At 41.1% G+C, this 144179-nt stretch overlaps 3 protein-coding genes across 3 annotated transcripts in view; all 3 read left to right on the top strand.

Annotated features, from left to right (window-relative positions):
* The window catches only part of LOC128067373 (zinc finger and BTB domain-containing protein 6-like), a 16693-nt gene extending 12766 nt beyond the window's left edge, over nucleotides 1-3927 (top strand). Inside the window, exon 2 of the mRNA XM_052660381.1 lies at nucleotides 3139-3927. Coding sequence (XP_052516341.1) covers nucleotides 3139-3927 — 789 coding nt within the window. The remainder of the gene's footprint in view (nucleotides 1-3138) is intronic.
* A 28539-nt stretch (nucleotides 3928-32466) lies between these two features.
* ME2 (malic enzyme 2) lies at nucleotides 32467-87050 on the top strand. The gene is made up of 16 exons (XM_052660350.1): nucleotides 32467-32646; nucleotides 43316-43435; nucleotides 49942-50075; nucleotides 52556-52705; nucleotides 55086-55161; nucleotides 56785-56946; nucleotides 57226-57329; nucleotides 60076-60185; nucleotides 60284-60381; nucleotides 60679-60792; nucleotides 63147-63261; nucleotides 65653-65795; nucleotides 71417-71519; nucleotides 81605-81675; nucleotides 82160-82258; nucleotides 86331-87050. The coding sequence occupies exons 2-16, from the start codon at nucleotides 43328-43330 to the stop codon at nucleotides 86496-86498; spliced, it is 1755 nt and encodes a 584-aa protein (XP_052516310.1). The 5' UTR covers nucleotides 32467-32646; nucleotides 43316-43327; the 3' UTR covers nucleotides 86499-87050.
* A 10929-nt stretch (nucleotides 87051-97979) lies between these two features.
* Nucleotides 97980-114513, top strand: ELAC1 (elaC ribonuclease Z 1). The gene is made up of 4 exons (XM_052660481.1): nucleotides 97980-98037; nucleotides 104863-105027; nucleotides 111747-112214; nucleotides 113856-114513. Exons 2-4 carry the CDS (start codon nucleotides 104871-104873, stop codon nucleotides 114320-114322), a joined length of 1092 nt encoding a protein of 363 aa, XP_052516441.1. The 5' UTR covers nucleotides 97980-98037; nucleotides 104863-104870; the 3' UTR covers nucleotides 114323-114513.
* Nucleotides 114514-144179: the final 29666 nt, after the last annotated feature.

The following is a 144179-nucleotide window of genomic DNA, read 5'->3' on the forward strand; positions in this document are numbered from 1 at the left end:
ATAAAAGATGTAGAAAAAATATTACTTGCTCTAGTCAGTTGTAAAGTCCTTGGTGTTGAGAATAAAGTCTTTGGACTTCCTGTGTGCTGCTGCTGCTGCTAAGTCGCTTCAGCCGTGTCCGACTCTGCGTGACCGCATAGATGGCAGCCCACCAGGCTCCCCCATCCCTGGGATTTTCCAGGCAAGAACACTGGAGTGGGTTGCCATTTCCTTCTCCAATGCAGGAAAGTGAAGTCGCTCGGTCGTGTCCGACTCTTAGTAGTTAGGCACAGTTAGCAGAAGATCCTACAGGATGGATTCTCAGTAAACTCAGGGAAGAATGAAGCAAGGGAAGAAGAAGGAAAAAACAAAAACAACGAACAAACAAACCTTTAAGTCTTTAAGTTAAAGGCGAGGACTTTCTACCTGGAGAAGTCCTCTAAGGGAGTATTCAAGAGAAAGTGAAGAAGCAGAAAAGGAAAGAGAGCTGGGTTTTTAAGCCAACAGATAAGTGAAAGGGATTATGTCTAAACAAACAAGGGGCAGAGAAAGTGGGGGAGAGGGATGCAGCTGGGAACATTTTCTTTATGGAAGATACTTTGTTTCATGACCTTCTCTTCTCTCTCCTCCTGCCTTTGGAGTCCACTTGCTCAATGTGTTGACCTGCTACCAGAAAGAAGTTAGAGTTAGGCATGTATATGGGATAACTGCAGACAGGCTTGGCACTCTGAGAAGCCAAGTTAATTCCTTCCCTAGAATGTAAGGATTACTCCTCTGAGAGCAATCAACTGACTGACTCAGGAATTTTTCTCCACTGCCTATGAGCAGATTCGTTCCTACAAGGAAATCACTGGAACATCTTGTTCAGCCAAATCATTTCTTCTTCAACAAAGTCCAAGCCAGTTCTCACAATGCCAGGCTGTCCCTTGCTCACCCGGGACATTGTCTGGATAAATCATCTTAGTCTGAGTCAGCGGGGGGTGGGGCAGAACCTTCTGTCTTAGATAGAGGCTAATCACCCACATACCTCTGTGTGATCATCCTTGCCAACTCAGACCTATATTCATTTGACACTAGCTTCGTTTCAACCATTGAGCCCATCAGTTCAGGTTTGGTCTTAGAGCCAGCACCTCAGACTCAAATGTCCAGAACAGAACACTGCCTTTTCACACATCCTTTGCTTTTCTTCCTGATTCCTCAAGCCTTGAGTTGACATCACTCTCCTAGGTCAGGAAGCCTTCAAATCTATCTACTAACCAGCCCTAAAGGCTCTTTCTCTCTTGGGCCTTATCAGATGCCAGGATCTCCACCCATCTCTGCGGTTAACTCCAGGGATGAAGCCAGAGTTCCCCTCCTTATGCAAAAGTTGCCACTGAAGCCAAAATTAAGTTTAAAAAAAAAAGAAAATGAAAAAAAAATCACACCTACCATATAGCACTGGGAGCTATACTCAGTATCATATAATCTACAGTGGAAAAGAATCTGAGAAGGAGTATATATATATCTACATATTTACCTGTCTATATATCTGAATCACTTCACTGTATACCTGAAACTAACACATTATAAATCAACTCTGTTCAGTCGTTCAGTCATGTCCAACTCTTGGCAGACCCATGAACTGCAGCACGCCAGGCTTCCCTGTCCATCACTAACTCCCCGAGCTTGCTCAGACTCATGTCCATTGAGTCAGTGATGTCATCCAACTGTCTCATCCTCTGTCGTCCCCTTCTCCTCCCGCCTTCAATCTTTCCCAGCATCAGGGTCTTTTCTAAGGAGTCAGTTCTTCATATCAAGTGGCCAAAGTATTGGAGCTTCAGCTTCAGCATCAATTCTACCTCAATAAAAAAAAAAAAAAAAAAGATAATGACTATTTACACCATACAAAACAAAACAAAGCTTAATCAGTTTTCCTAGGAAGAGTTTTATAGCCACTCCCTGCACAGGAACACTAGCTATCTATAAATAAACTGCATAGTTTACAGCATTCAAAAGTCACAGCCTTAGGGAGCTCCCAGGCTCTGTTTCTAGAGGCAAAGCTCACCACCCAGCCCCTTCCTCTGGCTGGATCCTCACCCCAGGAGTGGACAGGACTCACAGAATAGTTGAGCTGTCCTCTATCAAGAAGTGGTTTGCATTTCTAAGACTCTCCTGTTCCATGTCTCTGATCAAAGAGTGATCACTTTCCATTTTCTTGGGTCTATTTTCTTAGCTAACTAGTTTTAAAATTTAGAATAATTCCTCCATCTCCCACAAAACTGCAAGCTCTATCCTGTATCCCTTCCTTTCCATTCCATCCCCATTGTCCTGGTTTAGGTTCTCTTAACATTAATAGGTTCACTAGTCTAGCTCATCCCTCTGCCCTCCTAACTGATCACTTGATCTCTGATATCATCCCAGCCTGATATTTCTGAAGCACATTTTCATTACGTGACTACTTTCACTCCATCCAGGTATGACCTCTCCTAAAATTTTCAGCAACTCCATTGCTTGCAGAACAAGGACAAGATTACTGAGCAAGGCTTCCACATTTGAGCCCCAATCTGGAGAAGGCAATGGCGACCCACTCCAGTACTCTTGCCTGGAAAATCCCATGGACAGAGGAGCCTGGTGGGCTGCAGTCCATGGGGTCTCGAAGAGTCGGACACGACTGAGCGACTTCACTTTCACTTTTCACTTTTCACTTTCATGCATTGGAGAAGGAAATGGCAACCCACTCCAGTGTTCTTGCCTGGAGAATCCCAGGGACGGGGGAGCCTGGTGGGCTGCCGTCTATGGGGTCGCTCAGAGTCAGATACGACTGAAGCGACTTAGCAGCAGAGCTGCCACTCCTACAGTCTCATAGTCTACATTCTGGCTATTGGAACAAGATCTAAGATTTCAAATCTATCTCTCTGTATGGAATACATTTTTACTTATCAAAGTCCTAGCAATCATTTACACAAAACCCTGCACACGGGTGTTCTATAGAAACTTTATTCATAACCAGGGAATCTCGGTTTGGGCTCTGACTAGGGGGTCCTTTCTCTCCTACCAGTGGAGTCGTGAAATATTACTGGCTTTTAATCTGTTTTCCAGATATAAGGAAACCTCTTCCTTCAAACTCATTATGACTCACAGCAACTTGGTAAATTGTAACTTTGTAGGTAAAATCGTGAGATCATTGAAATTTCACAAGATAGTCCTGTAAACATAGATTTCCATGTTAAAGAAGAGGAAAGCAACGTTTTACAGTCTACAGTAGAAAGCCTGACAGCAGAGAGAGAGGAAATGAGATCACCAGAGCTGTCTTCAGTAGACATGGGTTTTAAAGACAATGAAATTCGTATCCTCCATGTGGAATCTATCAGTACTGGGGCTGTAGAAAATGGAAAGTTTTCACAGCCTTGTACCTCTTCAAAAGCAAGCATGTATGTCCCAGAAACACAGCGTTCACTGATCAATTCTACAGTTGAGAGCAGAGTGGCAGAAGTTCCTGGCAATCAAGATCAAGGCTTATTTTGTGAGAACACTGAAGGAAGTCATGCTCCAGTGAATGAGATTCAGGATCTAGAGGACGCTTTTTCCCAGAGGCACCAGTGCCCCCGGTGCCCTCGAGGGTTTCTTCATGTTGAGAACTATCTGTGCCACCTTAAGATGCATAAACTGTTCTTGTGCTTACATTGTGGGAAAACATTCACACAAAAGAAAAGTCTCAACAGGCACATTCGAGGGCACACGGGCATACGGCCCTTTCAGTGTTCTGTGTGCCTGAAGACATTTACTGCGAAAAGCACACTTCAGGACCACTTGAATATACACAGTGGGGATCGGCCATACAACTGCCACTGTTGTGACATGGATTTCAAGCACAAATCTGCCCTCAAAAAGCATTTAACCTCTCTCCATGGCAGAAGCAGTGGTGAAAAACTAGCCAGGCATGATCTGGAAAGGCAAAACCTACTGTAACTAGAACCACACCTTGTTATGTAAGCTGTATATCATTCTGTTGGGCAAGTCTTTCTATGGAAATGCAGCATTTGTAATATTGCATTTCCATCCCCATCTTTAGATCTTATGTTTGGTCTACCTACATGTGGTATGATTTCACTTTCACTTTTCACTTTCATGCACTGGAGAAGGAAATGGCAACCCACTCCAGTGTTCTTGCCTGGAGAATCCCAGGGACAGAGGAGCCTGGTGGGCTGCCGTCTATGGGGTCACACAGAGTTGGACACGACTGAAGCAACACAGCAGCAGCAGCAGGTAAAATTGAGACATTTATCTTTTCTGTGTACTGGATCCCTCCAGAAATTGGAAATTTAGGTTCCCAGTAGCTTTAAGGTGAATAAGAAAGATCACCACCTGACAGCTGCAGGAATCTCAAGAGATTTGGGGGAACCCGAAAAGAGATGAAGTCACCCAAATCTATAGAACCTGGAGGCAAAGCCCTGGGCATGGCTTTTGAGAGGCCTTTTAAAAGCTCAGTCTGAGCAAACAAATTAATCTTAATTTGGCTATATTTGGCAAAAAATGAAGGTAATTTTAGAGAGAAAAAGATTATGTTTCAAAGGATATTAAATTCTAGTTTTCTTAGTTGGGGTCCGTATCTAAGACTCACCTCCCAGCTAATTCTTTGTTATGTTACACAATTGTAAAGTTTAATTGAATTATTAAAAGATACTTTGTTTCTAAATTTGTTTCTGAAGCTTATCACAATGATCTATCTTTGGATAAAAATCAGATGCCCCACAACCTGCAACCAGGAGATTACGCATACTGGAAAAGGGCATAATTTGAAGAAATGTCTCCATCCTAGCTAAAAGGACCCTTACTGGGAGAAGGAAATGGCAACCACTCCACTGTTTTTGCCTGGAGAAACCTGTGGACAGAGAAGCCTGGCAGGCTATGGTCTATGGTGTTGCAAAAGAGTCGGTCACGACTTAGCTACTCAACAACAACTGGGTACTCTTCACTAGCTTATTATGAATTCCCAGTTAGAAAGGGCCACTGCCCTGGACTGGTCTATAGAAAGGACTACTGACCTGAAATGACACCCATATCAGTGGAAGAAGATAGCAGCGGTAGGGAGTTGAGCCCAAAACACGTACCAGGCCTGTAAGACCCATCCTCCCAACTCAATTGAACTGTTTCTCAAATGTTTGTCTCCCTGTAACATTAAGTGGTATTGCTGCTAAGTCACTTCAATCGTGCCCAACCCTCAGCGACCCCATGGACTGCAGCCTTCCAGGCTCCACCATCCATGGGAGTTTCCAGGCAGGAGTGCTGGAGTGGGGTGCCATTGCCTTCTCCGTGCCTGGCGTACTTTCCTTCACCATAGCGTGGTGTCAGTCAGTTGGCTTTGCTGCACCATGGGGGCAAGTGGATGCAAGTTCAATTCAGCAACAAAACTAACTCTGCATAACATCATAATCCTGGATATATGTTATCCATTTGCACAAACCCAGAGAATGTACAACCACCAAGAGTGAACCTAATGTGAACTATGGACTTTAAGTGATAATGATGTACTGACTTTGGTTCATCAGCTGCAACAAATGGACCACTCGGGGGTGGGGGAGATGTTGATCTTGAGTGTGCTGTGCAATGTATGGGGTCAGAGCATATGGAAACATTGTACCCTCCTCTCTGCTTTGCTGTGAACTTGAAACTACTCTAAAATAAACAAAGTCTATTGAAAAAACAAACCTGAGCAATCCTTCAAGGCTCAGAAACAATGACGCTACTTCCCAAGCCTTCCTTGACATTCACTACCTGAAAAGCTTCCTCCCTGCTCTGTGCTCACAGCACTTGCACACACCTTCTCCAGAGCACTCACCTGTTATTTGTGTTACAGTAACATGTTTGTTAATGGAGGTCTGTATCTAGTAAGACTCATCTCTTAGATAGTTCTTTGCTGTTATGTGATATTAATGTAAAATTTAATTGAATTCTTAAAGAACACCCTAAGTTTGTTTCTGAAGCTCATCTCAGTAATCTATCTTTAGATGAAGATCAGGTGCCTCATGACCTTCAACCAGGACTAGAAAAAGACATAATTTAAGGGACTGTCTCCAACCTGGATGGAAGGACTTTTTTATCAGGAGAAACTACACTACACCAGGATGAGAAGACGGCAACATCAGAGGTAGACAGCTTCCCCAAGATGCTGGACCTGATTCGTATGATCATTTATGTTTTCTTGACTTCTTAGACCTTTGCATATAAATCAAATGCTTTTCTATCATAGGCCTGATTCTATGCTAGTTTTAGAAATCAATTCAATTTCTAAATTTTGTGGTTTGTGGCCAATTACCTGTGTCTAGTTCTGGGTTACCTAGGTAAATTTCTCTACTACAAGACTCTTACTGGTTGGCCCTGAGAAAATTTACTTTTAAAAAAATTATAGTCATATTACTAAATGGGATCCGCACACTGGGCCAATTAATAATGCCTGCTCTGACTCTGGCCATAAATTTGAGCTTTTTTTCTATTACTCAAGCTCAATCAGAGCAACGGGAAAAGTTTCAGCAAAGGAGGAAAAAATCTCCCACAATTATGGGATGGATTTATGTAGATAACACCAGGTTATGGTAATTTAGGTTTAAAGTCTCCTCTGTGTTGGAAACAATTAAATCATACTAAGGGTAATCAGTCTAGTAACACTAGAAAACTGGGCTATGTGCCTCATAGATGGTGGTGCCAATATATAATTTCCCTGGAAGATAAAGATTCTACAGAGTAAGAATGACTAAGTCAGATGACCTGAGATATACTGGGCTACATCCACATCTACATCTAATGGGCTTCCCTGGTGGCTCAGGGGTTAAAGTGTCTGCCTGGAACGCGGGAGACCCGGGTTTGATCCCTGGGTCGGGAAGATCCCCTGGAGAAGGAAATGGCAGCCCACTCCAGTACTCTTGCCTGGAGAATCTCATGGAGGGAGGAGCCTGGTAGGCTACAGTCCATGGGGTCGCAAAGAGTCAGACATGACTTCACTTTCACTTTCAACATGTTCTCCAAGCCAGGCTTTAGCAATATGTGAATGATGAACTTCCAGATGTTCAAGCTGGTTTTAGAAAAGGCAGAGGAACCAGAGATCAAGTTGCCAACATCTGCTGGATCCTGGAAAAAGCAAGAGAGTTCCAGAAAAACATCTATTTCTGCTTTATTGACTATGCCAAAGCCTTTGACTGTGTGGATCACAATAAACTGTAGAAAATTCTGAAAGAGATGGGAATACCAGACCACCTGACCTGACTCTTGAGAAACCTATATGCAGGTCAGGAAGCAACAGTTAGAACTGGACATGGAACAACAGACTGGTTCCAAATAGGAAAAGGAGTACGTCAAGGCTGTGTATTGTCACCCTGCTTATTTAACTTATATGCAGAGTACATCATGAGAAACACTGGACTGGAAGAAGCACAAGCTGGAATCAAGATTGCTGGGAGAAATATCAATAACCTCAGATATGCAGATGACACCACTCTTATGGCAGAAAGTGAAGAGGAGCTAAAAAGCCTCTTGATGAAAGTGAAAGAGGAGAGTGAAAAATTGGCTTAAAGCTCAACATTCAGAAAATGAAGATCATGGCATCTGGTCCCATCACTTCATGGGAAATAGATGAGGAAACAGTGGAAACAGTGTCAGAGTTTATTTTGGGGGGCTCCAAAATCACTGCAGATGGTGACTGCAGCCATGAAATTAAAAGATGCTTGCTCCTTGGAAGGAAAGTTATGACCAACCCAGACAGGATATTAAAAAGCAGAGACATTACTTTGCCAACAAAGGTCCATCTAGTCAAGGCTATGGTTTTTCCTGTGGTCATGTATGGATGTGAGAGTTGGACTGTGAAGAAGGCTGAGTGCTGAAGAACTGAATGTTTTGAGCTGTGGTGCTGGAGAAGACTCTTGAGAGTCCCTTGGACTGCTAGGAGATCCAACCAGTCCATTCTAAAGGAGATCAGCCCTAGGTGTTCTTTGGAAGGAATGATGCTAAAGCTGAAACTCCAGTACTTTGGCCACCTCATGCAAAGAGTTGACTCATTGGAAAAGACTTTAATGCTGGGAGGGATTGGGGGCAGGAGGAGAAGGGGACGACAGAAGATGAGATGGCTGGATGGCATCACCAACTAGATGGATATAAGTTTGAGTGAACTCCGGGAGTTGGTGAGGGACAGGGAGGCCTGGTGTGCTTTGATTCATGTGGTCGCAAAGAGTCGGACACGACTGAGAGACTGAACTGAACTGAACATGTTCACATCCTATTTCCTCTTCCAAACCACAAACTCCAAAGGCCCAAGAAAGTACTATTGATTTTTCAAACATTTATTTGACTGCTCCAGGTCCCAGTTTCAGCAGGTGGGATCCTCGTTGCCTTATGCACGATCCTTAGTTGAGGATCAGGATCCAGGTTCCAGACCAGGGATCTAGCTGGGACCCCTGCATTGGGAGCACCAAGTCCCAGCTACTGGGCCACCAGGGAAGGCCCTGATTTTTATGTCTTTCAATATCTAACACATTTCCTTACATAAATTTCCTTAAACACTATTTGTTAAGTCCTTTAATACACCAATGTTGAGTTTCATCAACAACTTTGTGTGTCAATAAATAGCTCTCAGTTCAACCTACAAACACTGGGACTTTTGCCAGGAATTATGTTAATCATTTCTCATATAACTGTACTCTCAGTCCAAAGGTTAATCTATACAAAGATAAACTTAAATAATAATAAATCCAAGTACATTCCTGATAATGGTATGCTTATCTGGCATTTTACATAAGAACTGGTTCTTTTGTATTCCCCGAGTCAGAGGAGGAAAGGAAACCAGACAGATGAGGAACAAATTCAAGGTCCCAGCAAATGAGGGATGAGATTAGATTTAGAATTTTGCAAGGTTGAAGGAAAGGTTCTTGCTGAGCTCCCTGGTGTGCCAGCTGATGAAGGTGCTAATTGATAAACAAGGTGATTTGACCAGCATCTTGCACATAACACTAAAGAAAGGTATCTAGCAGGCAGACGACTGTCCCAGCAGTGCTGGACGTACTGGGTGAGTTCTGGCCGAGTTCTGGCCCGGCATTCAGAGGAGCTGGGTGTTAGCTGGTCCTCACCCACTGAAAGGGCTTCAGGGGACACATTTACTCACCTGTCTGAGTCTCACTGCATCTCCAGAGAATGATGATAGCAGACTGAACATCAGATCGCTCTACTGCTGCGATCTGGAGCAATCCCTTCGCTTGATTAGATATTCTGAGTGACTTTGTTGCATCTGTGAGAAGTATGAAGGGAGACTAAAACTAACACAGTTGAAAAAAATTAACAAAGTGGGGAACAGAATAGGGAAGAAACAAAATGATCTCCACTCTTGGAGAGTCTGGAGAGCTGGGCTATAAAATCTGACCTTGATACAGGAAAGGGAAGAGGGCAGAAAATACTGGATTTCAGACTTTTATAAAACCTCCCTTATCTCATCTGATCTTCATAATAAGTACCCTAAGAGTTGTGTGAGATAAAGGGACAATGAGCAGGTTCATCTACAGGTGAATAAAATATTTCAGGACCGCACCCCAACAATAAAGTCCTTGAACAAATCTTGACAAGCCCCCTTCTGCACCTTTAGGCTCCTTTAATTTGTACTGGCTTGTTGCTGGTGCCGGCTTTACTCTGTGACTGCCTGGATTCCAGAAAGATGAAGAATCTAAAAATAACAAATAAAATATTTGTTAGACTTATGACTTGAAGTTGATTGCTTCTTCCCGCTACCCTGACATGGGGACATAATGTGACAAAAGTGTTATTTTTGAAACATAAATTAGACAACCATTAGTGAGATGGAAGAGCTCTGGAAGAGAAGGGAGACAGAACTGTGACCAGGTAGGAGTTGTGGCAATTCCTGAAGGCTAGAGAAGGCAGTATAAAGAGAAGGAATTGGGTCTTGGTGATAACTGGATTATAGGAGATGAAGGAAAAATATTCAGATTCCACTGTTATCTATTGAGCATTGATTATATTTCTTATTTTACAGTTGGGTAGGTACTTTCACATGCCCATTTAATTTGCTCTTCAGAATGACCCAGCAGAAATAAGTTTTATAAGAGATATAAGAGGAAATCACCATGGTCCATGGCTAGGAAATGATAGAATTTGAATCTAGATGTCTTAACTCCAAGTTCCATGTTCTTTTCAACACATTACGGATCTATGGGACTTCCCTGGTGGTCCAGTGGTCAGGCATCTGCCTGCCAGTGCAGAGGACATGGGTTCTATCCCTGATCCCAGAAGATCCCACATGCCTCATGGCAACTAGGTCCATGTGCCACAACTACTGAGCAATCTGGAGGCCACATGCCACAACTGCTGAGCCTGTGTGCTGTGACCACTGAAACCCACGCAGCCTAGAGCCCATTCTCAGTAACATAAGAAGTCCATGCATTGCAACAAGAGAAAGCCCTCACATGCACAGAAGCAAAGACCTAGTGCAGCCAAAAATAAAAAACAAAACAAATAAATTTTTATAAAAAGACCTTATGGATCTAGAGAAGCAGGATTTACAGAAATGGCATAGCTGGAGGAACAGCTCACAAAAGGGACGCATGCTGGGTTTGATTCTGGATCCATGAATGTGAGCCCTGGTGTGACATCCTGGAGATGTTCCGTGCTGACCTGGCTCACAGTCTTGCTTTCCATCCCCACTCACTTAGATGCAGCCCCTCCCCAGAGCCCAGGCCCCCACTGCACCTCTTCGCCAGGTCACCCTGGATTCAGCCATTTCAAACAACTGCTCCAACCAGTTCCCATGACTGCTGAGCCTCCCAGGTTTGCAGTTTTCTCATTCCCATTCACTTCAGTTCAGTTGCTCAGTCGTGTCCAACTCTGAAACCCCATGGACTGCAGCATGCCAGGCTTCCCTGTCCATCACCAAAACTGAGAGCTTGCTCAAACTCATGTCCATTGATTTGGCGATGCCATCCAACCATCTCATCCCCTGTCATCCCCTTCTCTTCCTGCCCTCAGTCTTTCCCAGCATTAGGATCTTTTTCCAAAGAGCCAGTTCTTTGCATCAGGTGGCCAAAGTATTGGAGTTTCAGCTTCAGCATCAGTCCTTCCAATGAATATCCAGGACTGATCTCCTTTAGGATGGACTGGTTGGATCTCCTTGCAGTCCAAGGGACTCTCAAGAGTCTTCTCCAACACCACAGTTCAAAAGCATCAATTCTTTGGTGCTCAGCTTTCTTTATAGTCCAACTCTCACATCCATACATGACCACTGGAAAAACCATAGCTTTGACTAGATGGACCTTTGTCAGCAAAGTAATGTCCTGTTACATATGCTTTGACTTTCTGGAAATGTTGGTCCCTTGATCTTTCTAACTTATTTTTCCTTTACTTTTTCTTGGTGCTTCCATCTCTTCAAATGGCCCCAGACTCCTTGGCTGATCATTTAGATCCTGCTCTTACCAGCACCTTTTATTCCCTTGCACCCTCTTCCTCTGTAGCATCTCAAACAACACTTCAAGCCTGGCTCAGTGTTACAATCTGCTTTCCTGCTTTCTTAATTACTAGAGAAAAATGTCTCAATCTTGCAGAGAACATTACAAATCCTCCAGCTTCAGCTGGACCCTCAGCAACTACCTCAATCCTTTCCCTGCCTGGTTTCCCTGTCAACTGTTGTTGTTATTTAGTCACTAAGTTGTTTCAAACTCTTTTGTGACCCGTTGGACTGCAGCCCGCCAGGCTCCTCTGTCCATGGGATTTCCCAGGCAAGAATAACTGGAGTGGGTTGTGATTTCCTTCTCCAGGGGATCTTCCTGGCCCAGAGATCAAACCCAAGTCTCCTGCATTGGCAGGTGGATTTTTCACTGCTGAGTCACCGAGGAAGCCCCTCCTTCTCTCTTGCCCCCTGTGTTACAGAGAAAACCTTAAGAGCGCCGTGCACGCTCTCCCTGTCACCCTCCCACCTAGAAATGTATCAACACCCACTCCCTTCCTTACTGTGCTTCCTCCCATGACAGAGAATGGACTGTCCCTTCTGTCCAAGGCCAGGCCCCAGCCTCCTCTGCTCCCTCACAAGCTACACACCATCTCTCTTCCCCTGCCGGCTCCTTTCTTTCAGCTTCTAAACATGCTCCAGCGTCTCCTCCTAGACCTCCCCTGCCCCCACCGCCCCCTTAGCTGTTGCCCAACTTCTCCGCTGCTCACCCAGACTGCTCGAGAGTCAGTCTCCACCGCCTCACCTCACACTTGCCCCTCAACCTGCTACAGCCTGACTTTCACCTCCAACCAGCTTATAAAACAACGTTCTGAATTGAGAGAGTTTTTATCTTCCTGGACCTCTCTGCTCTATTCTGTGTGTGTGTGTGTGGCCAAACACTCGTAAAATGTACTGTCTTACCATCTTTACATGTGTAGTTCAGTAGTGTTAAGTATATGCACAGTATTGTGCAAGTATTGTGCAACCATCTTGTAAAACTGAAACTCTGTAACCGTGAAACAACTCCCCATTCTCCGCAGCCTCTGGCAACCACTATTCCATTTCATTTCTTTAAGTCTGACAACTCTGGAGAATGTATATAAGTGTCTGTGTGTGTGTGACTTATTTCACTTAGCATAATGTTCTCAGAGTTCATCCATGCTATAGGATCTGTCAGAATTTCCTTTCTATTTAAGGCTGAATACCATTTCATTGTGGGTTTCCCTGGTAGCTCAGATGGTAAAGAATCTGCCTGCAATCACAGGAGACCTGGGTTAAATCCCAGGGTTGGGAAGATCCCCTGGAGGAGGGCATGGCAACCCACTCCAGCATTCTTGCCTGGAGGACCCCATGGACAGAGGCGCCTGGTGGGCTACAGTCCATGGGGTCGCAAAGACTTGGACATGACTGAGCAACTAAGCACAGCACAGGACACGATTTCATTGTATGGAGAGACCACGTTTTCTTGATCCATTCATCTGTTGATGGACATTTCGGTTGCTTCCACCCTAGACTACTGTTTGCTGCAAATACAGGTATAAAAATCTCTCTCTGAGACTCTGCTCCATTCTTTCCATGCCCAGAGAAGCAGGGTTGCTAGATCAGATCATCTGCTCCATGTTTAAAGCCTGTCCTTTCCTCCTTCCTGAAGCTCTCTGCTACTCTCTTTCTGTGAGACATCGTCCTTGTTCTCACATCCAGTTCTTTGAACTCTTCTTTCTCCGTTTCCTTTCTGGCTCTCCCTCTGCCTGCCCTCGGGGTCTGCACCCATGGGGTCCATTCAGAAAAACAGAAACTGCCTTTCAAAGAGAGGGTCTTTGATGCAGAAAGTCGGTTATAGAGTCAATGGAAAGTTGAGAGGATGTGAAGGGGGATGTCAAGATAGCCCAGCTCAAAAGCCACAGGAAGCCTCTCCCAATTCCAGCACTGGGGAACAAAGGAGATGAGGTGAACCCTCCTCATTGTTGGGGCTCAGGGTGGGCCTCCCCAGAATTTGCCACAGTGGCATATTATTTTGAATTAAAATTACTTAAGAAACAGGCTATGGGGACGACCCTGGCGCTCCAGTGGTTGAGATCCATGCTTCCACCACTTGCGAGTTCTATCCCTGTTCGGGGGTACTATAATCCTGCCTGCTCCAAGGTGAGGCCAAAACAAGAAAGGAACAACCTATAAGAAAAAGACACCCAGGCGCTCCTCCCTAAAAGCAGGAAATGAATCTCCCCTGTGAAAGGTGCCCTCCTTGCACCTGGGAGAAGGAGACCCTCATGGCCAGAGCTGGGAATTCAGGCAGACAGGTCTGTATACACAAACCCTGTTCCTTCTTTAATGTACTACCCCGAGCCCAAACTCTGTTTAGGTTCTTCACTAATTACATACCCAAAGTCTAGGTTTCTTTGTCCTGTCAATTCTTCACAAATTTATCATTTATCTAAAAAGTATAAAAGTGCTTTGACCATGTCTATAAGACCTCCATGTATAAATTGTACCTGTTTTTTTTCCCCTCTCCTGTTAAACTGTGTTATATCCATTCTAATCACTGGGCCAGCCAAAAGTGCATAAGAAGGGTAAGGGGGAAATGTCCCCTCCCCCACATCCCCAAGGGGCGACTAGAAGTTCTCAGAAGGCCCCTTCCATGCAATGCAGCTGGTAGCTGGACCCTCACCCGGGGTGCTCAGTGCTGAGACTTGAGTGATAATGGTAACAATTAGAAGCAGGAAGAAACTCCATTCTGCCCGCTTCATGCCTCCCTGTCTCCTTTTAGTGGTCTCACTGGCAGAAGCCAGCAGGAATACCAGCTGGTCAGGGAGGTGGGGGCGGGGGGCGGGAACCGGAAGTCCCAGCTGCAGCCTCAGCGAGCAGAGTCTAGGCGGATGTGGAGCTGGAGACATTGCGCAAACGCTGAGCCTGGGCTTCTAGCCTGGGCCCACCGTTCTCACTGAACACGCTTGAGGGGAGGCTTTTCAGTTTTCTAGGAGTCAACTCTTACGTGCTGCCATGCCAAGCTAAGTTGCTTCAGTCGTATCTGACTCTTTGCAACCCTATGAACCTGTAGCCTGCCAGGCTCCTCTGTCCATGGGATTCTCCAGGCAAGAATACTGGAGTAGGTTGCCATGCCCTCCTCCAGGGGCTCTTCCTGACCCAGGGATCGAACACCCATGTCTTAAGTCTCCTGCATTGACAGGGGGGTTCTTTAGCACTAGTGCCACCTGGGAAGCCACAGTAAACTCTTATGGTGACACCCAAACTTGTATCTTTCTACTGAACTTCAGACATCTTTTTTTCTTCTGTTGCCTGCCAGGAATCTCCAGTGCGGTGGCTCACAAATTGAACAGGCTACAAATTGGACTCGTCATCTTTCCCCCTCAGCCTGCTTCTAACCCAGTGTTCTTTGTCTCTACCAGGCCCTACCTGAGCCCCTTAGCTCATCCAGAAGCCTGCAGGCTCCTCCTCTCAACAGCTTCTTTGCCTCTCAGATATCTCTTCAGATCCTCCCTCCCTTCTGCTCCGTCTCTGCTCCGTGGTCCCAGTTTAGGCGCCCATTCGGTTCCCCCGGAGGATTCCATAACCTCCTCAATGTTCTGTTTCTTCTTGCCCCACATAAACTCACACAGCTGCCTGAGTGGTCCATTCAAAACCCATGTCTCTCCCTTCCTTTAATAAACTCTTCAGTGGCTCCCACTGTCCTTCTCTCCTCTGGCTCTGCCTCCTCCCCAGCATCATCTCTTGTCCCCCACCCCCGCTCCATCCTGTCCCCTGCTCCGGCAATTCTGAATTGCCCCAGCTATGCTGTTTCTTGGGCTTCCCAGGTGGTGCTAGTGGTAAAGAACTGCATGCATCCCATTTCTCATCTTTCGTTTCCTCTGCCTGGAAAACCTTTCCTCCTCCACGGCCCCTTGGAGCTAATGCTGCTGCTGCTGCTGCTGCTAAGTCGCTTCACTTATGTCCAACTCTGTGTAACTCCATAGACGGCAGCCCACCAGGCTCCTCTGTCCCTGGGATTCTCCAGGCAAGTATACTGGAGTGGGTTGCCATTTCCTTCTCCAATGCATGCATGCATGCTAAGTTGCTTCAGTCATGTACAACTCTGTGCAACCCCATGGACAGCAGCCCACCAGGCTCCCCCATCCACAGGACTCTCCAGGCAAGAATACTGGAGTGGGTTGCCCTTTCCTTCTCCAGGAGCTAATGCTACTCATTTAAAACTCAGGGCAAACAAACAAACTCAGGGCAGATGCCTCCCCCCGAAACCTTTCCCCAGCACTCAGAAGATGCTCAAGTTGTGAGGCATGACAAGTGGCGAGGCAGGTGGAGAGGTATCTCCACCCTCCAGTCACTGGTCCCCAGGCTGCTCCACCCCCACTGTCAGAGCCAGAGCCACCGCTGGACTCCCTGGGGGCCCAGTCCTGCTGAGGCAGGAGACGGACAGGCCTGAGGCTGAGTAGCTGCTGATGCTTCAAGATGGGACACCAGCAGGAGCCCTGGTCCTGATTGGGTGCATTCTTGTGGATTTCCCCACCTGACACATGTGCAGAGAAGCCCTCATTCTAGGGGAAGTTCCTAAAGGCTGGGGAAGATGCCAACTGGAAGCCATCTTGGCTGACAGAGGCATGCTCACACCAGGGCCAAACCTGGAGATGACTGGCTAGAAAAAAACCAGAAAACTGCCCTTTTATAAGCGACCTAAGCCACCCTTATTGCGGGTAACTCACTCCAGGCTCACTTCTGTGCTCTTCCACATGTAGTTTGGTTATTTTCCACATGTACTTCGCTTCTTCCACACATACTTTGCTTCTAATAAATGCTTTTATCATTTTCATAATTTTAGTCTCTTTGCTGAATTCTTTCTTCAAAGAGGACAAGAGCTTGGGCTCCTGTCCACATCCCACTCTGCCTGCCCCCTAGCATCCCAGCTCTTCCAGGTCTTGTTCCTCTACCTTCTTGTCAAAGCAGATTCTCCCGTGAGATTTTCTATGTACACTGCTCCCTTACCAACAACATTCAACCTCCAGACTCTAGAGTTTCTCCCTCCGACACATGTCTCAAATCTGAACCTTTCTCTAAGAACAATCTAGAAGACTGTTAATAGCCTCTCTCCTCACTGGTTCCTGCCTCCCTCAATCTCTTACTGTCTCTGTAGTCAAAACGACCTTTTCGGAGTGGAAATCTGATCTTGTCAACCCGCTGTGTAAAAACGGTTGGTTGGTGGATCTTTGTTTTTAAATAGCAATTTGTCTTTAAAATTTTAAAGGCTAAATTATTGAACTTCAAAGTCCTGCAAATCATCTTGGGCTTGTCCTTCTCATCTCATCATCTTGGTATCAACCAAACAGTCCTCCTTCAAAGTCTTCTTCTGCTGGGTCATCAGACACCCTGAATACTCTTTCTTCACTTTGCCCATTTTCTACTCCACTTCAGGCCTCAGCATAAATGTTTATTTCCCCAGGAAAGCCTTCACTGATTCTCTTTCATTTTGCAGGGCAGGGGGCGGAGGGGGGAAAACACTGTGTGGCATGAGGGAGCTTAGTTTCCCAACCAGGGCCAGAACCTGTGCCCCCTGCATTGGGAGCATGGAGTTAACCACTGGACCATCAGGGAAGTCCCTTCATGGATTTCTAAGCCAGTTTATCTCCCCATCTTAAACTCTCTCTGGGACTTTGTGCTTCTCTCTTTGGAGAAAATGTCTCAATTATAAAATTGTCTGACTTGTTTAATGTCTGTTTCTCCCACTTAGTAGCTGGCAAGCTCCGCAGAGGCAAGGACTAGGCTTGTCTTGCAGTCTTCGTGCTTGACTTGATAACCAGCACATAGTAGGTCCTTGCTATGGTTTGTTTCTTGCTAGGGTTTGTTGAATGAATGTCAGTTAATGTTTGAATTAAAATTAGTGTTTTCCTTTAATTTAATCTCTATATGAGAGGAAGGATGCTCTTTAAACTTATTGTGCTAATCATTTCATGATGTATGTAAGTCCAGTCCTTAGGCTGAACACCTTGAACTTATGCTATGCTGTGTGTCAACTATATCTCAGTAACACTGGAATAAAAAATAATATGACACAATTAGATGAAATTAAGTTTTCCTCATGCTCATCTCAAATGGGTTAGGTGTGTCCTCTCTGTGTCCCCATTATACATGGTTCTTGTTCAGTTGCTCAGTCATCTCCAACTCTTTGTGACCTCATGGACTGCAGCACACCAGGCTTCCTTGTCCTTCCCTGTCTCCCTTAGCTTGCTCAAACTCATGTCCATTGAATCGGTGATGCCATCCAACCATCTCATCCTCTGTTGTCCCCTTTTCCTCCTGCCCTCAATCTTTCCCAGCATCAAGACTTTTTCTAGTCTGTGGGATCACAGAGAATCAGATGTGACTTAGTGACTGAGCACGCACGCAGGCACTCAAGAAAAATGTTTACTGAATGAATGGAGCCTCTTGAGGGGAAAAGAACAGGTTCAAAAGTGGGAATTCATTGTAGGACCCAGATTTGTGCATCATCTCAATGGGTTACATTTAAGATTGAACTTTGGGGGTCAACCTTCAGAGGGGCAGGAGGGAGAGGAGATAGCAAACGCAAGGCCAAAGATCCAGAGGATTACTGTGCCAGGGACGTTAAAAAAAAAAAAAAAGAGTTTCAAGAAGGAAGGACAAGTCCACTGAGTCATATTCTGTTGAAAGAATGAGGAAGTTGAGAACTAAAAAAAAAGGGGGGGTTGAATTCCTCTAAAAAGAGGAAGTTCTGCACAGTTTTTAAAAACATTGTGGAAATGGAAGCCAGATTTATGAAAAAGAAGAAGGGAATGGTTTCCCAGGAGAGAGCAGAGACGTGGGCTGTTTCTTGAAAGGGCTTGGCATCGTGGAGGCGAGTCCAGCTCCCCTATTTGGATAAAGTAGAAGGAGTTCCAGAATACTCCTTCTCACATTTTCTCCTCACTTCTCCTTTCTGTCTTTAGAAATACAGAATGGGTTGAATTCATGACAGAGAGTTCAAGTTCCCATTTCTCGCTGTTAGCATATTGTTTATTGAATGCTATTTTCCCTGCTGGCATAAAATAACGTTCTCTTCCTTCCCCAAACTTGCATAAGGACTCTGGTGACTTTTCATGTCTATTCAGAAATTGTGAATGAAATCTAAAAACATAAAGTCTTTTTTTTTTCCACAAAAGGTGCTAACATACATTTTTCTACCAAGAAAAAAAAATTGAAAATGCTTTAAAAAAATATCTTCATGGACTCTCTAAAAAAATGTATTCTAGAGCAATTTTACTCCAAGAGTAAGAATGTGGAGAATAAATTACCTTTTTAACATGTCTAACAGTATGTGCCTCTGGCAACAGGGAGAGACGTGAACAAATGCCTCTTAAGAAGGATCAGAAGATGACTAACAGGAGTTTTCTAAATTACACACCTAGGAGGCTGGGAAATCTAGCCAGGTTTCAACCTGAAAGCAACCTCTGCAACGCTAGCCAGGTAAATCTGCCTTTGAGTCATCAGGCTGAATCACCAGAGTGAGGGAAATCCCAGGCAACACTGTTCCAAGCAACGCTCAGCAGGTGAAAATGGAAGGAAATTTACTGAAAGTCACGAAAGACCTTTTGACAGAGAATGTCTCAACATAACTGTGAAATTGGAGCTCTGTGAAAGAAATTGCTACAGGAGACTGTTTTCCAGTAATAAGAGTTGAACTCATAAATTGCCAACAGGTGGAACAAGGTTCTTAGCTGAACTCAGACAAAAACAGCCTTACTGGGAGTATGTGAACTCGGACTGAGAAAAGTTTATTCATTTTCAGTAAACTCTACCTGGAATTTAGCATTCTCTTCAATTATGGATGTAGGTAACAAACTACTAGGATTATAGAAACCATGAATTTTTGTACCACCTTCCAGCTATTGCAGTTACTATGTAACATGATTTACACTCATCATTACTAGTTATTCAGCCTATCACTAGATTTTTATTCAATGCATTATAAAGTAGCATATGTATCATTATGCCAGAAATTTGAGGTTTAAAAATATTTTGTAGTTTTATTTTATTGTAATTAGACCTTCAGTGACTCCATTTCATTTTATGCATTAAAAAAAAAAAAATTCAGAGGAGTCTGTAAACTTCACCAGACTCTCAGTGCTGACCATTACACACAAAGATTAAGTACCCTGGCCTAGTACTTTATGAATAAAGCTTATGGTTCATCATTTCTAGTTTCAGGCACAAAGATATGAACAAGAACCATTTGGTGCCTTAATAAGTTAGAATCCAGATATAATTTTTGCAAGTTTGTGTTGTTGAGGACTAATCATTTACTCCATGTTGTTCTGCGCAACTTAATTTTGGTTCAAGTGTAATAAAGGAAAGATGTTCTACCTCCCTTTGGATGCCTGCTAAAGTAGAATGCTCCCAATTAATTGCTGGAGCTGGTGTAGACCCTGATGTGAACCATCAGAATGGAATCAAATCTCCAGAGAGGTCCCGGGGTCCCCCAGACATTCCTAAGGCAATGAATGGCTATGGAAAGAACACCTAGACTTCCCAGGCCAGGAGTGCAGCTTGGTGCTGGTTGTGATTCATTCTGGGAAGCATTTCAGAATGCCAGTAAGTCTAAGGTCAAAGAGCACTGGAGGAGAGGCAACTAGGTTTTCTTTGTGGTTAGACCACATCTTGTTGATGTAAAATAAAAGGGGAATATCCAGCTTAACAGTGTCAGAGCTGTTTTAGGTTTCTGATATTCCATGTACCAAGCACCCCATTTATTGCTCAGTAGGAAAACATATTGGATAATCAAACTCTCTTTACGAATTCAGGTTCTGTAGTTACCCTCTTGGCCAGAGAAATCTTCAACACTTTAGAGAAATATGTCCCTGTACTGCCCCCAAGAGAGAGAACCGCAGAGCTAGCTTTGCATCCCATGTAGTCAGAGAAACACGAAGCCTGCCTGGTCTATTAAGGACCTGTATACAGAATTATACTCAAGATACCAGGAACACTATTTGGATAATCAAGGCAAACATTCCTAAGATTTTGTTCCTAGACATCACTCAGAGACTTTGCATGTGTTCTATTCCATGCAAACATTTCAGCTGGTGCCTAGCTCATAATTACACATCTGGAGAATTAACAAAAAAATTGCACTGCTCATGATTTAAGCATTACAAATCCTCACTATGAGACTAATTGTGTTTTCCCTGGCTCAGGAAATATTTGAAGGTATACAAAGTAACACTGGCTTATTATTCTATACTTAGAAATAATAAAAAAAAAGCTATGATAAACCTGGGCTTCCCAGGTGGCACTAGAGTAAAGAACTCACCTGCCAATGAAGATGTAAGAGTTGCCCATTTGATCTCAGGTGGGGTAGATCCCCTGGAAGAGGGCATGCCAACCCACTCCAGTATACTTTGCCTGGAGAATTTTATGTTCAGAGGAGCCTGGCAGGCTACAGTCTATATGGTGGCAAAGAGTTGACGTGTCTGAAGCAACTTAGCTCACATACATTCATGACAAGCCTAGACTGTGTATTGAGAAGCAGAGACGTCTCTTTGCCAACAAAGATCCATATAGTCAAAGATATGGTTTTTCCAGCAGTCCTGTATGGATGTGAGAGGTGGACCGTAAAGAAAACTGAGCACCAAAGAATTGATTCTTTTTGAATTGTGGTACTGGAGAAGAATCTTGAGAGTCCCTTGTATTGCAAGGAGATCAGATCAGTCAATCCTAAACGAAATCAATCCTGAATATTCATTTGGAAGGTCTGATGCTGGAGCTGAAGCTCCAATGCTTTGGTCACCTGATGCCAAGAGCCAACTCATCGGAAAAGACCCTGATGATGGGAAAGATTGAAAGCAAAAGAAGAACGGGCTGGCAGAGGATGAGATGGTTAGATAGCATCACTGACTCAATGCACGTGAATTTGAGCAAACTCCAGGGGATAGTGAAGGGCAGAGGAGCCTAGCAAGCTACAGTCCATGAGATTACTAAGACCCCCCCATTCACAGCAACATGAGTTCACAGAATCTAGGACTTCAGGAGTCTTCTGTGCTTCTCAAATGCCAATGTGTGTGGAGCCACCCGAACCTGTTCTAACAAGCTCCCAGGTGATACCAAAGTTGCTATTCCTGGAGTCCTCCCTTAAGGGTATATAGACAATGATGGTGCCAGAATGAGGATTTAGAAAAAGTAACACCAAGCAGCCAGTTTAGGAAGATCTTAGGGGCAGCCTTAGCAAGACCAAATCACTTTGGATCACTCAGAGGGTATTTTCACAATGACAATGACAGTAGTAAATTTTTGCCTTACTCTTTCCAGGTTTCTTGAAAGTCCTAGAGAAAAATCAATTGTGATGCAATATCATCCATAAGCATCAAAATGCTACTTTTCCTTGGGGGTAAAGGTTCTTCTGTTATTAATAAGCCTATGATATTAACCTCTCTGTTCTTCACAAAGATTTCCAGAACTTTCCTTAAAATATTTTGGTAATGAAGACACTGCTTATTATGGTATTAGTTGACTCTTTCAGACAGTCTGCAAAGCTAGATTTATTTTAATTATATAAGGAGTTGTTAGCACTTTTTTGGAGGTAATTATCATCATTAGCATGGCATTGTATTTTGGGAATAACAAAAACATTATTGTTTCTAAATGATAGTATTTACCTTCACCAAATGTTTTCATGTCTCACTCCCAGACTAGGCTAACAGGTTTGTTGCTACAGTGTCTAACACAAATATCTCTTGTGTTATACTGTTTACTTTCTCTTGTATTTTTAAACAGTTTGCATTTTTAATAACCCTGATTTATTGAAGGATAACTCGCAGTGCCACAGTCAGTATTCATTATTAATACTTCCTAGTCTAAGGCAGATAGAGTTGTGTAAATCTAAATATAGTGATTGGGACAGTCTGTTTTTGCTATAGATAATGTGCCAACCTAAAACCAATGATGCTGCTCACATATATTCTCATTACAAAGAGACTGACCTTCCATAATTCTCTGGAACCTCAATAATATGGATTTCCCTTATGGAAGCATGGGCTGCCCTGGTGGCTCAGACAGTAAAAAATCTGCCTGCAATGAGGGTGACCCAAGCTTGATCCCTGGGTTGGGAAGGTCCTCTGGAGAAGGAAATGGCAACCCACTCCAGTATTCTTGCCTGGAGAATTCCATGGACAGAGGAGCCTGATGGGCTACAGTCCATGGGGTCGCAAAGAGTCAGACACGACTGAGCGACTAACACTAACGCTGTGGAAACACACTGTGGTGCTGGGATGCAATCAAGCTGCTCCAGAGAATGCCCTGGCAGTCCAGGGTTAGGACTCGGTGCTGTCGGTGAGGGGCCTGGGTTCATCCCTCCCTGGTTGGGGAATAAGCCGCTTGGCGTGGCCTAAAAATAAGTAAGTAAATCAAGCTGCTCTATTTCCATGGCATGTTTTTCCAAGCATTTTTCATGGATTTGGAGAAAGTGGGCAAATGTGTATTCATCTCAAGATAACTGGCTACACAACTCCTTAAACTCTGCCTAAGGAACAGTTTTACAGGAAAGTCATGTAGCTAGGTGTGCACCAGCAGCCTGCCCCTTTATAGCTCCTCCCGCTTCACAGATGAACCAGCCAAACCAAAGGCAAACCCAGAGATCCCAGCCTCTGTTCCCAACAGTGCAGGACTCACACAAACCAATCCCCACCCACGTCCTTCTCTATTTGTTCAGTGACCGTAGCCCAATAACCTATTTCCTCCTCCTTGTTTGCTGTTGATTTGCGCCTTGGCACCATGTTTTACCTGATCATCTGCTTTGTAATTTATCCTTCCATGAAAAGCTTGTGCCTTCTTTTCAGGCTCAGCATCTCTTCTGTTTTCTGCATGACTACTTTTTTTTGGCTGCTCTGCAGATCTTGTGAGATCTCATTTCCCCTACCAGGGACTGAACCCAGGCCAAGGAAGTAAAAGCATGGAATCTTAACTGCTAGGCCCCCAGGGAACTTCCCCTCATGGCTATTTTGACAACCCTACAAGGCCTGGTGAGCCACATTCTGGGCACCCAAGAATGGTCCCTTCCTTTTTCTTAGCCCGTCCAGTGGAGGACAAGGAAGAAGCCTAGAAGAAAGGTATTAGATCCACAATAGTTTCCACAGGGGATGTCTGCTCCAAAAGAAACAGTGATGCATAATGCAAATAGTTTATTTTATGATCCCCTGGAGAAGGGAATGGCTACCCACTCCAGTATTCTTGCCTGGAAAATTCCACGGACAGATGGATACAGTCTATAGGGTCACAAAGAGTCAGACAGAACTGATCGACTAACACTTTCACTTTCATTTTTTTCGAACATGTATTGTTGGAGTGGATATAAAATTTGTGCAGTAAGGTGTATAAGTTATGTCATTCAAATCTGACAAATGTTTATACATGTATACACTTGTGTAGCTCCTGTCCAGACTGTGATAAAGAATGTTCCCTTGTGTCTCTTTTCAGCCAACACCCCCTTAAACCTGTTTTACTGACTTCTATCACCAAAAATTTCTCCTTAAGGAATTCCCTGGAAGTCCAGTGGTTAGAACTCCACACTGTTCCCGCTGTAGGCCCATGTCTGATCACCAGTTGGGGAACTAAGATCCCATAAGCTGCATGGTGTGGCCAAAAAGATTTAAAAAAAAATTCTCCTTAAAAGCTAATTTCTTATAACTCCTTCACTCAGTCATTTCTGTGCTCATTGCACAAAGTAAAGTGTCATGATTACGATTGTCTCTCACCCACATTAAGTCTAGCTTTTTAAGTATCATAATAAGCAGTATTAAAGTAAAAAAATTATTTGCTTAACCCCAGCAAAATCAAAATTAAGAACTACACACAGCCTTTCCCTAACTTCTTGTTCCATAAGGACTGCACTTTGGGATGATACGAATGATACACAGCTTGGAGTCAGCTGTGTTTCGGAATCTAGAAATCTTGGGATTTGGGAAAACATTCCAAGGAGCATACACTGTATGTTTTATAATGTCCTCAGTGGGAGCTGAGGTAGTGCCATAAAAATATTCATATTACTGAAGAGAAATATATGAATACTTACAAGACGTTGGGAAAACAAAGACTATAGACAGATGTGACAATTTATTTGTCACCAAATAAATTCTGACACCACCAAAGTGACAGAATCCCCCCAGATGGGAAAAAACATTTTGGGTTCTACAATTATGGATAAGAGTTAGTGAACTTGTATGTAATATATTAAAAAAACTTCTCTGCTTAAATCAAGATTCGCTCATGTTGCATCCTCCACCAAGCCTTCTAGATAACATATGTTGAAGAAATAATTACTTCTGGGAGTATCGCTCTGTTTGCCAGATGAAATGCTACTGGATTCATGAATAAAGCCGATTAGATCTTCTAATTTACTCAGTTAAATTTTGTGTGTTTTTTTTTTTTTTTTAGCAGATTGGAGACAGTGATGGGCTCCAAAGTGAATTTCCAAAGACCTTTGGAGACAAGCAAGGAGAAACATATGAACGGCACCCAAGAACTCCGAGTTCACTGTCGTTTTCACCGTGCATGAGAGTTGTTGAATGAAAACGTGTTTCCTAGTATAGAGGAAGCCGGTCAGTAGTAGGGGGCAAGAGGCTTTGTGCAGGGCGCAATGGTTACCCTCAGAAGCTTCTCACACTAGCAGCCTATCTCTCCCATCAAACTAAGTCAGCCCTGCACACATGACCTCTGCCTGATGACATGGACACATGCAGGAGATCTCATGCTTGAAGAAGCCTGCTCCAGAGCTATATTGGGCTTCCCTAGTAGCTCAGACAGTAGAGCATCTGCCTGCAATGCAGGAGACCCAGGTTCAATCCTTGGTTCGGGAAGATCCCCTGGAGAAGGAAATGGCAACCCATTCCCGTCTTCTTGCCTGGAGAATTCCATGAACAGAGGAGCCTGGCAGGCTACAGTCCATGGGGTCGCAAAGAGTTGGACACAACTAAGCGACTAACACACACGCACGCATGGGTGCGTGCACACACACAGCTATATTACACAATTCCATCTAATCTGATTTAGGTGATACAATGGTAATGTTGATGAAAATAATCAATAAACAATCTATGAGAAGAACAAAAAAGAACTTCATCTGAGCCAAACTGAAGACTATAGCCCAGAGACAGATTTGAGAGGCACTTGAGTTGTGTTCTGCCAGACTACAAAATGGGGGAGGCTTATAAAAGGCAAAGCCCACAAAACTGATAAGTTGTTTGTCAACAATTAGGATTGGAGCTGGCAAAAATTTAGTTTGCTTATTCAGCGAGGATTGGTTGGGGTTCAAAATGGTGACATAGTTATGGGGGAGGCGTTGAGACCATAAAGTTGCAGCTGCTAGCAGCCATTGTTTTGAGAAAGGCTGGTGGTGTCCTTGAGTCTGATTACAGTTCTGAAAACTCAGGTTCTCAGTAACGCAGGAACGTGTCTGCAACCACATCCACAATGGCCATCAGACTTTGTTTTGAATGCCTGAACCACATTTTGAGTTTTCAAATGCATTGTTTTCTTTCATGGTTATAGCATATGCGCAATGCATGTTTAATAGGCCACAAAATAGGCTGTTCTAGGTAGCGTAAGGTTTAAATTAAACCAAGTTTAAGACAAAATGACTTTCTCATACCTCATTGTGAACATTTCTTCCATCAGTAACAAAAAGGAAATATTTTTTAGAAGCTTTTCATTGTGTTTAGATCGATGTGGAAGCACGTCTGTTTAAATTTATTATAAAAGTCTTCAGAAAGGGAGTCAAATTATAATTGCCATTGCAGAAACAAAGACTGCTGGGATTTTATATTTTGGAAAACCTAGAGAAGCAGGAAAAGAATTTTAAAATGTTCATTTTGAGTTAACATCTCAACATTTCAATTTATGAGGTCATAAATGCAATTAATGAAACGAAAGAAGTAATCATTTCTTTGGAACTACTACAATGCTTTGAGCTCATTCTTTACATATTGCCTTTAAATTATTTTATAAGGAAATGTTCAATTATACACAAAAGTAGAGGATATAGTATAATAAGCCCCCTTAAAGACAGGACTCAGTCTTAATAAATGGTGACATTTTGCTAACCTTGTTTCAACTATCACCATTTTTCTCCCTGGAACAATGTAAAGGAAATTCATGACATCATGATTATGTCATTTCATCCGTAAATACATACCTAACAACCAACTTCTCTTTGAATTCACCCATGTGAAAAAATGCTTTATCTCCATATTGTAAGGTAGACTCCTTGAAGACAAGCAGTGTATCTTTTCCATTCCTGTTTCCCGATTAGCTCATCTCAGAAGAAACTTTTTAAATTTAATTAATTAATTATTTTTTGGCTGCACCGGGTCTTCGGTGCTGCTCTCAGGCCTTCTCTAGTGGCAGCGAGCAGGGCCTACTCTCTAGGGGCAGTGTGCAGGCTTCTCACTGCGGAGGGTTCTCTCGTGACAGAGCACATCCTCTAGAGCCTGCAGGCTTCAGTAGCTGTGAGGCGCAGGTCTAGTTGCCTTGAGGCATGTGGGATCTTCCTGGACCAGGGGTCGAACACATGTCCCCTGAACTGGCAGGTGGATTCCCAACCACTGGACCAACAAGGAAGTCCTCACCAGAAACCTTGATATACACACAAAATCAACTACCCTCTGAGGATTGCCATGAACACATGGCCTCAGACAGTGGTTCTTAAACTTGAGTATGTATTCAAATCAACAGAAGGACCTGGCAAAACACAGATTGCTGGTCTCCAACGGAAACTCCACGGAGTTTCAGCTTCAGCTTGGGTCTAGGGTGGGGCTTGACTATCTGCATGTCTAACAAGTTCCCAGGTGATGATATGACCATCCAGAACCACGCTTTGAGAACTCTTTCATTAGAACAAAGAAGACGTCAATAGTCTAAACCTGCCCACTAATTATTCAAACATTAATCATATGTGAGGACTTAGAAGGAATACAGGGAGAAATGATTTTTATAAACCCCCACTTTCATGAAGCTTATATTGGATGAGAAGTACTTTAAAAAGAAATACTTCCACAAGAACTATTAAGAAACACAGTAGCTGAAGTCTCACATCAGAAGATTCTTATGTAATTGGTATAGTGACAGCAATGCATTTTTTGTTTTTAAGCTCGAAGGTAATTCCAATGTGCATTTACATACTATTACACCAGGGCTCGGACTTCCCCGGTGACTCAGCGGTTAAAAAAAAAACCCACCTGCAACGCAGGAGATGCAGGTTTGATCCCTGGTCAGGAAGATCCCCAGGAGGAGGGCATGGCAACCCAGTATTCTTGCCTGAAGAATCCCATGGACAGAGGATCCTGGCGAGCTATGATCCACAGGGTCACAAAGAATCAGACACGATTGAAGAGACTGAACATGCATGCATGCACACACGCACACCAGGACTCACTGAAGAGATTAGAGTTTGAGTTATGAAACAGATTTTAATAGTTTAAATGGGGAGAGCATTCCTATTTTCCAGGCTGGGGGTGGGGGTGCCATTAGTTCCAGATGCTCTTTCTGGTCTTTCCAAGACAGTGAACTGCACATAAAAATACTCAAAAGTATTCAGAGTGTACACAGCATAATTTGTTTTTCTCTTCCACTTATTAGCGGTACCCTTGGGCAAGTCAACCTGTAACTCCTTTTGCAAAATGGGGATAATGATTATACCTACGTCGTAGTGTTCAGACAATTAAGTCATTTTAATATATATACAGGGAGACTCAGAGCCACGCTTAGCAGATAATAAGTGTTCAGTGAATAATTACTTATTGGGCATCATCTATATGACTGGCAGAGAGCCTGAGTGAGAATGCTTCCCTTGCATCTGTATTCCTTTAACTTTGCAAAGCCCTTGCTTATTTTTCATCACATTTCCTCCTTTCAAGGGCCTTTGATACAGGAAGGGGGAGTTTAATTTGGTCCGCCTGACAGGAGAAAGATGTTGAGTGATTTTTCAAGAGTGTGATAGATAGAATCGTGTATTCAAACCTCCCAAAGAGTACCCTTTCTTTTGCTATAAATAAGCAAACAAAAACAAAAACAAAAAAAATTGAACTGAGGAATTTGTTCAGCTCCTTTTTGCAGATATACCTTCCTGTAGACACATACATGTTCACAGGGATCTCGACCATCTTCCATCATTCTCAGATGATCTATAAATGGGATGTCTAATCTATTGATAACCTATATTCTACTTGGAGTTGTATTTCTCATTCAGCTGTATTTCCAGTCAAGGACTGTCAGCTCCTAACTCCATTTTCTGAAGAGAATTCTACATTTCAGAGAGGTCCTTTCATTCTCTCAAGGAAATTCAGAAAGTGGAAAACGTAAAACAAGTTTGAGTAAGAAAGTCCTCTTCTGCAACACACCCATGCATACAGAAAGTTGATATAGCAACTTTCATGTCACAGGTACTTGGAGATAGGTTACATAATGAAAGCATAGGAATAAGACAGATGTAATCGGAAAACATGAGTAATCGTAAAATCTAAAACCTTCCAAACTTTCTCTGATGGTTTCTGTCAGCAAGGACCACCCCCAAAGACACAACCCCTGTAATACAATGGTTGTTATTCTGTAATACATTGTTATTCTGTAATACACTGTAATACAGTGGTTGTTATTCTGCAACCGGTGGGGAATTTTCTGTATAATTGCAAACAAACATATGGAAACTCATTCCAACACTTTAAACACAACAATCCTCTTAAGCTTTGAAAAACACTGTGCTCTTTTGAATTTACCTTTTTAGCCTCTATCCAACATTCTTGCTTGAACTGAGCTATTTCATCTGTAAGTGATGCTATTTTGATACAGTAATAGTTAAAGTGAGACACTAAAATGTCTCAGCTCAAAGTTAAAAGGCTAATTGCAATCACATACCACATCCCTGTCTCCAGAAATAATTTAAGCATACAAACAAATTTCAAGTATAGAATTATTTTTGAGTGAATTTAAAGGGCCAGTATCTAATACAGTAGGTTAGTGGCACACAAAATCAAAGCAGTAATATTGTCATTATTAATACAGTAATAAAAATTTAATATTAATACAATAGTAAGTATTAATACAGTAGTAAAATAGCAACTTTAGATCTGGCATCCTTAATTTGACCTAATGGGAATTATGAGCTATCCTAAAGAAACAAGTATAAAATTAAAATAATATGACAAGATTTCTGTGCATTTTAACAGTAACTGTTAGATGTCATTGTTAGTCCAAACAACAGAAAACCTTATTTGAGGTGATTTATTCAAGCAGAGGTTTATTTCACAGAATAAGAAATATGGAATAAGAATCAAGGTGGAAAGTGGCTCAGTAATACTACTGGGGATCCAGGTGCTTTGATCCTGCCAATATACTTAGAGGCCTTCATCTTCTTGCTTTTCATCCAATGGGCGAATAATGGGTGCCAGGACTTCAAACATTTCTGGTAAGAAGTGGGATGTGAAACAAAAGGTATATGCCAATTGCGTCTTTCTTAAAAGGCCTTTCCTTCTTTTAAAAAAGCCTTTTCCAAAGTTCCATCTAACAGCTTCCATATATGTGGAAGACTCCAACAGGATCCTCTTAGACCAGCACTGTCCAACTGAAATATAGCATAAGCCACAAACTAGAGTTGTACATGCAATTTTAAATTGTATGATAGCCATGTTAAACAAGTGAAAAGAAAGAGATGAAATTAATTTAAATAATATATTTTACTTAACCCCAAATATCCAAAATATTATTTTGACATGTGATCAATATTTTTAAAATTGAGATACTTCATTTTTTTGCACTGTTCTGAAACTCAGTGTGTATCTTAATTTAGAGTTGCCATATTTCAAATGCTCAATAGTCATAAGGCCTGTAAGTACTGTACTGGGAGGAAGCCTCAAACCATTCCCCAGAGTGACTAAGGAGAAGTGAATTGGGATGGACCAGCAAAACAGCACTGTCTGCATCTTTGACATTAACAGATATTTCATTTACTAAGGAATGAGCTGATCTCAATTTAACCAAAAGAAATCCCATCCATGATAAGCTCTCTGTAACCCTTCAAGTTGGGATGATTCTACTGTAGGACGGACTGTCTTTCAAAGACAAAATAATTTTACCTCTACTAATGAAGCATTTATAATGACACATAATTTTTACATTTTCTGTTTTCAGCTTGAAGCATCTTGACAGTTTCTGGCAAGCAGGGTTATCTGAGGTCATGCTTATTTTTTAAATACTTCTATTTATTTATTTTTGGCTGTGCTGGGTCTTCCTTGCTGTGTGCAGGCTTTCTCTATTGCAGAGCGGGAGCTACTCTGTTGCAGGGCACAGGCTTCTCATTGTGGTAGCTCCTCTTGAGGAACACAGGTCCTAAGCACTGGGGCTTTAGTAATTGCAGCAGGCAGGCTGAGTAGTTGTGGTTCGCAGGCTCTAGGGAACAGACTCAGTAGCTGGGGCACACGGGCTTAGTTGCTCCAAGACATGTGAAATCTCCCCAGAGCAGGGACAGAACCCGTGTCCCCTGCACCGGCAGGTGGGTTCTTACCCACTGCACCAGCCAGGGAAGTCCCATGTTTTTTCTAGTCTCTCTTTTCCAGCGGTGGTTACTATAGCAGCCATAGTTATCATTTATCCTCTAACTACTAGGAAATGGCAACCCACTCCAATATTCTTGTCTGAAGAATCCCATGGACAGACAAGCCTGGCGGGCTACAGTCCAGGGGGTTGCAAAGAGTCAGACATGACTTAGCCACTAAGCACACACTGTTTCCCCAACATGCCCCACCCTTGGATGCTCAGATAGGCACGGCTGGTCCAAATTTTACAGAATTGTCAGAGTTTAGGAGGCGAGAATCCACTTTTCTCTACTTCTGCTCAATCTTCTCTATTCTACATTACCATCACTTCATGTTCTCATTCCATCTGCCTTGCCTCTTCTTCACCCTTTACATCTTTAAAATTTTTATTACTACACTTTAAAAGCACGCAAACTCCATTACAGTAAAGCTTTTTCGGTGGCCACATTTTCTGAAATAAGGATGAAGAACTATCCTCCAATATCACAACCATGGGTGAATTATACATATGTTAAGGTAGGGTCGGCCTGTTTTCACCATGTCCATTTAGGGTGCCAGTGCTTTCTTCTGAGAGAGAATATTCGAATATCTGCTTATGGGGCTGGTGATGACAGTAATTTCCCTGCGGGTCAAAAGTTGTGTCAGCCCATGGTTGATTCATGTGAATGTATGGCAAAACCCACTGCAATATTGTAAAGTGATTAGCCTCTAATTACAATAAATTAATTAATTAAAAAAAAGTTGTGTCAGTAACCATGGAGAGCAGCAAAGAATTTGGCGGAAGAGCAACTCGAAGGCAGACAAAAATTGGTCAAAAACATAAAGTTGTTCCTCAAGAGCAGAGGCTTCACATTTCCCAGGGCCGCTTTCTTCCGCGTCTCCATTCTCCTGGCTGGCATCCTGCCCTTCGAGTCTCTGCGCTCCTCTCCCTGCCTCCACAGGCAGTCCAGGAGCGGCCCACACGCCCAGCCTTCGTCGCTTCCCGCGTTCGGGTCCTGGTACCCGCCGACAGGTCCCACCCCACCCCATCCCCGGCCTCGCCCGCGCCTGCGCAGAGCCTCTTCTCGCGCGAAGGCGCGGCCATCTCCCCGGACCTACCCCAGCGCCCGTCGCCGGGATGGGAGGTCTGCGGTTAGCCAGCCCCAGCTCTTTCCGTGGGGCGGCAGCTGTCCTCTGCGTGTCCGGACTCCTCCCACCCTGCACGCCTGCGGGCTCACTCCTGGCGATCGGGCCCATAAGGGCACCCGCCAGGCCCCCAAACAGTCACCTCAGGCTACTGAGCTGAACTGCACCGGGCAGAGGAAGGTCCTTGGAGGCTGGGACGCGGGCGAGCCGGCGGCGAAGCCCCGCCCCTTAGGGCTGGCTTCCTGCCTCCGCATTGGCCCGCGCGCCCGTCAGTCTCACCCCCTTCAAGGGGCCGCGGCAGCGGTTCTCCCCGGTCAGTCTTCTCGCTGCGCGGGTGTGCTGGCTGCCTCGGCTCGAGTCCAGCAGAGCCGGCTGGTCGGAGCCTGAGCTGGCGCCGGCTCCCTCCGGGAAGCCTCGGGAAGGGGAGGGCCGCACTCGGCCCGAGCTGAGCATCGTCTGGGTGGCCTGCGGGGCCGCGGCCTCTCCGCCGGCAGCACCACCTGTCGCGGGGCGAGAAGCGGGGTAAGGGTTTCGCGCGGCCGCGGGCCCCCGGGGCCGGGAGTTCCGGGATGCGAGCGGGCGCCGGCCTCCTCACCCCGGCGGGCGGAGCCGCGCGTTCGGCCCGCGAGGACCCGCTGGGCGGATGGGAGGGCGGGGTGAAGGGAAAGGAGCTCGCCGAGCCCGGGCTGAGAGCTCGGGGAGCGGCGACACCCTCTCTGACCATGGACACCTCTTCCCTTGCGCACGGTTTAGGAACGCGACTTAACCGAGCGAGATTCGCTGGTCCAGGGCGCCCCCCTTCCCCCGGAGAAAGGCCCGGTGGCCTCCGTAGCGCGAGCATCTTTTCTACCTTTTATTCCTGCTCCCCTCAAAGACCGATTTTGTGGCTCTGTATCCCTTTGTCGAATAGTTCTCATTTTCTGCAGGGATGGATTAATGGCAGGAGTTAGACGCTGTGTGTGTGTGTGTTTGGATCGTTTCCTCGCTTTAAAGGAAGTTTGTCGCAGGCTAGAAAGTTCCGAGATTGGAGCGATTCTGGCCATGTGAAATGACATCTGTGGACTAGCATTGGCAGGTGTTTCTTTGGCGCAGGTGGTATTCCATTTTTGCTTGTGTGATGTTACACAGTGAGGTCCTGGATTTGACTTTCTTGGTTCCGAAGATAATTCTAGAAAATTTCCTTTGCCGTTTGGTGAGAAGAAGCTTAATCCAAACAACGAATCTCGACTGAAGTGCTTCCTTACAGAACACGTTCTCTCATATCTGTTTATCTTCTTAATGTTTATGGCAATCACTTCAAAACAGTTGATAGCACTGTAATTTTAGTGTTGCAATCGATAACAATGGAAGCACGTATTAATGTGGCACCCCACTCCAGTACTCTTGCCTGGAAAATCCTATGGACGGAGGAGCCTGGTGGGCTGCGGTCCATGGGGTAGCTAAGAGTCGGACACTACTGAGCGGCTTCACTTTCACTTTTCACTTTCATGCACTGGAGAAGCAAATGGCAACCCACTCCAGTGTTCTTGCCTGGAGAATCCCAGGGACGGGGGAGCCTGGTGGGCTGCCGTCTGTGGTGTGGCACAGAGTCGGACACGCCTGAAGCGACTTAGCAGCAGCAGCAGCAGCAGCAGAGACCGGAGCGCTGTTTCCTGCAAGAATTACCTCAAAATAATGCCCTCAGGTGGTTATTCTTTATTATCTCCGGTTTAGAAAGGAAGGGAAGCTGGTAGCTCAATGGTAAAGAAGCTACCTGGCGATGCAGAACCGCAGGAGACACAGGTGCCATCTCTGGGTCCAGAAGATTCCCTGGAGGAGGAAATGGTAACCCACGCCAGTATTCCTTCTTGGAGAATCCCATGGACAGAGGAGCCTGGTGGACTCTTGTCCATGGGGTCACAAAGAGTCTGACGAGACTGAACATGAATGCATTACAAAGGAAGATTAGGAAGGTTAAGTAACTTGCCCAAGATCCCAGGTTTTAAGTGGCAAAGCCTGGATTCAAACTCAGGCAGTCTAACTTAATATCTTCAGCCTCCTCTTAACCTTGTATGCTCCTTAAACATTGTTCATGTTGTAAAGCTAATTGCAGTATTGTGCTCCTAAGTTTTGATCTTTAGTTGCCAAGCTTTCTGGATATTAAAGAAGAAACAGTTGTTTCCTTGCCCCTCCCCATATACACACACACTGTAGTAGTTACACAAATGCTAGGTAAATATATATTGTGTAACTACTATAACAGTTAAGTTACATATTATATTACATGGTTTGCAGAAATAAAGGGAAAAAAGTTTAGCAATTTTCTTCTAGTAGTGGACCTTTAAATAGTCAACTTTGAGCACTGCTTTGTAACCTATATCTGATTCTTTTATGGTAGCAATAAAGACTTGAAAGTTAAGCATAGAGGGAAGAAATGCTGATATATCTTTACCATATGTTAGAGAAAATGTTGGGCTATGCTTTTGTAGAAGTTTTGCATTTTCTTGAGAATTAAAACTTCTTCCTCAATGATAGTGGTTTAGTTGATAAGTCGTGTTTGACTCTTGCAACCCTATGGATTGTAGCCTGCCAGGCTCCTTGGTCCTTGGGATTTCCCAAGCAAGAATACTGGAGTGGGTTGCTGTTTCCTTCTCCAGGACATCTTCCCAACCCAGGGATTAAACACGGGTCTCCTACATTGCGGGTGTATTCTCTACCACCTGAGCCACCAAGGAAGCCCAATAGTTATTCTTGTTCAATGCTGCTGCTGCTACTGCTAAGTCTCTTCAGTCATGTCTGACTCTGTGCGACCCCATGGACTGAAGCCTACCAGGCTCCTCCGCCCATGGGATTTTCCAGGCAAGAGTACTGGAGTGGGTTGCCATTGCCTTATCCGATTCTTGCTCAATAGTTACTCCTAAAAAAAAATTGCTTACAGGTTTCACTCTTATAAGGTGTTTATGTATAATGTTTTTGTCTTTCAATATATTTGTTATGAAAACACTTTAAAATTCATAAAGGAAATACCCATTTACCACTTGAGAATATCTTTTGTAAATTAACTCTTACTATGAAGCTGTTTGTGCATAAATTTTATTTAATTTCATATAAAAAAGTAAGCTATTTTAAACTGCATTACATTTTATATTAAACTAAAATTATAATCTGTCTTGGTGAATTTCAGGCCAACTCAACAACCATATTTTAAAACATTGCTGTTGCTAAGTCACTTCAGTCATGTCCAACTCTTTGTGACCCCATAGACGGCAGCCCACCAGGCTCCCCCGTCCCTGGGATTCTCCAGTCAGGAACACTGGAGGGGTTGCCATGTCCTTCTCTAATGCATGAAAGTGAAAAGTGAAAGGGAAGTCGCTCAGCCGTGTCTGACTCTTAGTGACCCCACGAACCGCAGCCTACCAGGCTCCTCCATTCATGGGATTTTCCAGGCAAGAGTACTAGAGTGGGGTGCCATCACCTTCTCCAATTTTAAAACATAAATAACACTAAAATGTGTAGTTGTTTGCTAAGGATCAATATTGGAGAAAATTCACACTAAATATCAAAGTTACTCCACATTTGATTTAATGAAATGGTAATCATTGTATTAAAAGCTATTTGAAAGTAACCATTTTAATTATTATACCTGCCTATGACACCTGCCCTGATTAATATATACAAATTTTTCAAGTTCTGAAGAATATATTGATTAGGTAGATATTGTTTAGGATAACATTTGATATTTGCCTGGATCTGTATGCCATCCAAATTCTCATTCTTGACCTAATGATTTCATTTGAAATAATTGAAATAAATGTTAGCCATGATTATCCTCATAGCCTCATGTTTTTAAAGTTATATAGGGGTTCTTTTTTTAGACAAATTTTTATTGAAATATCGTTAATATATAAACTTCATAGCCTCTTAAAATGGATTTCACTTTGGAAGATGATTCAGAAACAGCCTTTTAGAAGGCACCTTCTGACTTCCTTAGTTTATTACTACTAATAACAATAATACTTAAATAACAGAGAGCACTTAGAGGGCATTGTGATAAGCATCTTACATGGATTATGTAATTTTAATCTTAAAATGGCCCTACTTAATAGGTCCTGTTGTTTATCATCCCTATTTGACTGATGAGATAACTGCTACTCAAGATTGAGACTTAACTGTGATCTAGTCAGGATCATGGAGCTAGTAGTGTCTCAGGGGCAAAGCTAGAATTTAAGTACCGTGGTTTGATCGTAGAGCTTACTTTCGACCACTCTGCCAGATTGCCTGGATGTGAATCTTGTTGAATGAACCAAGTGAAGTAGTCAAGCTCTTTGTGATGATGATAAAGCTCTAAGGGGTTGATGCTACCGCTGCCGTTTAGTCGCTTAGTCGTAGCTGACTCTCTTCGACACCACGGACTGTAGCCTGCCAGGCTCCTCTGTCCATGGAATTCTCCAGGCAAGAATACTGGAATGGGTTGCCATTCCCTTCTCCAGGGGATCTTCCTGACCCAGGGATCGAACTTGGGTCTCCTGCACTGCAGTCAGATTCTTTACAGTCTGAGCCACCTGGGAAGCCTTGAGGACTTGATGCTATATTTAAATATCATGGTAACTGCACACAGCTGCTTAATAGGTTCCCTTCCCTTCCCTATTTTGTTGATGAGAAAAGTGAGACCTTCAAGTTAGAGATTCCCAGACTTTTGGACTTCATCAGCAAGTTAAAAAAAAAAAAGTAGTGTGTGTGTTGGTGGGCAATTGGGATCAGATGTAAGATCCCCAACTTTTAATTCCGTCGATGTTATGAACCTTTTTTAGAACTACTACAATCTACCATCCCCATCCTTTAAAAAAAAGTTTTTGTTTTTTTTTTAACCACCAAAAAGGGAGGAAGATAATTACAACGTGAAAACAGACAATAAATTTAGTGTCATGAAAAACTATATTGTCCTGCTTTTTTTCATTTGGTCATAGGTCAGTGAAAAATGTGTTCCAGACTGATGCCAATTCAGAGACCATTTGAGAATGCTTGGGTGACACAGTGATTCCAGATTGGTAATTAGCTGAGTCCAGATTCAGACTGACTGCTGAGCTTATGCTCACTGCACCTGGTCCTGAGGAGGAGAGAGGGTATGCTCAATTGTGTCCACCTCTTTGCAACCGCATGGGCTGTACCCACCCAGGCTCCTCTGTCCATGAAATTTTCCCGGTAAGAATACTGGAGCAGGTTGCCATTTCCTACTTAAGGGGATCTTCCTGACCCGGGGTCTCCAGCCTTGTCAAGTGAATTCTTGACCACTGCACCATGACTTCTCTCTGACTGAGGTCTCCATTTCATTGAACTTCCGCTTTCTACCCCGAGCTCGGGAGCTGGGGAGAGGAATCTTCAGCAGTCAGTGACCTAGCAGTTTCAGTCCCAGTTGGGTTTAGAAATACCACCAGAGTGTGAACTCACTGCCGACCCCCAACCCCCTGCAAGGCAAGGTGAATGACACACCAGAGGAAGAAACCACAGGCATACCTCAACATCCAGGAAACTCTCGAGTAGTAAGCAGCTTGATTTTTCATATTTATTCAAAATGGGAAGCCCCACCTTCTTTTGTTTCCTGTTTTTGCTTAACTCATTTTTACAGTTCTTTCACCTTATCTTATAATATGAGGAGTTCCCCTTTTTATCTTGTTGCCTCCAGCTGGTATTAAGCCTACTGTCTGTCTCTCTGTCTCCTTAGTCCTTGGTTCTATTTTTGGCAGAAATGGGATTTTCTCCTTAAATTGTTTTTTGATTTATGCCTACTTGTTTTAAAGACATTATTAAAGTTACTTTTAGTTTTTGTTTTACTCTCTGTCACTTAGTAATAAAGTAATAATTTGAGTGCTATGACACCACTCTATAAGTCTTTAATACTTTTCTGCATCTGTTCTCTCGTTTGATCATTACAGTTATCTATGAGGTAGATTTGACAGGTAGTCTTTGTTTTACAGAATAAATTCAGTATTTGATGGAAGCAAATTTATAGTCAGGAACTGAAGATAGAAGACTTTATGTTGGAATGTTGATCTCCAGTCCTGAAGGGAAACTGTTGTTTCTTCCTGCTCGCAGGCACAGCTCTTTTGGCCACCAAGTGTGTTTTTCCCCACACCCAGTTCTCCCCTTCTAGGCAGACACTGCCTGGGTGTGCTTCAGCTGTTCTCCCCTTCCAGGCGGACATTGCCTGGGTTTGCTTCAGCTGAATTCTGACACTCTCTACCTGGAGATAGCTTCCAAGCCCACAAGTTAAGGACTCACTTCAGAAAGATTGCCCTCACTTCAGATGCCAATCAAAAGTCCCAGGTTTTGACCCATACTTCTGACCAACTGGCTATAGATCAGAGCTTCCCACACCTCCCTCCTCGGGTTAGATAGTCTACTCTCCTGGCTCACAGAACTCAGAGAGACACTTATTTGCAATTACTGGTGTATTATAAAGGGATACATCACAGGAACAGATGGATGGAAAAGATACATAGGTCTGGGGATTGCGGCTGGATTCAGGAGGGCATGGTGCTACTTTGTCCTCTGGGCTTGTCAACCCCCGACACCTAGATGTGTTCACCAACCTGAATGCTCATCACCTATCCTTGTTCAAAAGTCTTTATGGATCTTCATCTCTATTGGTCCCACCCCTTTTCCCTAGGGACCTGGAGTGGTACTGCAAAGTTTCCACTCTATTAATTACTTGATCTTTCTGGTGATCAGCTCTGTTCTGAGGTTATGCAGTGGGCTCATCCTAAGTGAGTTCAGTAGCATAAAGTCATGTATGGTGAAAAGGGTCTCCCTATGAATAGCAAAAGATACTTCTGTCACTCAAAATTTCAGTGGCCTTTAGGAGCTCTGTGCCAAGAACGGGACCAAGACCAAATATATTTTATTATACTTGTGGTATGACAAAATGTTCCTTTTTTTTTCACATAGTCTTTGAGTTTAAATTAAAAAGTTTTTCAAACTCTATTTTAGATTTGCCTACATCATCACTAGACTACAATACTAATACAGTCTTTTGGTACCAAAGTTTTAATTGTGATAAATAATGCTTTCTCTCCTGGAAGACCCATTGAAACATGAACAGCACTACAGTTTCAATTTCTGTCTTTTCAAAGTTTATTTTGAAATAATTTGAAAGACTTGGTTGTATACATTATATTTCATTATACTTCATTAATTCTTCACTGTGTATTTTTAGAACAGGAATACCTCTAAATATGGTTATCGAACTCAGAAAGTTTTAAATTATACAATACTTATAAAGTTATAGTAGATATTCCAGTTATGCCAGTTATCCCCAGTCATGTCTTTGATAGCATTTTTTGGGATCAGATTTTGCATTTAGGTGTCTTGTCTTTTTAGTCCTCTTTGAATTGCAGTTGTTACTTAGTGTTTTTCATGACATGAACATTTTTGAAGAAAACTCGTCAGTTATTTTATGGTATGTCTCTCGTGAGTTTTTAAATTACCGTTATTGAAATATGTTTGACATAAAACACTGTGAAAGTTTAAGAGGTACAACATATTAATCTGATACATTTATATATTGTAATTATTGCCATTGTACTGATAATTAGCACCTCTGCATGTTACATAATTATAATTTATTTTCAGTGATTGGAATAATTAAGCTCTAGTCTCTTTGCAAGTTTGATTGTAATACAGTATTGTTGCCTGTGTTCACCAGGCATTAGATCTCTAGGACTTCTCTCTTACGACTCTTGTTGGAAGAGTCCGACGTCTGTACCTTTAAATAACATCTGTCCTGTCCCTTACCCTCATTCCCATCTCTCATGATTCTTGATCATTTAGATTGCTTGTTTCTGCACCCATATTTAGGTACCACATTTATATAAAATATCCAGAATAGGCAAACTCAATACAGAAGGCAGATTGGTGGTTGCAGGCACTGGGCTAGTGGGGAACACCGCTTAATGGGTGTGGTGTTTCCTTCTGGGATGATAAAAATGTTTAGGAACTAAATAGAGGTGGTTGTGCAACTTCTAAATCCCTCTGAATTGTTCATTTTATGTGATGTGAATTTCTGCTCCATAAAAATCAACTTAAAATCCTAATGTAGATGATTTTGCTGCACCCCCATATACAGCCTGGATTTCTCCACAAGTAGAAATTCCATTAAAAGCTGTTGCATGGAGGTTTCCCTGGTGGCTCAGTGAAAAAGAATCTGCCTGCCAATACAAGAGACACAGGTTTGATCCCTAGTCTGGGAAGATCCCACACGCCGCAGGGCAGCTCAGCCCATATGCCATAACTATCGAGCCTGTGCTCTAGAGCCCAGGAGCCGAAAGTGCTGAAGCCCGAACCCTCTAGAGCCTGTGCTTTGCAATAGGAGAAACCGCCGCAGAGAGAAAGAAGCCCATGCACTGCACCTGGAGGGTAGCCCCTGCCCACCGTAACCAGAGAGAAGCCTGTGCAGCAGTGAAGACCAGCACAGTGAAAGAAATAAAATCATGTTAAAAAGCTGCTGTATGATCATTACGATGGTTTGTGATGATTAAAGACATGAGCATTGTAAATTGGTTTTTAGTGGAAGAATTGATACACAGAAGAATCTATTATATATTCTCATCAGTAAATATTTAAGATTTAATGTCTTATGTAGTTTTCCATTTTGAAAAATTCCCATAATGTTTGTGATGAATGTGAAAGGACAAAAACATGTTTTCTAGTCAATTTGCATCATTTTAAAATACTAATAGGTTTTCTAAAAACAAAAAACATTTTAGTACATTGATTGTAAATATTGACTTTATTAGTACCTTAAAATTTGAAGTCTAGATTAAGAATTGGATAGTTTCTCTTCTTCTGAATGTATATATTCCAGGCTTTTTTCTATTATTTACTTTTCTACTTTCAACCTAAACTCTCCCACACCTGTTTACATTGAACTTCAGTTCAGTTCAGTCGCTCAGTCGTGTCCGACTCTTTGCGACGCCATGAATTGCAGCACGCCAGGCCTCCCTGTCCATCACCAACTCCCCGACTTCACCCAAACTCAAGTCCGTCGAGTCGGTGATGCCATTCAGCCATCTCATCCTCCGTCATCCCCTTCTCCTCCTGCCCTCAGTCTTTCTTAGCATCAGGGTTTTTTCCAATGAGTCAACTCTTTGCATGAGGTGGCCAAAGTATTGGAGTTACAGCTTCAACATCAGTCCTTCCAATGAACACCCAGCACTGATCTCATTTAGAATGGACTGGTTGGATCTCCTGCAGTCCAAGGGACTCTCAAGAGTCCTCTCCAACACCACAGGTCAAAAGCATCAATTCTTCAGTGCTCAGCTTTCTTCATAGTCCAACTCTCACATCCATACATGACCACAGGAAAAACCATAGCCTTGACTAGACGGACCTTAGTCGGCAAAGTAATGTCTCTGCTTTTGAATATGTGTCTAGGTTGGTCATAACTTTCCTTCCAAGGAGTAAGTGTCTTTTAATTTCATGGCTGCAGTCACCATCTGCAGTGATTTTGGAGCCCCCCAAAATAAAGTCTGACACTGTTTCCACTGTTTTCCCATCTATTTCCCATGAAGTGATGGGACCAGATGCCATGATCTTAATTTTCTGAATGTTGACCTTTAAGCCAACTTTTTCACTCTCCTCTTTCACTTTCATCAAGAGACTTTTTAGTTCCTCTTCACTTTCTGCCATAAGGGTGGTATCATCTACATATCTGTGGTTATTTCTTCCACCAGTCTTGATTCCAGCTTGTGCTTCTTCCAGCCCAGTGTTTCTTATGATGTACTCTGCATAGAAGTTAAAGAAGCAGGGTGACAATATACAGTCTTGATGTACTCCTTTCCCTATTTGGAATGTCTCTTGTTCCATGTCCAGTTCTAACTGTTGCTTCCTGACCTCCATATAGGTTTATCAGGAAGCAGGTCAGGTGGTCTGGTATTCCCATCTCTCTCAGAATTTGCCACAGTTTATTGTGATCCACACAGTCAAAGGCTTTGGCATAGTCAATAAAGCAGAAATAGATGTTTTTCTGGAACTCTCTTGCTTTTTCGATGATCCAGTGGATGTTGGCAATTTGATCTCTGGTTCCTCTGCCTTTTCTAAAACCAGCTTGAACATCTGGAAGTTCACGGTTCACGTATTGCTGAAGCCTGGCTTGGAGAATTTTGAGCATTACTTCACTAGCATGTGAGATGAGTGCAGTTGTGTGGGAGTTTGAGCATTCTTTGGCATTGCCTTTCTTTGGAATTGGAATGAAAACTGACCTTTTCCAGTCCTGTGGCCACTGCTGAGTTTTCCAAATTTGCTGGCATATTGAGTGCAGCACTTTCACAGCATCATCTTTCAGGATTTGAAATAGCTCAACTGGAATTCCATCACCTCCACTAGCTTTGTTTGAAGTGATGCTTTCTAAGGCGCACTTGACTTCACATTCCAGGATGTCTGGCTCTAGGTGAGTGATCACACTATCGTGATTATCTGGGTCGTGAAGATCTTTTTTGTACAGTTCTGTGTATTCTTGCCACCTCTTCTTAATATCTTCTGCTTCTGTTAGGTCCATACCATTTCTGTCCTTTATCGAGCCCATCTTTGCATGAAATTTTCCCTTGGTATCTCTAATTTTCTTGAAGAGATCTCTAGTCTTTCCCATTCTGTAGTTTTCTTCTATTTCTTTGCATTGATCGCTGAGGAAGGCTTTCTTATCTCTTCTTGCTATTCTTTGGAACTCTGCATTCAGATGCTTGTGTCTTTCCTTTTCTCCTTTGCTTTTCGCTTCTCTTCTTTTCACAGCTATTTGTAAGGCCTCCTCAGACAGCCATTTTGCTTTTTTGCATTTCTTTTCTGTGGGGATGGTCTTGATCCCTGAACTTACTTCCATGTAAACATTTGCTGTTTAGATGTTTCATACCCTGCCACACTTGTGTGAATTACAGAAAGGGTAAATATTTGGCTCACTGCAGTAGGTAATGTGTAGACAGTAGCAATGATTATTGTCATCGAAGGACTTCAACTCTTGTCAGAAAAAATAAATCTTTGCCTTCACACTGTTGCTTACTCTTTTATAATCCCTTCTATCTATAGAAACATAAACGTATTTTGAAAAACTTTTTCATTTGTGGAAAGTGAAGCTTTGTAAATCTGCTTTTGAAAACTTGTCCCTGATATACCTACAGTTCTATAATAGGTTTCTCATTATCTTTATTTGTTCTGTTTTTCCCAGGTGAGAAGAAAGATGCTGTCCAGGTTTAAAATAGTCGCCACTCCTTGTACTCTGGCATGCCGCCATTTGCACACAAAAGAGAAAGGCAAGCCACTTATGCTGAACCCAAGAACCAACAAGGTTAGTAACATTAACACTATTATACGTTTTCTGTCTTCCTGGTAAAGGTTTGATACATTTTAGACAGATATAGTATGAAAGATTTGTATTGTGTGGCTTTATATTGAAACTATTCGGAAGTGGGTGGGTTTTTTTTTTTTTTTTTTTCCTGCGTGAACTTTTCTCTTTTCAGGGTTGCTTTATACCTTCCAAATTTCACCCTCTCAATTTCTACCACCCAGAAAGAGTTGACTTTATTTCCTAGTTCTAGCTTAAAAAAAAAAAAATCCTAGAATAACAGGTTGGTCAAGACTTTTGGCCAGATGTAGTATATTTAGATTGACTTCATTTAGTCATTTTATTACTTTTATAAATAAATGAATAAATGTTCTATAATTTCCTAACCCCGATGGATCATTCATTCTCACTGCACTTGGAGGGCAAGAAATAGAAGAGGCCTTTTCTTTTCCTCCTGCTGTGCTTACCTGCATGATGAAGAGTCTAGTTAAGGGATTTTTATCAATATTGGGTCTGAAGGAAGATAACTCAGGATCAGCTGAAGGGGGTGTAACACAGGAGGGCATTGTGTCCACGAGCAGAAGACAGGTTTGGTAAAACAAGTGGCAATGGAAGACAGAAAAGAGTAGAAGGGCAGCTGAGAGGAAGGTGGTTTCTGCATTCAGGGCATCCGTTTTAGACTATGTCACGTTCACTTACTAACACCAGGCCAGCAAATTTAAGAATTTTATCAACGTTTATCATAAATGCTCAATACGTAAAATTATTTCTTTAATAATCATTTTGATTTCTCCTGCGCATTATAAATAAAATGGTTCTGAGTGTCCCTTAAATCTAGGGACAGATTTAAGGTAGGAGATAGGCAGTAAAACCTTGTATGGCCAACTCATTTATCTTTAGCAATAGGATAAGCATTTTAAAATGAACTACACAGTTCATTTGGAGAAGGAAATGGCAACCCACTCCAGTGTTCTTGCCTGGAGAATCCCAGGGACGGGGGAGCCTCATGGGCTGCTGTCTGTGGGGTCGCACAGTCGGATACAACTGAAGCGACTTAGCAGCACACAGTTCATTTAAACCCCTTTACATTTCCCAGTCTTAGATAAAATCTTATAAGGAGGAACATGACACACAAAGAATTTAGTGATTTGACTTTTTTTTTTTTCATTCTAAAGGTTCAACAATTTTATAAGGTCTTTTTCAAAGAACCAACTTTTGGTTTAATTTTTAATTTTTTAGTTACTTTTTCTGTTTTCTATTTATTTTCACTCTAATGTTTATTATCTCCTTCCTTTTTGCTTCAGGTATAGTTTGTTCTCCTCCCCGCCACCCAGTTTCTTAAAGTGAAAGATTAAATAATTGATTTGAGATCATTCTGCTTCTTTCCGCTACATCTACAGCTACAAATTTCCCTCTTAAAATTATTTTCACTGTATCTTATAAGGTTTGGTGTGTGTGTTTTAATTCATCTGGCGTTTCAGCCTTAGCATCATTCCTTCCAAAGAAATCCCAGGGCTGATCTCCTTCAGGATAGATTGGTTGGATCTCCTTCCAGGTATATTCTAATTTGCGTGTGCTTTCTTCTCTGCCCAGTTGGTTTTTTTAGGAGTGTGTTAAGATTCCCCAAATATCCGTTTATTTTTAATTTCTAATCTTGTTACATTGTGGTTGGAGATCATTCTTTGGAAGACTTAAAACCTTTTAAATTTATTGAGACTTGTTGTATGGCCTGACAAAGGGTCTGTCCTGGAGAATATTCCTTGTACAGATGAAAAGAATGTGTATTCTGCTTCTGATGATGGAGCATCTGCTGTGTCTAGTTGGTTTATGGTGCTCTTCAAGTCTTCCTTTTCCTTGTTTTTCTGTCTAGTTGTCTTCTCCGTTATTGAAACTGAGATATTGACATTTTCAGCTTGTTGGATTATCTTTCTCCCTAATTCTGTCAGTTTTGCGTCATGTATTTCGGCCCTCTTTTGTTGTCTAACAAAGTATGTTTATATACTTAATAGAGTGTATCTTCTTAACTGGAGTGACCCTTTCAGCAAAAGGTCCTCCTCTAGAAATGTTTGTTTCAAAGTCTATCTTCTCTGTTACCAACATACGTCTTCCAGCTCTGCTTTGGTTACTGTTGGCATCCTGAATCTTTTTCCATTCTTTTACTTTACACCTATTTGTATCTTTGAATCAACATGTGTCTCTTGTAGTCAGCATGTAATTGGATCATGTTATTTTATCAGTTCTGCCAGCCCTGTTAATTTTAGAGTTTCATCCATCTACATTAATATAATGTCTAGTAGGGTATGATTTATGTCTGCTATTTTGCTATTTGTTTTAAAAGTCTTATGTGGTTTCTGTTCCTCTTTGTCTTCCATTGTTCCCTTCACTTGTGTTAAATATTTTCCATTATACTATTTAAATTCCCTTGTCTTTTACTGCCTATTTCTGAGTTATTTTCTCAGTGGTTTGCCCTGGGGACTACAGTTACCATCTTTATCACAGTCTAGTTCAGTTTGATACTAGTTTAATTAAATAGTTTACCAGAATTTTGCTCCTGTAGAGGTCTGTCTCCTTTTGTGCTGCTTTTTCATACAAAATATATTTTATACATTGCATGACTGTCAACACAGATTTGTAGTTATTATCTTATGTAATTTTTTAAATTGAGTAAGAGGAAGAAACCTACAAAAAATATATTTATACTGTTTTTTATATTATGTAGTCATCTTATCCATGTTCTTTATTTCTTTGCATGGATTTGAGTTACTATCTAGTGTCTTCCATTTAGACCTGAAGGATTCCCTTCAGTATTTCTTGTGAGACAGGTCTGTTAACAATGGATTCTCTGTTTTTATTTATCTGGGAATGTCTTAATTTCTTCATTTTTGAAAGATAGTTTTGTAGAATTGGGAAGTTCTTGGTTGTCAGTTGATTTTTCCTTCAGCACTGCCTATGGCTTCCATGGTTTCTGTTACTCTTTGTGAGAATCCCCTGTATGTGATGAGTCACTTCTCTTCTCTTTCAGATTTCTCCTTTTGTCTTTGGCTTTTGACAGTTTGAATAGGATGTGTCTGGGGTAGAGCTCTTTGTGTTTTTCTTGGTTAAAGCTATTGGGCTTCTTGATTGTATGGATTAATGCTTCTCATAAAATTTGGGAAGTTTTTGGCCATTATTTTTTCAAGTATTCTTTATCCTTTTCTCTCCTCACCTTTGGTACTCCTGTTATGTATATGTTGGCACTCTTGATGGTGTCTTTCAGGTCTGTTCATATTTATTCCTTATTTTTCCTTTCTCAGACTGGATTATCTCAGTTGAGCCATGTTTAATGATTTTTTTTTTCTTCCGCCACTCAAATCTGCTTGTTGAACCTCTTTAATGAAATTTTTATTTCAGTTGTATATCAATTCGAGAATTTGTTTGGTTCCTTTTTATAGCTTCTCTGCTCACAATATTCTCTGGTTAGTGGGATGTTATTCTCATACTTCCCATAGTTTGTGAGACAATGGTGTTTTTTAGTTTTTTTAATATGTTTAGAGTAACTAACTTTTTTCTTTTTTTATTAGTTGAAGTATAATTGATTTACAGTATTTCAGGCGTATAGCAAAGTAATTCATGTTATGCATACATACTTTTTCAAACTTTTTCCTTATATTTCCTTGTGCTATACAGTATGTCCTTGTTGTTTATCAACTTTATATGTAGTAGTGTGTTAATGCCAACTTATCCCTCCCCTAGAACAACTAATTAAAAATCTTAGTCTAGTAAGTACAGTATTTGGATTTCCTTGGGGGCAATTTCAATTAACTGCCCCTTTTTCTTATATATGAGTCAGACTTCGTGTGTTTTTTGTTTGTTTGCCTTTATGATTTTTTGTTGAAATAGTCATTCCTCCCAGGGTTTGTAGTGTTGCTGTTGTCTATTTAGTATCATTTCTGAATTCTTTCTTCTTGTTATATTTGCCTACTGAAATCTCTGCTTTGTTAACTTAGTAATCAGCGAATGATTAATCCGAAACTTAAATACCTGGAACCATTCTTTGCCAAGGAGCTCTGTGTATCTGTGGGGGTGTGCCTTTAATTTTCTTTCTTGCATTCTCAGTTGTGTCTGACCCTCTGCAACCACATGGACTGTAGCCTTCCAGGCTTCTCTGTCTGTGGGACTTTATTAAGGCAAGGAGAGGGTACCCCAAGGAGACTCCTCTGGGGATTTTCCCAACCCAGGGATGAAACCAGTGTCTCTTGAATCTCCTGCATTGGCAGACAGATTCTTTACCACTTGAGCAACCTGGGAAGCCTGGGGCGTGCCTTTAGTACTCAGCTAAGCAGTTTACAGGGCTTCCCAGGTGGCGCTGGTGGTGAAGAACTCACCTGCCAATGCAGGAGACAAGCAGGTTCGATCCCTGGATTGGGAGGATCCCCTGGAGAAGGGCATGGCAACGCACTCCAATATTCTTGCCTGGAGAATCCCATGGACAGAGGAGCCTGGCGGGCTACAGTCCGTGGGGGTCACAAAGAATTGGATACCATTGAAGTGACTTAGTACAGCGCAGAAGCAGTTTACCACTATGTGTCAGCCTTCACGTCCTGTTTACACAGAGCCTCAAGGCTAGCCAGAGGTCTCCCAAGTCTTTCCTGGACATGCTTACAGCTACGCATATTACCTTCTAAGTTCTTAAGAATATGTCTCAGCTTTGCAAAGTTCCCCCTGAACTTTTCAGTTTTCCTTTTCAGTTTTTTGGTTAACCTGCTGTTTGCCCCAGATGTCATCTACTGCCTTGCGGAGATGCTGTGTTAAATAATTACCTGATTGTTTACAACAAACTTCTGGGGGCCGGGGGAGAAGGCTGTTCCCATTGCCTGAGCAAGTCAGGTCAAATAGAGACAGCCTTGCAGATAGGGTCTTCAGGTCAAACGACAGTTACCTGGATACTGGGCTTTAGAAGAATCTCCAACCCTTCCTGCCCTTCTCTAGTGACAGCCAAGCTCTAATTTTCAAAGTGACTGCTTCACGGTGTTTGCTTTTTCAAGGTTACTGTGGAGCTGGGGAAGGGAGAATAGGAAGAAGGAAAGTTAAAATGCCATGAAGCTTTCTGTTCTTACTGAAATACGGCAGTTTTTCTTGAATAAATGCTCTCCGATTGCTGAAACCTTTGGTTAATTTCCAGACTTCTGAACTTTTGGCCAGGGTTCTTGTTGCTTTTACGGAGGAAAAGAGATGTCTCTTTTGATAACAAAAAATTTAACCCATAGCTAAATACCAGAAATTGAAAAAGAGTTTATTACATAGGTTAATTTTTCTTAAGTATCATTTCTTCTTCCCTCCTCCCTCTGTGCAACCTCATTCCTGTCTAGTCATGGTAGCCTCTTAGTTTGGTCTGTATTCCTTCAAGCTGCCTGTTGCTTTCATTTTTAATGTGTGCATGCATCTGTATATAACATGTAGTTTATGGGGATTTTCTAAACATAATAATAGGGAGTTTGTTTTGATTTTCAAGTTAACTTTTTTTTCCTAACTGTGTATCTGGCATGTTTTTCCACTATACACTTAAAGGTATATGTTTAGCTGTCATAGGTTCATAATTCTTCCATAATTGATGGCCTTTTAGTTTGTAATAGATAAGATAACTAGAAACAGTGCTACAACTAATCTCTTTGTATGTACCTCTTTGTTTATGAATATTTCTCTAAAATAACTAGGTAGAAGTAGAATTGCTATATGTGCATTCAAGATAGGGAAGCAATCTAAGTGTACATCAACAGATGAATGGATAAATAAGATACACACACACACACACACGCACACACACAAACAATGGAATAGCACACAGCCATAAGAAAAGAATGAAATTCTGCCATTTGCAACAGTATGGATTGACCTAGAGTATTATGCTTAGTGAAGTAAGTCAGGCAAAGACAAATACTGTATGATATCACTTATGTGTGGAATCTAAAAAATAAAACAGGTAAATAGGTATAACAAAACAGAAGCAGACTCACACTGAGGACGAATTAGTGGCTACCAGTAAGGAGAAGAAGGGAGAGGCATAAGGTAGGGATGGAGAATTAAGAGATACAACTACTTTGTATGAAATAAATAAGCTACAAGGATATATTGTACAACACAGGGAAATATAGTCATTGTTTTATAATAATTTTAAATGGAGTTTAAAGAAATTGAATCACTATGTTGTATACCAGACACTAACATATTGTAAGTCAATTATACTTCAGTTAAAAAAATTAAATATGTGCATTAAAAAAAATCTAAGAATACTTTAAAATTGGCTTTCAAAAAGCCTAGAGCAATTTATGTTGCCAGCAGTGGTATGAGAGTAATTCTTTTACTATATTCTCAGCAGTACTAGATATGATCAATCTTACAAATTTTTGAAAGTCGGGGCCAAAATGTAATCTGGCTGATCTTTTTATGTTTAAATTACATTTGGTAGGTTACATTACATTTGCTACCCCTGTAATTAATCATTTTTAATTCTTTTATTTTTTCCTTTTTAGGGGATGGCGTTCACATTGCAAGAAAGACAAATGCTTGGTCTTCAAGGACTTCTACCTCCCAAAATAGAGACACAAGATATTCAAGCCTTACGGTTCCATAGAAACGTGAAAAAGTTGAATGGCCCTTTGGAAAAGTGAGAATTGATTAGACGTTTAGTTTTTTTTTAATTGATGTTTTGATCCAAAAAATTGAGAGTACTATTATGATGGCATGAGAAATAAGTCTCATAATGAAACTTATATTTTAGTTGATTCATTTTATAATGATTATATTTCCTTCACTTCAGTGAATAATTCCCTTATTTTCGCTGTAGTAAAACTCAGCAGGAATCAGTTTTTTATAGTTAAAATCACAGAGCTTTAAGGTTTGAATTGAATGGTAGAAGCGGAGACACCCATTCTGTTCAGCTTTTATCGATCACCTGCTTTTTGTGCTGTTGCTAGCCACTGAGGATATAAAGGGAGTAATAGATAGGGTGGCCATATAATAGATCATCCAGTCCAGGACACTTTGGGGAGTGAAAAAGAGGTAAATGAGGCTGTCCCAGGCAAGCTGGGATGTATGGCCACCCTGGTAACTCACGGCCTGCCCTCTAGGAGCTCATCCGTGGAGAGTTACACTGTGACTGCCATTGTAGCTATGCTGCAGTGTGCAGGACGGCGAGGAAGAGGGGCCTGCAGAGTCCATCCTGAAAGCATGAGGAGGGGTGCCTTCTGCAGCCTGGGAAAGCGCTTCCTGGAGGAAGTGATGCTTTTGTTGAATTTGAAACGGTGTGTTACAGGGATCAGGCAAAATGAGAAAGGGCAGGGTATTTGGGGTAAAAGGATCAGTCTGACTACAGGACTAAAATATTCATTTGGTTTGTAAAGTATAGGGGATTATTGGATATTGGTGACAAGTGAGACTGGTTTCTTTGACATTATGGGGCATAATGTCAAATGAGTGAGTGAGTGAGAGTGATGAGTGAGAGACTACACACATATACATACATACACATGTGTGTGCTGTGCTCAGTCACTCAGTCGTGTCCAATTCTTTGTGTGACCCCATGGACTGTAGCCCACCAGGCTCCTCTGTTCATAGGATTATCTAGGCAAGAATCCTGGGTAGCCATTCCTTCTCCAGAGGAATCTTCCCAACCCCAGTCTCCTACATTGCTGGAGTCTTTACCGTCCAAGCCACTGGGAAAGCGCATATATGTACGTACGTACATATGTACATGTGTGTGTATAGTCTCTCACTCTTCACAGAAGGGAAAGAAAGTCAGAAAGTTGCGTGAGGGTCACAGAGGGAGTAGGGTGTTACGGGACCTGAAAATCGGAAAATCTAAAATGTATATATGTGTGGTGGGGGATGGGAATGACCGAAAAGACCGCAGAGAGTGCGCCACCTCAGCTGCATTTGGAGAGCATGAGTAAAGAGGACTCTGCCTGGGTAGAGGGTGTTCCAGGCAGCAGGTGCTACTTAACTGTTTTAAGAGCTTAAGGCTAATAAACTGGTGTTTGAAAGCCATTCAAGGAGAAGAGAACTGATCAGAGGTATGTTTTTAAGAGAATAGATTGGAGCAGGGGAACAAAGTTGTGTGTATAGAGACTTGTTAGAAAGGGACGAAACAACTCTGTGAAAGGTATTTAGCAGATAGTCTTTGTAGGGCCTGTGGATTTATTAGGCTGGGGTGGGGGAGGGTGGGAGAGGAAGAATTCAGGAATGGACTCCAGATGGATTCCCGTTTGACCAGATGGTAGCAGGAGGAGGAACAAAGGAGGGGAAAAAACGAGTCTATTTTATATTTAATTCAAGGTGATAACTGATTTTTCAGCCCAACATCTCCCTGTTTTCTAAACTTTATTCTTTAAAAGCTGTTATTTATAGGTTTATATGACTTAACCATTGCCTCCTTCATGCTACTTCTGTGCACTGTAATAAAGTTAAAATGCTTCTAAGTTTCCTGGATTATAAACTCCATGAGAACAGGGGCACTTCTTACATCTCTGGAGTTTACAATCGTGCCTGGCACATATTTAGTATTTAGTAAATATTTGAATGAATGCCACTTTATTTTGTTTTCTTGTTTACATGTCAATCATCTTGAAGATTAGCTCCTTAAGGGTGAGGTGGTGGTTTAGTTGCTCAGTCATGGCTGACTCTGCGGTCCCTTAGACTGTAGCCCACCAGGCTCCTCTGTCCCTGGGATTCTCCAGGCAGGAATACTGGAGTGGGTTGCCATATCCTTCTCAAGGGGAATCTTCCCAACCCAGGGATTGAACCCAGGTCTCCTGCATTGCAGGCAAATTCTTTACCGGCTGAATTATAAGGGAAGCCCCTAAGGGTGGGGGCCTCATGGTAATTTTTACATTTCCAGTGCCTGGTTCAGAGCCTGACTCATAGTAAGGGCTCAATAAATGTTAGCTGTTGCTTCTGATTCTTTTCATCATCATCATCTACCATTTAAGTGCATTTTTATTTTTTAGTCCTGGGTATTACATAAGGATATATAGGGTTTTGTTTTCCAGGGGGAGGGGATCCTCAATTGTACATGTTTAGATTTCATTTCAAAGGCTAAAATGTTTAATGCTGGCTGATGTAGACATTATTTACTGTGCTCAATTTCAGATACATCTATATAATGGGAATACAAGAAAGAAATGAGAAATTGTTTTACAGAATACTGCAAGATGATATTGAAACTCTAATGCCGATTGTATATACACCAACAGTTGGTCTTGCCTGCTCCCAGTATGGACACATCTTTAGAAGACCTAAGTAAGGCTTATTTTAAAAATGTTTTTGCAAATTACTATTATATCGGAAAAAAATCACAGCACCGATTACATTTCTATTTTTTGTGTTGTAGTCTTATCCAAACACAGTTCCCTTCCTCACAAAAACTTAATTTGGACAGAAAGGGATTCATAAAAATCTAATGTGTCATATTCTTTATTTTGTGGAAATAGCATCATTCATTCCTAACCTTCTTTAAGTTTTGATTGTTAGAGGAATTGTGTATTTTTGAACCGAAAAAAAAGTATTCTCCATTTTGGTAACATATTCTGCAGAATAATCATAAAACTTTTTGACAGTCTGGCTGACTAAAAGAGTAAATCTCATTTTTTATCAGCTTTATTTCTATTGCTTGTTCATTTTTATGATCTTACACAAATTTTAATTTCACATAGTTCAAGCACCTCCAAATATTTTAAGTGGAAAGGATGCTGGGGTGAGCGTTGGCTCAAGCCTTTGAGTAAGTAAGTTACTTTATCCCTCTGAATCCATTTATCATAAAATAGGGATTCCAGTACCTTTCAAAGAGCTACTGAGAAGGTCAGATGAGGAAACTGATGTGATGTTCTTTATAAACTTATAAGTGTTGTGTAAGTGCTATTTTTACTTAATTTGAGTTTTCTTGTCTTGTTCCTCTAACCTGTAGTCGTTTCCCATCATCCTTATTATCTTTCCAATGTCCTGCTTACATACTGATACAAATGTAGAAATCCAGACGCCGCGTGACAGCATTTGTCCTCAGTCCCTTCTCATCTAGTCTAGTGGCTCTCAAACTTTAACGTGCATATGGGAACATCTGTGGGACCTACTTAAAGTGTTGATCCTTGCCAACTTTTCCTCTCCTTCCTATTCCTAAGATTCTGATGAAACAGAGAAAGGTCTGGAGGTCCGGATTGTAATGAACACTGTCGGTGATGGTGTTGCAGGTATTCCCCGGAAGACACTTTTGAGAACACTGTCTGTTCTGTGCTATCAGTTAATGTGTCTAAACATTTCTGTGATATGGCCCAGCTGTTCAGCTCTTTTATAGTTTCATTTTCACTTAGAGAAGTAGTATTTCTCAGTTCAGACTAAAAGATAAAGGGAAAACAAAAGGATCCTGATGCCCTGCTCCCCTCCACCATACACACAGAGGTTCTGATTCCTTTAGTGTAGAGTTGGGCCCAGGTACTGCTGTTTCACTAAAGCTCCTTTGTTGTGCACCAGAATTAAGAACTCACGTGAAATATAAAGAGCTTTTGGATGAGGGCAGATACTGTGTATCATTTATGTAGTGACAGTGGGTTTTTCTTTTTTTTTTTTTCACATGGGAGATGGTTGGTAAGTCTTGGTTGGTTAACTCCAGGCCAGTTAAGTCAGAATCTTTGGGGTAGAACCCTGGCATTTTTAAAAAGCTCATCAGATGATTCTACTGTACTAGGCAGCTATGGTTGAGAAACTGTTTAAACTGCTTGGAGCTAGGTTAGTAATGCCAGAGTTAAGATGTCAATGAGAAGAATGGATAAACAAGGTCCTACAAGATCACCAAGGGAACTATATTTAGTGTTTTGTGATAAGCCATAATGGAAAAGAATATCAAAAAGAATGTGTGTGTGTGTGTATATATATATATATATATATATATATATACCTGAATCACTGATGTACGGCAGAAATTAACACAACATTGTGAATCAGCTATACTTCAATAAAACAAAATTTTTTTTAAAAGATATCAATGAGAAAGTTAAATATAAGAACTTATTGGCCCTCATCTCTACTTGCCCTCTTGCCCAGAACCTATGTTTCTTTCTCTCTCTTCTTTCCCTTTTCTCTTCCTTTTTTGAAACCTGGATTAATTATCTCAATTGGATAACAATATACTGTATTTAGAATAACTTTTTCCTTTTTCTTAATGCTTCAAGGATGTATGTTTTTAATTTGAAATTACTGTAGTTTTCTTCTCTCCCTTCCTGCTTCTTCAGATTTCAAACTTCCAGTGACTTTTAACAGTAGTTTACTTAGTGGTTTCATGTTCTGTTGCACTGATGGGATGTCTTTATATTGATTTTTGGAGGTATTTTATGGAGGTATATTGAGTTTATTTGAGCAGGAGATATGGATACATTTCTTCTTGGGTAAAATGATTGCATCATTTAATAAGGATCTTCATTGCAGCTACTGTGTGAGCAATGCAATTACAGCTTCAAGTAGCTGAAAATATTTGAAAATAAACCAGTGTCACTTAGCTAAATCTGCTTGGAAACTACACTGTGTCTTGTTGTTTTTATTAAAATATCTAAATATTCCAATTATGAACAAAAACTTAGGAAAAAAAAAAAAAACTGTCGTGAAATGCAAAGGTGTTTTTGTTCTGTTGCAGGGGATTATTTATTTCAATCTCAGACAGAGGTCATGTTAGATCAATTGTGGATAACTGGCCAGAAAATCATGTTAAGGTACTAATAGCACAACCTTCCTTTCACAATGTTTTTTCTTTCTATGTAAGTTACCTCTCAATTTCCAAGAACAGTTTTTTTCATTGTTGCTCTGTTTTACTTTATACTTACATACATGCAGATTTAGTGCTCTGAGAAAATCATGATGGTCTTTACAAAAGGGGTATAGAGTTTGCCGTGGGAAAGCAATTGGAGTGAGTAAGGTGAGCCTGCTCACTTCAGTACCACTGGTACCTCCTGCCTTCAATTAATATTGTTCTAGGTAAAGAAAATACATTAAAATGCCCTAAAAACTTCTATTCTGGTGGGTGATGAGGAGGATTCATTATGTCTTCTTGTAAATCCAAGGTAGATTTAGATCCTTAATCAATCTGGCTGTCTTTCACAAAACAAAAACTAAGGACTTATTTAAGATCTTTTGGTAGGCTTTCGTGTTTATTATAGGCAGTAATCTTGCTTGCCTTTGTTGCGTGTCTTCCTCACCAAAATAATCTTTGAATTATCATTTGTTCAAAGAGCCTAGAAAAATTCGGTCAGATCATTAAGTTCATAGTATCATCTTAAAACTTTGTAGGTATATTTTTTATTTTAGATTTTTTTTCACCATTGCTGAGGTTTTTCTTGTTGGCTTCAGTTGTTGTTTGGAGTAGCATGTGATTTCTAAACTCCAAATGGCAACCCACTCCAGTATTCTTGCCTGGAGAATCCCATGGACAGAGAAGCCTGGTGGGCTACAGCCCATAGGGTCGCAAAGAGTCGGACACGACTGAGCGACTTCACTTATTTATTTTTCTCTTAGGATTAATCCTTATCAGAAGTTTGTTCCTCCCTCCCCTGTTAAGTCATTGTGAACATATTAAGTTGATCCTCTAGTCAGGGGGCTTCCCTGGTGACTCAGACAATAAAGAATCTGCCTGCAATGCAGGAGGTCCAGGTTCTTTCCCTGGAGAAGGACATGGCAAACCACTCCAGATTCTTGCCTGGAGAATTCCAAGGACAGAGGAGCCTGGTGGGCTATAGTCCATGGGGTTGCAAAGAGTCGGACACGACTGAGCATCTAACACTTAACACTTTCTAGTCAGAAGCATTCTACTCCTAAACCAAAGACAGGGAAATCAAATCTAGTTAATTCTCCTTTTTACATCTAGAAATCCTAGAATTTTAAGTATTCTTGGGTGGTTTATTTTGAAAGTTAGTTAAACAATTTTATTTTTTAAAGTGAGAGTGAAAATATGTGAAGAAAATATTTTTTTTTATTTCTTTTTTATCTTAGTAGCTTTTCTGAGATATGATGCACAGACAGTGCAATTCACCAGCTTAAAATGTAAATTCAGTAATTTGTAGTATATTTGGAGTTGTGCAGCCATCGTAACTTAGAAGACTTTCATCACAGCTCCCTCATCCCCACCCGCCAGAAAAGCCCTGTACCCATTAGTGGTCATTCCCTTCCCCCAGCCCTAGACAACCACTAATGTACTTTCTTTCTCTGTAGATTTACGTATTCATGTGAATGGAATAATAGAATACGTGCTATTTTGTGATGAAGAGAGTCTTTTTTAAAAATGCTTTTGTTTAGTGCTTCATTTTGGACAACTTTTAATTGGTATTTTTTTTGTGATTAAGGCTGTCGTGGTGACTGATGGAGAGAGAATTCTAGGTCTTGGAGATCTGGGTGTCTACGGAATGGGAATTCCAGTAGGAAAACTTTGTTTGTATACAGCTTGTGCGGGAATACGGCCTGATAGATGTCTGCCTGTGTGTATTGACGTAGGAACTGATAATCCAGTGAGTAAAATTACTTTCCCTCTCTGATCCTTGTCCCACAGCTTTATTGCATCCCTCTTTTAAAGAAGAGAAAATTCTGTGATGAGATGTTAGCCTTTGTCTTAAACTTCTTTTAATATCTATATGAATAACAATAGATTAATACTATTAAAAGTTTTTTTGAAGAAGAGCAATATAGTTTTTATAATTTTTTTATACTTTACAGTTTCTGTTTTACGAATATGTTTCAATTGGTTATGTAAAAAAAACTTTCACATTTATGTTTGTTCTGTTTTATAGGCCCTCTTAAAGGATCCATTTTATATGGGTTTATATCAGAAAAGAGATCGATCACAGCGTTATGATGACCTGATTGATGAGTTTATGAAGGCCATTACTGACAGGTATTTTTTCTAAAGTTTGAGTATATGAAAGCATCTTAAAAAAAAAAAAGAACCACTGTTTTGTTTTCCTTTATTTCTTGCGAAGATAGAGAAGATTAAACGTTTGAGAACTTTGGTTCTTTCCTGCCCGGTGCTGATACGCAGTAATGCTCTCTGCTTTGCTTTCCTCAGTTATCTGGCATCCTGAGCACACTGAAATCTTGAAGTCTGCGCTCACTGCTCCTAAGTAATACCTTCACTGTGCAGTTCTTTCAACCCTCAGCATCCAGGCTCACTTCACCATTCCAGTGAAATTCTTGTGCAGCTTTCATATTTTAAATTTTGGTCTTCTCTCTCCTCCTGTCTGCAGCATCTGACCAGGTTTTCCACCGCTACATCCTTGACATTCTCTCTTCTCTTGAACTAAGACTCTCCTGACTTAGTCTTTCTCCAGCCGTATTTGTTTCCTTTGTCATCTCCACTGATTTTTGTCTTGTTCTCTTCTGTTAAATGTGGGTGAGTATATAGTTCTTTTCTCTTTTGAGTCATGTAGCCTGTGACTTTTATGCTTGTGACTCTCAGCCCATGAAAACCTATCTCTGTAGTCCCACGTTCCTCTGAGGCTTGCATTTCCAATAGCTGGAATCTTCCCTCTGGAGGTTTTGTTGCTATCTCCTTCCCTTTCTAAATTGCCTGAAAGTGAAAGTGAAGTTGCTCAGTCATGTCCACTCTTTGCAACCCCATGGACTGTAGCCTACCAGGCTCCTCTGTCCATGGGCTTTTCCAGGCAAGAGTACCGGAGTGGATTCCTGTTTCCTTCTCCAGGGGATCTTCCCTACTCAGGGATCGAACCTGGACTCCCGCACTGCAGATAGACGCTTTACCTGTTGCCTATCTTCAATAAATCTAGCCTCTATTAATGGTAGTAGCATGTACCCTCCTCACCAAACCTTTGATCTTGGTCTAATCTTTGACTCTTTCTTCTCTTCTGTCAACCCCATATAGTGTCATTCAGTCCTCACATCCAGTTGGTACTACCCCGTACAAGCCTCAGAAATACATCTTTTCTTTTCCATTGTCACAGCCTCTTTGCAGGTCCTCATGTCTCTTTTGGACTCTTCAGAATCTTCCTCCAGCTTCTCTCCTCTCTGTTTCCCCTCCACCTTACCACCAGATTAGTCTTTTAAAAACATACTGTTTGTTATGTTATTCTTTTGCTTAATTTCCTATTGCTCAAGGGTAAAGTCCAAACTTTTTATCATCTAGTCCTGTGCCACCTTTTTTTTTTTTCCTGGCTGAGATGGTGATGAACAGGGAGGCCTGGCATGCTGCGATTCATGGGGTCGCAAAGAGTCAGACACGACTGAGCGACTGAACTGAACTGAACTGAACAAGGGTAAAGTCCAAACTTTTTATCATCTAGCCCTGTGCCACCTTTTTTTTTTCCTGCCTGCCCCTGGTGGCATACAGGATCTTAGTTCTCCAGCCAGGGCTCAGACCTGTGCCGCTTGCAGTGGAAGCATGAAATCTTAAACACTAGACTGCCTGGGAAGCTTCCCTGCCCTACCTTTTAGATTATGATCTAAAATTAATGATCCATGGATGATCGTAAAAATTAACTCCTTTTCAGAGTCAAAGTTGTTGCCATATCTAAAACTAAACTTTTTACCATCCCAGACATTGCCACCTCTTCCCCTTCCCCTTTTTAGTCATCCAGGCTGCCTTGGCATTTCAACAGCTTTTCCCTCTTCCCAGGTGTGGTCCTCATCAAGTTCTGCTTGTTCATTCTGATGTCTCATAATTATCCCTTTCGCTTCCTGTGACTTCTGCTTCACCTCTTCTTGTCTTCATGCCTCAGTACCTTCCTGATTATTTTCCCTTCTTTCTCATCTCTCTGTGCATTTGATATGTGCTATGCCTCACTGGCAGCTTTATCCTTCCTCCAGGGAGTCTTAGATGAATTTTTCGCTTCTCAAGCCTTCAGTGATTCTACATCAGACACAGAAAAAAGTCCCCTTCCCCAGTTTTTCTTTCAGAATTCTCCCTTATCTGGCTCCAACCTCTCTTAACCAACTTCTCCCTTATACTTTCATATAAACCCTGAAATATATAGCCAGATTTGAAAATTCAGGGACAGCCAAATAGACCTTGTATTTCTTCCTACCACTTTACTTTCTGTTGTTCTTTTGGGACCCAAATAAAGTTCCACCTCCTTTCATGCCTCCCCATACTTCATCTCACCAAGATGACTAGATAGCTTTTTTTGAAAGCCAGTGAACTCATACAGCAGTTTTTTAAAAACTGCTTATTTAATATATATTTTACTGTATTGCTGTTTAACTGTGAATGTAATGAAAATTCACATATCAAATACATACTTTTTGAAACTCAGAGAAAGAAATCTCTTCCTTTTTAGGAAGTTATTTGTGCATATATGTGCTGGGCACCCTCCTGAAAGTGAAAAGTGAAAGTAACCCAGTCGTGTCCAACTCTTTGCAACTGCATGGACTACGCAGTCTTTCTTTGGCACTTGGGAATAGTTTGTACAGATTAGTATCCCTTTGGTCCATCATGGTGCTACATTTGTTTTAACCATCCCATAAATTTTTCTGAATGAATAATAGATTTTTCTATATGTTGAGTCTAGTCTTTCAGACACTCTAAAAATTGTTAGTGTGGCCTTAAGTGAACTAACTTAGTATATTATTTTTAAAATGTTTAAGAGTGGTATTTCATCACAACCATAACGGGCTTTGCTGCTTTTTAGATATGGACAGAACACACTTATTCAGTTTGAAGACTTTGGAAATCATAATGCATTCAGGTTCTTGAGAAAATACCGAGAAAAATACTGTACCTTCAATGATGATATTCAAGGTAAAGCAAAAAACAAGCACTTAGGTTTTTTATTCCTCCTTAAAACCTTTTTTGTAGTGTGCCGTTTCTCACTGCACCATGCTTTACTTTTCTCGCAGGGACGGCTGCGGTTGCTCTGGCCGGTCTGCTTGCAGCACAGAGAGTCATTGGGAAGCCGGTCTCAGATCACAGAATCTTATTTCTTGGAGCAGGAGAGGTAAGTTTCTGTGAGCTTTTAAGATTGAAAACCAGCACTGTGCTTTAGACTGGAAAATGGGGCATAATGAACTTCTAATTTTGTTGAGATAGAGGGCATAAATTCAAGATCTCTGTTGTGAAATAGATAATTTAAAATCATTGGAAAGAATATCACAAAGAATCAAGTTTTGTGTGCTTCATAAGGGAAGAATAAACCCAGTATTTCTCATACCATAAAATTCTCATATATAAAGTAACTTATAATATCGCATCACACTCTAATCTTTGTTTTTGAAATTTCTGTTTTGTTGGACAGGCTGCTCTTGGAATTGCAAATCTGATAGTTATGGCTATGGTTGAAAATGGCCTCTCAGAAGAAGAGGCACGGAAGAAAATTTGGATGGTTGACAAGTTTGGTTTATTATTTAAGGTAAGGTATTCTCAAACTTGGAGAAGCAAAAGTATGTTGTTATAGTGATATTTTTAGAGTTCTCTTTTCATATTCAAATCATAATGTCTATGTTGGCACCAGAGTTATTCTTTCTTGCTTTGTTTTCTGACTCCTGACTCTTCTAAACCTATTGGCTTTTAATGGGGTCAGAAGTTCCTAATTAAATTGCTAGCAGGACATCTGATAATTTGAACAGAAATCCTTTAACTCTTTGGAGATCACAATCTCTTGTAGCAATCTGATAGAAATCTATGGACCTTTTCCCTAGAAAAGGCATGTATTCCTAAGGTGAAATGGTGGATGATAGGTTTATCCCAGGTCAGCTTGGTATCCTTTGTTCCTGCCCACCTTCCTGTCATTGATTGCCATTTCTAGTAGCTTAAGAAATGCCTTGTATCTTATACTGTGTAACACATCAAAGAATAGGTAAACTGTTTCATAGTTGAGCTTATGCAGTATTCAATGCTGTTATATTTTTGTGGTGTTTATTGATATATATAAACTACTTGTCATTTACATCTTTGGAGCAAGCTTGTATCGTTTACTTTGCTCTAGTTCCTGAAATCTTTTCTTAGTTAGTATCAGTATTCTGTTAGTACAAAAAATGAAATAAAAAATATGAATGAAAAATCTTGAATGTTTAAATTTTAAGTAATTTCTAAGTATTTTAAAAATGTACCACACATTGTGATTAACTTATTAAACCTTTTTTTTTTCAATCTCATTTGATCTTACCAAAAATATTTTCAAATTTTACAAATGAGGGAAGAGGTTTAAAAAGGTCAGGTCATTTTTCCAAGCTTGTAAGTCATGGAGGTGGGATTCCACCCAAGTAGCCTGACTGTGAATCCTATGCTGTTAGTCATTCAACGGTGCCTCCTCCCAGAGCTATAACTGCCATATTTACTTGTATGACAGATACAAGGATTATTGAGACCTTGTACCTGGAAGACCATTGGAGAGTGTATATATTTTTGCTAGTACACGTGAGTCTGGTGGTTCTGTTTGTGATGTTTGTTTTCATAAATGTTTTGATTCTTTACCGTGTTTGCAGTAATCAAGTCTAGGGTGAATGTATGTGCGTCTGCGAGGTCAGGGTATGTTTTTCCTTTAGCATGAGTTTTAGGCTTTGTATCTCTTGTTGTGACCCAAAGCACTGCCCTCTTTTTTGAGACTTTGAGAGTTTCTGACTGAAGCCCTCATGGAAGAGATGTGGTCTTCTTGGGAGCAAGCATGTGAAGCCACTGTCCTGAGAACCTGGATCTACTGAGGCTGTATTTCAGTCGTTTAGTTAATTCCCCAGCCAAGTGATGATGGAGTTTTGCTTTTCTGGGCCCCTGCTGGTCCTCACTTGGGGCTTGTCTGGAACTCTGATGTTAAAAATCACCTTTGCTGGGGAGGTCTTCTCTTTTGCCGAAATAAGGATATGGATTTGCCATCCTGGTTGGTTTTTGCATTCAACATGTTTTTGTTTGCTTTAAACGATTGAGAAATTCATCACTGTTCTAACGTGTCAGTGGTACGTCTCCCACACTTGTGACACTACTAAGGAGTTTATTTTTAATGGGTTTTGACCTGGGATTTGGTGAGGAAAGCATACTACTTCATTCAGCTATCTTAAATCAGAATTCCCTTTCCTCTTGTTTCTGAACTCTTGGTAGCATAAGTCTATAATATCTATCTGAAATTCTGAAATCCCTGAGTTTTTCCTGAAATTCCTTTGGTAATAAATCTGACAGACCTGAAACTATGTACTAACTTTAGTAGCAAGACCAAAGATGATATTTCTAATTTTCACCTTTTGTACTTGATGTGACTATTCATAACTTCTGTTCAGTTGTGGAGTGCCCACTGAGAGGGTGTTTGTGATAAATTACACACTCTAGTATTCTTGCCTGGAGAATCCATGGACAGCGGAGGTTGGTGGGCTATAGTTTATGGGATTGCAGAGTCAGACACGACTGAGCAGCTAGCACTTGTAATATATTATCATAAGACATTTCTGAAATATGAAATTCTAAGCTCTAAAATGCACCTAGCCCACATAAGGAATTGTATGCCTTTGTGCCCTGTTGGATTTAGGAAGACTTCACAGAGTAAATGAGTTTTTGAAAGGGATTAGAAATTTTTGGTAATAATGGAATTTGATGCATGTTTTATTTTTGGGTTTTGGGGCAATATGAAGAAAGAATTGGAAGATAATGAGTTGAAGAGAAATGTAAATGAAAATGAAACATTATTCCTGTAGTAACAATATGTGACTTATAATGATGTCTTTCCAAATAATCCTCAATAAACATTTACTAAAGAATGTATTTTATTTAAAAATTCAGGGGCGGAAAGCTAAAGTGGAAAATCATCAGGAACCATTTGCTCACTCAGCTCCAGAGAGCCTACCTGACACTTTTGAAGAGGCAGTAAATATACTTAAGCCTTCAACTATAATTGGTGAGTAAAGTTGTTGCTAAGTCATTCTGTTACTTACCTGTATAATGCCAGGCCTAACTTGCATGCAGGATTATTCAAAGTGAAATGACATATTTTACTTAGCTTTCAGCATATATGTTTCTATGATAGCTTTGTTTTTTAAATTGATCTTCATTGGAGTATAGTCGCTTTACAATGTTGCATTGGCTTCTGCTGTACAGCAAAGTGAATCAGCTATATGTATGCCTATATTCCCCCTCTTTTTGGATTTCCTTCCCATTTAGGTCACTATAGATGTGATAGCTTTTTTTTTTAACTGAAGTATACTTGATGTGCAATATCATATAAGTGACAGCTGTACAGTGTAGTGATTCACAAATTTTAAAGGTTTACTCCATTCATAGTTATTAAAAATGTTAGATGTGTTCCCTGTGTTATATGTGATAGCTTTTAGGTACAGTGTATACAGTTCTGTTAACAGATGTTGCTTGTACTTTTAACTTCTAGAAGCTGTGTGATTGCTCATGCTTTGCTTTTAGAGTTGGTATGACTGGTGGGCTCAAAACCTGAAAAAGACCAAGGTTATTTGACAGACTGTACCAAGAAAATCCTATGCAGAGTCAAAGATTTTCATTGACAACAAAGCTGAAAGCTTTTGGTATGTTTTAAGAGTCAGGCATTTAATAGCTGTCATCAGACTGTAACATGGCATTAACAGAAAATGTAGAGTCTTTAAAAGAGGGACTATTTTATTTTCTAAACAGCTATAAGATTAGAATGTATCATTTTTCTTGTATTTTACCAATTTCATGGAGGAGCCCTATGGAATTTTAAATAGGAAACTGTTTTAAGTCACGAACAGTCTTTATGGTTAGGAAAAGGTATCTGTATTAGGTTCTTTACTGATTGAAACTCACAATTTTTTTAGAATGGGAAGTAATCTTTCAGATTGTGAGTGCATTTCTCTCAGAACTCAATTTTTTGCTGTTGTTTAGTCTCTAAGTCATGTCCGATTCTTTTGTGACCCCCGTAAGTCTATAGCTCGCCAGGCTTCTCTGTCTATAGGATTTCCCAGGCAAGAATACTGGGGTGAGTTGACTCAATATAGAAACCTAAGAATCTGTCCATTGACTCCGGCCCTGGAGGATGAAGGAAATAAGAAAATAATGTTTCATTCTCTTAGAACTCATGGATTCCTAAAAATATGTCCACATACCTCATGTGACCACATGGGAAAACACCGAGTATACATTCCTTTTTTACGTGAGAAAAACAAGCACAGAGTTGTTAAACAACTTGCTCAAGATTTTGTGAGTATTTCATATAGCCAGGAGTGACAGAGGGAGTACTAAAATTCTGGTCTCCAGTATTTCTTTTTATTACATGTCAGTTTATAAAACGGAATTTAAAATTTCTTTAACTGTTGAATGTAAGTCTTTTCATTGGATGAACTCCGTAAGCGTTCAGCTGAGGCATTCCTTGTCTCCCCCAGTTCCCACTCTGGGCTGAGTCTTCTTTCAGTGCCTCTGTTCGCTGCGCACTGAGCGCCTGGGACCGGTTTTCTGGTTTTCTGTTTACTCTGTTGTGTTCTCTCTCAACTTGTAAGCTGCCTGCATTATACTCACCTTTATATCCCAGTGACCTACATACAGTGTCTGAGACATTGTTGGAGCTTACTAAAAGTTCATTAAACTGATCTCTATCAAGAAAGTGGATGACTATAGTCAAGAAGATCTTTTTTTCCCTTCTACACTCCTATTATTTTGTAATGAGTACCACAGAGTTTAACAAGTTAACATTTAGACATTCAAGTTTTTCATTTAAAAAAGAATTTTAATTGTGGTCAAACATATATAACTTAAAATTTGTCATCATACCCATTTAAAAGTATACAGTTAGGTAGTGTTAAATGCATTCACATTGTACAGCCAGTTTGTGGAACTCTTCCCCTTTTAAAACTGAAGCTCTGTGCTTATTAGACAACAATTACGTGATGGAGGTAGTCTTTTTTTTTTTTTTTTCCCCTGTTGCACCATGTAACATGCAGAATCTTCGTTCCCTGACCAGGGATCAAACCTGTGCCCCCTGCATTGGGAGCACAGAATCCTAATCACTGGACTGTCAGGGAATTCCCTGGAGATTGTCTTATATTCTTTTTTTTTTTTTTTGCTCTCAATTTACTATGTCTGGGATAGATAATAAATATTTCAGTGGAAATTTTAGTGTATTTTTATTGTTTCTCTTTTCAGATGTAAGATTGGAATTATCTTAGCAATGCAAAATCTTATCTTTGTAATGGGAGTTTACCTGTGCTTTTTTTATGTTAAAGCTATTGTAGAAATGCTGTTGATGGGAATGCTATTTTTTACTTGTAATGAAGTTGTTTCCCCCCTCCCCCTTTATTTATGATAGGAGTTGCAGGAGCTGGCCGACTTTTCACTCCTGGTGTAATCAAAGCAATGGCTGAAATTAATGAAAGGCCTATAATATTTGCATTAAGTAATCCTACGGCACAGGCTGAGTGCACAGCTGAAGAAGCATACACACTTACAGAGGTATTAATATGAAATGGTTATGTCTATGATTTTCCCTCTATTAAGGAGAGTTTAAATTTTAGTTCTTTCGAATTCTTTGTCACTGCCACTGGTTTATATTCCGTTACAAGTATCAACTTATATACCATTGGAACAGTTGGATTTTTCCCTTCCTGTTCCATAGGGATATAGTTGTAATCACAATGTAATCCCTTTCTGTATTGTTCTTGCAAGTGACCTTTAAGAGTCTCTAGGAAGTGGGTTTTTTTCTTTTTAATTTGGTTACAATATTGTGTTAGTTTCAAGTATGCAGCAAAGTGATTTGGGTTTGTTTGTTTCAGTTTCTTGTATTCTTTTCCATTATAGGTTTTTACAAGATATCAAATGTAGTTCCCTTTGCTATACAGTAAATCCTTACTGTTCAGGAAGTGATTTTTAAAACCTTGCTTAACAGTGATATATAGCAGTAATTATTGAGTCATGCCCTTAAGAATAATTCATATGTCTTAATTTTTAGTGTTCTGTCTCTATTAAAAGTTGTTTCATTATGGAAAATTTGAAGTATATACAAAAGTAGAAAGAATGATATAATTTAACTCCCATGTACCAATGTTTTTGTTATTTAGTTGCTAAGTCATATCTAAATCCTTTGTGACCCCATGGACTGTAGACAGCCAGGCTCCTCTGTCCATGGGATTTTCCAGGCAAGAATACTGGAGTGGGTTCCCTTCTCCAGGGGATCTTCCCGACCTAGGGATTGAACCCAGGTCTCCTGCATTGTAGGTGGATTCTTTAGCGGTGAACCACTGGGGAATCCCATCGTGTATGAATATTCTGCTTCAGAAGTGGTCACCTTATTGCCAGTCTTGTTTCTCTGACATCCTACTTACCTTAGATTAGGAAGCCAGCCTCAGGTGTATCATTTCATTATTAATATTACAGTATATCTCTCAAAAGTTAAGAATTCTTAAAAAAAATAATCACAGTATCATTATCATACCTAAAATTTATTTCTTTTTAATTTCAATTATTTCTTAATTTTTGGTTGTGTTGGGTCTTCATTGCAGCTCATGGGCTTTCTCTGGTTGCGGCAGATGGGGGCTACTTGTGGTGTGCGGGCTTCTCATTGCTGTGGCCTCATGTGGAGCGCAGGCTCTAGATGCATAGACTATCACACTTCACAGTTTTAACAATTTTTTAATGTTTATTTGATGCTTTTGTATAGCTTTTGGTTCTCTACTAAAATTTTGTCTTGTCATTTATTTGATGTTTTTGTATAGCTCTTGGTTCTCTACTAAAATTTTGTCTGTCATTTAATTTCTTGAATATATGAATTATAATTAAAGTAAGTATCTGATAGTAACAAATATCTCACTCTCTATCAATCCATTTCTATTATGTGTTTTGTTTTCTTCTTGGTTATCCAGTTCTTGTCTTCGTAAGCCGACTTTAGCTTTTCACTTCCTTGTTGAGTGCTAGGTAGTGCAAATAAAGAACTGTAGCAATAATTTGAGGCTCGAGATGAAGTTAGCTTCCTCCACAGGAACTTTACCTATCCTTCTGGAGACTGTTTGTCTGGGGTGGTGGTGGTTGGTGGTTTAGTCACTAAGTCATGTCTGGTTCTTTGTGACCCCCTGGGCTGTTGCCTACCAGGCTCCTCGGTCATGGGATTCTCCAGGCAAGAGTACTGGAGTGTAGCCATTTCTTTCTCCAGGAGACCTTCCCAACCCAGGGACTGAACATGTCTCCTATGTCTCCTGCTTGGCAGGCAGATTCTTTACCACCAAGTCACCTGGGAAGCCCTCTTTTCTGGGGTAACTCCCCATAGTTCATCAGGATGTAGTCCATGAGAGGCCTCATCTATTTTCACAGTTAACCTTTTCTCTGGAGTATAAGTCAAAAACCCTGGAGTATTTATTGGTACACCACCCGCACCCCTAGTGGTCTCTAAACTTTACTTTTTTTTTATCATCATGGGACTCGTGACACTTTTGCTGTTCAGGCTCTCAGCCACAGATTTTCCTTTTGAAATCACTCCCCTGAAGGAGGAGAGCTTCCAATGCTGAGTTTGAATGTCTTGTTCTCCTCTTTTTTTGAATCTTGACCATCTCTACCTCCAAGCCCTCCCTATCTGGGTAGCACTCCTACTTCCTTGAAACATCTGTTTAATATATTTTATAGAGTTTTTCTCAGTGTTACCAAAGGGAGAATTGGTGTGAAGCAACCTAGAAGACTATTCCCAAAGTAGAACTCTGTCTCAGAACTTTCTGAACTTCATATTCATGCTCTTGATATATTTAGCATTATTTTTCTCATTGTTATAAATTTTATTTTGACACATATATTCTTTCAAAATTCCTTCTGAGTCTGTATTGCCATTTTGGTTCAGTTCATTTGCTCAGTTGTGTCTGACTCTTTGCGACCCCATGGACTGCAGTGTGCCAGGCTTTCCTGTCCATCACCAACTCCCGGAGTTTACCCAAACTCATGTCCATCAAGTTGGTGATGCCATCCAACCATCTTATCCTCTATCGTCTCCTTCTCCTCCTGCCTTCAATCTTTCCCAGTATCAGGGTCTTTTCCAATGAGTCAGCTCTTCGCATCAGGTAGCCAAAGTATTGGAGTTTCAGCTTTAGCATCAGTCTTTCCAATGAATATTCAGGACTGATTTCCTTTAGGATGGACTGGTTTGATCTCCTTGCAATCCAAGGGACTCTCAAGAGTCTTCTCCAACACCATAATTCAAAAGCATCAATTCTTTGGCTCTCAGCTTTCTTTATAGTCCAACTCTCACATCCATACATGACCACTGGAAAAACCATAGCTTTGACTAGATGGACCTTTGTTGGCAAAGTAATGTCTCTGCTTTTTCTAGATTGGTCATAACTTTTCTTCCAAGGAGCAAGCGTCTTTTAATTTCATGGCTGCAGTCACCATCTGCAGTGATTTTGGAGCCCCCAAAAATGAAGCCTGTCACTCTTTCCATTGTTCCCCCATCTATTTGCCATGAAGTGATGGGACCAGATGCCATGATCTTCGTTTTTTGAATGTTGAGTTTTAAGCCAGCTTTTTACTCTCCTGTTTCACTTTAATCAAAACTAAAGGTTATCCCCCAAATTATCAATTAGTCTTATACAATGCGTATTTGATATGTATACTACATGTATTATGGGCCTTGGCATTTCCAAAATATAAAAAACTTATAATGTTTTGGGCGATAGTAGTATATCAGTAGAAGACTGTTCAAACATTTAAGAATTTTATTTTTTAAGATGTACACTGAATGAGTTACAACTCCCCAAGGAGACTGGTTTGATATAGTCTATTCTGTTAGTTCTCAGTTGCAAATTTTTACATAATTTTTTCCTTAGTGTTACATAAAATAATGATATAAATATATTTATTTGTAGTTACTGTTTAAATGTTTAGTGTCCTTTTGTTTTTGGTGGAGGGATGTTTTGGTGTTACTCTAACTCCCTCTGCTGCTGAGTGAGAAAAATTCTTAAAAAAATGTTTTTCATATTTTATTGGTCAGTTGCTCCTAGAACAAAGAACTTCTACTGAACATGGACTTCAGAATGAGAATTCTGTTAATAAGTTCTTGCCACTGTAAGTTGATTATGAAAGAAGAATTTTAAAAAGATGGCCTGGAGAAGATGAACTGCAGTTGAATCTTGCCATTCTAGAGAAGATGCCCAAGATCTTTCTAAATCTCCAAATTTACTGATGCCATGAGGACATAACATTTTTCCCATGAAGAGCTATATTGTACAGCCCACTTTATAAATCTGTTAAAATTAATGGTGGCACAAAGATAACCTATATTATACACATTATGGTAACACACATGGCATTAGCCATGAACTAACCCTTAATCTGGCTTCCCTGTGGCTCAGCTGGTAAAGGATCCACCTGCAATGTGGGAGACCTGGGTTCGATCACTGGGTTAAGAAGATGAACTGAAGAAGGGAAAAGCTACCCACTCCAGTATTCTGGCCTGGAGAATTCCATAGACTGTATAGTCCATGGGGTCACAAAGAGTTGGACACGACTGAGCGACTTTCACTTTCACGACCTAAATCTTCAAAGAAAAAGTGTTTTGTCACAAATAAAGCTATGCTTAGAACAGGTAGAGAATGGGAATAGCTATAGCTTTCTGGATTTGTAGGTCCAAGACAGTCACCTGGGCCCACCACTGGCACAGTTGGCTTGTTTCTGTACCTAAACCTGAGATCATTTTGAAGCTGCAAGTATGTCTTGTAAAAGTAATCATTACTATACATAGTAGATTTTCACATTGTCCAAAGGGTCAAATTCTTGAATACTAAATCCACTAGGGTCTACCGTCTTTGAGAGGACACTCACTCTGGGTATAAGACACATGCTTGCGTGTGCTCGTGCTCAGTCATGTCTGACTCTTTGCAGCCCCATGGACTGTAGCCCACTAGGCCCCTCTGTCCATGGAATTTCCCAGGCAAGAATATTGGAATGGGATGCCATTCCCTCCTCCAGGGAAATCGTCCCAACCCAGGGATTCAACCTATGTCTCTTGCACCTCTTGCATCGGCAGGTGGCTTCTTTACCACTGCGCCGCCTGGGAAGCCCAATACACATCTTTTGATGTAGGGAGAAGCAGACAAAGCGTTATCTAAACACTTAGTGTATTATGGACTTCCCTGGTGGCTCAGTCGGTAAAGCATCTGCCTACAATGCAGGAGACCAGCTTCGATCCCTAAATTGGGAAGATTCCTTGGAGAGGAAAATGGCAACCTACTCCAGTGTTCTTGCCTGGAAAATCCCATGGACGGAGGAGCCTGGTAGGCTATAGTCCGTGGGGTCACAAAGAGTCAGACATGACTGAGTGGCTTCACTTTCACTTTTAATGTATTACATGACATTCCAGAGCACAGTACTAAAATCGATGGATACAACAATTTTGGAGACTTCCTTTTCTTTAGAAGACAACACGCCATATTTTTTTGGAGTGACTGGTTATACCATATGCCTTTTTTATAAACTGGGGGGCACTGTAGCATAATAGAAAAACCATGTGTTTTAGAGTTATGAAAATCTGGGTTCAAGTTTAATGGCTACAGTTGTGGTGCATTACTTTTTACAAAGTATTTGGAAATATTTAAGCCTTAGCTTTCTGAGATTTTTTTAAAAAATATGTATTAGTGAAATGAGATGATGGTAATCTTATAAGCCTTTGTGTGGGTTAAATTAACTGAGTTAACACATATAAAGCACCTGGTACAGAGCCAAAAACGCAGATGTACAGTAAATGGTAGTGATATAATTTTTGATGTTTCCCTCTCACTCACAGATGTTTATAGTAGTCTTTATTTATTATTAGGGATGATATTTTCTTGCCATCTACATTTTTAAAGTTTTAAAGGAAAGAGGACTGTCAGGTTTTAAATTTATTAATGGACATTTTTCAACTTTATTTGAATGTATGCTGTGCATAAAACAAACCTCATTCTAATAAGAATTTTAATAAAAGGATTGTGTTCTAAAGTAAATTGTGCCTTTTGCAGGTAATATGTTGGTCTGCTACAGAGTTTAATTTTGTTTGCATTCACCTCAATTTTCTAGTCTACATAAAGTGACAAAATTGAGGTTATTTCATTTCTCAACAGGGAAGGTGTTTGTTTGCCAGTGGCAGTCCGTTTGAGCCAGTGAAACTCAGTGATGGGCAAGTCTTTACACCAGGCCAAGGAAACAATGTATATATTTTTCCAGGTAAGTGCCATCATTGTGTTAGAGTAATCATTTGTTACAGTAAAATTCTTCTTGAAATTCTTTAGAAATTAATATTTGAAAACCAACAGCATTTATGGGATTTTGCTATAACTGTACAGGAGAAGTCAAGGAATTCAGCAAATCCGTTGTGCTCTATTTCCCCTGAAAATTTATTTAATCATACTGTTCATTAAATTTGTTTTTATTGTAGAAATAAAATAGTACATGGTTCATAAAAGTGCAAAAGGAACAGAATGTTAAAAAATTAATTAACCCTCTTTACTGATACCCCTTATCATACTTGATACCTCCTTATCATACTTGCATATTTATCATGACTGGCACATGTGTCTCCCCTTATCTTGATTCTTCCAACTCTAGACTGATACATGTGAACTTCCAACTATGACATCTAAGTTACAGTCCACACATACCTCCTATTACCTTCCTTTCTCTCTCAATTTCTGTTACTACTTTTAGTTTTCCTAGTCGTCAGCTTTATCTCCACATAATGAACTTAAAAGAGCTTTTTAAGATAGCTTTGTAAGCAATTTAAGATAGTTTTTATTAGCTTGCCACAGTGAAAAATGAAAAAAAAAATCTGGTATTTAGCTTCCTTATCTCTCTCTCTCTCTCTTTTTTTTTTTATATAACAGTTGATGTCCTAGTAGCCTCTTTTATTTATTTATTTATTTATTTATTTATTCTTGGAGAAAACTTCATTTTTCTTTCTTTCTTTTTTTTTTAATTTTACTTTACAGTACTGTGTTGGTTTTGCCATACATTGACATGAATCCACCACGGGTGTACATGAGTTCCCAATCCTGAACCCCCCTCCCACCTCCCTCCCCATATCATCTCTCTGGGTCATCCCCGTGCACCAGCCCCAAGCATCCTGTATCCTGTATCGAACCTAGACTGGTGATTCGTTTCTTACATGATAGTATACACGTTTCAATGTCATTCTCCCAAGTCATCCCACCCTCTCCCTCTCCCACAGAGTCCAAAAGTCTGTTCTATACATCTGTGTCTCTTTTACTGTCTTGCATACAAGGTTATCATTACCATCTTTCTAAATTCCATATATATGTGTTAGTATACTGTGTTGGTGTTTTTCTTTCTGGCTTACTTCACTCTGTATAATCGGCTCCAGTTTCATCCACCTCATTAGAACGGATTCAAATATATTCTTTCTGATGGTTGAGTAATACTCCATTGTGTATATGTACCACAGCTTTCTTATCCATTCGTCCGCTGATGGACATCTTTTATCTCTTATTTCATCTCTCAGCTATCATTGGTTAATATTTCTGTTGTAGAGAAATTCTTGAAATTTACACTGTATTTTGTTGTTTTCCATGTTTTGTCTTTGGATTGATTCTGAAATTAACTTATTATATGTTATTCATGTCTAAACAAGAGTGTGGTTTGATAAATACAGTAGAACATGCAATTCTATATCACAAAATTTTTGACATTCAAAGTCTTTTAAGTGTCAGGTGTAATGAATCCTCCTTTAATTTCTTGCTTGCTTTCTTCATTTCATCTAATCCTACCCCACAGTAAATCATTTCCGTGGTGGTTCTCTTGCCCATGTACACTGTTCCTTTCTATTCCTTTGCTGATGTTAGCCTGAGCTATTTAAATTCCACTTGGTTTTCTTTTAAATTCCTTTGTTGTTGTTGTTCCGTTGCTAAGTTGTGTCCTACTCTTTTGTGATCCCATGGACTGTAGCCTACCAGGCTCCTCTGTCCATGGAATTTCCCAGACGGGAATACTGGAGTCGATTGCCATTTCCTTCCCTATGGAATACATCTTTGAATAAGTTTTTGTTTTTAATAAAGCATGAATGAAAACTGAGTTTTTATGTATATGAAATGTCTTTATTTTTTTCTCTCGGTTGGTTGGGTAAAGATTTGCAGATTCAAAGTCTTCTTTTTAGTTGTGCCATGTGGCTAGCTGGGTCTTAGTTTACTTCCCCAACCAGGGATCGAACCCAGGGCCCCAGCAGTGAGAGCACTGACTACTAACCACTGGACTGCCAGGAAATTCCCTCAAAGTCATTTTGTCAGACCTTTGGAAACATTTCTCCATTCACTTTTAGTAGCCAGTGTTGCTGACAGAAAACCTGGTGTTGATGAGATTCTCATTCTGTTATACATACTGGTTTTGTGTCCCTGAAAATGTTTCAGTGTTGTCTTTATCTTTAGGATTTCTGAAAGATTAGTAAAATGCATTCAGGTTTGGGCTTTATTTCCATTTATCATGCATGTCTGCAAGTGGGCCAATTCACTATATCTTCTTTTCCAAAGGATTTTTTTTTCCTGTTTTTATTTTCCCCCATTAATTTCCTTCCATTATTTGTTTTTTCCTTATGGAACTTGGGTTAGATAACCATGGTCAGATCTCTCTGTTGTCCTTGACTTGTAAATTTTATTCATATTTTAGCCTCTTGTCTTTTTTGTTCTGTAATATGGGGGATTTCTCTGGTGTTGATTCATTCATCTGTATCTATTTCGTTTTTTAACACTTGTAGTATATGTTTTGTTTCAACAGTCTTCTTTCTTTTTATTATGGAAAATTTCAAGCATATACAAAAATAGAGGGAAGAATGAAGTCCCATGTTACCTTCTCCCACCTTTTGGCAGTTATCAACTGGTAGCTGATATATTTAATCTATATTCCCACCCATTCCACCTTCACTGGGTTATTTTAAAGCAAATCAGAGACATCATATAATTTCATTAATAAGAACTTCCGTATGTGTCACTAAAAAAGTGAAAACATTTTTTTACTTAAACATAACCATAGTACTGGTCACATCAAAGAAAATAAATGATAATTGCTTAATAGCATATCAACTCAATAGGGTCAAATATTTTTTTTATTCCCAGTAACCTTTTATTCACAGAATAACTCTTTAATGGCCACTTTTCTTTTTAAAGCTAGCAATGTCCTTTCAGATCTCTTCCTAGAGTTAGTAAGATTCTTTTAAATATTTCTTCTTTTGTCTTGTTTTATTTTCCAGCAGTTTCTGGTGATCCTTCATTTGTTTGTTTTAATGAAAGAATCACACAGAGTAAAACAGTGGCTTGGCATGAATTTCCTTTGTACTTGTGTCTTTCTCCTTGTGGGCCTCTCCTTGAGGAACTGCAGCTAGCTGTAAGATTTTATGACAGGTAGAGCTATAGCATGTAAAGGCTGGCATCAAGGCAGCATGTTATTATAACTCTTGTTAAAATAAAGATTTGGAACCTATGAATATCCTGGTGCTCTTTCCTCCTTTTCACCCACGTAGTTGTGGTTGTCTTAGAGTTCCACTCTGCTTGTCTCTTGAGAGATGGCATCTGTAACAGAAATTCTCCCATCGTTGACTATCTCTTTCTAGAACTTGATAATGTTCAAAATCAGTCTGTCCCATCCAACATTGTTTCTCTAGCATAAAGCCTTAAAAACATAAATACTTTTCTGTTGACTTACCAAAGCCATTTTTAATATTGCATTTGACCAATAGAGCACTTGACAGTTGATTACTATAACAGTTCCCTGTCCTAACTTAACAATAACAGTTATTAGGACTGTAAATATAGACCTAAAAATGACTTGGTAGCAGAGGTTAAAATGGATTTAAAAACAAGATTGGCCAAAAGAATGTTCATGAAGCAAGTAAAAACTTAAGGCTCTGTTAGAGTTGTGTGCTCTAGTAGTTATAATTGGATGAACAACAGAAATAAAACCTGAAAAGGGACTGAGGTTTCCTAATGAGGAAAAAGTGGCCGAGAAGTAAAGGTGTCCTTCTCAGCGAGCGAGGACAAGAGTTGGAGTCTGGCGCCTGTGGAGGGTGGGCTGCTAGTGAACCATCTCCTTCTCTGGGCTGAAACCCTGAAGGACTGTACTTTGGAGTGTGGGGATAGTTTACCTTTGAAGTTACCTGTAAAACCTCAAGCGTTTGTCTTGGCCTGCCAGTGCGCAGAAGTGCTCAGCAGAAACAGACAAAAATCTTCTCTGGTACAAGACAACAGTATCCTGCTCCTCAAGTTACTCTTACAAATAAATCTTCAAATTGAATCCCAGTTAAGAAATAAAAAAGAAATGAGGCACATGAAGAGACAAGACAAACATAAGCCAAAAGAAAACAACAAATAACCCTCTGGAACTCGACATATCAGACAAGTGCTCTGAAACAAATAACTTACTATGTTTGAGATAAAAGCATTCAGCCAAGTAACACTAAATTCTAGAATTGAAAAATACAATAAGGTAACTCAGTTAATGAGGCTAATAGAGATTAGACCAAAGAAAATTAATAAACTGGAAGAGAGACCAGAAGAAACAATCAAGAGACAAAAAATATATATATTAATATATTAATTATATTAATCAACATATTAATTGAGGTACATTTAATTGAGGTCCAGAGGGAGCTGAGAGTAAGAATGAGGAAGAGGCAATATTTACAGGCTTCATGGCTGAGAATTTCTTAGACCTGACAAAGGACGTCAGTACACAATGTTCAGGAAGCTTGGTGAAACCCGCATCTAGGGACATCATCATGAGGCTTCAGAAAATGACGACAGAGAGAAGACCACGCATGCAGCCGGAACAAAAAGGTCTCCTTCAGAGGGGCAACTGCTAGACCAGCAGCTGACTCCTCAGCAGCAGCCAGATGCCGGAAGGCAGTGCAGCAATCTGTGTGAGTGGCTTTACAAAATGCTTGTTAAGCTCAACTCGTTACACAGTGTGAAGATCTTTCAAGAGTGAAAACGATGAAGACTTTTTAGAAGGAAAAAAAAAAAAAGGTTTCACCATCTGTCTGCAGACATGTAAAAATGTAGAATAAATTCTAAAGAGTATTCCTTAGACAAAGGAAATGTAATTCCAGCTAGAAGTGCAGAGATTTAGGAAAGAATGAAGAGTAAAAAAGCTGTGATTATTTCAGTTAAACAAAAGGAATGTCGTATATATAGGGGAAAGCAATCATGATATATGGGATTTTGAAAAATATGTAGACAAAATACACAATAACAAGAGCTTGTTGGTTACGTAGAGTTAAACTGTTAAGGAGATACTTCCATTGCCTGGCAGGAGGGTAAATTAAAAATTAGCATGAAACTTTTAATCAGGATGTATGTTACAAATTTGAGGATAACCACTAGAAAGCTAGGAGAAACCTCCAAGCTATGATAAGAGAATATGAGGGGAGAAAGTGAAATAATTTTTTTTTCTAATTCCAAAGGCAAGAAAGAAGAAAGGGAACATGAAACAGACAAAACAATATAAGAAGACAATAGATCCTGCCCCAAGAAATTTCAAGGAGAGAAAAGAAAAAAGGAGGGAAAGAAATTATCAAAGACTTGTTAACATTTCCCCAGATCCAGATTTCCAGATGGGGAGGGCCCACCTACCACGTGCCAGATATGGTGGGTGAGAGTAACATACCTCAAGGCACATCACTGTGAAATTACAGAACATTAGATACAAAAGAAAAAAAAAAAGATCCTACGTAATTCCAGAGATGCAAAAAAAAAGAAAAAAGATAATCACAGGAAAAGGATCTGGAATCACATTGTCACCAGACTTGTCAACAACAATGCTGGAAGCTGGAAAGTATTGAAATAACGTGTCACAATTCTGAAGGAAAATTACTTCCAAACTAGCATTCTAAACCCAGACAAAGTATCAAATAAGTGGAAGGTAGTAAAAGTGTGTGTGTGCATGTGTGTTGAGGGACCAGTGGGGGCTCTTCAAAAATGCAAGATTTAAAAAAATTTATCTCGCATGTACTGTTCTTTAGAAAACACTGGAGAGTATAGCCTACAAAAAAAAAAGAAAAGAAGAACAAAAATACTAGGAAGAAGTGAGATGTAGGAAATGGACTCAACTTAGAAGCAAAGGGAATCTGTATGAAGATGAAGAGTTTCCAGGAATAGCACCGTATCTAGGATGGAGAGCAACAAGGCCAGATTGGAGCTTCAGCAGATTTTTTCTGGGGATGAAACGAGAGAAATGTGAGGTTGTTGAAACTGCTAGGTGATTGAGACAACTAAATGAATGAGTGTCTCAGCATGAAATAATTTTAAGTACTCAAAAATCAAAGGAAAAGCAAAAAGACAGTAACTTCAGGGGAAATAAAGTTATGTAGAAGAGGAAAAGTTAAGATACAGTGTTAATACATGGCCTGACTGTTAATAGCACTTATGAAGAAAGTCATAATAATATAAACACTGAATATTGATTCAACCAAAATTATGTTCTAACTCTATTGGGAAGAAGGCTGGAAATGTGCCAGAAAGCTAAATATTTCTTTGCCACAGGAACGAGTCCGTGATCTCCAAAACTAAAAGTCAATCAGAAGAAATAGAGGCAAGCTGTGTGAGAGAGAAATGTTATTAGGTTAGTGAGAAAGCAATTGTGGTTTTGGACCATGGATTTTAAGTCATTGTAACTAGGTTCATCGTGACTTCCCTGATGGCTCAGCAGTAAATTATCCTCCTGCAATTCAGCAGACACAGGTTCAAGCCCTGGGTCAGGAAGATACCCTGGAGAAGGAAATGGCAACCCACTCCAGTGTTCTCGCCAAGAGAATCCCATGGACAAAGGAGCCTGGCGGGTCACAAAGAGCCGGACACGACTGAGCACACATGTACATAACTAGACTCAAATACATATTTATTAATCAAAATAGAAACCACTACAGTGAACACATTTTTGCCAATGAGAAGTTTGTTTATTCTTGTAGCATAAGAATCTGCTTTCAGATTTGACGAACTCTCAGAAAGCATTTTCTGCATCCTGCTGATTATGGAAGCTGGTTTTCTCTGCAAAAAGTTGTTGAGATGCTTGAAGAAGTGGTAATCAGTTGAGAAGAGGTCAAGAGAATATGGTGGATGAGGCAAAACTTTATAGCCCAATTCATTCAATTTTCGAAGCATTGTCTGTATGACGTGCAATTGGGCATTGTGAGAAAAATTGGGCCCTTTCTGTTGACCAAGACTGGTTGCAGACATTGCAGTTTTTGGTGCATCTCATTCATTTGCTGAGCATACTTTTCAGATGTAATGGTTTCACCAGGATTTAGAATCCTATAGTAGCAGCAGCAGCAGCAGTGGATCATAGGGGCAGCAGACCACCAAACACTGACCATAACCTTTTTTTGGTGCAAGTTTGGCTTTGGAAAATGCTTTGGAGCTTCTTCTCTATCCAAGCACGGAACTGGTTATCGCCTGTTGTATCAGTTCAGTTCAGTCGCTCAGTTGTGTCCAACTCTTTGCAATCCCATGAATTGCAGCACACCAGGCCTCCCTGTCCATCACCAACTCCCGGAGTTCACTCAAACTCACGTCCATTGAGTAGGTGAGGCCATCCAACCATCTCATCTCTGTCGTCCCCTTCTCCTCCTGCCCTCAATCTTTCCCAACAGCAGGGTCTTTTCCAATGAGTCAGCTCTTCACATCAGGTGGCCAGAATATTGGAGTTTTTCAGCTTCAACATCAGTCTTTCCAATGAACACCCAGGACTGATCTCCTTTAGGATGGACTGGTTGGATTTTCTTGCAGTCCAAGGGACTCTCAAGAGTCTTCTCCAACACCACAGTTCAAAAGCATCAATTCTTCAGTGCTCAGCTTTCTTTACAGTCCAACTCTCACATCCATACGTGACTACTGGAAAAACCATAGCCTTGACTAGATGGACCTTTGTTGGCAAAGTAATGTCTCTGCTTTTTAATATGCTATCTAGGTTGGTCATAACTTTTCTTCCAAGGAGTAAGCGTCTTTTAATTTCATAGCTATAGTCACCATCTACAGTGACTTTGGAGCCCCCAAAAATAAAGTCAGCCACTGTTTCCACCATCTATTTGCCATGAAGTGATGGGACCAGATGCCATGATCTTCGTTTTTTGAATGTTGAGCTTTAAGCCAACTTTTTCACTCTCTTCTTTCACTTTCATCAAGAGGCTCTTTAGTTCTTCACTTTCTGCCATAAAATCCACTTTTTGTGACACGTCACAATCCAATCAAGAAATGTTTTGATAATGAGTGATGTTGAGCATCTTTTCATGTGTTTGTTAGCCATCCGTATGTCTTCTTTGGAGAAATGTCTATTTAGTTCTTTGGCCCATTTTTTGATTGGGTCGTTTATTTTTCTGGAATTGAGCTGCATAAGTTGCTTGTATATTTTTGAGATTAGTTGTTTGTCAGTTGCTTCATTTGCTATTATTTTCTCCCATTCAGAAGGCTGTCTTTTCACCTTGCTTATATTATCAGAGAAATGCAAATCAAAACCACAATGAGGTACCACTTCACACCAGTCAGAATGGCTGCGATCCAAAAATCTGCAAGCAATAAATGCTGGAGAGGGTGTGGAGAAAAGGGAACTCTCCTACACTGTTGGTGGGAATGCAAACTAGTACAGCCACTATGGAGAACAGTGTGGAGATTCCTTAAAAAATTGCAAATAGAACTACCTTATGACCCAGCAATCCCACTGCTGGGCATACACACCGAGGAAACCAGAATTGAAAGAGACACATGTACCCCAATGTTCATCGCAGCACTGTTTATAATAGCCAGGACATGGAAACAACCTAGATGTCCATCAGCAGATGAATGGATAAGAAAGCTGTGGTACATATACACAATGGAGTATTACTCTGCCGTTAAAAAGAATTCATTTGAATCAGTTCTGATGAGATGGATGAAACTGGAGCCGATTATACAGAGTGAAGTAAGCCAGAAAGAAAAACACCAATACAGTATACTAACACATATATATGGAATTTAGAAAGATGGCAATGACGACCCTGTATGCAAGACAGGAAAAAAGACACAGCTGTGTATAACGGACTTTTGGACTCAGAGGGAGAGGGAGGGGGTGGGATGATTTGGGAGAATGGCATTCTAACACGTATACTATCATGTAAGAATTGAATCGCCAGTCTATGTCTGACGCAGGATACAGCATGCTTGGGGCTGGTGCATGGGGATGACCCATAGAGATGTTATGGGGAGGGAGGTGGGAGGGGGGTTCATGTTTGGGAACACATGTAAGAATTAAAGATTTTAAAATTAAAAAAAGAAAAATGTTTTGTTGTTGTTGCGTAGAATAAGAGAAAGTGACACTTCCAAATGACTGGGTTTTTTTTCATTTTTAGTCAGCTCAGGAGGAACCCACTTACTGAGCTTTTGCATCTTTCCAATTTGCTTCAAATGCTCAACGACCGTAGAATGGTCGATGTTGAGTTCTTCAGCAACTTCTTGTGTAGTTGTGAGAGGATCACCTTCAACGATTGCTCTCAGTTGGTTGTTGTCAACTTCTAGTGGCTGGCCACTATGCTTCTCATTTTCAAGGCTCTTGTCTCTGTTGCAAAATTTCTTGAACTGCCACTGAACTGTACATTCGTTAGCAGTTCCTGGGCCAAATGTATTGTTGATGTTGTGAGTTGTCTCCACTGCTTTACATTCCATTTTGAACTCAAATAAAAAAATCACTTGAATTTGCTTTTTGTATAACATCATTTCTGTAGTTTGAAATAAATATAAAATAAACAGCATGTAATAAGTCATTAGCAAAAAAAAGCAAAAAATGTACATTAAAATGATATATATAACATGACCACATTTATTTAAGAATGTATTCCAATATCAAATGGCAAAATTCAACAATGCAAAACTGCAGTTACTTTTGCACCAAACTAATTAAAATAATCAGCTAAGAGAATTAAAAATAGTCACCTCTGTAGAGCAAGAAATAGAGGATTAGAGATGGACTGGGAATTAATGTTTTTGTAACAACTGTTGATGACTTATATACATTTGTGAATTTGATAAATGTGAAAACTAAATTGCAAAAAGCCACTTGATATTTCTAAGATTATTTTTTCTAGTAAATGAGAATTGTAATAGTCAGAGATCATTTGATTTTAGTGCTCAGATTTCTGTTTTCTCTTGGCTGCTTTGTTTTTCCAGAGAGGTTGTTTTGGGGGAGGGATGCCTTACCATTAATTTGGTTTAAATCTAGGAATTTATTTCACTCCTTTCATAATTTGAAGTGACCTTACTAAAAAAACTATTTTAAATGTACTCCAGGTGTGGCTTTAGCTGTTATTCTCTGTAACACCCGGCATATTAGTGATCATGTGTTCCTGGAAGCTGCAAAGGTAAGTGTTTTAAATATTGTTTGGTTATTTTATAAAGAATGAATTATAAAAATGAATGGATCTTAAAAACAGAGAATGAGTTAAATTTGCCTTATGAATGAAAAGGAAATGACTCATCCGTTGTTTTTTTGATATACCTTCTTCTACATAAAATTAGTTTACCATGATTTTTCCAGTGTTTAATTGCAAGCTGTGAATCCTTTCATATATACTTTATCTGTATTATACATATCTGAAGGTTACATAATTGTGACAGCACAGATAAAATGTCTTTAAATATGATTAAAAGTCTTTAAATAAATCTAAATATTTACTGTTTAGTGGAAAGCAGTTTTAATTTCTGCAGTGGATTAAGCGTATTCCTGCTAGAATCGAGACTACCAGAGAATTATTCTTTGTTCCCCCAACCCTTTTCCCATTTCATTAGTCCTTATTACTCTCTTATTTAAGCAAACCAAAATGAAATTCTTTTCTCTCTCTTCAGGCTCTGACAAGTCAGTTAACAGATAAAGAGCTGGCTCAGGGGAGACTTTACCCACCACTTTCTAATATTCAGGAAGTTTCTATTAACATTGCTATTAAAGTAAGTAATAATTTATACCCCTTCACAGAAATTTTAGTGGTGTTTTTACAGAACTAACACAGGTTCGAGAAAACTTGGGAACATTTAGAGAGTGCAAACAAGAAATTTTATGTTGCTCATATTCTTACTACCAGAATGTAACTCTCCTTTGATGCCTTCTAGTCTTTTTTTTTCTTCCCACAAACATATAAAATGCACATATGTGTAGTCACCTGTACCTGTTTTTAAAACTGATTCCTCACTGCATTTTTTCCACTTAATATATTCTAAGTATAGTATGTAAATCAATAATAATTCTTAGGAACACTAATATTTGTGGAATTCTCTTTGTTGTAAGATCATAATTTGTTTAACCATTTATCGGTTTGGGGGGGACATTTAAGCATCTTCTGTTTCATTAGAAATAATGTTATAGTGAATATCCTTAGATAATATTTTAGTGAACATCCTCAGATAATATTACAGTGAACATCCTCAGATAATATTATAGTGAACATCCTTAGATAATATTACAATGAACATCCTTAAATAAGTCTTTATATGCATTTGTGATCATTTTTTCTTTAGGTAAATTTCTTATCATAAGAACAAAAGGATTGACATGTTAAGGCTTCTGATAAACATTGCCAAATGATTTTTCAGAAAAAAAGTATTGATTTATACTGCCCTGTTAGGTAGGAATGTATTCTGCCAATACTGAGAATTATTTTTTTAATTGCACATGTTATTTTCATTTAAAGCATTCACTTTATTAAATTGAAGAATATTTTTGTTTTTATTGAACAATAGTATTCTTTCTGTATTTGTCTTCTACTTCCTAACAGTAGGCTCTTTAAACAGTAAGGGTAATGATCCTTTTGTTTTCTGTGCTGTAGGTATTTTCCCCTTTGTCATTTATTTTAACTTAGTGCCATTTTTCACATTTTCTTTAATGGAATGATCTGTTTATTTTATGGATTGTTTTCTTACCTCCTGTGGATGTTGATGCTTTCTTCCTCTCCAAAGTCATAAATGTCTACCTGTATTTTCTAATAACATAAAACTTTTTAATCCCTCTGAGATTTTAGTGTATGATATGAGACAGAGAAACATTCTTTCCTGAAAAGTTAACCAGTTGTCTCAGCACCGACTGGGAATGCTACTCTTGTTAACATAGAAACAAACATTGGTTCCTTTACTAGGAGTCTGTTGTGACCATATTTGCCTATTATTAGGCACTGTTTTCGTTTAATAATGTTTGCTATTTGATACTACACATTATACATATGAAACCATCATTACAGGATTTTCTTTCTATTCTGGCCTTTTTATTCTTTTGGATGAATTTTTGAATTCAAAACCCTTCAAACTGAGACTATGTCATATTTATAAATTGGTGAAATTGAGTCTGTCTGTATTGACTCTTCCCTACTCGATATCTCTCTCTCCATTTACGAAGGTTTTAGTCTAAGTTTTTCAATATAATTTTGTTGTTTTCTTCATTGAAATGTGGCATGTTTCCTATTACTTATTTTCATAGATATTCAAAATTTTCGTTATCCTTTAAAATAACATTTTCCCTTTCCATATATATTTCCTCGTTGGTCATTTCTAATATACAGGGAAGGTATTTATTTGATAACAGGGTTCTTTGTTGAACTAAGTTAATTCTTTTGGAATTGTTGAGTTGTGAATTATCTGAAAATGACTGTTTTTTAATTTATATAACTCACTTTTTCCCTATTTTACTAAGTTACTTGCTATGTAAGAGCAGTTTTAAACAATTGAGTTGATAAGGGCACACATCCTTGTATTTTAATAAGGATTGATATAAGTACTTTTAAAATCTTTTTGAAGAAGTAGGCTTATGTTCCTACTATTTACTAAGATTTTCTTTTTTATTTTTGGCTGCTCTGCATGGCTTGTGGGATCTCAGCACCCCAACCAGGGAGTGAACCCAGGCCTCAGTTCCACTAGGCCACTGGGAAACTCCCAAGATTTTCATAAATATCAGGATTAGATATAGAATTTATCAACTGCACTTTCAACTTAAATGCTGATGATCATAAAATTTTACCCCTCTGAGTATTAATGTTATTATTGTATTATATTAATACTTATAAAATAAGCAAAGATTGGAAATTGATAAAGAATGATATGCCTAGGAAATAATCAATTCAGTTGACCTGGAGTCTAGAATATAGTTAGGAAAAAGGCATTAGTAAGATTTGAAATTAAGACTGGCTGTACAGATACACAAATGCCAGATTTAGGACTCTGAATACTATTGTAAAACAACTGAAGAACTTAGAGCCCAGCATTTAGATGAGTAGAGTTCAACTTTAGAATGTTATAGGTGGGACAGATTTTGGAAGATACCAGTCAATTAGATTACTAGCATGTCCACATGAAAGGTAATATATAAGGAAAAAGAAGATCTGTGCTTGGGGGTGGTATGGGAGCAGAACCCCCAGGGTTGTGTCTCTTCCCCCTCTTCCTTCTTCTGTGTCCTAAAGTTTTCCTTTTTAGGAGCCAAGGGATCAGGAGAGTAGACAGTGCTTTTTGTCTGTCCCCCAACACTACCCAGAGCCACCAGGCAGCTCCACATAGCCACTGGTCACCTGCTGGGTATCTGTGCAACCAAGGAGGGCTTGATCTCAGGCCCTGCCCCCAGTCTTTCCTGTGGACACAGACGTGTTTCCTACAATAGACTAGACAATACAGGTGACCCTTGAACAATGCGAAAGTTAGCTGCTGACTCTGCGCAGCTGAAAATCTACATATTACCTTACTGTTGGTCCTCAGGGTCTGAGGTTCTGCATCCACAAATTCAACCAACTGGGAATCATGTGGTATATATTTAGTAAACGAAATTCACATATAAGTGGACCTGTGCAGTGCAAACCCTTGTTGTTTGAGGTCAACTGAATGTGACACATTTTCCATCACAAAATATCATGAGAGTGAGCTCCTAAGACCAAGGATTACCTTTAATAACCATCATTTTTCCTTAAATATTCCTTTTAGAAAACTGAAAGAACTAATAGTAATCATCATTTAGAATGAAAATTAGAGGAGGAGACATAATTGTTTGAAGAAAATTTTTTTTCTATCATTTATCACTACATTTTTTAAAATTAGACCATAACTTGAGAACTTAACTATATGATAGACACTGCTACCCTGTGAGGAAGCTTTTTCATTCTGCCTCATTTTACAACATAACCAAGACTCAGAGGGTTTATCTTCACCACCAGTCATGGTGTGTGGCTTGCTACAAAGATCAGAAATTCATTCAAGCCAATGTAGGTGGGAAGTACCTAACCTAACTTTTTAGGGTGGTCTGTGGTCTAGTCTCAGAATGCTCTGCGCTTGAAACATATTTCTCACTTTTAAATACCCTGGGCAAGTTACTTAAACTCCTCAGACTTTGTTGTTCTCATGTATAAAATAAAAATAATAATAATAGTACTTATAGGATTCTTGTGAGGGTTAAATGAGATACCCATGTAAAGCACATAAAAACATGCCTGACACTCAGTGATGGTGGTGCTGAGTTATTACCGTGTATAGGTTCCAGCCCTTACTTTACTTGACCTTACAGTTCTAGTGTCCAACACTGGTTTGTAATAATTTCTGTGTCCTTTTATCGAAATTATAGAGCAAAAACACCTGGCTCACTTGGGTTAGAGTTTCACCGTAGCCCCGTCAGCTGTGACCAGGAAATAGAATCTCCTACACACGTCTCAGCAGGGCTGTGGGAAAGGACACAGGCAGGGCAGGCTGCCCAAGCAGGTCTGCTGGACCCATACACGGTAAAGCAGAAAGTTACTTCAGTGTCAAGGAACTGTTGATATTTCAGGGCAAGGGGAACTTTAAAGTCACTTTAAAACATATCAAACTTATGGTGAGAGTGCAGGTATTTTTAATCTTCTAATAGTTTCTGAATGTTTTAAAGTGAGTCTAAGCAATGTTATTTTTTCTTTTGAAAAAAACACCATCCTTCCAAATTCATTACCTTGTGTTTTAATAATACCTTTTCTTTTAAATAGGTTAATACTGAGAGCCATGCAGTAATCTTATTATTTTTCAGGTTACAGAATACCTGTACGCTAATAAAATGGCTTTCCGATACCCAGAACCTGAGGACAAGGCCAAATACATTAGAGAAAGAATATGGCGGAGCGAGTACGATTCCCTGCTGCCCGATGTGTATGAGTGGCCAGAGGCTGCGGCGCACCCTCCCCCGATAACAGAATAGAAGCACACCACAGACACTTTCCATGCGTCAGGGAGCTCCTTTTTTCAGACAGAAACAGATAGTGTTCTTAACTTCATGCTTTTTTCTGTTATTTTTGCCCATGAACCTACGCTTCTGCGCCAGGGCGGATGAGTTGCCTGCTCTGTTAACGCCCACCTGCACCCTGCAATCAAATGACCATAATAATTTTATTCTCATTTGTAGCTCATGTCATATCAGCAATATTAAAAATGTTCTTATGAATGTCTTCACTTGCGCTCTTGTTCACTCTTAGCAAAAGATTTGCTAGTTACTACTACAGCTAAAAATCTCTCCTCCAGTTCTTGTAGGGCTACTAAAATAGAAATTTACTTCTGTGGATATGAGTACAGAATTTTGAGAAGAAGCAAAATTTAACCAAATTCTAAGGACAAGTTGTCAGTATCTAAAAATATCCTTTTATATCTGCTTTATTTGACCTTCATCCTCTGAAATGCTTTTCCAGTAGACAGATACAGAAAAATCTACCCTACTATTTATTTTCTGGGACTAAACTGAAGCTTAATTATAAAGTGAAACAGGAACTATTGCTGCCTTTAGACAAATTAGTCATTGTTTTCAACAGTGTGTGAAAGTCACAGTATAATATTGTAAAATAAAGGTAATATCTTAAATTTAATTGCTTTAATTATGCTATTTTTATTGCATAACTAGAAATTTAGGTTAGCTTATTATGAAAAACACATTTTCATTTTCTCCTGGATGATTCTAAAGAACAAGGTATAGGTAGACCTCATAAATTATGGTTTTTGACATGTGATTTTTAACAAATTGACCATGTGTTTCCCATCCAAATGAGTCACATTTAGACTCATCTACGTGAATCTATACCCTTATTCCAGTAGTGATGGTCTTTATTGAGATAATTTTGGAATGTTCCTATTATACATTCCTTTAAATATCATTAGTACTAATAACTAACTCCTTCTCCATTGAAGATGGATTTAATTTTTTGAAATCACCAAAATTAATTTAGAGCTAAGTGGGAGTGAATAGGTGTTTAGACCAGTAAATGTCATTTTTAGTCCCAGTAACATGGGTAATTAACAACCTAGTGAAAAATTGATTTTCTTATGTGGCTTACACATTGGAGAGTTCTAAAAGAAAATCCCAAACATTTTGAGAAGTAGTCTTGCTATATATAACCCTAACATAGTTGCTTTGGGGCAACGAACAAAACTTTAAAATGCACATTCTACAAGATAAACTATAAAAAATTATTCATAGCTGCATATCAATGTGCACATTATTTGAAGTTTCCCTCCACAGTCCTTGATACGTTAGATGTGATATTCTGGAGCGTGGTAAAAGGGCTTCATTTTTATGTTCCTGTTTCCTTTTACAAAACTAATAGGTAAAGGCTAATTGATTCATAGTAATTTTGAATATAATTCAATGTTTTAAGAATGCTCAAAATGGCATTGCCATTTGGAGTATGGAAAAATGCAGTTGGTTAAGTATACTTAACAGATGAGTAAAATCAGAGGTATGCTTTATCTGTTTGGTAAAATAAACAATCAGATCACTGTTTGTTTTCCTCAATTAAAGATGAAAGGCTTATGGTTTTCATGTTACCTTTGTCAAAATCATCCACAAAAACACTCTGTGAATTCTTGATTTTAGTTTAACATTACAAGTAAAATAATTACAAACCTGTTTTTTCACTCAATTCTTCTTGAAGATAGGAAAATGCAAAGTTAAAGTAATTTTACTCAGATGTTTGCTTATTCAAATGTGTCTAATACAGTATACATGGAAATATTTTAAGGAAAAAACAATGCTAAATGGCATATAGCCTGCGTATTTAAATAAGACAGAATAAAAGCTGCCTACTCTCATTATGTGTTATTTACCAACCAGAATTTCAACATGTAACAATTTTTGTATGTAAATTAAAATGTTTTATTATTTAAGCTAAGAATACAGGCAGGAACTGTCATAATGGTGGTAGGGGCAGGGGTGGCATCATGGCAACAAATTGGAAAAGAAACAACATTTGAACCTAATAGCAATGGACAGTTATTTTCGTTCTTTTGAAGAAATTCTGTAGATCAGGCTATCAAATTATTTAGTAGGGAAAAGTGAGAATGCATGTTTTTCTAATCTGGAATGACCTGTACTGTGAAACAAATTGGATAGCCAGTGAGGGTAAAGGTTTATTGACTATAATGGGAAAAGTGTCAAAGATTTTAGTTAAAAAGATTTTTAAGGGATGGATTCTTAACCAGGAGTGGCCACCAAATTACTGTGAAGTTTCAGAATGCAGATGCCTCTGGCCCCTCCCCTAAGGGCCGTACACCACCAGCACCAGGAGCTGGGTGGTCGTGGAGAGCTAACCAACCCTCCTGCTGACGCAGCGGGCCTGAGATGGAGCCTGAGATTCTGCACTTCGGATAATCTCCCAGGGGTGCCCATGCTGCTGTGGAGGACGTGTGTGTGTGACACTGCTCCGGAGGCCTGAGTGTAGTGTGTGTTCAAGTGCTCAGACAGTATAGGCTCCCTCTGGAAAAGAAAACTGAAATTCTGTTCTTAGACCAAATTTATTTCATCTGCTTTTGTTATGTATGACCTATATAGGATGTTCATAAGAACAAAAATAAAAAACTTTTAAACAGCTTTTTCTGAAAATACGTAATTAGAACATTGTTCAGTTCTTAAGTAGATTAATATACTTTGTTAAGTAAAACCTAGCAACTAGTTTTTCACTTACAAAAGATTATCAAGTCAATATTTGTTCTCATTATTATTTGTCTTATGATATAACTTACCCTATCTCTTGTCTTTTCTTTCTCTAAATTATCAGCCTCTGGAAAAATAAGATTCCACATTTTCCTTTGCAAAGGAGTTGCGAATGAATTAAGACCAAAGCATAATAGTTATTGAGGGGCATGGAGCATTATTTACTCTCAGGTTACTGAGAAAGCCCAAGGGGGCTGGCAGGGTAGTGGGAAAACTCTTGCCTTAGGAAAAACACTTCCTCTAGATGCTGCTGTTTCCCAAGTCCATTCAGTATCCCTCAGAAATAACCTCTTCAAGCCCGCAGCAGCTCCAGGGTTCCGTTAAATTCACCGAATCAGAATCAGCTCTGCCGAGCATACAGAATACTGGAGAACATTAATATAAAGCTCAAAGCTCTACTGGGGTTCCACTTAAAGGGACCGTCCTAATGAAGTAGCACCAATACCATATTTCCAGCCAGGATAGGTACACGTGTATTGCTGACTTTATAGAAAATGGCAGAGATACTCCTTGTCTACTTCGGCTCTCAACCGATGTATGACTGGCATTTCGATGTTCATCCAGATTTTAAAAAGCAGTCCTCCACAGACAAGCTAAATAACACATAATATTTAAAATGATCAAAACAGTTTTACTACAGAAACCTTACCCCTCATCTGAAATCAAGATGTTTTAATAGAAGTGGAGAAAAAGCTCAGTGCTTTGTTCCGAATTTTATAAATTCAACTGGGCCTAATTAGGACAGGATTCTTATTGCATAATTCCCTTAATCCTTGCCAGGAGTTACTCAGATAAACCAGTGATTAGATTTTAAAACAATCATTGTTTTCCTTACATGGATACGGAAGACAGTGCCTCTCAAGGAGAAAAAGGTCTGGAAGTGTGTGCATAGTTCAGTGACATAAAATACACAAATTTAAGTCACGTGACTTGGATGCTTTGCATCTTTCTGTAACAGCTTTTTGCCAGTAAACTGACTCTTTGATGTGGCTATTTAATCAACCCTGTTTTTCCCAAATAAAGATGTATTTGCTACTTTGCTTTATGGGAAATTACCCCTACAATCAACACACTTTTAAAAGTTTTAAGACAAAGGGGAAATTAATAGGTATTTATTCCCCCCAGTTTTCAGTATGTCCTTTTATGTTCTGGGAAAACTGTTCTCCTTGACTTTCCTAATTTTAAGTGTCGTTCTAGCAAATCATTGATTCCTACATAGTCACTGAATTATCACCAACACATCAGGTATGTTCAGTTAGCAAATGATGATAAACTAAATTTTATGGATAGCACCTAGTCTGCTGGGCATTGTTCTAAGCGTCTTACATGAGGCAGCATACTTAATCCTCATGACCACCTTCTGTCACTAGCCTCTTTCTCAGAGAAGGACACAGATGCACAGAGAGGTTAAAAGATTTGTCCAAGGTCTCTGCTGGTAAGAGGCAGAGGGAGCTGTGCCTCACCTTAGCCCTTAGTGGGGAAGAGGGGCCTCTGTGACAGGTGATTTTACCTGGATCTTAAATACCTTACTTTTAAGAATCTTATTTCAAGTGAAAAATTTTCACCTATTCTCGTAAGATTAGTCTTAGGTCCTTTTTAATGTGTTTTACTGGTTCATGTGATTTTTTTTTTTTTACTTTGTTCCCATTTATAATTCAAATACAGTATAAACCTATTTAATCCATTAGTCTTAAGCATTTTAAGTACTGAATGTAAACAATAGATTTGGTTTTGAATTTGATAAATTACACCAAAACTTCCAGCTCACTAACATCTTTTGATTTGGTAATCTTCAAAAATTACCACAAGAGGGCTTCCTTGTGGCTCAGCTGTTAAAGAATCTGCCCTCTATGCGGGAGACCTGGGTTTGATCCCTGGGTTGGGAAGATCCCCTGGAGAAGGGAATAGCTACCCACTCCCAGTATTCTGGCCTGGAGAATTCCATGGACTGTATAGCTCATGGGGTTGCAAAGAGTCGGACACGACTGAGTGACTCATTTTCACTCACATTTTCAGCTGCCAATCTTCAAAAAACCACCAACTGCTATCACTGTTTCAGTAGCACTTAAACACTTTGTATCTTGTTTTAACTTTCTTTTTAAAATTATAGTTGCTTAACAATGCTGTGTTGGTTTCTGCTGTACTATACTTTGTATCTTGACATCAGCCAATGTCAACATGAATTGGGAATTGTAAGATGTATTTTTAATGATATCTATTATATGCATGTCTATACCTTCTTCCATTAAAATGTCATAATGGAAAATATTGGTAGTAGCATCAAATGTATGCGGAATAAAGAATTTAGGAATTTCTGAAGCCTACATATTTACATATTTGACACAATAACATTTCTGCCTAATGTTTTATTAAGCTTTGCCTAATCACCTTTAAAATTAACTGAAATTAAAACTGTTTTTGCAATTGATATTGTATTTCCTTTGGTAACATGTGAAACATTCATTATTGACTTGAAGGGAGTTGCACGTAGCAAAAGTCATTGCTTACCCTTTCTCACCTTTGTATTTGGAATAAGCAGTGTTGTAATAGCCTATGGAAATACCAGTTTAAGGGGAAAGCCTTGTGTAGAGTGTATTATACCAGAGACATATTCCAGATGCTTCCAAGAGTCAGTCTAAAAACTTCCTAATGGTATGGACTATTTTTTCTCATTTGTGATATATAAGTTCTACTGAGATGTGTGTATTTTCTTTTTTTAATGGAAGTATATAGTTCATTACAATGTTGTGTTAGCTTCAGGTATACAGCACAATGATTCAGTTACATATATATATATATATATTCTTTTTCAGATTCTTTTCCCTTAGAGGTTATGACAAGATATTGAATATAGTTCCCTGTGCTATACAGTAGGTCCTTGTTGGTTATCTATTTTACATATAGTAATGTGTATATGTTAATCTAAAACTCTGAGATGTGTGTATTTTCTTAATAAAATTTTGCTATGTATCAAAAATGTGTTGTGATCTTGTTTTTAAAGGCAGCTGTAAGGTATTATCTTAAAACACGCGCACTTGGTATTAAACCTTAAACGCACTCCAAAATACTTGCTCCCCTGAGACTATGCTGTTAGACCTAGTGATTCTGCTCATCTTTTCATTTCCTTCTGTTTGTTTCCTTACCGTCTTTCTCTCCTTATTTTGTTTAATCAGAGGAGTGAAGGAATGATTTCTCACCTCTTGCCCCACCACATACACCTTCCCACACCTTAGTGTTAGAATACTAAAGCAGAAAGACTTGATTCGGTGATTAAGGGAGAAGATGGCATTAGAGCTCATACTTACTGAGTGCTTCTTCAAGCCAGGCGCTGTCCTAAGTACCTGATACTTTTTTACTCATTCACAACAACCTTCTGAAGTGTTGATATTTCCCCCATTTTACAGATGTAGGATCTGAGGGGGTCACATAGCTACTAAAATGCAAAGCCACGATTCAGAGCTCTTGTGACATGTTTGTGACAGAAACTCCAATCCCGTTTAGACTCGCCTCCTCCTCTTAAACACAGCCCGCCCTACGCAGCAGGGCAGCAGAACATCATAGTCCTGCTGTCTCACTGAGTCAGAATCACTAACTTCAAGACAGCCTCAATGCTCCTGGCATATCCCGGTCCCGTAACTCCGGTACCTTGCCTGTTGTCAGATCCCTGATGTTCTCCTGCATCCTAGCTCTCAAGACAGCCTTGCTTCAGTCTCACAGAGAAATGGGACGATCAGAAGAAGGTGTCCCCACGCTCCCTTTCCCCTCATCTCTCCAGGAACTTTGAGAAAGTGAAAAGCAGCAGCTCCCGACTTCCAGGAGCTGACCTGATACTAGGAACTCACGGCTGAGCTCTCCTGAGCTCTCTGTTGAATGGGATACACACACTGATACCCAGAGTTCCCCCCGTGACTGTCCTCGCGGCAGTGAGTGATGGATATCTCCCAGGACATTGACAAGGCGACTCTGACCACATTGGATTAAGACAAAAACAAGGTCACTCCAATATCACGTCTTGTTCAGTCACTCAGTTGTGTACAACTCTTTGTGACCCCATGAACTGCAGCATGTCAAGCCTCCCTGTCCATCACTAACTCCCAGAGTTACCCAAACTCATGTCCATAGGGTCGGCGATGCCATCCAACCATCTCATTCTCTGTTGTCCCCTTCTCCTTTTGCCCTCAGTCTCTCCCAGCATCAGGGTCTTCTCCAATGAGACGGTTCTTCGCATCAGGTGGCCAGAGTATTGGAGGTTCACCTTCAGCACCAGTCCTTCCAATGAATATTCAGGGTTGATTTCCTTTAGGATGGACTGATTTAATGTCCTTGTAGTCCAAGGGACTGTCAAGAGTCTTCTCCAACACAGTTCAAGAGCATCAATTCTTTGGTGCTCAGCCTTCCTTATGGTCCAACTCTCACAACCATACATGACTATTGGGAAAATCATAGCATTGACAATATGGACTTTTGTTGGCAAAATGATGTCTCTGCTGTTTAATACACTGTCTAGGTTTGTCATAGCTTGTCTTCCAAGGAGCAAGCGTCTTTTACCTTTGTGGCTGCAGTCACCATCTGCATTGATTTTGGAGCCCAAGAAAATGAAATCTGACACCATGTAGACCATCACGTCTACACATGGGCAAAACCTGAGTATCATCCAAACCACAGAAATGACCTTCCTCTGCACCCAGAGTGATCCTGTGGTTATAAACTAATAAACAGGGGTTTCTCTGGTGGTCCAGTGGTTAAGACGTCAAGCTCCCAATCCAGGAGGCCCAGGTCTGAGCCCTGGTCTAGGAATTCGACCCCGCATGCCACAACTAAGACCTGGAACAGCTAAATAAATAAGAAAGAAAAAATATATATATATTTGAAAACACATTGATCACATTTTAGAATTTATTGTTCAGTCATATCCAACTCTTTGTGACTCCATGGACTGCAGCATGCCAGGCTCCTGTGTCCTCTACTATCTTTGCTCAAATTCAAGTCCATTGAGTTGGTGATACTATCTAACCATCTCATCCTTTCTCACCCTCTTCTCCTTTTGTCGTCAATCTTTCCCAGCATCAGGGTCTTTTCCAATGAGTCAGCTCTTCGCATCAGGTGGCTGAAGTATTGGAGCTTTCAGCTTCAGTATCAGTCCTCCCATGAATATTCAGGGTTGATTTCCTTTAGGATGGACTGGTTTGATGTCCTTGCAGTCCAAGGGGACTCTCAAGAGTCTTCTCCAGCACCACGATTTGAAAGCATCAATTCTTCAGCGCTCAGCCTTCTCTAGGGTCCAACACTTTCTCAACAACCGTTTTTCACCTTCCAGAACAGCTGTCATCAAATAAATCTCAAACAACAAATGTTAGCAACAGTGTAGAGAAAAACGAACCCTCCTACACTGTTGGTGGGAATGTAAATTAGCGCAGCCACTGTGGAAAACACTTAAGAAATGTTGTGAGAAAACAGAGGTTTCTCAAAAAAACTAAAGAATCACACTCCTGGTATTGATCCAAAGTAAAGTTAAAATGTTAATTAAAAAGATACATGTGTTCCTTCAATTAAAAAATTAAAAAAAAAGACACATGTACTTGTGTTCACAGTAGTATTGAGAAATCTCCATATTGCTTTCCACAGTGGCTGGATCAATTTACAGTTGCCAAGATATGTAAGCAACCTACATGTCCATCAACAGATGAACATACAGAGAAGATGCGGTATATACATGGTGGAATATTTGTTGTCATTTAGTGTCTGACTCTTGTGACCCCATGGACTGCAGCCTGCCAGGCTCTTATGTCCATAGGATTTCCCAGGTAAGTATACTGGAATGGGTTGTGATTTCCTTCTTCAAGAGATCTTCCTGACCCCAGGTTCGAACATGGATCTGCTGTATCGGCCAGCGGTTTCTTTACCACTGAGCTACCAGGGAAGTGCCACTGAACCATAAAAAGAGATGAAATTTTGTGTTTGCAACATGGATAGACTTGGAGGGCATCATGGTAAGTGAAAATATCAGAAAAGACAAGTAATGTATGATATCACACGTTGAATGTAAAAACATAAACTAGTGAATATGACAAAGAAGAAACAGAACTCACATATATAGAAAACTATTAGTTACCATTAGAGAGAGGGGATGGAGAAGGAGTGAGATAGGGATAACAGATTAAGATAACTATGTATAAAATAAATAAGTTACAAGGATATATTGTATAACACAGGGAACAAAGCCAGTATTTTATAATAACTAAATGGTTAATTAAGGGCTAGGTTACATTTGGAGGGGCAGGGTTCTAGGTGAAAAAAACTGGACATAATAACTATTGAAGATGAATGATGATTCTATATAGAAGTTCATTAAACATTTTCTCAATTTTTGTGTATGTTAAAAATTTCCCATAAGGTTTTTAAAAGGAACATAAAGCACTGTCTATAATTCTCTAAAGCTATAATAACCTCTGAGAAAAGGGGTTGTAAGAAATCTTGATTGGGGTGGGCATAGGGGATGGTAGGTTTAAGCCAGGAACCTCTAGAATGGGCAGATCTATTGGGGGTACCACTACAGGGAACCCCTAGCTGAGTTGTGGTCAAAACCTAGTTGTAGAATATGTCTTCCTGAGCACTTCTCAGCCAGGCAAGTGTCAGAATAAATAACGTTCAAGGTCTGGTTTTTAAAATTTTGCTAAACCAGTCCCCGCTTGAACAAATCCACCTTATTTCCTTATTTTTTCATTTCCAGGAGATTAATCCAAGTCTCAACCTTCCCACAAGACCCAGCTCAAGTCTAACCACCCCCTGCTTTTTTTTTTTTTTTTTACAAGGCAGTGGGGTCTTAGTTCCCTGACCAGGGATTGAACCCACCCCTGGCACTGAAAATGCAGAGTCTTAATCACTGGACTGCCAGGGAATTCCCTAACCCTTCCTTAATTTAATGATCTCCCTATTTTTGTCACTCTCTTTGGTTTCTCCTTTGCCCTCTCATTTTGTTAGTGACTTTCTGCTACTTCTTTTCCCAACCTTGGTGTATGCTCCTAAAACCAGGAACCATGACATATATTCAAAATTCATTATCATAGTCGGATTCTCCCTTCACAAAGGCGGAGCTTAAGTAATATTTGCATAAATAAAAGCTTTGCTGCTAAGTCGCTTCAGTCATGTCTGACTCTGTGCGACCCAATGGACGGCAGCCCACCAGACTCCCCCGTCCCTGGGATTCTCCGGGCAAGAACACTGGAGTGGGCTGCCATTTCCTTCTCCAATGCATTAAAGTGAAAAGTGAAAGTGCAGTCGCTCAGTCTTGTCAGACCCTCAGTGATCCCATGGACTGCAGCCTACCAGGCTCCTCTGTCCATGGGATTTTCCAGGCAAGAGTACTGGAGTGGGGTGCCATTGCCTTCTCTGAAATAAAAGCTTTGAAGAGGCCCAAAAGTAAATGATCCCACTCTCCGGTAGTGTTAAAAACCCTCCATCCACAGCACTTCTAACCCTGTTATGAGACTGTTGGATACTTTGACCACCTCCAGCATGTAAGCAAAAATCAGTACATCTGACACTACGCAAGAGTGTGAAGCTTTGAAAGCTGGAGTTCGACCTGAATCAGTTTTTCCACCTGGGCCACGTGCAGTTTCAGCCGGGGCTCCTCACCCCACGTGTCCAGGAGGCAATGCTGTGGCTGTGCGCTCCTCTCAGCAAGTGAAAAACACCCGCGACCCTGCTGTGGGTACAGCACCCGCAGCTGCGGATTTTTCAGGAGACATTCCGCGGTATCCCTGGAAGTGCAAAGTGGAATTGAAAGAAGACTTGGGATCTAGAGTTAAGTTCTACTATGCACTCTGATTCCAAGGCACCGCACGCTTCAGTTTTTAGTGCTTCAGATAGATTCATCCCCATAAAATCACAGACTTTACGCAGATAAGCCAAAGCAAAGCATCTGGGAGAACACTCTTGTTTGAAAACGTTCAGTTCAGTTCAGTCGCTCGGTCGTGTCCGACTGAGCACGCCATGGACTGCAGCACGCCAGGCCTCCCTGTCCATCACCGACTCCCGGGGTTTACCCCAACTCATGTCCATTGAGTCAGTGATGCCATCCAGCCATCTCATCCTCTGTCGTCACCTTCTCCTCCCACCTTAAGACTGTCCCAGCATCAGGGTCTTTTTAAATGAGTCAGCTCTTCGTATCAGGTGGCCAAAGTATTGGAGTTTCAGCTTCAACATCAGTCCTTCCAATGAACACTCAGGACTGATCTCCTTTAGGATGAACTGGTTGGATCTCCTTGCTATCCAAGGGACTTCCAAAAGTCTTCTCCAACACCACATTTCAAAAACATCAACGTTACACGGCAAAAAAGAAAAAAAAAAAAAGGCCATACAGTAGGGACTTCTCTGGCGGTCCAAGTAGTTAAGACCTTGGGCTTCAAGGGCAGGGGGTGAGGGTCTGATCGCTGGTTGCAGAACTAAGATCCCACATGCCCCCAAGCAGTGGGCAAAAAATAAAAAAGCAACCCACACAGCGGGCATTTTTCACTTCAGGCGCTCTGGTCCTCCCGGGATACCGCAGCCGTCTTAGGGGCCTTCCCACTCGCCGCGGGACAGAGCTTCGGACCCGCAGCCCAGCCTCACGCCGGGGTCGCGCTCCGCGGAGAACCACCGAGCGCGGACCTCCGGCGCCTCCTAGAGCGGTGGGTCGCGGGCTCGGCCGGCGGCGCACTTCCGCCCGCGCGCGTCGCCGCCCCGCGGACGGCCGGGCCTCGCCGCGGGCCTCGGGGAGTGGGTGAGTGGGGCAGGGCGCGCCCGAGGTGGGGGACGGGCCGGGGTCTGCGCCACCGAGGCCTCCCCCGCGCCCGCCAAACCGGTCGAGCGCTCGGCGACCCGCGGAGTCGCGGGCTGGGCCGGAAGCCAAGGACCCGAGCCGGGGAGCTGGGACGCGCCTTGTCCACCCACCGCCCCTCATCGCGCCTGCTTACCCCGACCTGCGGGCCGAGGACACCCTGCCCCGCGCCTCTGCCGCCTCCCACCCTCCTTTTGCTCGATAGGCGTGGAGGAGCTGCTGGGGCCGGCCGACTGTCGGAGACCCGGCCTCTGGCCACGGCTGGCTAGGCCTTGGCCTCGCAAAGGCCACTCTCTGTGCAGAGGGCCTCGGCCCTTTCATCTCTGAAATGGAGGATGACAGGACCTGCCCTGCCTGCACCGCTTGGGTGGATTGCAGGCTTGGCACCGCCTCTGCCTGAAAACTCCTTCGGAGCCCGACAGTCTTTAAAATCTTCCGGGGAGCTTCCCCAGTGCTGAGAACCCCAGAACCGCCGGGCGATTGTAGTCTGCAGCCAGGACTGAGAACCACGAACCCAGTGTCAAGTGGGCTACTGAGCTCGATCGTGTGTTGTGTTCTCGCTAGGAATGTGTACTATGAGAAAGCAAACGGCTTTGTTTTGTTTTGTTGTCCAAGAAGACAAGACCCAAAACTTGGTTTGCTTACTTATTTCCTAGTGGTGCATAACGCGCACCAGTGATTAAATTTCTGGTTACTTCCCGACCTAGTGGAAGAGTTGGTTGTTTGGCTTGCTTTTAAGCTTTTTATTATGGAAACTTTCAAATCTATACAAAAACAGAATCGTGTACAGAATGTACCAACTCATGTACTAATCGCTAATCGATCTAGTTTCATCTGGCACCCTCACCCCCACTGGATTATTTTAAAGCAAATCAAAATGTACCATTTCATCCATTAAATACTGGCTTATGTTTATACAACACAGTAACTCCTTGACCCTAACACCATTATCAGTCTCATAAGAATCTCCTGTTACTATCTGGTGAAGTTTGCATTTCCCCTATTCTCTCATTTTTTCCCCCCTCCCATCATCTGATTGGCCAAATCAGGATTCAAACAAGTTAGACATGTTACATTTGTTTGATGGCTCATATCTCTTTGTCTCCTCTCTCTTGATTATTATTTTTCCTAGTATTTAGGTTGTTGAAAAAGTCAAGTCATTTGTCCTGTAATGTTTCTTACATACTGAATTTTGCTTTTTCCTTCCCTGTGGTGTGCTCGAATAAACTGGTGTTTAGAAGACAGCCTTTTCCAGATACAGGTTATGTTTTTTGGCAAGAAAACCTCCTCGGTTACTGTGTGCTTCATATTGCGTCACAGCAGGAGTTGGATTAGGTCTTGTCTCTGTGGTGTTAAGATTGATCACTGGCTCTTTTCCATACAAATTGTATTGCAGGGTGACTGATCAGGGAGTTACAGAAGGATACTGATAACTACAGAAGGAATGAGAGAATATCACCTTTTGACAACCCCTAATGAAATAATGGTTCCTGGAAAGGATCATTAATGGCTGCTAACATCAGATAAAGAGAGACAGCTAGACAGCCTGTGCTCCCTGGTAGAACTTACCAATACCACTTATTACATATACTTAGATGATGGATGGGGGATAAAGAGGAAACAGGATTGACCTTGAGTTGATAATTGTTGAAGCTCAGTGTGACAGTACATTATACTAATCTCTCTCCTTTTGTGTGTTTTTGAAATTTTGCATAACAAAAGTTTTTGGTTTGTTTTTTTTTTTTTAATTGTTGACTAGTGAGTTCAGGTCAGCCTGATCCATCCATTATAGTTCTCCACTAGCCTTTCACTAACTGGTTCTCAAAACTGACTGCATGTTAAGATCACAGGGGAAGAATTTTTCTTATTCAGTTCTAAAACACATGTCTTGTGGAATTTCCTGTTGATAGTTCTGGGATGGAGCCCAATGATTGATATGTTTTAAAAGATCTCCACCCCACAACCCACACAGCAGGTGGATGGTACATCTCTCCACCCCGCACATGAGTCTTTAGGTTATTGCTAGTGACCTTTCTATGCCTTACTCCACATTTTCACTTCCAAGATCAAGACTTCCTCTGATAACTCTATAGTTTAATTTGCAAAGGTTTCTGATTGGACTGCAGTTTGCAAGAGCCAGAAGAGTAAAGAGTATACAGAAAGTCTGTATACTGGGTGATTAGTACTCCAGGATTCTGTACCACTGGCTTAGATCTACTATCAGTTACACATGCAAAGTGTTTATATTCTATTATACCTTCTGCATTTATTACCTTAAATTTTTGACTTTCTGTATTCTCTTTACTCTTCTGGCTCTTGCAAACTGCAGTCCAATCAGAAAGCCTTTGCAAATTAACCTATAGAGTTATCAGAGGAAGCCTTGATCTTGGAAGTGAAAATGTGGAGTAAGGCATAGAAAGGTCACTAGCAACAACCTAAAGACTCATGTGTGGTGTGGAGAGATGTACCACCCACCTGCTATGTGGGTTGTGGGGCGGGGGCAGGGAGTTGACTGTACTCCCAGTGGACAGGGAGGTGAGGGGACACATAGTCAGAAAAGCATGTTTAGCTTTATGACACATTTTTTTTAAAGTCATGAAGTAAATTAAATGCAAAATAAAGTCAAATAGGTAAATAAAATGCTGCTTATTGCAACCAAAAACAATTCAAGGATTTTTTTAAAAAGTTAATCTCCACCACCATCATTTTAATCACCCCCAGGATAACCACTGTAGCAGTACGGTGTGTATCTTTCCTCACCAGACTATCTCTGTCTTGCAAAACATAGATGTTTGGGCATTGTTATAAACATGAGATTATACCATAGCCATCTGTAACTTTTCTCATTGTCATCCCTTCAGTGCAGGAGCCACAGACCTGGCTGGACTGTAGAACAGATAGTTCATGGTATGAATGTACAATGAAATACTCAGTTGTTTCCATATTGATATTTATCTATCTATATATTCAGATGGTTTCCAAATTTTACCCACTTTAAAAGTTTCACAGTAAATATCACTGTACATAGATCCTTTATTTCTGTAAGGTAGATTCCCAATAATGGGATTGCTGGATTAAAGTACATTGCTCGGTTTTGTTGGTAATATGTGTTGCCAGGTTACCCTCCCAAAACATAATAGCAGTTCATGCTTCTACCACTAGTAAAATGTAGGTACCCATTTTTCCTTGTCTGGGTTACCACTGGGTAGCATTAATATTTGCCAGCCGATGTGTGGCAAATGATGGCTCTTTTTTCTTTAATTTGCATTTCCTCTCACTATTGGAGGACTGAGAGTTTTCATGCTTATTGGCCCTTTGGATTTCTTTTGTGAATTTCCTGTGTATATTCATTGTTTTTGTTTTCTATTCTGTACTTTTCTTTTTTAATGCATTTGCTTGAACCATTTCTTAGGGGCATTAACCCATTATCAAACAGTACAGTTTTTTCCGAATTTTTTTTTTTCTGGCGGGGGGAGGTCCTTTGACATTAAGAGTCTTTTGATATATGAAAATTTTTATGTAGCAAAAATGTCTTTTTAAAAGCTTTGTGTTTCATGTCATGCCAGTAAGGGATTTTCATCCCCAAATTTGTATACATATTCTCCTGATTTTTTTGAACACTTTTTTTGGACCTGAAAGGTCCAAATTTAAATGTGAAACATTTAAATTTCTAAATCATGTGGAATGTATTTTTATATATGATGCAAGATAAGAATCTTGCTTGACTTTTTCTGAGAAAATAACCAGTTATGTCAGTGTCATTCATTTTAAAAAGCCACCCTTTTTACATTTCTGTTATATATTGATTTCTGTGTGTATGTGGGTTTATTTCCAGACTATCCCTTCTCTTACTTACAACTTTATGTTTGTGGCCAATAATATATCTTTCCATTGTGCGTGATTAGTGTCATGTTGCTACCTAGAAAAGTAAATCACTACTCACTGCTTTGTGTACTTTTCTTGCCCATTCTCAGACGTACTTTTTTTCTTTCATGTGATCTTTGGGTTATGTTTGTTCCAAGATGAATCGTACTGGAAATCTGATGGAATTTGTGTTAAATATACATGCATTAATTATGGAAAGATAGGCATTTCTGTGATAGTAAATCTCCTATCAGAGAAGCTAATGGGTTTCTCTCTTTGAGTCTTTTAGGGCCTGTTCCTTTCTTGTTAACTTTATTTCTAGCTATAATACTTTTTTTTTTCTCTTGTGACTGAGGGTTTTTTTTTCATTTTTGCAAAGACTGAGAAAAGTTTTTGATAGGTTTCTTTCCCCCTGTAGATAAACATTTATCCAGCTCTCTGTCAAGTTTTCCTGTTTTAGTAATTTTTCTTAAACTTACATGTTTGTTTCCTTCCTTGCCATCCATGTGGATGATCTGTAATTGGTTATATATAACTTTGGCAAATAGATGGGGAGACAGTGGAAGCTGACTTTATTTTTTGGGGGCTCCCAAATCACTGCAGATGGTGACTGCAGCCATGAAATTAAAAGAGGCTTACTCCTTGGAAGGAAAGTTATGACCAACCTAAACAGCATATTAAAAAGCAGAGACATTACTTTGCCAACAAAGGTCCATCTAGTCAAGGCTATCATTTTTTCAGTTGTCATGTATGGATGTGAGAGTTGTAGTCTAAAGAAAGCTGAGCACTGAAGAATTGATGCTTTTGAACTGTAGTGTTGGAGAAGACTCTTGAGAGTCCCTTGGACAGCAAGGAGATCAAACCAGTCCATCCTAAAGGAGATCAGTCCTGAGTGTTCATTGGAAGGGCTGATGTTGAAGCTGAAACTCCAATAGTTTGGCCACCTGATGTGAAGAACTGACTCATTTGAAAATACCCTGATGCTGGGAAAGATTGAAGGCAGGAGGAGAAGGTGACGACAGAGGATGAGATGGTTGGATGGTATCACCAACTCAATGGACATGAGTTTGAGCAAGCTCTGGGAGTTGGTGATGGACAGGGAAGCCTGGCGTGCTGCAATCCATGGGGTCGTGAAGAGTCGGACACAACTGAGCGACTGAACCGAACTGAACTGAAGTTTGAGTTTATTTTACTTGGTGCATATCTCCTGTCACAGAACTGTATCAGAGGGGTTTCCCTGGTGGCCCAGTAGTTAGGAATCTGCCTTGCAGTGCCTGGGGCACCGCAGTGAGAAGCCTACACACCAAATGAGGAGGGGCCCCCACTTGCTACAGATAGAGAAAGCCTGAGTGCAGCAGTGAAGACCTACTGCAGCCAAAAAATAAATCAATAAATAAATTTTTAATAAAAGGAACTGTATCAGAGATAGATATGCCCAAAAATAGTGAAAGGAAAAAGAGAGATCAGGAGTTGGCAGAAATCTACACACTCAACAGGTTGTTGCTGATCACTTGTGAGAGCAGAAGCCTGAGCGCTAACCCCTCACGGAGCCACTTGTCAGGGGAGTGAGACCTTCCCTCAGCGCTACTGTGTGTTACTCGCATTACTGTCGAGCGTTGTAGCGCTTTGTTGTGGTTTCTGATGGTTCAGAGAAAGGGCTGCTCACCAGAGAGAGATCGCTTGGTGAGCATAATTAAGTTCCCTCTCTTGCCCAGAACCTCGCTAGAGTTGTTTATTGTTTATTAGAAGGATTTTCAAAAAAATTAATCAGCAGGAAGTACAGAGTCCTCATATACCCACTCCCCATCAACCCCCCCCATCAGTTTCCCCTAATGTTGACATCTTACATTAGTGTGGTACAACAGTGATGAGCCAATATGATACACAGTTTACATTAGGGCTCATTCACATTTTGTGTTGTATATACTACTATGGGTTTTGACCAATGTATGATGACATGTGTGTGTCTTTACTGTATCATACAGAATAGTTTTACTGCCCTAAAACCCCATCCCTCCCTCCCTTCCCCCGCAAACCACTGTCTTTTTACTGTCCCCATAGTTTTGCCTTTTCCAGAATGTCGTGTGGTTGGAATTCAACTACAGTTTGGTTTTATATATACACACATATATATAATTTTCTGTTTGTTTTTGGTTGCGCTGGGTCTTCGTTGCTGCACAGGCTTTTCTCTAGTTAAAGCGAGCAGGTTGCAGTTGCTGTGCACAAGCTTCTCATTCTGATGGCTTCTCTTTTTTCCGTTCCCGGGCTCTAAAACACAGGCTCAATAGTTGTGGTGCACAAGCTTAGTTGCTCCACAGCACGTGGGATCTTCCCAGACCAGGGACTGAACCTGTGTCTCCTGCATTGGCAAGTGGATTCTTTACTACCGAGCCACCAGGGAGGGCTTCCCAGGTGGCTCAGACGGTAAAGAATCCACCTCAGTGCAGGAGACCTGGGTTCTATCCCTGGGTCAGGAAGATCCCCTGGAGAAGGGCATAGCAACCCACTCCAGTATTCTTGCCTGGAGAATTCCATGGACAGAGGAGTCTAGCGGGCTACAGTCTATGGGGTCGCAAAGAGTTGGACACAGCTGAGTGACTAACACTTTCAGTTTCACCAGGGAAGCCCTCAACTGTAGTTTTTAATTAACTGAGTTTGGCTTTTTTTTTTTTAATTCATTTTTATTTGCGTGAGCAGTCATACAAGGTTTGGTAATTTGTAGCTTTAACTGATTAAGAGTTACTAAAATCTTTCTTTAGATTTCTGTGGAAAACTATGAGAGAACAGGAATCCACACTGTTCTCAATATATAGAAGTTAGATAACCGTGAAACTCACAAGAACCTGTTTTCGGCGATTTTGAGCAGTGGTGTGTGATCATCCCTAAGTGATCTTCTCGTTGCAGGGTGGAAGATGTCTATGGATGTGACATTTCTGGGGACAGGTGCAGCATACCCATCCCCGACCCGGGGTGCCTCCGCGCTGGTCCTGCGGTGTGAAGGCGAGTGCTGGCTCTTTGACTGTGGGGAGGGAACCCAGACACAGCTTATGAAGAGCCAACTTAAAGCAGGTGAGTGTGCGTTCTGGTTTCTGATTAGGGCTGCGTCTTGCTCGTCCTCATTTTCTTGGCTCTCCTTGGGCCTTCTAATCAGAAGCAACCCCATCAGCCCTGGCAAGACTTGGAAGGCATTCAGGCATCTGGCCACACCCAGATGCCTAGATGAACTAGCTGAATGACTGCCCAGCTTACTTCCTCCTTCTCCTTCCCTCCCTTCAGTCCTTCACTTTTCATTCTTCCTGTAAATTGAAGAGCAAGGATCTACATAGGCTTAGGGCATGGAGGATGGAGTGGGGTACATCGGACACATTAAAAAGACACTGCTCAAGCACGGGAACGCACTTACTTCCCCCAGGAGATGGGTGTAAGTATCATGAGAGGGCAGTAGGTGTTCTGAGGAGTGAGCTGTTCTTTTCCGCTTGGGGTCATCAGAGAAGACATCTGAGAGGGGGTGATCTGTGAGCTGTTGAAGGAGGCGGCAGGGCTCCCTGGGCTGGGGAGAAGAAGGGCATTCTGGCCAGAGGGAACAGAGCGAGCCTTGCCCCAGGCCCACCGAAGGATCCAGTGTTCACAGAACCTTGGCCCAGAGTCAAGTAGACCAGGATTCCAGTCCCAGCTGTGTCTCTGCTTATCACGTTAGAAGATCAGCAAGCTTAAGCTTTTCTTTTCTCATCTTTAAAATGGGGTTGAAACCCCCCTATCAGGGCTTTTCGGATGGCTCAGCTGGTAAAGAATCTGCCTGCAATGCAGGAGACCCCGGTTCAATTCCTGGGTTGGGAAGATCCACTGGACAAGAGATAGGCTACCCACTCCAGTATTCTTGGGCTTCCCTTCTGGCTCAGCTGGTAAAGAATCTGCTTGCAATGCAGGAGACCTGAGTTCGATCCCTGGGTTGGGAAGATCCCCTGGAGAAGGGAAAGGCTGCCTACTCCAGTATTCTGGCCTGGAGAATTCCATGGACTGTATAGTCCATGGGGTCGCAAAGAGTCAGCACGACTGAGTGACTCACTTCTCTTAAAACCTCCACTTAAAAGGGGTGATGTAAGAATTGTATATAATAATCCCGTCTCTGTGTGGTTGTCTCCTTCTCATCAGTTAAATCTCAACCCAAATGTTGTCTCCTCAAAGGCTTTCCCTAAACCTCTTGGGTTAAGTAATTTCTCCCTTATCCCAGGCATTCTCCTGTTTTGTGCTGTTTCTGCTGACCCTTTAGCATCATCAGTGTCTAAATTATGTCATTTAGGTAGTTGTTTCTGTGTTCCCCGTGTGTCTCCCTGTACGACTGGGCTCAGTGAGCATGTGCACACCTGGCAGATGCCTAGTAATAGCTATTAATGCCTGAGTAAGATGTTCAGCACTTAGTACAGGGCCTCTCACTTGTTAGATCTTGATAAATGGCAGTTATTGAAATTACTCCTACGGCTCATCACAGTACCTGGCATTTAATGACTAAAAGAAAGATAGCTGTAGCATCCAAGGATCCCTTGGTCTAGTGGTGGAAACTGACTGCAGACAGTCATGGTGTGATGTGATAAGTAGGATTAAAGAGGTGTTTTCTAGCTACTTTTGAAGCACAAAGGAGGAGGACACTAACTGTATCTGTGTGTTCAGAGAAAGCGACTCAGAGACAGTAACAGTTGAGAGAGGATATAAGAGATGAATAGAAGTTTCTCTGGGAGGAGAAGCAGGGATGGATATTCAGGGAACAGATGACAGAGTGAGCAGGAAGTAAGGGAGTTTCCAGAGACATGACATGTTTGGGGAATCCTAAGCCATCCAGCACTCTGAGTACTTGACTGCAGAGATGAGAGACAGGAATGCTTAAAGTGAGGGCCGGCTGTGAAGACTTCTGTGGTATTCTAAGGTATCTGGACGTTATTATTTCAGTCTGTTGTCAACAAGGAATCATTAAATACCTTTTAAACCAAGAAATGACATGGTCTGATTTGTGTTTTAGGACAGTTTTCCAATAGCAAATGTATTGGGGGAGAGAGTATCGGGAGAGTGGCATCAGGCCCAAGACAGTTGCATTCACCTGGTGAGAGAGAGAAGATGAAGATGCTGGAGCAGAAAGCAGGAATAAGGATGAATTAGAGAGACTCAAAGAGATCTGTGTAGAGCCAGCAGGAGATGTGACTGAGTGAATGTCTTAGGATGTGAAGAAGTACAGAATCACTCCAAGTTATAGGTGGTGATGTCCCAGACCTAGACAGGGTTAGACAGAGTTAGGAAGAGAACTGTTGGAGGAAGGAACCAGGCGTGCCACTTGGGACAGGTGTACACAGTTCAGCCCTAATTACATACTGTCTTATGTTGAAACCCTGTGGTCAGAGCAGTGCTATGCTTTACTTCCCTGGGATCACACAAGGGTTCCTTTCTCAAGACCTGGCAGAGTAGGCACACCCCAGAGTGGTGGCTGAAATATTTAGAGAGTAGGGGTTGAGGTGGCAGGGTGATTAAAATAGAAACAAGTGGCTGTTGTATTAAGAGGTTTGGGTGTAGGGATAAGTCTCCAGTTTTTACTCAGTACCTGTGTCAGTTACCTAATGCGTGACAGATTAAAAATTTGGTGGGTTACTTGCATTTATTATCTCATCGTTTCTGTGGGTCAGGGACTTCAGGCCAGGCTTAGCTGGATTCTCTCTTTCAGGGTCTCTGTAGGCCGCAGCCCAGGTAGAGGAAGAATCGATTTCAGAGCTCACTCAGGTTGTTGGCAGAATCCTTCCAGGTGTTGAATGAAGGCTGCCGCGGCAACTCGAGGCCTGCTGTAGGTCCTGGTCATGGGGGTTTCTGCTGCAGGCTAGCTTGCTTCCTTTTACTGCCTGGAAGGGAGAAACAGACTGAAGAGCAAGTCTGCCAGCAAGATGGACTCTTAGAACATAATCGCATTGCATCCTTGTGCCGTGTTTCACTGGTTAGAAGCAAGTGCCCAGTCCCACCCACACTCAAGAGAAGGAATTATAGAGGGATGTGGGCAGCTGGAGGCAAGGGCCATGGGTTCTTCCCTAACTCTATTTGCCTTAATACCTTTCTCTCATGTTTTATATTTTACAATTATTTTTCAACAGATCACAAAGCTCAAGCTTTTTAAAATAAAAGTTTAGCCAAGAAATAATAATACTAAAATAAAATCTAAAGGGAACCTTTACCTTACTAAATTTTTATTGATTTAAAAAAAAGAATTCCTGGCCTCAGGGGGGAGATGATATGGTAATCCCTGAACATCAGCTAAGACACTCTAGCACTTCTAAAGCCCCAATCTCAACCTGGAATCCTCAATACATCTTGGTTTCTCTCAGTAACCAAATATGGACCCATCACTGTTGGAGTCTTTGAAACCCTTTTAGCTTATACTACCTCCTGGGTAATAATATTTTCTGGGTTTCATAAGGAAGTACTTTCTGTCTGTCTAAATATACTTCTTTCAACTTTCCATGGTCCTGATATCCAAGCATCTGATTAAAAAGTGTGGGTTTGTCATATCTTTTTTTTTTTTCATAATTTTAAAGGTGAGCTTAAGCTTTTTTCCCCCCTCAAAAATAATTACAAAAAAGTATTATACAAGTATAATTTTAAAATGATTATAAGTATACATGCTCATTGTAAAAGTTTAAACAAAGCAGGAAAATATAAATAAGGAAATCCCAAATCTCCCTCTCTGGTCAGTGAATTTCCTGTATATATAGTATGGTAATGGTGCAGGTATATTTGTGTGTGTGTTTGTATATAATTTTGCATAAATGCTATCAAACTATATTTGATACGGCTTTTTTTTTTCCAACTGAATAGTATGTGTCAATAATGTGTTGTAGACGTTTTCCTACAGCAGTAAATATCGGTGCATCCTTCCTTTGGGCGTAGAGGATGCTTAGTCTTCTACTCCTCTGTGGATGGCATTTTCCCTGGTAATTTTCGTGTTCTTAAGTGAAAGGGAACTCATGCATTTTTCTTTTTTCATTTGATAGCTTCCTCTTACCTTTGATAATTGTGGTTGCCATTCCTTCTCCCACTGAAATCAAGTTTCTTAAAAAATGAAATGTTTGTCTTCCATGAAACTGTGATAACTGTGGAAAGTTACTTTCTCTTACCTAACATGTCTCACTTGCTTTGAGTTCACTGATCCTTTGGTATTCAGCTTTGGCTGTGCTTTGCAGTAAATAGAGAGAGGCCCGGAAAGTCTGACTTGGCAGTTTTGAGGTCAGTGTGAGACCAGGACTCAACAACTGATGTAGTTCTTTTGTCTGCTGATTCTTTAGGTCCCACTTGGGAGGGTGGGGGGCTGTTGGCAGCCCAGATAGCAGAAAGGGGGAAATGAAAGGGTTCCAGAAGTCCAAAAACAGCAAAAACAAAGACTACACCAAGACAACAGAAAGGAGTATGTTGGGGAAACTTCTAGCGTGCCTCTTGGGGATTCCCAAGGTTCAAGATCAGCCCCTACCTGGTCTATTGCTCTCTGCTACAGTACCTGGCTTGATGTAGTAACACTGAGAAGACTCGCTTGGAGCACACTGTTACCTGGATGTCACAGGACAGATCCCATCACAATAAACTGTTCCTGTTCTTTTATGGTATCAAGTGTTTGAAGTAGGTGGGCCATGAGCTTGGACTGGAAGCAGTTGTTATATTAAAAATATGTTAATTGTGATTGTTACTTTCAAAGGGCTTTGTGGTGCATCTCTGAAAACGCTGATGTGGCATCCTGCCACGCACCAGGAGTAAATTCAGTTTGTTGTTCAGTCGCTCAGTCATGTCTGACTGTTTTGAGACCCCGTGGACTGTAAGCCCAGCGGGTGTTTCAGTCCATGGGATTCTCCAGGCAAGAATACCAGAGTGGGTTGCCATGCCCTCCCCCAGGGGATAGTCCCGACCTAGGAATTGAACCTGCATCTCCTATTGTGGCAGGCAGATTTTTTACCACTGAGCCACCAGGAAAACCCATACAGTTTACCATTGGCTAAATCAAGTTACAGCCTACATCAATATGCACTGGAAGAGCTGCTGTATTAGTTCAGACCGAAAGGAAGGGATGGACCCACGTGCCTTTATGTCACACCATGGGGGGTTTACCCTTGCACTCCAGCATCTGTTGCCTGCCTCCTTCTCCTTGGTCCTTCAACTCACTCCCTTTCTCCCTCCCTCCTCCCTCCTCCCTGTCCTCTCCTCCCTCATCCCCCTTGCTTTTTCCTCCTTCTCCTTCTGTCTCATCCAGGCAAGCAGGCTCTGGCTTGGTTAGTTAGTCTTTGGCCAGTGTGGAGTCCTTAAAAGGCAATTTTGGTTTCAGGCACTGATCCAGTCCGTTGGAGCCAAAGGAACGTTTGTTAGCATGCTTGAAGTACATACTTGCTGTTCTCAGAGGGAGCAGCAGGGGGCGGTGTAACTGCCAGATACTTTCACATGAGGCCTAGCTGATAAACTTAGTTCAGTTCAGTTCAGTCGCTCAGTCGTGTCTGACTCTTTGGGACCCCATGAATTGCAGCACGCCAGGCCTCCCTGTCCATCACCACCTCCCGGAGTTTACCCAAACTCATGTCCATCGAGTCAATGATGCCATCCAGCCATCTCATCCTCTGTCGTCCCCTTCTCCTCCTGCTCCCAATCCCTCCCAGCATCAGAGTCTTTTGCAATGAGTCAACTCTTCTCATGAGGTGGCCAAAGTACTGGAGTTTTAGCTTTAGCATCAGTCCTTCCAAAGAACACCCAGGGCTGATCTTCTTCAGAATGGACTGGTTGGATCTCCTTGCAGTCCAAGGGACTCTCAAGAGTCTTCTCCAACACCACAGTTCAAAAGCATCAATTCTTCGGCGCTCAGCTTTTTTCACAGTCCAACTCCCACATCCATACATGACCACAGGAAAAACCATGGCCTTGACTAGATGGACCTTCGTCGGCAAAGTAATGTCTCTGCTTTTGAACATGCTGCCTAGGTTGGTCATAACTTTTCTCCCAAGAAGTAAGCGTCTTTTAATTTCATGGCTGCAGCCACCATCTGCAGTGATTTTGGAGCCCCAAAAAATAAAGTCTGACACTGTTTCTACTGTTTCCCCATCTATTTCCCATGGAGTGATGGGACCGGATGCCATGATCTTCATTTTCTGAATGTTGAGCTTTAAGTCAACTTTTTGACTCTCCACTTTCACTTTCATCAAGAGGCTTTTTAGTTCCTCTTCACTTTCTGCCACAAGGGTGGTATCATCTGCATATCTGAGGTTATTGATATTTCTCCCAGCAGTCTTGATTCCAGCTTGTGTTTCTTCCAGTGAATCATTTTGGTACACGTTTTCCTTTTCTTTTTTCCAGTAAGAGGACGTATAGGAAAATATTCTTAAAACTGTAACACTGTATAATTTGAAGATTTTTATGGGCTTCCCTGGTGGCTCAGAGGTTAAAGAGTCTGCCTGCAATGCAGGAGACCTGGGTTCGATCCCTGGGTCAGGAAGATCCCCTGGAGAAGGAAATGGCAACCCACTCCAGTATTCTTGCCTGGAGACTCCCATGGACCGAGGAGCCTGGTAGGCTACAGTCTACAGGGTTGCAAAGAGTCAGACACGACTAAGCGATTTCACTTTCACTTTATGAAAAAAGTTATATCTTATTAAAACCTTCCAGTGAAATAATACTTGTCTTTCTTGCTTCTGGAATCATGTAGAAAAATACATGCATGTTTCAAGTAGCTTTGTGTGGGTTTTATTTCTGAAAAATTCAAAAATTTGTTTCTCTGCTTCAATCAAAAGGGAGAATTACCAAGATCTTCATCACGCATCTTCATGGAGACCATTTCTTTGGCCTTCCTGGCCTCCTCTGCACAATCAGCCTGCAGAGTGGGTCCATGGTCACCAAACAGCCCATCGAAATCTATGGCCCTGCGGGGCTTCGGGACTTTATCTGCCGAACCATGGACCTCTCTCACACGGAGCTGGTCTTCCCTTTCGTGGTCCATGAGCTGGTGCCTACAGCAGATCAGTGTCCTACGGAAGAACTGAAAGAATCTGTGCAGGTGAATAAAACAGACAGCCCTCCCCAAGAGGGAGAAGGACGAACCATCATGTTAGACTCAGAAGAAAGCTCGTACCTCCTGGTTGATGACGAACAGTTTGTTGTGAAAGCGTTTCGCCTCTTTCATCGAATACCCTCCTTTGGATTTTCCGTCGTGGAGAAGAAACGCCCAGGTAAACTCAACGCACAGAAACTGAAGGACCTGGGTGAGTGAGTGTTTGTTTTCTCCTTTCTCCTCAGTTGAGTTGTCGTGAGCTGAAGCAGGTAGAAGTGTCATAGAAGCCTTCCTTTCTTGCTTCCCAGGCCTAATGCTTACATTTTCTCCACGTACTTCCTTTTCCTGAAGTTTGTTTATTAAGGGAAATCTTTAGGGCCAGAAGACGCTATTCAGAGCAAAAAGGAAGTATGTATTTGAAGTCTCTCTTCAGCTCTTTAGAGGCACATTCTTGATCTGTCTTGTCTTCAGGTTTTACTATCTTGGTTGGTGGGGTGATGGTGGATGTCTCAGGTCTAGGCTTTTATTTTCTCACATCATCTTTTTGAAGTACATTTGAATGGCATCTTTGGTCAGATACTTTTCACCGTAGTTCTTAACCATGCAACTGCAACCAGCTGCTTTCTGAGTTTTCCTTCTTTATTGACTTGGCCTAGGCAGTCAACTTTGATTAAGTTATTAATAATTTGGTGTTTGGAACACTGCCTCAAACAGTTTTATTTATTTTTTTATTTTTTTGACTGTGCTGGGTCTTCGTTGTAGCACATGGGGTCTAGTTTCCTGGGGAATGAACCCAGGCCTCCCGCATTGGGAGCATGGAGTCTTAGCCACTGAACCACTAGGGAAGCCCCTCAACCAGCCTTATATACCTGGGTTCATCACACTTGGAAGCAAGCATTCAAAGCTTGGCTTGGGGCCCATCTAAGGCCTCGTACCTTGTCCATGCTAGGCCGTCACATGCCCAGGGCCTTCAGCACATCTCCCAAAGCAGCGCCAGGCACATCATCCCTCTAGTGTCTCCACCTTCCTTGCCATGCCGACCACAGAACCTGTGAAAAGCATGGCAGTGGTTTTCCATGTGTTCTTTTTCTTTATTTGCACAATCTCTTCTTTCTTCCCCAGCTAAAACAAAGCACTAAGTAACAAGGAAAACTGCCTTAGACCAAAGATTTTTTTAATATCTACAAACCTGTGAAAATAGCAGTGTGTTGTGAAACTGTAAACATGATCCATGTTGGAATTAGTGAATACACTCTGTTTGTACGTATTGCCCAGAGTGATCATCAGGTGTTAGTCTCGATTAATATGAGATTTAAGCCCAGTTTGGTAAGCATGGAACTGCGTCTGTTTAAAACGAAGATTGATTATGCATAACTACCTGAAATTCTCCTTGATGTTGTGATTCAAACAATCCCCTCTAACAATTTTTTTTATTACGTTAATCAGTTTGTTGGTAACTTGTCATTTAAATGGGCTCTTTAATTTTACCTGAAGATGAGCTTATTAAATACAGCACTCAAAAACTGTTATTCCCATGCACAGCAGAGGATCACAGCTGTTACCTTGACTATAATAAGGTTTTAAGGGGACTTAAGAGCTTAAACTTATCTGAAACGTGTGCTTTGAAATGTTTTAAGTACTTGGACATTGCTAATATCAATAGCCAACAATGAACTTTTAAAAAATGTATAAATATCCCAGTTTCCCACAAGTAATAAAATATTTATAACTATTATGAAAAGAATTGGATGCCTTTTCCATTTGCTATTTGCAGTGCTGTTGAAACAGACGCTCTTTAACAAGTCATAAATTCCATTCCCATGATGTGATGGTATCTGCCTCCATCTTTTAGGTGTTCCACCAGGTCCTGCCTATGGGAAGCTGAAAAACGGAATTTCTGTTGTTCTGGAAAATGGAGTTACAATTTCTCCCCAAGATGTCTTAAAGAAGCCTATTGTTGGAAGAAAAATCTGTATTTTGGGTGACTGTTCTGGGGTTGTGGATGACGGAGGAGTAAAGCTGTGCTTTGAAGCAGACCTGTTGATCCACGAAGCGACCCTGGATGACACCCAGATGGACAAAGCGAAGGAGCACGGCCACAGCACGCCACGGATGGCGGCGACGTTTGCAAAGCTGTGCCGAGCAAAGAGGCTGGTTCTGACTCACTTCAGTCAGAGGTATAAACCAGTTGCCTTGGCCAGAGAAGGAGAAGCAGATGGGATTGTAGAACTTAAAAAGCAAGCTGAATCAGTGTTAGACCTCCAAGAAGTGACTCTCGCAGAAGATTTCATGGTGATCAGCATTCCGATCAAGAAGTGAAGCCAGTATTCCTGAATGCATTCTGATGTGTCTGTAAATATGTTATTGAACCAACAGTCACATTTGGTTTCTTTTTGTTGTGGTGGTGGTGGTGGTCATCGTCGTTTTGGTCTAAAATTATTTGAGTCCTCATAATCCTGGAAAGGATGGAGTTGCATTGCTGAACTAACTCAGCATTGAGAGGGAGCAAGCTTTTTTATAATAAATCACTTTAAAAAGAATGAAACCAGCATCCTTCTTAAAGTCCAGATTTGACAAAATGATAGGCTATTCAGGTATACATGCTTTGTGCTTGCTGCCTCAGAGATTAGCCAATGCACCATGCAGTCCTGGGCTGAGCTTCTGTCTAGCTTTATTGCTGTTGTTGGCAAAGTGTGCAGGACTTGGCCCTCCTGGCTAACAATGGTATTTTGGCAGTTTGTGTTGAATCTGTTCATGTTATTAACAAAAGAGAAATGTAATGAGATATTGGATATGCAGAATTGAAGCTGGCATGTTAAATCTTGAATTCTTTGCTAGAAGACTGAAGGCAGGGTCAGGGTAGGTGTTTGGCCTTCAATTAATATTTTATTAAACTTTCCAGTTTGCTCTAAACCCAGGGTTCTCGGAGGTGATACTGCTCCCTTAGATGGAATTTTGAAGTTGTGGGATGTTTCTTGTCAAAACTAGGAGGGGTTACTACCAGCAGTTAGTCAGTACAGGGCAGGATGCTAGATTGTAGAGAATTTTGGTCAGTCCTAAACAATGGAGAATTATCTCATCCCACAATGCATATTGCAGGTCTGTTGAAACACACATCAAATTAAAACTTAGACTCCTGCTGTGAACATACTTTATAAAAATTCAGTGACATAGGGGGCATGAACCACTGGTCTCCTTGCATGGCCCTACAATAAACCTTTCTCTGCTCAAAAAGAAAAAAAAGAAATAGTGATGTAATGAGCTGAACTACGAGGTAAGTCAAATTCTGCAACAAATCCTAAAAAGCTAGCTAAGTGAATATATTGGAATGTCACATCAAACATTATTTGTCAGAAATGAGCTATGGGCTGGAGCTTGTGAATCTGGAGGTTAAAAAATGACTATATGTCCAACTTGGGTTTAATTTACGTGTTCTGATAAATAATTATTTGAGCACCATTTTAGTAAAATGTTCTTTCTAGAATAGCTTTTCCTGCTGAGTTGCCTTCCACCTCCCTTCTGTCTGTCATGGGGTATCTCTGACTCATTTGCCCACAGTATTTCTCAAAATGTATTACATGGAAAGGTAGTCTCAAGTACTGATTCAGTCAAAACAGTTCCCTAATCAAACTGGTTTGGGGAACCCTGTATACTGTGGGTCCCTCTGGCAGAGCTGTAATGCCCACCAATGTATTAAAATAGCATTGCTTCAGTGATCACCAGCCCAGCTGTGATGCCAGAAAGACCTGATTTCAGAGTCCCATTCCCTCTGTGCTCTGAAGCACGGTCCTTAAATCTGCTGATCTTTAGCTTGCTCATCTCTAAAAGTGAGAAAAATAATAGTAAGACCTACCTCTAGGAGTGCTGTAAAGATTAAATAATGACAGTATAAAAGGAGCATAGCACATTGCTTCAAGGCACGAAGTCCTAAAGTACAGAGGCTTGTCAACTGAACCCCTTTCTAAAGTCATATTTCACCGTATACTATCTGTTAACATCTTAAGAGCCTAGAGAGTTTTATAGTATACTTATTCAGAAATACTGTCATGGTGTATAGTATACTACTGGATTCCTCTGATCCTGGGGCTTTTCTAGTAAAAATTGACTACCGGAGGGGTCTGGAACCCCTGAAGTAGTGATGGTCTAGTTACTCAAGAGCTCAGTCATTCTGAAGCAGCCTCCAGAATGGGCTGATTCAGCCCTACTTTAGGCTCCTGGCCTGCCAGAGTACCAAAGTGGACCAGAACTAACGCATGTCTTGATTTCTGACCTCAAGTCAAACCAGCATTTATTAAGCTACTGTGTGCCGAATGGGCTTCCCTGGTTGCTCAGCAGTTAAGAATCCGCCACAGGAGATACGAATTCAATCCCTGGGGTTGGGAAGATCCCCTGGAGGAGGGCATGGCAACCCATTCCAGTATTCTTGCTTGAAGAATCCCATGGACAGAGGAGCCTGGCAGGTTACAGTCCACAGGGCCGCAAAGATTTGGGCACGACTGAAGTGATTTAGCACATGTGCATTCAACGTGTGCCCAAACCTGTACAACAGGGAATGACTAGTACTAGTACCTCTAATGCTTGGAGCTCTGGTGTGTAAAGATTGTAGTTTGGTCACCTCTACATTCTTGGAAATACCCACCCATACTATGCCCTCAGAAATGTATATTGAATGAAACGAGATCACAAAATTTAAGACCTAAAGTTTAGAGCCTGTGACTAGTCCATTTTACTGCTGGGTTTGTCCAAAACTGTAACTGCCTGATTGGTGGTATTCCATTTACTGTGTTGGGAGTAAATGAATACAAGACAAAATTTTAAGCTCGCTGTCTCAGTGGTAGAGATTAACAGGAAAACGCAAAGTGAATATGCAGTTCTTTCAGATCTTTCTGATCTTACAGCCTATCACTCAGTTTTGCTGTTTCTGAGCGTTACTAGACAGCTGACTTGAGCTGTGCCATTAGAATCAGGCTCTATTAATACGTGTGGGCTAAGCCCTCAGAGAACACAGGAAGGTGGAACAAATTGATGTGTTGGATTAAGTGTGGGGTATCAGTTCATGGCGAGAATTCTTTCTTGGACCCTCTTCTGGCCTAGAATTTGTTCTTAATAGTAGGACACATTCTAAGAATTTGTGGAGCTAGAATTGAGTGAATTTTTTTTTTTTTTCCTGTTAGGCCGGGCCATGCAGCTTGAGGGATCTTAGTTCCCCACTCAGGGATTGAGCCAGAGCCATGGCAGTGAAAATGCCCAGTCCTAACCCCTGGCCTGCCAGGGAGTTCCCAAGAGTGAACCTTAAGTTGGACTTCCCAGAGCCTATAATTTGTTCATGGTTATATGACTCTCGAGGGGATTAGAATATGTGTTGTGCCCCAAACTTATTTGATCACTGAATCCTCTTTTGCCAAGGAGCATCTTATAACACGGAGAGATGGTGTTCCTTAATACTACTGAAAATATTAATAGTCACCGACTATGTCCATCACTGACTCGATGGACATGAGTTTGAGCAGGCTCTGGGAGTTGGTGATGGACAGGGAAGCCTAGCGTGCTGCAGTCCATGGGGTCGCAAAGAGTTGGACACGACTGAGCAACTGAACTGAATACGTTGAAAAGCATTTTATTTATATTTTTTACCTGCAACTTTATTGAGGTAGTAAGTTCCATGTCTACACCAAATATAGTATTTTTTTTGTCTTAAGCCAACTTTCCAATTGTCAGAAATTCATACTCCTGCTTATTTAGATTAAAAAATAGGCACTTTTCTTTTTCTCAAAAGGTATTTAGACTTGCCCAAATAGACCCCAGATCATCTCTGTTTTCAAATACTCATGCTTCATTAGTATACTTTTAATAAACTTTTAAACATGAAAGCAGCATATGTTCAGTGATTTTTTTTTTTAAGATTCAAGAAAATAAGATGACTACTCATAATTCTGCTGGGGGCGTCCCAGGTGGTACAGTTGGCAGGAGATGCAAGAGATGTGGGTTCGATCCCTGGATCAGGAAGATCCCCTGGAGAAGGAAATGGCAACACATTCCAGTATTCTTGCCTGGAGAATCCCATGGACAGAGGAGCCTGGTGGGCTACAGTCCATGGGGTCGCAAAGAGTCAGACACAACTGAGCGACTGAGCATGTTCACACTCATAGTTCCAGCAATCCAGAGAGCTACTGCTTTGGTCCAGTGAGTGATCGTGAAACTGAAATGTGAGCATCACTCAAGGTGGCACACAGGCGGACAAGTGTGCATAGGTAGACACAGATCCGTGGGTTCTAATTCCAAAGACTTAATTCAGTATGTCTGGGGTAGAACCCAAGAATCTGCATTTTTAATAAACCTCCCTAGGTGATTCTGAAGTATGTGAGTGGTAGGCCACACGCAGAGAAAAAGCTGTATTTAGGCACTTAGCAAATCTGAGGTGTACATAAATATATTTTATGTATTTAAACATGCTTATAGATGTATGTATATTACACACACATATTTTTACGTGTAGGTTGACCTCAACTGTTTTTCTCATTTAACAAGAGCATTTTCTCACAGCATTAACTGTTCTTTGAGAGCATGAATTTAATGATTTTAGATTGTCCCATTCTATAGATGTAATATATGTTTTCATACTTTTGAGGCATTTGAGGTTGTTTTCCATTGTTATAAATAATACTGTCATGAATATTCTGAGGCATAAATCTTTGTTTCTCTGAGTATTTCCTTAGCATTGATTTCTCTGGAGGTCAAAACATCTAACCTATTTTTCTGGACTCTGGTCAAGAATCTCTTACTTGTTTTCTAGCTCACACTGCGCAGCTGCAGGAGAGAGGCCTCTTTTGCTGCTCCATTGATAGATGATATTGAATATCTTAGATTAATAACCTTTCTAACACTTCTCTTCCCAGACATTTGTCTTATAAAGATTATTTTTGCCTGCTAGTGAAAACAATTTTATTATGTCTTGCAACTAGCACATATAATTCAACTGTAATTTCCTTGAATATTCTTATGTTACCTTAAGAATGCAATTCTTACTTAAAAGGTAAAAATCCTTACTGCTTCAAATATGCTCAAGATAGATGTACAGTGAAGGTGATTTTGTCTTCACAAAGTTATATATTATGGTGGAATATATTGATCCTGTCTTCACTGATTGATGGATTTTTTAGGTACTGAATGAGTCAGAATATTGGTGTTTTGTTTTGTTTTTTTTCACATGGGAAAAATAAAAAGGAAATGCTGGTGATGCTCACTCTTTGGCAGGACAAGGATAGAATTTGAGGGGGCTGCGGTGGGATGTGAGGTAAGATTGAGGAATTCTTTTAAACAGTGTTTAAAAACTAAAAAATAAATAGTACATTAACCACACTACGTTTTTAAAGGGGGTGGGGTGCGGGATGATAGTGAATACCAGATGAATGGTTAAGAGTGGAAGAAGGGATCCTCAGCAAGGGGTATGGGAGGAACAGTGACGAGGACTGTCTTATACAAGCCTAATGGCACTTGTGGCTTCCGTGGTGGCTCAGACGGTAAAGAAACCGCCTGCAATGCTGGAGACTGGGTTCAGTCCCTGAGTCCTCAAGATCCCCTGGAGAAGGGAATGGCTGCCCACTCCAGTATTCTTGCCTAGGAAATCCCATGGACAGAGGAGCTTGGCGGGCTACAGTCCATGAGACTGCAAAGAATCGGACACGACTGAGCAACTAACATATGCGGTATTTTGAACTATTTGTGTTTTGTGTGTGTTGTACATGTTCATTTAGTTAAAAAATTACATTAAAATACCTACACAACAATGAAGTCCTGCTCCAAATAAGTATGTCAGCTGGGGTTTCCTTGTGGGTGCTCCAGGCAGTTAACAGTTCATTTCAAGACTTTTTAACATTCCAATCCATTCCCCATACTGCAAGAGGTTTCTTCAAAACGCAAACTTGAACCTAGTACCCAGATCTGAATGACCTTGCCCTGCCCCCCTTTCCAAGCTAATCTTATTCCGCTTATTTTTGCAGCCGCAGCCATGTGGGCCTTTTAGTCCTTTGTCAGAGGTTTCTGTTGTTGCCCAGTCTTGGCACAGACTGCTCCTTGGGCCTGGACCCTGCTCCCTGGGCCTGGACCTTGCTCCCTGGGCCTGGAATGCTGTCTCCTCTCCCCAGGTTAACCCTTCCTGAGCCTTCTGCTCACAGCTCTGCAGCGATATTCTCCTGGAAGCCTTCCCAGACTTCCCCACTAGGTAGCATGTGACTGCACCCCACATTCCTGTTGCTTGTCACTTTGTATTCTCATTTTGTTCCTGTGAATATCCAATTGATGTTTCTCTTTCCCTCCAGCACTGTAAGCTTCACAAGAGCAAAGCTGTGTCTGCCTGTGCTTCCCTTTGGGCCCCAGCTGCTAGGTCAGTGCCTGGAATATATTAGGCACTCAATAAACAGTGGTGATTGGTTCCATTTTCCTTGCCTTCCTGTTATTCTATAAGATGCAATACCGTATTCTCCTAGGGATTTTTCCTCATTAATATTAAAAACAAAAAAGCAAAAATCCTCACCCTTCATCTCTATGATGAAGGGTGCCTATAACCTTCATGATGGTTGTTTAGTCGCTAAGTGAAGTGAAGTCGCTCAGTTGTGCCCGACTCTTTGCGACCCCATGGATAGTAGCCTGCACCAAGCTCCTTCGTCCATGGGATTTTCAAGGCAAGAAGTACTGGAGTGGGTTGCCATTTCCTTCTCCAGGGAATCTTCCCACCCCAGGGATCGAACCCGGGTCTCTCACATTGTAGACAGACACTTTACCGTCTGAGCCACCAGACACTTTACTATCTGAGCCACCAGGGAAGTCCTAAGTCATATCCAGTTCTTGCAACCCCATGGACTGTAGCCCATCAGGCCCTTCTGTCCATGGGATTCTCTAGGCAAGAATCCTGGAGTGGGTTGCCATTTCCTTCTCCAGGGGATCCTCCCAACTCTGGGACAGAGCCTGTCTCCAAGTGAGACAAATTTTTATAAATACTAATTTTAAAGGTTTAGCTTGGTGTCCTAAGGAATGCAGGCAGATACCTAGAATCGGAAAGGGCTGGAAAAAGGAGTTTCTCTGTCTAAGAAAGTGGGATGTTGGCTTTCACTATGCATAAGTGTTAAAGCCACATGTTCCGGGAAACAGACTCACTCAGAAGGACAATGCAGATAGTGGAGTGCAGTTTATTACACCAGCGGGCCCAAGGCAGAGTCTCCTCTTAGCCAAGGACCTGGACCAGTTTTTGTGAAAACTTTATACCTAAGTGTACGTGCCCAAACCCACCTTTCCAAATTCCCTGAAACTAGTCTGAACAAAGGAAAAGAAAGATACAATCAAAGCTAAGCCGTGATTCAGATGCCTTAAGCCTAGGTAGTTAACAGTGGACAATTAGCAATAGGCCTGTGGTCATACCCCAATAAGCATGATTCTATTCGGTTACACAGATAATTAGGGTTTTCTTTTAGGGGATGGGAGAGTCTAGGTATGAGCCCTGGGGCTCTTCCTTCCAGGGTCCTGCCTTTCCAGTTGGTGTGTCGTTTCCATAGATACTGGGCATAGAGCTCAAAGTCCACAGTCCAGCCCTAGATGGAGTCCTGCTTTCAAGATGGAGCCTGTTCTGTCTGTTTCCTCCTTTGTAAGAAAGTCAGGAAATAAAGAATGAGAGGAGAAGGCCAAACAAGCCCGTGCAGGAGTCTGGAGCCCCGTGCAGGGTAGGGAAACGGTGGTGTCTGATGTTCAATCTTACAGTGGCTGTGTGGATTGAAAGTAAGTCCCTCTATTTCCCTCAAATTTTCTTTGAAGTCTGCTGGACACAGAGGATTTCGGGATCTCTCCTCAACCCTGACACCACCAAACAAGAAGAGGTTCTGAACTCCATCACTGGGTTGACCTGGGCGGAAAATGGACAGCAGGAGTGAAAGAATGAGACAGCCCCAAACTGATACGGTTCAGAGCTGTGGAGTCAGGTGGCCACAAGGACCTGTCTCCCAGGAAGTTTCAGGAGTCCGTAAGGAGGGCACTGACCCTATGTCATCTACCAAATGGGGAGCTAATAAGGACAGAGTAACTCTAGGTGATGTCTGGACACAGATATTTATGTGCCCTTGACATATTTTTAAGGATTAAAAAGCTGTCATTCAGGATAAGGAAGTTGAAGGGGGTGCCTAAGTTTATCCAAAGTAACAAATATTTCCACTCCAAAATAAAGCTAGCTGAGAATCACTGTCTCTCTGATGTCAGCATGCTAATTATACTCAGCAGACATGGCAGGTACAAAGATTAAATTCGCTCATGAAAAAGTAAAAGGGGAAAGGTGAAGGATCAAGTTTCCCTGCTATATAAATCCCCCTGTAACTGACAAACTTGTGCAGGCAGACTCAGGTGGAGCGAAGGCACACTGAGCTCAGTGTCACGGAATGAAACCACGGCTGTTTTGTCTAGCTCATTGTTGTGGCTGCCGATAGGCCTGTCTGAATGACGCCGTATCTCCATCTCAAACATCCTGGACTGGAGCTGACCTTGTAGACGTACCCATGTCTGGGGCAGCAACCCAAATGCTGTTCCTGACTGGCTTACAAAGGGGCTTGTAGGGAACACATCATCATACAGCGAGTAGACACTGGAGCGTGACTGATTCCGTCCCTCACGTGTCTACACTGAGAGGCAGTATAGCCTACTGCGCTAATCTTCAAACAAGCCCTATCTGTGTCCCTGAATAGCTGCAAAGACTTTTCTAAGGATATACAGGCATGCATTCATATGAAATGTTTCCTAAAATCAATCTCCCTGAGAACTAGCATAGGCAAAGTGTCTTATTGGTTCCATCATACCATGCTCCAGGATACCAAAGAAGGGGATAATTGAAATACTGGTATTGGGGTGAAAACATGGATGATTAGGTAATAAATTCTTTTGAAGTTGGATAGTTTCCAATACGTTACTTTGACAAAATTGAAGGAGGATCTAACCAAGTTCAGATCAAAGAGTACTCTGTCCAATAATAGATTTTAATTGCTTTCTTGAGATATAATTCACATACCATAAAATTCAATGGATTTTCACATATTCATGGAGTCAGGCAACTATCACCACTATCAATTTTAGAACACTTACTTTATCCCCAAAAGAAACTATAGTGACTTCCCTGGTGGTCCAGTGGTTAAGACTCTGAGCTCCGAATGCAGGGGGTACAGGTTCCATCCCTGGTTGGAGAACTAAGATCCTGAATGCCATGTGTGCTGTGCCAGCCAAAAAAGGGGAAAAGAAACTCTGTACCCTTTGGCAGTCACTCTCACCTTCATCCCAAACCCCAGGGTCTTAAGCTGCTTTCTACCTACTAATGTACTTTCTGTCTCTATGAAAGAAAGAGAAAGTGCAATTGTTAGTTGCTCAGTCGTGTCTGAATCTTTGTGATCCCATGGATGATAGCCCGCCAGGCTCCTCTGCCCATGGAGTTCTCCAGGCAAGAATACTGGAGTGGGTAGTCATCCCCTTCTCCAGGGAATCTTCCTGACCCAGGGACTGAACCGGGGTCTCCCACATTGCAGGTAGATTCTTTACTTTCTGAGCCACCAGGGAATTTGTCTATTCTGTACTTTTCATACAAATTGGATCATATAGTATGTGGTCCTTTGTGACTGGCTTTTTCCACTTAATGTTCTCAAGATGTTTCCATGTTGTAACTTAGATCACTAGTTCGTCCTTTTTATGGCCAAATAATATGTTATTGTGTGGACATACCAAATTTTATTCATCCATCAGTCAATCCAATAATAGATTATAAAAGTATTTGTTTACAATATGCCTATAAAAGAATGCAAAAGGAGACATTGCTACAGATCTTTTAATAAGTCAAAAGAAGATAATATAAATAACTTTAATTTTAAATAAAATTACTAAAACAATTTCCTTAAAAACACAACTTTCTATGACTGATTGACAAGAAAAAAGTATAGGACTATTCATGTTTTCTATTTATTAAGGAAATTGAATTTGTAAGTAAACCCTCCTTACAAAAACAACAAACAAAACTCCAGGCCCAGATGGTTTCACTAGTGAATCAGTCTAAACAATTAAAGAGGAAATATACCTTTCTTCCACAGACACTTCCAGAAAATAGAAACAGAGGGAACACTTCCCAGCTCATTTTATAGGATCAGCATAACCTTGATGCCAAAACTTAAGGACAGGAAAATCACAGGCTAATTTCTCTCACAAAAACCCCAAAGAAAATAGCTAATTGAATCCAGTGACATAGAAAAAGAATAAAACATTTTGATAAAGGGAATTTTGTTTAACACTTGAAAATCAATGTTATTCACTATGTTAACAAAATAAATGGGGGAAAGTGGTAAAATAATCTACATAGGTGCAAATTTTTCTTTGATAAAATTGATTACTCATGTGTTAATATAATAAGGACACTTAGTATATTAAGAACAGGAGGGGACTTCTCTGGTGGTCCAGAGCTTAAAAATCTACATGCCAATGCAAGTTTGATTCCTCCTCTGGGAAGATTCCATCTGCCTCAGGGCAACTAAGCCAGTGTGCTGTACTTACTGAGCCCACGAGCTGCAGCTCCTGAGCCTGCAAGCCTCGGGCCTATGCTCTGCAATGAGAGGGGCCACCAGAATGAGACACCCGGGCCCTGCACCTGGAGAGTAGCCCCCTCTCCCTGCAACCAGAGAAAGGCTGAGTGCAGCAGCGAGGACCCCGTGCAACCAAAAATAAACACAGACTTTAAAAAAAAGAAAATCAACTTTATTTCTATGTTTCAGCAATAAACAGATTGAAAATTTTTAACGTAACACCATTTGCAGGAACATTGAAACCATCAAAAAGCTAGGAATAAATCTAATGAGAGGTGTGTGAAACTCCTCCTTTGAAAACTACAAAACATTGGTATTTATTAAAGAAGACTCAAATACACAGAATGGCATACCATCTTAATGAATTTGGAAGATTCAGTATTGGAAAGATGTCATTTATTCCTAAATTTAACTGTAATAATTCTAGTCAAAAGCTCCACAGCATTTTATGTGGATATATATATATGATGGAATTGATAAGTTATTTCTGAAGTCTATATGGACAGGCAGAGGACCAAAAATAGCGAGAAAAATCTTGAAAGAAGAAAGAAAATTTAAGACTTAACACTAGCAGATATCAAGATTTATTGTAAAATTGCAGTCATTAAGACAATGCGATATTGCTTTACGGAGGACAAATCAACCAAAGGAGTATTAATAGTATAAAGCCCAGCAAAAAAAAAACCTCCTCACATATACAGTCATTTTACTCATGACAAATATGTAATTCCTATGCAATGGGGAGAGGATTGTCTTCTCAATAAATGGAGAGTCAATCAGATATCCGTAATGAAAAATAGTTATTTTGATGCTTACCTTAAACCACTCTACACAAAAATCAATTACAGATGGATTTTATATATAAATGTGAAGATAGCATAGAATAGCTCCTTGACCTGGGAAAAACAAAGATTTCTTAAACAGAATACAAGTACTAAGAATAAAGGAAAAGATTGTTAAACTGGACCTTGAAATTAGGAACTTCTAATTATAAACAATACTATCAAAAAAGTGAAAAGGCAAGCCACGGAGTGATAGAATATATTTACTGATACCTGTAGCTGATAAGGACTTCCTTGGTGGCTCAGATGGTAAAGCGTCTGTCTACAATGCGGGAGACCTGGGTTCCATCCCTGGGTCGGGAAGATTCCCTGGAGGAGGAAATGGCAACCTACTCCAGAACTCTTGCCTAGAAAATCCCATGGACGGAGGAGCCTGGAGCTACTGTCCATGGGGTCACAAAGAGTCGGACACGACTGAGCAATTTCACTTTCACATTCATAGCTGATAAAGGATTTGGATCTAGGATTTAATAGAGGTTATATATTGCTACATAACAAATTACCCCCAAGCATTGTTATTTAGTATCTCACAGTTGGGTAGGTCAGGAATCTGACCGCAGCTCAGCTACGTGCTCCTGATTCTAGATCTCTCATGGGGTTGTAATCAAGCTGCCAGTTAGAGTTGCGGGTTCATCTAAAGACAGCTGACGGGGTCCATAGTTCCTACACAAGGAAGCTTGTCAGCAGACCTTTGTCCCCTGCCTCGTGGGCCTCCCCACGGGCTGCCTCATGACAGAGCAGCTGGTTCCCTACAGGGCAAGCAACCTAAGAGAAAGTAAGCACTCAACACAGAAGCAAGGTCTTTTTTACAATTCAGCCTTGAAGATGATATCCTATTACTTCTTCCATATTCTATTCAGTAGAAGCAAATCAGTTACGTCCACACTCAAGCAAAAGGCATTACACAGGGCAAAAATAACAGGAGGCAGGGGTCACTGTGGGGGGCCATCTTAGAGGCTGCCTATCACAACAATACATTATGAAACTCTTTAAAGTCTTGTCTTAGACGGAGGTTATATGGATATGTTTCTGGTGTGAAAATAATCGAGCTATTCAGTTATGACTTGGGCATTTTTCTGTATGTAGGTTATACATTAATGAAAATTTGACCTAAGAACATTTTTGAATTATATGTCAACTATCTCCAATAAAGGTGGTAAAAAAAAAAAGAGAACATTTTTGTTGAAAAACTCAGGCAGAATTCTAAAGACTCTTATTCTCTGGCTATGCAGTCTAGCTCCGAACTTAGGCTAAAATGGATTTTGCAGATAGAATTAAAGTCCCAAGTCAGTGGATTGTAAAGTACATATAAAAACTTTTTGTTATAGAAAAATATGATAGTGTGATCAGTAAAAGTATGAAAAAAGGAAAGAATACTATCAATAAAGGGAAGTAGAATGGAAAACAAGTGAGGGAGAAAAGGAAGAATGAAATATTTCTACTGGTGTAGAAGATTGGAATACACACTCTGAAATCAGACTGTAGTGTGGGCTTGGATAAATTATTTCATCTCTCTTTGGTCCTAGTTTCTTCATCTGCGAATCTGAAATAGTAATAGGATTGCCATGAATAAACTGTTATTAAGATGAAATGATTTAACATAGATAAACAATTAGAACTCAAAGGGTTACATATAAGTTATCATAGTGAAACCTCCAATCTGAGCCCGGGGTGTTCCCTTATCATTCACTTCAGTCTTAATTCCCAAAGAGTTTGGAAATTGCCCTCCGAGTGCTTCACCAGCCCAGAGGGTGGTGAGGAAGTGCTGACAACCCCCTAGTTTGGGAAGGTTGGGGCCAGGGCACGTTGCTTTGGACCTGTTTAGGCCACGAGCCGTATGTGCTAGTGAGTACCTGAAATGTGACTAGTCCAAAATGACTAGTCCATTTTGTCTGAAAAAATTCCCTGGATTTCAGACAAAATGAATGTAAAATATTTCAATCATTTTGATTATGTGTTGAAATGATATTTTGTACGTATTAGGTTAAAATACATTATTAAAGTTAATTTCACTTGTCTCTTTCCACTGTTTTGTATGTGTAGGGGCTTCCCTCGTAGCTCAATCAGTAAAGACTCTGCCTGCGAAGCAGGAGACCACCTGCAGCACAGGAGATTTGGGTCGGGAAGTTCCCCTGGAGAAGGAAATGGCAACCCACTCCAGTATTCTTGCCTGGGAAATCCCATAGACAGAGGAGCCTGGCGGGCCAAAGTCCATGGGGTTGCAAAGAGTCGGACACGACTTAGCAACTAAGCCACAGCCACAATAAGCAATTTCAAATGACACGTGGTGCTCATTGCATCTCAACTGGAAAGTGCTTCTTCACACAGTCTGCCTGAAGGTCAGCAGTCAGAGTGATCCTTTAGAAAGATAGTTCAGGTCACATCACTACTCTGCTTAACAATTCCCAGTAATACTGCATCTCACTTAAGAGTAAATGTCAAAATCTCAGCCAAGGTCGACTAGGTCCTTAGTGACCAGCTTTACCCATTGCCACCTCCAATCCCTCTGGTCTCGGGTGGGACCCAGGTTTTGCTGAACCTGAAGCTTCCACCATAGGTGAACAGGAGGGAAGGTCAAGAGGGACTTGGGTCTCTAATAAGGAAAAGAATACAAACTGCAAATATAAAACTAAGCACAGAATTGTGAGCTAATTTATAGTGAGAGAATAAATCTCATCAGTAAGCCCCTCTCCTTTGATATTCCTTTAGACAATTTATCAGACACATGTACACAGAAATGCTTCCAGATTGCAGCCTGGCTCACCACCCCACCTAAAACTCCGCACAACTCCAAAATCCCCCACAGGAGCAAAGGTCCAGGCAAGTGTTATTGGCCTCACGGTAAAGGCCACTCTGCTCCAATCTCATCTCCTCATATCGGCCACTCTCTCAGCCTCCTTGTTGTTCCTCACACCAAGCGTGTGTCCACCTTAGGGCTCCTCCACTTGCTGTTTCCTGAGCCTGAAACATTCCATCACCAACTGCCCTCGGAGCTTGCCGTCTCACATGCGTCCGGTCTCTGCTCAGACGTCATCTCATCCAAGCAGCCTGGCCCCACGCTGCTCTCCTCACTTCCTCTTCTTGTCACCCTGCTTTGTCTCCAATATCACCAACTGCCATAGCATGTGTTTGTGTGTTTATTTGTTATCAGTCTCTCTCCTTTAGAAAGGAAAATCCAAGAGAACAGAAACTGTTTCTGATAGGTATACCGAGCACCAAGAAGAGAGCCTGGTCCTTGATAGACACTCAAACAATTTTGTGGAATGAATGAACATATATAAATTGAATGACAGGGAAGCCCTATCATTTTTCAATATGAAATAATTTCTTCAAGGCAATAATTGACTCCACACTCCCAACCCATATCCTCAATCATCACTGATGGTGGCGGTGGTTTAGTCACTAAGTCATGTCTGCCTCTTGTGAACACATGGATTGTACCCTGCCAAGCTCCTCTGTCCATGGGATTTCCCAAGCAAGAATACTGGAGTGGGTTGCCATTTCCTTCTCCAGCGGATCTTCCCGACCCAGGAATGGAACCCAGGTCTCCTGCATTGCAGGCAGATTCTTTATCGTCTGAGCCTCCAGGAAAGCCCCTCAATCATCATTACTTAGGACCTACTAGGTACATGGCAGCTTTTGTTTTTTTGTCTACCTGGCATGCTTCCTACTCACATCATCCTACTCCAAGTACTACATTCAGCGTCTACTTGGCAGCCTACTCCCCAGCATCCAAGGATAAGCACACACCCTAGGTCTGGCCAATGGGAGTGCTCCAGAATGATTGGTCAAGGGTGAGTTCGTGACCTGAGCTCAGCCAATCGGAGTCTTCCTCAAGATTGCGGTTACTGCAGCTGAGGGAGAGGAAGTAAAGAAGCCCCGACTGTTGTGCCTCTTAGTTCTGCTAGAAGGCTGTGAAGTCAGGGCCCTGGACGCTATATTCTCTCCCCAAGCAGAGAAGAGATGAGTTGAAAGGCCGTGAGCTCCGGCAGCCTGAAGTCCTGGGTGATCCTCTGCTTCCTGCAGCTCTCACTTTCCTCTGTCTTCAGCCCACAAGCTCCCCCAGCATCCTTCCAACACATTTCTTTCCGCTTTAACAAATGCCAGTTGGGCTCTGTCACTCTCAATTAAACCTCCTCAATAACACAGTGCATCAGGCACTGGGCTGCTGGCTGAGGATGCAACCACGATTTGGACACTATACGTGTCCTCAAGAGGCTTACAGCCTCCAGAGAGAGACAAGGAGGAAAACAACTTGCAAAGAAGTACAAACATCGTGGGATTGGAACTCACCAGAATTCAAGGCTTGGACACATCTTTCATGACCTTGGTCAGATCCTTAAGTTCTTATGATGATTTTATGCTCAAAGCAATCTAGGTATCTAAGATAATAAAGCCCATGATCAAATCAATAAATACCACCCGAGCTCCTACTATATGCAAGCTCAGCGTTTAGTGCTGCAATACAGGCTTAGAAAGCACTCTAAGAGGGTTAGGAAGGAGCACTTGCGAAAACAATCAAGCATGTAGAGTAGAGGAGGTTCAGGAAGAAGGGGATATACGTATACCTATGGCTGGTTCGTGGTGATGTATGGCAGAAACCAGCACAATATTGGAAAGTAATTATCCTTCAGTTAAAAATAAATTAGTTAAAAAAATATATAGTAAATATGAAGTGAAGTCATAGGATGTTTTATTCCTTCCTATCTGTGTGTTTGCAAAAGACCAGTTTAGCATGGTGGCTAAGAGTATAATCTTTAGAATCTTCGCTCTATCTCTAGCATGCAACCCTGGGCAAAGACACTTTGTTTCTCTGAGATTTCAGTGTCCTCCTCTGTAAACTGGATAATATAACAGTATCTATCTCATAGGTTGTTAGGAAGATTAAATGGTTTAACGTGAGTAAAACACTAAGAATACTACCTGGCATATACTAAGTCCTCAAAAAATGCTAGCAAACAATAATATATGTAAACAATATAGATTATAAACTCCTGAAAAGCAGAAGCCCTGGCATTCTTTGTGCTCAACTAACATGTAGAGCCCACTCAAGATTCTTCCACCGCTTTGGCTCAGCGATATTAATTTATTAGCAGATGCAGGCATTGTCTTGCTTATTGGTTTCTCCATCTGCTCAAAATTTATTACTAAATAAAAACAGTTGTGGGGTGGAGGAGATTTTAGACATCTCTGGTCCAAATCCATTGGGCTTTTGTTTTGTTCAAAAGCTGTAATCTAGAGAGAATTTAGAAGCATCTGCTGAAGACTGTTTTTAGGCATATTTTGCAGAAATTTGTAGCATCTACTTATATTGTTATGTGCAACCATACTTGGAATCTTCAACCATTTACATATGGTAATATCCTAACTGATGTTCTAAATGTGATGGTACTCTACGTACAAGCCTGCATATAGTTCCTAACTCTTTATAAGCTATGGGTGTTAAGTTGATTTATGAGAAGCTATATGTTTTTTCACTCTTAGAATAGTTACAATTCTACAATCCCAGGTTTGAATATAGATGTCCAGGAGTAGGGTCCCGAGATTAAACTTTACATTTGTTTGGTGCATAACAATATCTTATGTCCGTATTATACCTTGTTTAATGGTTACAGTCACTCAGTGAGGTAGGCAATAGGGGAGTATCATTTTATAGATGAAGAAATTCGAACCAAGAGGTGTTAACTGCCTAAGTTTGTTACTTAGCAATTCACTTTTCCACTTTAAGAAGTAGAATAGTCACAATTCTGCAATCCCAGGTTTACCAAGCGGTAACAAGTGGCAGAGCCAAGACTGTGTTGTTTTCTAACCACCAGCCAGTGCCCTTTTCTACTCTGCTGGCAGAGGGAAAAGTTAGGAATTCTTCCACCAAGTTTTACAGCCAACTGTACAAAGGACCTGGCAGTACTTGCTGAGAGTGGTCTGTGTGTGAGCCTTTAGTAAATCCTGGGCTTCCTCTGGTTAGCCCCAATAGGTCCCAGCCCCTTGACAACAAGGATTTATCCCAGGCAAATGTTGCAGATAACTGTTTTTGTTGGTTTGTTTGTTTTGTTTTGAAAGATTATTTTTTAATGTGGACCATTTTTAAAGTCTTTACTGAATTTGTTACAATAATGCTTCTATTACATGGTTTGGTTTTTTTAGCCATGAAGCACATGGGATCCTAGCTCCCTGAAAGTGAAAGTGAAAGTCTCTCATTGTGTCTGACTCTCTGCTACCGAATGGACTATACAGTCCGTGGAATTCTCCAGATCAGAACACTGGAGAGGGTAGCTATTCCCTTCTTCAGGGGATCTTCCCAACCCAGGGATCGAATCCAGGTCTCCCACATTGCAGGTGGATTGTTTACCAGCTGAGCCATCAGGGAAGCCCCCTAGCTCCCTGACCAGGGATCAAACCTATACCTCCTGCATTGAAAGCAAAGTCTTAACCATTGGACCACCAGGGAGGTCCCAACAGTATTTAACTGCATCTGCTATAACTGATGGAGAAGGAAATGGCAACCCACTCCAGTATTCTTGCCTAGAGAATCCCAGGGATGGGGGAGCCTGGTGGGCTGCCGTTTATGGGGTCGCACAGAGTCGGACACGACTGAAGTGACTTAGCAGCAGCAGCAGCAGCAGCAGCTATAACTGAGGAACTCTGGAATTGAAAGATCAAAAACAATCATCAAAGAAATAACTTGAATCATGGTGGAGAATCTTCTAGTCAAGTACTCAACCTCTCTGCTCCTCACTTTAAGCTAAAGCAGCCCATAAACCCCCACATAATGCAGCAGCAGAAGATATTTTTGGAAACAGAACTTTTGAACAAAAGCAGTCATAGTTTTGCAGAGTCTGTTTTCATTAAAAGAGAGAGCCACCACAGTAGAATTTTTTGTCACCAAATAGATGGGAGGCAGCAGGGTTAGAAGGAGAAAGAGGGACTTCCCTGGTGGTCCAGCGGTTAAGAATCTGCCTTGCAATGCAGTGGATGGGATTCGGGTTTTATCCCTGGTTGGGGAACTAAGATTCCACATGCACAGAGTCGGGCACGACTGAAGCGGCTTAGCAGCAGCAGGAGTACTAATAAGCCCAGGAGTCACAACCAGAGAGTCTGTGCACTGCAACGAAGGGTCTCATGACGCAATGAAGATCCTGCATGCTGCAACTAACACTCGATGCCGCTAAACAAGTTAATTAATTAATTTAAAAAAAAAGAAATAGAAAAAGAAGTAGCCTGAACCTACAGTTGATGGGGTCTGACCCTATGTGGTTTATGATGTAAAGGGGTTAGCAAGAGTGGTAGAGACAGAATGACTGAAGTCTCCATGCAATTACCATGTGAATTCTGACCAGATGAGTGTAAACTGGCGTAGACCAGTGCAGAGCATTTGATGTGAGATGTGGAAATGGGTGAAGAGAAAGCCAGACAACGTAGAGGACCTATTACATACAATAACCCCCTTTTTAGAGAAAATGTTCCTACTCCCAAATTTCCAATAATATTCTTCCACATTTCCTTCTACTGGTGTTATAATATTGCTTTTCAAAGTTAGGACTTTAATCTCCTTAAGGTTTTTTTTAATACCTATGTTGTGAGATGGAAGTTGATTTTTCTCCTTAAAGTGAGGCAACTCTCCCAACTGTGCACTGAATAATTCACTGATTTCCCGCTGAGGAGTGATGTCTCAGCCCCCTTTGTTATCAAGGTTTCGCTTCTGACCTCCTTTGGTTCACTGCGATACTTGCTGTTCTTGCGTCAGCACTGTCCTGATGATTCTAGCTTTTCAGTATATCCCGTTTTTTTGGAAGGGCACATACCCCTTCTGCCATTCTTTTGAGAAGTGTCCTAACAATTGACAGATGTGCTTTTCCCACATATAGTTTAGAATCAGACTCTCTTCAACGAGGATTTTGATGCAATTACACTTAATTTATAGATTAATTATTGTGAGAATTACTATTTTTACTATGTTAAGCCCTTCTACCAATGAACATAAAATACGCTCTCGATTATTCAGGTTTTCTTTTGTGCATTTTAATAGGCTTTTACATTTTTAATCCAGATATAGTCATCCTTCAGTATTCACAGAGACTGATTTTAGAAGCCCCTCAGATAGCAGAACTGCAGCTGTTCAAGGTTCTTATATCAAATGATGTAGTATTTGCATACAACCTATGTGCATCCTCCTGTATACTTTTAATTCTTTCTAAATTACTTATAATACCTAATACCATGTCAAAGTTATATAAATAGTTGCCAGCATGTGGCAAATTCAAGTTTTGTATTTTGGATCTTTCTGAACTTTTTTTCCCAAGTATTTTTGATCCAGAGTTGGTTGAATCAGAGGATGTGGAACCCATATTTCATGTGCATTCAACATTTTTTTTTTTTTTTTTTTAGTTCCACTAGTTTATCGCTACCAACCCATCTCCCTCCACCCTCTTGCATGCATGCTCAGTTGTGTAACCCCATGGACTGCAGCCCGCCAGGCTCCTCTGTCCATGGACTTTTTCAGGCAAGGATATTGCCTGAAATATTCCTTCTCCAAGTCAACGTATGTTTAATTTCAACATACGCTATAGTTTCATGGCTATTAAATGTAATATCTTATTTACTGGGTTTTGAAGGTGTATGGGAATACTATTGATTTTTTTATATTACCTTGCTATCTAGCAACCTTCCTGAACTTTGGTGGTGGTTTAGTTACTAAGTTGTGTCCAACTCTTGCGACCCCATGGACTGTAGCCGACCAGGTTCCACTGTGCATAGGATTTTCCAGGCAAGAATACTGGAGTAAGTTCCCATATCCTTCTCCAGGGGATCTTCCTGACCCAGAGATCGAACCAGGGTCTCCTGCACTTCATTTGAGCTATGAGTGAAAGTAAACTTTATTTAGATCTAATAATTTGTTAATTCTCTTGGGTTTTCCAGATAAATGCAAATGACATTTAAATGACAAAAACAACTTCTCCCTTTTCATCCAGTTCTTAGTCTCTCTCTTTTGCACGGCAATATATTGGTAGTCCTCTATTATAAACCAGAGAAGGCAATGGCACCCCACTCCAGTACTCTTGCCTGGAAAATCCCATGGACGGAGGAGTCTGGTGGGCTGCAGTCCATGGGGTTGCTAGGAGTTGGACATGACTGAGTCACTTTCACTTTTCACTTTCATGCATTGGAGAAGGAAATGGCAACCCACTTCAATATTCTTGCCTGGAGAATCCCAGGGACGGGGGAGCCTGGTGCGTTGCTGTATATGGGATCGTACCGAGTCGGACACGACTGAGGCAGCTTAGCAGCAGCAGCTATGATAAACGGCAGTGGTGGTAGCGGATTTCTCTGTTTTCTTTCTGAATTAAAAGAGATCAGTCTAAGGGCTCACTGTGTATAGTCTCTGACTTCCAGATCCTCTTTTAAAGAGCTGCTTGATTAGGTCAGACTCACATAGGATAATCGCTCTTGATTTATTTAAAGTCAACTGATTAGGAACTATAATTATATCCACCAAATCCTTTCCTATCCTTTCCTATCCTATCCCTTAGCTATAATAAAACCTAATCACAAGAATTGCATCTTGTCAAAGTCACAGGTCCTGCCCATGCTTAAGAGAAAGCAATTATACAAAGGCTTGTCCCAGTGGGAATCATCTTAGAATTCTGCCTACCACATACTTTCAGTTCAAATTCAGGACTACCTAACTTCTTCCATCTTCCACCGTTACCTCTTTTCTGAATATCAAAATCTCAGTTCTCAGTAACACCAATACACTTATTTCCTTTATCTTGCAATACACACTAACAGTCTCAGAATGATAATATAACCAAAACTCCACCACCAATGTGATTCCAAAAAAAATTTTAAGGACTTACTTGGTGGTCCAATGGTTAAAGCTGTGCTTCCAATGAAGGGGGAGTGTGTTCCATCCCTGGTTGGGGAACTAAGATCCCACATGCTCTGTGGTATGGCCAATGAGTTAATAAGATAAATAAGTAAAATTACTTAGAAATGTTTAAGACTTTATATGTGTGTATGTGTGTGCGCTTACGTGTTACCATTCTTTCATCCTTTGCGTATATCCCACCAGGCATGTAGAGTCCAATTATTTGTTTTAAAGTCACTTGGAATAGCAGCTCCCTGTGAGTAATCAACTTGATGCACAGTTAGGTTTTGTTTCAATTTGTTTTCACTTTTTAGGGATTGCCTTTTAATATAAATTGAATTTTATTATGTTAAATGTTTACATAGTTCTACAATAAAATCTGCAGAACAGATATATTTAGAGAATTCTAGCTTCTCTTTTATTGGCTCTTCCTCATAGGCAGCTTTTAAGTATTTTTTTTTTATGATTTAGTCTATTATTTTTTAATATAAGCAAATATGTATATATGTTTGTATCTGATGGAGGGAATCACATTATGATTTCACAATTTTTAATGGTTATTTTTCTATTCAGACTTGTTTCTCCTTGTGTCATTAAGTTTTTTATGTTTTTCCAGCTTTGAATTCCTTTCATTTAGATTTTCCAATTTATTAGCATGCAGTAGTTCATAATCTTTCTAAAACTATTTTGACTGTAAATTATTTCCTCATTATTTTTTACATTGTTTACTTGTATATCATTCTACTTTTTCTTGGTCTTACTACAGAATCATCTAGTCTTTTCAACAAATTGTTTTTTATTGTTATTCATATTTATTGCTTTTCTTCCCTCTCACCCACACCATCAGCAAATATCACTGATTTTTTTCTCTTATCTTTTGCACTGAACACTTAGCTCTTCGGTTTCAATATATCTTGTTTGTCAAATAAATGTGTGTGGTGCTATAAATCCCTTTTAAGTACTATCTTACACACACTTTGACACTTGGTGTTTTCATTGTATTTTGCAGTTTCCTTTATTACAATTTCTCTATTCTAGTATGTAATAGTATTTTTTACATTTTCAGATTTTTAGGAATTTTAAGCTATCCTTTTGTTATTGATTTCTAAATTTATTGCATTATGATCAGAGAGCATGGCCTACATGATGTTAATTCTCTGGAATTTATTGAAGGGCATGACCAGTACATGACATCTTTGTGACTATTCCTTATATTCCTTGGAAAGAATATGTATCCTTTATTCGTTGAGTATAAAGCTCTCTATTAGAGTGAACTGACTAATTGAGTTATTAAAATATATTTTAATCTTCAATTTTTAAATATAAACTATTCAGTCTATCAGCTTCTAAGTTCATACACACAGTTCCCGACTTATGATGGTTCAACTTGAGACTATTCAGCTATGTGGTGATGGGAAAGCGATACACTTTCAGTAGAAACTGTCCTTTGAATTTTGATCTTTGATCTTTTCCTGGGCTATCAGTATTCAGTACAGTATTCTCTCCTGACGCTGGGCTGTGGCAGTGAGTCACAGTTCCTAGTCAGTCACAAGGTCACCAGGGTGCACAACTGAGGTGTGGACAACCATGCTGTACCCAAACAGCTGCTTTGCTTTTCACTTTCAGTACAGTATTCAGTGGGTTTCCAAGGTGGCGCTAGTGGTAAAGAACCCGTCTGCCAATGCAGGAGACATAAGAGACGTGGGTTCAGTCCTTGGGTTGGGAAGATCCCCTGGAGGAGGGCACGGCAACCCACTCCAGCACTCTTGCCTGGAGAACCCCATGGACAGAGGAGCCTGGTGGGCTATGGTCCATGGGGTCACACAGAGTTGGACACAACTGAAGCAACTTAGCATACAGCACATAGTATTTAATAAATTACGTGAAACTGTCAACACTTTGTTATAAAACAGGCTTTCTGTTAGATAATCTTACCCAACTGTTGGCTAATGTAAGTATTCTGAGCATGTTTAAGGTAGGCTAGGCTAAGCCATGGTTAGTAGATCAAGTGTATTAAGTGTTTTCAGTGTTTTAATGTTTCAATGTTTTCAAGTGTTTTCAAGATAAAACTCCTTCGTAAGTCAAAGTACATCTCTATATTAAGTGTCCAATTATGCTTGTTGATTCTTCTATCAGTTGTTGCTTTATATTTTTTGAGGTGATATTGTTGGGTGCATACAGTTTGTAATCTTTATAGCGTCTCAGTGTTGTACTGCATATGTCCTCTTTGTCCCTTGTGAAGGTTTCGACTTTAATGCCTATTTTGAGTGATATTAAATGGTTTCTTTTGATTCATATTTATCCTGTATCTCTTTTTCCATCTCTTAATATTCGAATAATGATTCACTGGGCACTCTCTTTGGCAGTGTCATACAACAGCATGACAAACATCAGGATGCCCCCAAGTCCAAGCTCAGCGCCTCAAGTTGCAACAAGTAGCCTCAGCTGTCTCTGATCCTGCCCTGTACCCTGCTCATTTTCTCATCATTTTTCTCCCCCTCAATGGTCTTGTTCATTATTATATTCCTATGTTGTAGCACTGTACCTGACATTTAGCAGGCACTCAGTAAATATTTGTTCAGTATGAATGCCCTCAAAGAACATACAGCCTTGTTAGGGAAACAAGATCCCTTTAAGAATAATTCATGGAGCACTTACTATCTGTGAAATCTTTCCCACACGTATCACCTCTCTGATCTCATCTCCAACCTTTCCCCTCCCTCTGACTCTGTTCCATCCACACTGATCCTACTGTTGTTGCGTTTACCAAGCTTATCTCTGCTTCAGGATCTTTATACCTGCTCTCCCTCGACTTTTCACAGCTCACTCCTTTGCACTTCAGGTCTGCTTGGATGGCACATCCTCAGACAACCTTCCCTAATCGTCCTGTTTAAAATACTCTCCCAATCTAGTCATTCTCTGTGGTCGTTTTTTTCTTTTTAAGTAACAGTTATCACTGTATAATATTACATTATTTGTTTGGCTACATGCTTACTGTCTCTAGAATGTAAGCTCTTTAAAGACATCTAGAGCAGTGCCTGGCAAAGAGTAGACACATTAAATTTTTGTTGAGAGAATTTTCAGTTAATTCTCAAGGAAAAAGCTTTAAAGAAATGCGAGGGTACCTATTTTTATGGTTGAAGTAAATAAAGCTGCTGTTGCTGCTAAGTCGCTTCAGTCATGTCCGACTCTGTGCGACCCCATGGACTGCAGCCCACCAGGCTCCTCCATCCATGGGATTTTCCAGGCAAGAGTACTGGAGTGGGGTGCCATTGCCTTCTCCAAAAATAAAGCTGAGAAGTTTCAGTAACTTGCCTAGGAACACAGTGATGGAGCAGGATGTGAACGTAGGTCCCTTTGACCCCACAGCCCATCCATAATCCCCACCACCGTGGTCAGTTCAGTTTTCAGTTCAGTCGCTCAGTTGTGTCCGACTCTTTGTGACCCCATGAATTGCAGCACACCAGGCCTCCCTGTCCATTACCAATTCCCGGAGTGCACTCAGACTCATGTCCATTGAGTCCGTGATGCCATCCAGCCATCTCATCCTCGGTCATCCCCTTCTCCTCCTGCCCCCAATCCCTCCCAGCATCAGAGTCTTTTCCAGTAAGTCAACTCTTCGCATGAGGTGGCCAAAGTACTGGAGTTTCAGCTTTAGCATCATTCCTTCCAAAGAACACCCAGGGCTGATCTCCTTCAGAATGTACTGGTTGGATCTCCTTGCAGTCCAAGGGACTCTCAAGAGTCTTCTCCTACACCACAGTTCAAAAGCATCAATTCTTTGGTGCTCAGCCTTCTTCACAGTCCAACTCTCACATCCATACATGACCATTGGAAAAACCATAGCCTTGACTAGACAGACCTTTGATGGCAAAGTAATGTCTCTGCTTTTCAACATGCTATCTAGGTTGGACAAAACTTTCCTTCCAAGGAGTAAGCGTCTTTTAATTTCATGGCTGCAATCACCATCTGCAGTGATTTTGGAGCCCCCCAAAATAAAGTCTGACACTGTTTCCACTATTTCCCCATCTATTTCCCATGAAGTGATGGGACCAGATGCCATGATCTTCGTTTTCTCAATGTTGAGCTTTAAGCCAACTTTTTCACTCTCCTCTTTCACTTTTATCAAGAGGCTTTTTAGCTCCTCTTCACTTTCTGTCATAAGGGTGGTGTCATCTGCATATCTGAGGTGACTGATATTTCTCCCGGCAATCTTGATTCCAGCTTGTGCTTCTTCCAGCCCAGCGTTTCTCATGATGTACTCTGCATGTAAGTTAAATAAGCAGGGTGACAATAGACAGCCTTGATGTACTCCTCTTCCTATTTGGAACCAGTCTGTTGTTCCATGTCCAGTTCTAACTGTTGCTTCCTGACCTGCATACAGGTTTCTCAAGAGTCAGGTCAGGTGGTCTGGTATTCCCATCTCTTTCAGAATTTTCCACAGTTTATTGTGATCCACACAGTCAAAGGCTTTGGCATAGTCAATAAAGCAGAAATAGATGTTTTTCTGGAACTCTCTTGCTTTTTCCATGATCCAGTGGATGTTGGCAATTTGGTCTCTGGTTCCTCTGCCTTTTCTAAAACCAGCTTGAACATCTGGAAGTTCACGGTTCACGTGTTGCTGAAGCCTGGCTTGGAGAATACTGTCTCCTAATGAAGGAGATGGAAACTCACAAAACCGAAGGGAATCAAGTGCGAGCTGGGGGCTTGTGGTTTTTCCGATGAGATCAGCTGGGATGAAGTCACTGCTCGGCAGAGGGTTGGGCGCTTTGGATGACTGAGAGTTGGAAAGGTAGGGACAGGAGTGAGGGCAAATCCTTGGCTCAGTCCATGATTGCCCACCGTAGCCTTTTCCTTGGCTGAAGAATCGGTTCTGATTTGCTCCCTGGGGAAGCAGGGAGGGTAGAGGGTAGGCTGTAGGGGAGAAGGGCATGAGCCTGCCTTCCCGGGCCTTTGGGTCAAACAGTTCAACAAAGAACCCTCAGCAAGGAGCCTTGTGGACTGCAGTACAGATACAAATTCTAAGGAGTGCAGCCTCGGGTTAAGTTCAGACCAGGTCTAAACTCCCCTTAGAAGCGGATTATCTGTGTTGGGGAGAGCGGTTGCGGGGGAGGCATCCAGGCTGTAGGGGCTTCTGAGCCAGAGCTTGTGTTTGTTCATTTATTATTTTTGGCTGCACTGGGTCCTTGTTGCTCCATGCGCGCTTTTTCTAGTGGCGGCGAGCGGGGCTACTCTCTGGTTGCGAGGCATGGACTTCTCATTGCAGCAGCTTCTCTTGTGGAGCACGGGCTCCAGCTGTAAGGGCTTCAGCAGCTCTGGTGCACCAGCTCAGTAGCTGTGGCCCACGGGCTTAGCCATCCTGCAGCATATGGAATATTTCCAGCTCAGGGATCCAACCTGTGTCCCCTGCGTTGGCATGCAGATTCTTAACCATGGGGCCACCAGCGAAGTCCCAGGGTGTCTTATTTAGAGAGGATAGGGGTTACTGTTGAACCAGGTAGGAGCTGACCTGATAATCAGCCTCCCCCAGAAAGGATGAGGGCGAGGAAACAGCTTCAACCACGAGTGGTGTCCATGGCCTTCTCATTTCCAGTGATAGAGGAGGCTCGCTTGGCCTGGGAGGGGGCTGTGGCCCCCGGACGTCTTAGGAGTAGACTGTGGCTCCTGCTGCACTTCCTCACTGGGGTCACCTTGCAGGCCAGGCTCCAGCCAGTTCTGGGTAACCAAGGCAAGGAGAGAGCAGAGGGCAGGAAGCGTGTAGGGACAGTTCAAAGGCAGCAGCTGGGGGCAGTTCCTGCGAAGTGAAAGTCAGCCAGGCAAAGGAAAAGGGAAGAAGCAAAAGCAGAGAGGCATCAGCTACCATCAGGCAAAAGGGAAAGAAAACTCTCAGCGGGCTCGAAGTGTTCTGGGAGCCTCAGCGAGTGAGGGTCCTCAGGCCACTTGTCTCTTTAAATTTTAATTATCTATTGGCTACCCTGGGTCTCCGTTGCTGGGTGCAGGTTTTTCTCTAGTTGCAGAGGGCATGAGCCACACTTCAGCTGCAGCCCGCAGGCTCCTCACTGCGGTGGCTGCTCTTGCTGCAGAGCACAGGTTCTAGGGTGCAGCGGGCTCTAGAGCAGTTGTGTGCCTGGGCTCAGGTGCCCCACAGCAAGCAGAATCCTCCTGGACCAGGGATCAAACCTGTGTCCCTTGCATTGCCAGGCGGATTCCCAAACACTGGACCGCCAGGGAGGTCCCTGGCCAAAGGTTTTCTTGGAAGAATGGGACTGAAAGGCTGAGTCTTGGAACCAGGTATCCTTATCCTTTTCAGGGCTCCTTCCTGAGAGGTAGATGTGAGGTATATGTTGCTCAAATGCTCATAGCATCCTTTTTCTTCAAATTGTTGTTTAGTCGCTAAGTTGAATCCGACACTTTGCGACCCCATGGACTGTAGCCCGCCAGACTCCTCTGTCCATGGGATTTCCCAGGCAAGAATACTGGAGTGGGTTGCCATTTCCTCCTCCAGAGGATCTTTCCAACCCAGGGATCGAACCTGCATTATGGCTCCTAAATTGGCAGGCGGATTCTTTACCACTAGGGAAGATCCTGCTTCAAATGCCTCTTCCCTAAAAGGTGGCACTTGATTATCCTCAAACCTCTAAAAAGGTAGTAACTGTAATTTTGGTCCTCAGTTCAGTTCAGTTCAGTCGCTCAGTCGTGTCCAACTCTTTGCGACCCCATAAATCGCAGCATGCCAGGCCTCCCTGTCCATCACCAACTCCCAGAGTTCACTCAGAGTTGTGTCCATCGAGTCAGTGATGCCATCCAGCCATCTCATCCTCGGTCGTTCCCTTCTCCTCCTGCCTCCAATCCCTCTCAGCATCAGAGTCTTTTCCAGTAAGTCAACTCTTCGCATGAGGTAGCCAAAGTACTGGAGTTTCAGCTTTGGCATCATTCCTTCCAAAGAAATCCCCGGGTTGATCTCCTTTAGAATGGACTGGTTGGATCTCCTTGCAGTCCAAGGGACTCTCAAGAGTCTTCTCCAACACCACAGTTCAAAAGCATCAATTCTTCGGCGCTCAGCTTTCTTCACAGTCCAACTCTCACATCCATACGTGACTACTGGAAAAACCATAGCCTTGACTAGACGGACCTTAGTCAGGGTCAATTGTTTCCCTCAAGGTTGTCTCCCAAGAAAAATGCTTTAAAATAATAAAAGATGTTGGCGATGTTAAGGTAAGATACCTTCCCCCTCAGGGCTGAAAGCTGAAAGTCCTTTGTACAAACACTCATTATAAAATTCTTACGTCACTAAAATGATGCCACAGCACAAATGAGTTTTTTAAATGTTTTGTTTTTGCTTTTGGTGAAATCATCATTTACAGGGCTCCCTGCCTGCAAAGTTCTCTCTTGTGCCTGTGATGCTAAGTGAGACTGTTGGATGACAAGTTCACTTGTTGGGCTAAAAACTGTCTAGATTTAAGGCTGATTTGGAGTTTCCTAGGACAAGGAAAGACTGGATAAATTGTAACTCTTTCAGTTAATGTTAATCACCATTCAGTTATTTACTCTAAAGTATGGTGCCCTAGTAGGCTCACTCTGTGTCTTTACTGAATGACAGAATGCTTGAAAAATGAAAGCTTTTGGTTGAAAAGCATTTAAAGTACATAGAATCACAACTGTGGACCGTCTCCTAAATGTTCCTTTCTATTCCTCCCCTTCCCCATAAATTTTGCATTTTAGGCCCTAGAGTTCTGGGTCCTAGAGTCTAGGGCCTCGCCTTTGGAACTCTGATCCAGGGACCAGCAGTATCTGCCTCATCTGGAAACTTGTTAGAAACATAGACACTCCATCTCCACCTTGGATCCACTGAAGAAGATTCTGCATTGTAACAAGACCTCCGAGTGATTTGTGCGTGTGTTCAAAGTTGGAGAAACACTGCTGTAAGGCACCTGGGCCCCCTCCTTCCTGAGGCATCAGGTTAGGAGGCCCTGCTGGGGCCTGGCTTCAGCAAACAGCTATTAGGGTCACTGGGCAGCTCCACAAAGCACAGTGTGTGGAGGGCTGGAGGCTACAGAGGGTTCAAATCCCCGTGGTACTCCTGAAGGAACTTTATCACGTGGGCAAGTGGCTTAAAAAATTTTAATCTCACAGAAAACTTGCAAGAATAGTACAAAGAACTTCCATAGAGCCTTTATCCCTATTCACCGATTATTAACATTTTGAAGAATCCGCCTGCCAATTCAGGAGATGTGAGCTCAATCCCTGAGTTGGGAAGATCCCCTGGAGAAGGCAATCCACTCCAGTATTCTTGCCTGGAGAATCCCATGGACAAAGGAGCCTGGCAAGCTATAGTCCATGGGGTTACAAAAGAGTAGGACACAACTTAGCAACTAAACAACGGCAGCACAATACAATACTACTCAACAATAAAAAGGAACTAGGTACTGATACATAGGATAATATTTTGGATCTCAAAAACAACATGCTGAGTGAAAGAACCCAGTTACCAAAAAACACATACTATAAGATTTTATTTATGTGAAATTCTAGAAAAACCAAAACCTTAGCAACAGGAGCCATGTCAGGGGTTGCCTGCGGTCTGGAGTACGGAGGTGAGGACTGCAGAGGGGCAGAAGGGAACATTCTGGAGTGATGGGAGTGTTCTAAAACTGGGTCATCGCGGTAATCGCACGATGTATACATTTACCTAAACTCACTCTCTACTTAAAAAAGGTTAATGTAGACTATAGTCTAATGCAGATTATACCTCAAAAAAACTGTAAACAAAACCCAAACATATCCGTCTTCCGCTGGAGTTCAACTCATTCATGAGCGTGTCTTCCTTCACAGCCTGGCTCCAAACCTATCTTCCCAGTCTTCGCTCCCACCTCTCCCCT

The sequence above is a fragment of the Budorcas taxicolor genome, chromosome 22, assembly GCF_023091745.1.
Source record: "Budorcas taxicolor isolate Tak-1 chromosome 22, Takin1.1, whole genome shotgun sequence".
Lineage (NCBI taxonomy): Eukaryota > Metazoa > Chordata > Mammalia > Artiodactyla > Bovidae > Budorcas > Budorcas taxicolor.

Bases quoted from the DNA above. Each gene is read 5' to 3' on its own strand.
- ME2 (XM_052660350.1), top strand. From the start codon at position 43,328: ATGCTGTCCAGGTTTAAAATAGTCGCCACTCCTTGTACTCTGGCATGC. The intron at 60,186-60,283 runs GTAAAGCAAAAA...CTTTTCTCGCAG, and splicing joins CTTCAATGATGATATTCAAG to GGACGGCTGCGGTTGCTCTG. The intron at 60,382-60,678 runs GTAAGTTTCTGT...TTTGTTGGACAG, and splicing joins TATTTCTTGGAGCAGGAGAG to GCTGCTCTTGGAATTGCAAA.
- ELAC1 (XM_052660481.1), top strand. From the start codon at position 104,871: ATGTCTATGGATGTGACATTTCTGGGGACAGGTGCAGCATACCCATCC. The intron at 105,028-111,746 runs GTGAGTGTGCGT...TTCAATCAAAAG, and splicing joins GAAGAGCCAACTTAAAGCAG to GGAGAATTACCAAGATCTTC. The intron at 112,215-113,855 runs GTGAGTGAGTGT...TCCATCTTTTAG, and splicing joins ACAGAAACTGAAGGACCTGG to GTGTTCCACCAGGTCCTGCC.